This window comes from Gymnodraco acuticeps, unplaced genomic scaffold (assembly GCF_902827175.1).
Source record: "Gymnodraco acuticeps unplaced genomic scaffold, fGymAcu1.1, whole genome shotgun sequence".
Lineage (NCBI taxonomy): Eukaryota > Metazoa > Chordata > Actinopteri > Perciformes > Bathydraconidae > Gymnodraco > Gymnodraco acuticeps.
In genome coordinates, this window is record NW_022989755.1 from 4,259,196 (window position 1) to 4,403,374 (window position 144,179).

Genomic DNA, 144,179 nt, shown 5'->3' on the forward strand with positions numbered 1-144,179 from the left:
GAGCAGAAAAGATAACTAAAGTTAGAGCTGCATAAATTATAATTTTCACACAAACAATCGTCAAGTCAAGACATTGTTATTTATATAGCCCAATATCACAAATGTGCCTCAAGGCTGTCTCTGTTGAGCAGACACCTTTTGTCCTCAGGGCCTGTATTTGGAAAAGGAAAACTTTGTATAATTACAGTTAACATTTGTTGTTGAATAACTGCCTACAATGTAAAAAAAAAGGTTGCTAATAGTGACAAATCCACAGAGAATTCTGCAATTCCTCTCTCAACTTATATTATAATGTCTCTACAACTGACCTTACAATCAGCTGCTGCATACAATGTGATAGTAACACACACTTGTATGTTCCTGTTTGCATGAGTCAGAGTTTTGGATATGGCTGCTCATCCCTGTTTCCCTTTACTTGTCTCTGCTCCCTGGGGCTCATATTAAGGATTCATTTGCATTCTTCCTGTAGGATCATTTGTAGGCATGAACATTTGCCAACACAAAATGGTTTCTAATTGTAATGCAGATGACACGCTTTATCTAACTGCAACACAATGATGCTGGCTTTGTTGTTCAGATATTAAGTTGGAGTTCTCAGAACTTCCTTCAGCTCAGTAACAATTCTTAATGTTCAACACCAGTAACAATGTCCACTACAGTCTCAATAGTTAAGGCTCTTGTCGTTGTCGGCTTGAGCCTGTGTTTTATTTGTCATGTTGAGATGGCTGTTCAGTCTTCTGTTATAGAACATCTCTGAAATCAGGGATTTCATCCTAAGGCTGCACTCCAGAAAGTTTCCTCTGCTTTATCTTAAATCATATACTGTTCTAGCTTCCAGCACTACATACTATCAGAGCCATTTCATCCCTGCAAAGCTTTTATCTAACTCATAGATCTCTGCATCATTGCCTTTCTTTTTCTATTTGTCGGTCAGTTTAGGAGCTTCTGCAGATTAAAGACCCAGAGAAACAAGGCTTTAGCAGGCAGGGTATTAACGTTTTTCCTTTTCATGGTCAACTTTAATATTCTTAAGTTTTAACCCTTTTTAGCTTGTATCTACTCTCATTTTTGTTATAGTCCTTTATTGCAGTGATTTCCCATTTGGCACCGCTTAAATGGGTCCACAATTACAATATTTTATTGTACAATGGTGATCCTTTAGCTCCCAAACTTGAGGTTGAACTCAATTAGTAAGGTTATTTCTGTCTCTTTATATAAAGATTATAAACATGAGAATACAGCACAGTAATATTGTTGAAGTTGGTCGTCATGGCCCTAACCGGAATTTCACCCAAAAAAAGGTTAATCACAGTTAAAAAATGTAATCATAACTGTGGCATATTAAAACAGTTTTCATATAATTCATTTTTGTTGATATGTTTTTGAAGACATTTAGAAAACATTATCTTTCCGATAAAGGCATGGGATACAGAACATCGATATTTTTTGTGTGAAGAGGTCAAATACGCATCGACAGCCTCTGAAGGAAAACAGGCCTGTCCATTACTCTGAGACTAAGGCATCTATTTATCTATTTATTTATGACAAGAGTCTTCAATTATTAGGATACTGGAACATACAGATAAAGGCGAAACACTATATTTAATCAATACTGCTTTGACGTTAGGTGCCTCTTAATCTTAGTGTTTTCTGAAGTCTCTCCTAAATATATTTTTTAGATTAGTTTGGAGGATTTCTTAGTATTTGAGTGTCTTGTTGGAAAGTTTTCAATTTTGAGAAATATGTTTTATAAATGTTTTCCCCCAAACTCTGTTGTTTCAAATTGACCCCAATGGTAAAGATTGCATTGATTATGTGTTGCCGTGAATGAACTCGAAGTGTCTGATCTGGTTTGCAGTTTTACAGGGGGGCCAATGAAAAACAAGTTGCACAACTAACCCTAAAAATAGCCTGACCTCTGGCACAATAACAGAATTGTCAACTAGGAGGATGATTCACCAAACATGCCAAGACCTTGAGGACTTGTGTCTGGCCTCAAGTCTTTGGAGTGTCCATGGTGCTAAATCCGTTGCCAGGTTACTTTACACATGATAATAATAATAATTTCAATTTTTATAGCGCCTTTCAAGAAACCCAAGGACGCTTTATAATGGGAAACAAAACAACAAAAATAATATTAGTCACAAAGATACACAAGAAGGACAGGTTGCTGGGTACTGCATTTTAGCTGAGGCCTGAGTGAACAGATGGTGTTTGAGTTGTTGTTTGAAAGTGTCCAGAGAGTCGGCATTCCTGATAGCAGAGGGGAGAGAATTCCATAGGGTGGGAGCTGCGACACTGAAGGCTCTGTTGCCAAAGCTTTTCAGCTTGGAGCGCTGGATGGAGAGCAGCCCTTTGTCGGAGGACCGCAGCTGACGAGAGGGGGTGTAGGGCTGAAGGAGGTCAGCGATGTATGCAGGGGCTAGGGAGTGGAGAGATTTGTAGGTTAGCAGGAGGAGTTTGTACTGGATGTGTGACTTAACCGGGAGCCAGTGAAGGTGGATGAGGGTGGGGGTGATGTGTTGCCAGGGCTTAGTGCAGGTGAGGAGCCTGGCTGCAGAGTTCTGGACGTACTGGAGCCTGTCCAGAGCTTTGCTAGTGACCCCGAACATAACTCCATTGCAGTAGTCCAGGTGAGAGGAGATGAAGGTATGCATTAATGTTTCTGCAACGGGGTCGGGGAGAGAGGGCCAGAGTCTGGAGATGTTTTGAAGGTGAAAGAAAGCAGTTTTGACAGTAGACCTGATGTGGGAATTGAAGTGAGTGACGCCCAGGCTGCGAACCTCAGGGGAAGGGTGGATGGAGCAGCCATCGACGGTGAGGATGAGATCTCCGACCTTCCGGAGCAGTGTTTTTGGGGCTACAACCATGAGCTCTGTTTTGTTTTTATTGAGTTTCAGTAGATTTATTGACATCCAGGTTTTGATGTCGCGGAGGCAGTTGACTACTGACGGTGGGGGTAGCTGGGATGATGGATTGGTGCTGATGTAGAGTTGGGTGTCGTTGGTATAGGAGTGAAAGTTGAGACCATGTTGGCGGATGATTTCACCGAGGGGGAGCATGTAGATGTTAAATAGAAGGGGGCCGAACACCGAACCTTGCGGTACACAGGGGCTGGGGGAGAGCTGGATTTTCTGATGGTCACAAACAGTTGCCTGTTGGAGAGGTAGGAATGGAACCAGGAGTGGGCTGTACCAGAGAGGCCAAGGTAGAGGGATAGACGGTTGAGTAGGATGGTGTGGGAGACTGTGTCAAATGCTGCGGAGATGTCCAGGAGGATGAGGATGCTGACGAGGCCTGAATCGGCGGCTATGAGGAGGTCATTGGTTATTTTAATGAGGGCAGTCTCTGTGCTGTGGTTGGATCTGAAGCCTGATTGGAAGGGTTCGTAGAGCTCATGGTTGGACATATGATGGTGGAGTTGGGCAGCAACAGCTTTTTCCATGATCTTGCTGAAGAAAGGAAGGTTTGAGATCAGCCGGTAGTTGCTGGGGTCCTCAGGGTCAAGACCAGGTTTTTTAATGATGACAGCTGCTATATTGAAGACGGCGGGAACCTTGCCTGATTCCAGGGAGGAGTTGATAATATTAACAATGGTGGAGCAGAGGATGGGTAGGCAAGTCTTGACCAGGGCAGAGGGCATGGGGTCGAGGGAGCAGGTTGCAGCCTTAGCTTTCGAGACAAGTTTGGCGACCTGAAAGGCATCCACTGGTGCAAAGGAGGAGAAACAACATTGAGGCAGGTGTGAAGTTGAGGGAACAGTGACCAGAGGTGGCGTTGCGTGTCAATAAGAGGGGGCAGGGGCCCGGAGTTCCTGGTGGATGGAATTGACTTTGTCCTCGAAGAAGTCAAGGAACCTGGTGCAGAGCTCGGGGGCGTCTGCTGGATTGGGGTGGTCAATTGGGCGGAGTAGGCGGTTTATGGTGGAGAAGAGCATACGGGGGTGGTTTTGCTGGTTTTTGATGAGAGAAGAGTAGTATTGTGCCTTAACTTTTGAGAGAGCTTCCTTGTATGATCTGACATGCTCTCTGTAAGCCTCCAGATGGACTGTGAGGCCAGATTTTCTGTGGAGCCGCTCCAGTTGGCGGCCAGAGGCTTTCATGGCACAGAGACTGGTGGTGAACCAGGGGGCTGAGTGGGTGAAGGAGACAGTACGAGTAATGAGGGTCGCGAGTGAGTCGAGACTCTGGGAAAGAGCAGTGTTGTACTGGGCTACCAGGCCGTCAACTGAGGTGTCGGGGGGATCGGAGGCCAGGTGGGTAGCTATGAGGCTGGTTATGGCTGGTGCGCTCACTGATTTTAAGCCCCTGTAAGAGATTGTCCGCAGTACAAGTTGTCTGGGGAGGGGGATAGGCACAGTGAAGAGGATGGCATAATGGTCGGAGACAGCCAGGTTGAGGCACTGCAGGTGGGATGCAGTTGTGCCAGTGGTGCATACTAAATCCAGGGTGTGGCCTTTGGCATGGGTGGGAACATAGACATGTTATTCAAAATGTAAGCAGTCCAGAAGTTCCAGGAATTCAGAGGCAAACGTGCAGCAGGGTGAGTCCACATGAATGTTAAAGTCTCCAAGAATGAGCGTAGATGGGAACATGGAGCAGATGGAGGTGAGTAGCTCAGATAGTTCCGGCAGGAAGATGGCAGAGGCTGAGGCTTTGGGGGGGGCGATATACAAGAAAAGCCTGGAGCTGTGCAGATCCAGACAGAGTGAAGGCAATACATTCAAGTGAGGTGGTGTTGGGTACAGGAAGCTCTTTGATCGAGATGTATGCTCTGTATATTACAGCCAGCCCACCGCCCGACCAGTGGAGCGGGGCTTTTGGAGGTAGACATAGATAGGAGGTGTGGCTTGGTTGAGTAGTAGGTAATCCTATCCAGTTTGCCATGTTTCAGTTAAGCAGAGGAAGTGACGTTTATGATCAGTGATGATGTCATTGATCAGAGGTGCTTTTTTGTTCAAGGAGCGAACATTCTGCAGCATGAATGTTGCATTGTTGTTTGTAGTTATTTTTGATAACATTGTTAGAACATTATGCCCTACTGTTCTTAAAATGTTTTCAGCGGGAAGTTTTATTTTGGTTCCCAGAATGTTCTTCTGAAAGGTTGGATAACATTCTATAAAAACATTCTTAAAATGTTTGGTAATACCCTTTTTTAAATGTTTTTGATAACATTGTTAGAACATCTTAAAAGGTTATCACCAAACATTTCAAGAATATTTTTAATGAACGTTATCCTACCTTTCAGAAGAACATTATGGGAACCAAACTAAAACCTCCCGCTGAAAACATTTTAAGAATAGTAGGGCATAATGTTCGAACAATGTTATCAAAAACATCTTAAGAATGATTTTTTAAAACATATTTTTCAAACAAATGCAACAAGTTTGTTTTTCAAAACGCTCTAGAAATAAATCTGACGTTGACCATGACCGTGTTAATATTTGCCATCACAGGAACGTTTTATAAAAAAAGAATAACTGTCATCCGAATGTTGCTTTGAAAATGTTCTTCTTTTGTTATCATGTAACATTGAGGGAATGTTTTATAAAAGAACATCTTTAATATGTTACCTCAACAACGTCCAAAAAACATCTTCGGAATGTTGCAGGCAAAACGTTCCACCTTTGTTAACATATCACATTAAACGTTTTATAAAAAACTTTATGTCATCTCAGGCCTCAATAACATCCTCTGAATGTTGCAAACGTTATGTCTTAGTTAACCTTAAACCTTATATGAACATTATTTGAAATAATAAACATCCTAAAAAGGTTCTTTGAACATCAGATTAAAACGTTTCTTTAAAACATTATTAGAACCTGTAGGTAACGTTAGCCAAAGTTGTGAGAACGTTCCCTGCTAGCTGGGGATGTCATGATCGGAGTTGACAAACTTGCGACGTGCAGCCCTATGCACATAGCGGGGACGGCGAAGGAGTCCAACTGATTTTATTGTAGTGAGGCAATTGGGAGTGTTGTGGCAGACAAGATTCCAAATTTGCAGAGCGGAGTATTTCCAGAGAGCCATGTCAGCAGCACAGAGGAGCAGCGGCGAGCTACGAGCTGCTAAGCAGAGGCTAGGCGGCAGCTAAATTGAGAAGCCAGCAGCGGCTAGCAGCAAAATGCTAACAAGAAACTGGGTAGCAGCTGAGTTGAGGGGACAGATGTGGAGAAGGAAATGGAGCTCCAGAGATCCCAGGTTGAATAGGATGGCTGATAGCTACGCAGGAGCTAGCGGCTGATCGGCGGCTAGCAGTGACAGCCGATCGTCGGAGAATGTTTTAAGTGTAATAGGTAGTACTCAAGTTGTAAAAAAAAATCAGGGGGGATGGTGGATTTTATCATATGGGGACATAATTTGTGCTGATAACCCGCCGAGGGTGGGAGACCAACCAGAATAAAGATAATTATTATACTCCTAAAACAACATGCATGTTATGGATGGGTTAAAACGTTTAAAGGGTTCAACCCTTTAAAAGTCCCTGAGATCGCGTTGTCCTCCTGGTTGCTTGGCCATTGTGATGACCGTTACCTGTGCTTCTGGCATCGATCAAACAGGCGCATCACGGCGCTCTGGCGCCCTCTAGGGCACTCGCATAGTATAGCGTCAGTGACTTGGTAAAAATGTTATTGCGTGTGTGCGTGCTCCCTCGCCCACAGTATTTTACTCAAAATGCGCAAAATTCATGTTGAAATAGCAGTAATACCAGTGCCACGTTCATTGATAAAATTACATGGAAAGGGAGAATGGCAGTTTTAGAAGGGGGATGATTTTGACCGTTTTTATTTCAGGGGGGATGCCATCCCCCCTCATCCCCCCTCAACTCGAGTACTGGTAATAGGTACACAGTCGATAGATCCAGACATGATCTGGCTATTATGATAGCTTTAGCAGACTATTTGCAGTGGATTTTGTGGTTGTTAGAACACAAAATAGCACGGAAAAACAGCACAGCAAACACGATTTTGGCTACGAAGTGAAGCGGCGACAAACATGCTAGCATCCTCATTCCGCAGGGTGAGGTCTACAATGAAAGGATTATTTTGACAATGGATGAATCAGTTTAGGATTTGTGTGATTAATGAGTAGTTTGGTCTATGAAATGTCAGTTCAGTTCAAACCTGTGAAAAATCACATTTACTGTTAAAGGAATTCAAGCTTTTTTTTACGACATATTTGTATTTAAAGTTTTGGTGGCTTAGGGACAAAAATAATTTGTTGAAGGTTAAGACTTCCAGTGTATTCCAAGTGTCCTCATTTCTACAGCCGCTGCTTGATTTCGTTGTCACATGAACATGTTAATAGGCATGTGTTGGGGAACAAGGGTTGTTAAGGATGGGAGTTGAGACCCAGTTTTAGTTGATAACTGGCTCCAAATGTGAAATGTGCCAATCCATCTGAATTGTATGCCTCAGACTGAGCTTATATATTACTTTTATCCTTGCCAGCATGTTCGTCTGATAGTTGAGAGTTGCAAATTCATGCCTCATGACATCAAACTCGTCAGTGTTGCTGCTGAAAACTTGAGTAGAGTTGTCGGTGAGGAAAAAATTGTTTCACTACCAAAATCCACCTATAGTACATTCAATTGGAAAAGGATTCAAGAAAAATTGACGGATCGTCACATTTGAGAACTTAATGTTTGACCTATAAGTGACTTACAAGATACATTTATTTGTCTAAATTGCAAATCTTCTGTTCTGATATATTAACACTATACAATGAGTAATTTACTTGTAGAGTTGCAGATGTTCCAGACAAGAACTGCTGGACAAAATCCACATCTCACATATGTAACATAAATCCTCCTAAATACTAGTCGAATTGTAGAATTATTCATTTATTAGCAAGCTTTTCCAGTAAACATAATTTAGCATCTTAGTGAATCCATCTGAGTTAATCTGTGGATGTGATCGTGCTGTGGGCCGAAGAACATATGTCCCCTGCTGGCTGCCGTACACACTGTCCAGCTGCTGTCAGAGAGACTACCCTTTAAAACATCTGTCCTCTATTGTCTGTTCCATTCATCAGCTGTACCACTGTATCTACTACACACATCCCACACAGATATAGACGCCTCAGTCACATGTCTCACATCTCAAACACTCTATTTTAACACTCGTCTGTATTTATAGCGTTGTGTTAAAAGGCCTGTCACCTGACCAAGCTGCCTAGTGAACAAAAAGAAGAAAACAGCTTTTATTGGGAGTGATGGCAACCTGCAAAAGACAGAGCTCTTTAAAACTAAAAACACATGTCTGACAAAGAAAAGTGGAATTTGTTTGTCTCTCCTTCGCGAGATAACTGTTACAAGTCGGCCATGAAGAGAGGAAAAAAGTGAAAGGCAGTCTCTACGTTCTCCTTTCACTACACATGCGGCTTTCACACCAGCGCTTTTCCCTTTCTAGCTCCGAGCTAGAGCTTTTCTGGTTCAGCTCCGGTTTCCCTTTTCTGCTCCCGCTCTGTTCACACCGCCCAGCACCCGACTGGTGCTGCGTCATGACGTCACCGTTTACATCGCTGATTTGCTCCCCAACGGCATTACGGCGCTCACAACAACGGGGAACTGCGTCGGGTCGATGATCGTGTTGCTTTTAATCACACGAAGCCAGAATAAATTGAATAACGACTTCTCCAACCTTATACTTTGCTCCAGAGTGCCGTGGTTCATTGTTTATTAATGTGTTTCTGCAGCATTTACCGACCGCTGCAGTGTTGGCTGCTCTTCCACGGGAGTTTATTCTCCTCCGTTAGCTCCCGGTTAGCTCACACTGCGCTCTAAAGTATTCACTGTCCGACTCACACAAGCAGCTGATACATATCCCCAGTTCCCCTTAGCCTAAGTGAATGTGTGTCAGTCTGAATTGACGCTGTTTGGTATCACAACGCCGTTCTGAAAGTTTCTCTGGTATAAAATGGGTGATGTTAGCATAGCAACCGAAGCTAAACTGACTACTTGCTATTGCTATCCTATTGTGGCATAAACCGTTTTCGACAGGCACATTTTACAGGCGTATTTTTATTATGATTCTACTTGTGATAGTCGGACACGACAACCTGTGCAGCCCATGTATTGATTCCATCCGATAGCTGCTATAATACAAAACAACACGTCTGCCTCTCTCCACAATGATCAATAACAGTGAACGGATGGTCAAAGTAAGGTACAAATAAACAGAATCACGCGAAGCCTGGTTAGTGTTGCCTGACGTTATAAAGTGTGTTTATTAAGCACTACTGCTTGTAGGCAGGCATGACAGTCGACCCATGTTCAGGGGAGGTGGGTTGAGTTTCCTGCACGCCTCGACGTAAGAGAGACGTAAGCGACGCCACCTCTTAGCTCCGAAGCTCTTGCCTCTAGACAGACAATTTTTTGGAGCTGGAAGTGAACCGGATTCCGGAGCTAAGAGCCGGCGCCGCTGTGGTGTGAACAGGAAAAACCGGCGCTTTTCAGGCTCCAGCTCCGAGCCGGAGCTGAAAAAGCGCTGGTGTGAAAGGGGCAACAGACACACATTTATGCATGTCAACACGATTCCAGTCAACATTACTTAAAAACCATGCGATTTCTCTCAGAGTGAGAACTATGATGGAGTGATTTACTTTTATGTTTCCCCTTGGGAAAATCGGCTTACTATGTTCACTTTGATCTTAGTTGAGATGGACAGCACAAAATAAGGAGAGACACATTTGTATGGGAGTAGCACTTCCAGGTTCATTGTAATTTTGCTTTGTCTCTTCGGCTTTAACTGCATGTGTTTAGCTTAACATAATTCAGGGTAAATGTGATGTGTTGACTCTAATTTATCAATCTATACTGTTTTGAACAGAAGGCGTACCTACAAAACACATCTCAAATATCTCCATTAATACCAATATACTGAGAATATGAAAGTTAATTTGCAAAATAATCTCAACTCAAAAGTCAATTTAGGGGATTTATGAGTTTTTTTAACACATCTCAGGATGAGCTAAAACTGCCTATAACTCATATTTTGTGTTTTGTGCACATCATCCAGAAACAAATTGGTATTTGTTTATCACTTGCAGAGTTTGTGAACTTGCAGCATGTTTTTCATTGTGCTTTTGAGCTTTCCCTTGGTGAATGCATTTGTTTACGTTTTATTTATTTGCTGTATTTTCTTTAAATCAACCCTCAAACTGATAATTCAAAATGTATATATTAAAAATGATGCACTCCAGACAAAAAAACATATTTGTGATATAGGAAACAGTGAGGTAGTTGCTGTAAACATAGCCTAAACATCAATAATGAATACAAATAATCAAAATTGTTATTGATTATGTTTTTTCCAGTTATACGAATAATAAAGAGTTTCATTACAGGTTTATTATTACAGTTTCACAAAGTTAGGAAACTTCTACAAACATTCTTCAACGCGATAGCATAATTCATTTTTTTCTAACAATGTTATCAAAAACATCTTAATTATCAAAAAAAAATGAAGAAGGTTATCACCAAACATTTTAAGAATGTTTTTAGGGAACGTTATCCTACCTTTCAGAAGAACATTTTGGGAACTAAAATAAAACGTCCGGCTGAAAACATTTTAAGAATAGTAGGGCATAATGTTCGAACAATGTTATCAAAAACGTCTTAAGAAGGTTATCAAAAACATCTTAAGAAAGTTATCACCAAACATTTTAAGAATGTTTTTATATTATCCTACCTTTCAGAAGAACATTCTGGGAACCAAATAAAACTTCCCGCTGAAAATATTCCTGGAACAGTGAATGGTAACATTCTCAGAATGTTTTTAGAACCCAAGATTTCTAGCTGGGATGATTGTTAAAAGAAATGCAATACAAGACGCAAATGAGCTCTTCGCTAGGTGACACTAACTGGAGCAAATGTTTGAACTTGTTTTCAACTTGGTGAGTTCTGAGATCAGTCAGAGGCTGAGCTGCCAATCAAACACACACACACACACACACACACACACACACACACACACACACACACACACACACACACACACACACACACACACACACACACACACACACACACACACACACACACACACACACACACACACACACGCACACACACACACACACCACACACACACACACACACACACACACACACACACACACACACACACACACACACACACACACACACACACACACACACACACACACACACACACACACACACACTGCGTATGTTGCTAGCTAGGCATAGCAAATGTCTGCACAGTTGGTATATATAACACAGACAAACACAGACTATACAGATGGTCCCAAAAAACTTTATGCAAATCACACAAGGCAGAAAAATCAGCTTATTATTCAGTTTGAACACTGAAGTTGATGTAGACAATTGTTGAAACTCCCCTATAATGGACTGTTTAACAAAGATCACTGCAGTATTTGCTCTGTCTCTTTGTTGGGATTTTGGCTTGTGTGCCTCTTGTCGACAGCCCAGGGTAAATGAGATGTGTGTTGGCTTATTGACAATGCGGAAATGTATTCACACTAATTAACAATGGACAGAGCCCGAGGGGTCCAGCCTGGAAAAACAATGCTGTTAATGGGATGCATTTTGGACCTGTTGAGGGTAAAGGAAACAAAAAAAGGCAGAACTAGGGAAGGAAGCAGCAGAGCATTACAGTGAGGTGATTTAAGGAGAAGAAGGCAGGATACATGACAGGATGAAGGTGAATAATACTGAGAAAACGGGAGCAAAAGTGGGCTGGGAGAGGAGGAGGGGTTGCGCTGAAGTGAGCGAGAGAGGGATGAGAGGATGGGAGGCAGACTAAATCCTCACACCATTATTATCAGGACTCACATGCAGCCCCTCCTGTGAAGGAGTGAGAGGAGATAGAAAGAGATAAAGAAAAGATGGAGTTAAAAAGGAAGTGGAAAGCAGGATTACTGGTGTGACAGCACTGGCAGATGAGCGTCAGCGCAGCGGTGAGAGAGAGAGAGAGAGAGAGAGAAACTGTAGTGGGAAAAGAAAAAAAAACCATATCAGTGCAACAGGATGAGGACCTGCTAGTGCACAGGCGGCCCAACCCCACAGACCTGCCATCTGTCCCGGCGTTCTCTTTGCGTTCCTGACGCTCCCACCATCCACCAACATCTGGATCAACCCCCATCCATATGGGAAATAGGGCGAGGAGGGGCCAGAAAACCCAAATCTTCTCCTCCCCTCATCCTTTTTCATCACAGAGGACCTGAGGACGCTCATCGTCACCGGGGGCATCCCTTGCCGTGGAGTAACATCACCTGAGGGGCTGATACCCAGACCAGAGGGGGGGGGGGGGAACTTTTGCTCCGAACATGCAGAGGCGTGCACAGGACCCTTTTTTTTATCGCTATGTGAGATTTTTCTAACTTCCCATGGATCTGTCGTGTCTTGTACCCCCGAGCAGGGAGAGGGAAAGGGAGACAGAGGAGGTGGATAGGGGGAGAAAGGAGGAGACGGCGGGGAAGCGTCACTGCCACCGCTGCTGAAGTGTTACCGGTGTTTGTGCTCCTCCGCTCAAGAGGCATTTTATCATTCTTCCAACCCCCCACCCCCCACCCCCCTTTAGCTCCTCTCCTCATCCGAGCAGCAGGGAGCCTGAGGGATAGAGACAGAGAGCTAAACACTGTGGGTTTATGCACATATGCACACACACACACTGGCTGTTCCCGCACCTTTCAACACCCTTCTCTTCCCTCACTTTTCCTTCCCCATTTTTGATGTCCTGTCTTCACCTTCATGACCAGTTGTAAATCTGGAACAGAGGAAGAAGTGCAAGCAGGAGCGAAGAAAGAGAGGAGTTAGAAAAGACAGTTTTTTGGGGGGGGGAAAAACACTTGCTGTCACGTTGTGAAGTTCTCCAGGGGGAGTGTGCAGACATCCAAAGCTGCCAAACACACACAGTCACTGATAGCTCACACACACTCGCTCTCACACAGAGATCTGGTCTAAATGCATACTCATACAGGTGCTGAGAGAGGCAGGTGAAAAACAGGTGAAACAGAAAAAGAAAAACATTTGGAGGAAACCAGCCGGGGAACGATGGAGCAGTTGGATGACAGCAGAAAGCACAGGTAAGTTACACACATACACTGCATCACACACTTATTCTGTGACTTTATCTGATCGACCGTCAGGAAATGGTTGTTTATATATAAGATATGAAGATAGAATAGACAAAAACTAGCACAAGCAGCTCAGGGGGAATGTAAGGATAGACCCACAGTATGAGTGCAGTCATACTTTCAGTTTTCATAAGTGAAGAGAGAGAGAAAGCTCCCATCTGCTGCTGACAGAAACAGAACAGCCAGTTGTTACTATAACAAGAGGACATATTAGGATATTTCATTCAGCTGCTTTTTTAGAGTGTGTGTGTTTTTGTGTGTGTGTGTGCGCAAAATCCTTTCATACCTTCACAATCACTTATGGATTATAGATGTTGCACTAGCAGTGTTTCACTGTCGTATCAGTTATCTGGTAATGCTCATTGATTGGTCCCATAAGCTGCATGTAGCGGCTCTCATTTTTCTTCATTAGTGGCTTTCTTTTCCAGTTTGCATATACCATGTTGCAGCATAATGTAACACAGTTTCTTTGAGCTCCATAGTTCACATTAACATAGATCAGCGGGTCCCAGCAGGGTGTATGTGGCCCCCTGAAAGGCTCACAAGATACACCTGAGGGGTCACAAGCTGATTGACAGGAAAATAAAAGTGAAAGATATCATTATTTTAAATTTAAATGAATTATTGTGTCTAATTAGATTATCTTTCCTTTAGGCTTTTGAAAAACTTTTGATCATAATTGACCATGGTATCAGATGGATCTAAACAGTTTCAATATGATTAGAAGGGGTAGAAAAATCCTATTTATATGGGACAAAATGATATTGATATCTGACCTTTGTCTAATTCTTGTAAAATATTGGCAGCTTTAAACGCTTCAGACTTCTGAAATATTTGTGAATGTATAATGTTGAGACCAGTAGACCCATATGGTCCTTGATATAGGGGATATAGGGGATCACAAGATGGGGGGGATGGAAAAATCGCAGAAAATCATATTTCTTTCACATAAAACTAAATGTATTTTTCTCAATTTAAATTAAACAACCTGACAATTGGGCTGTTCCCAACACATGCACACACTAATATGGTGAAGAAACAAGGATTTGTATTAAGAGTGACAAACCAAAAAGGGGTGGGAACTGCCGACATTCAACCAGGAATATGTATGTCACTATGTGAATGAAGCCATACTATCTTCGCTTCATGTATATTTTGGTAAATCTCTCAGCATGCTGGGATTTTCATTGCTTTACGTTTGATTTGACGAGGGGCCAAGCCGATCTAGAAATGCTCCCGTCCTGTCAACGTCACTCATCTCGGCTGATACGTCCGGTCTGCAACGATTTCCTGTAAAGCTGTCAGGTCTTTATGTGTGAGAGCGGGAACCCACAGAGAGATGGGGTGGCAAAGTTAGCAGTTAAACCCCTTATTATGATGAATGTATGTGGCAGATGTTATGTGATAGGATTCGTTATAAACTCTGGGTTAAGTCATATTGTGAGTTTAATTTGTGTGTGGAAGATTTATCAGCTGTGTGTGTACATGAGAATATACTTGTTAGAGCTGCACTCACAAATCACCTTGTCTTTCACAATCCATCCATATGGAGGCGAGACAGGGATGGAGAGATAAAAGGAGGAAAAGAAGGGTGGAGCAGTTGAGCTGGTTGACGTTGACAGAGTGTCTCTACGGTGTGTTTACTGGCACATAACTGTTAATGTAACTGTTTTAATGATGACTTTAGGGAAGAGCGATGGAAGTGCTTCATTGAGTGGAGTCTCATTAATCCATCGTGTGATTGAAGTCTTTTTTCCCTGTGTACTAACTCGTATTGAAGTTCTAAACTGGTTCATTAGGTGTTTTTTTTGTAACCACATGTCCACAAGAGCACAAAACAATGTAGCCTCTGAGGGAACCCGCCCATTTCACACAGCCATTACTCATATCCATTACTCATAAAGTTTGCTTATTGCAGAATGTTGAATATGTAGTGGAATAAACTCAGAAATGGGAAGGTGTAGCTAAATATTAAGACTGAGTTGCCACTTCATTTTCACTTCATTTTGTGTTAAAGGCACTTTTTTTTTGGCCACTTGGGGGCAGCAGCAGAATCAGGTAGTAACACTAAATTATCATCCTCAAAGGCAACATTGTTTGCAAAAACAATAACCTTATCTTAATATCTAGCAGATAGTGATGGATTTTATTTTTATTTCTAAAGGCCTGATGAATGTAAGTCCACAATGAACTCTCCTTTTAGCTTTATTTTTGGTCTCAACCAACTCTTGAGGGGAATGCTCCATTAAATTCACTATACCTTTGTCCTGCTCTTTAGCTGCTAAATGCTAACACTAACATAGTACGTATAATGTGCATGACATATATTGTGTTTGATGATGCTGATTAGAGGACTGTGGGTGAAGCAAACAATACTTTTCCAAAGGCTCCATAGATCTGAGGGAAACTGTAGAGTTGGTATTAATTGAGATTGTCACTAAAAATTACTTTCTTCACATACATGTAGTCCATTTGATCCATTGCTAACATGGAATCATTGGTTAAGAGTATACAAAACAAGCTGTCAAGATAAAATGCAGGTGATACTATATGTGCAAAAACCAAGATGGTGTAACATTTTATCTTTCATTGAGCGTTGACCAGCAACACTGTACTCAGTGCTGCCATTCTAAGTTGGAAGCTGTATTAAAGACCATATTCGATATGCCTAAATCAGTATTGCTGGAGTCAGATTGTGTTCTTTAGTCCTCCCCTACAATTTATTTCACAATTTATAAATGATCTGTTTTGCAGTTTTGGTTTTATACTACAACATCTATACAACAAAATAAGTACAATGTATTTGTATAGCTTTAGCATCTGCAACACTCCTATTTTGTTGACATTAATCAATAATTCAAAAATTCCGAATAATAACTACTTTAACTTTGGTACTATTCGATGCTTATACCTTTCTACTTCAGTAAGAGTTCTTCTAACACCACTGAATAAATAGCTTCCAGTCATTAGAGCAGAGCAAAGTGAACTCTCAAAATCAAACTAGAAACTTAAATGACTGCCGCAGAATTAGTTTTCACACCGGGAATTCTTGGACTGATCTCAGGTCTGCATAAATGAGGCTCTAAAGAATCCTGACGTTTCATGTGGCTGTCATACTGCCTGCAGTAAGTTGATGAGAGGCAGGCCATCTACTACATTATTACCAGCCCAATAATTCAAGCTCCCTAATTAATGCAATCAAATCAGCTTCCAAGGAGCTGTTAAAAAAAATCAAGGTTCAATGAAGATATGTTAATAATTCTCTGGTGAGGATGCTTATTCTATCAATTAGATCCTCTCGGCTCATTTCCTCTTCACCCCGTGACTCCATCATGTCCCAGCTAAGTTAAATGCTACCTAATGTATATATACACTGTATTACCAAGGAGGTATGTTGTATTTTAGTAGAAGTAATGCATCATCTAAACATACAGGTTTTGCTGCGGTTTATTCGTTTTGTTTATAAAGATCATCTTCCCATCATTGTGATGAAGTTAAAAGGAAATATGTTATTATTATTCTCTCATTTAGACCCCAGAACTTGCAACATCTTAATTGGCTAACAGACAATAGGTTGTGTTTGCATTCTATTCAATTTCTTACATAATCCTTACCTTTCAGGCTGAAAGTTAATACAAAAATTGAAATGATTGCTTTGTTAAAAGAAGAGCAAAGAACAGCTGAAGGCAATGGACATTTGTATTGTTTTCGGTCTTCTCAAGTGTCTTTATATAATGTTAAATGGTTAATCCAATCATCTGCCAAGTAGGATTTAAGTGCCTGCCGGTTTGCTACAAAATGTCCAGCCCTGCTACTTTTTTCCTGAGCTGCAAGTGAACAGCACAATGAAAGAAAGATACAGTGTTTTTACAGGAAATATTTTTAAATAAATGTTTAGAGGCAAAGAGACTTAGAAGATTAATTGTACTGATAAAAAAAGAGAACAATTGTATGATGTATGTTTTTAGTATTTAATTTGTTGGAGAATTGATGCTGCAGCTGGACAATGAACAGCGCTCCTCTTATTGTATGACACATTTTCAATTTTTCTTGTTCAACTTTCTTTCACTAATTTCACGGCAGTGTCACACAGTAATCTCGTTGTTCTATTTTCCCATCCTGTCTTACCAAATGTACAACCGCAGCTGCATGGCTATTTTCATATACCAGTACATTCTACGAGGAATTTGTATGTGTGTAGTGATTTTGATGCTGACGCATGTACGACGTATGACGTGGGTCCCAGTGAGAGAGTGTATCCTGCATGGCAGGGCTGCACTCCATCTGGAAATCTCTATAATAATAACAAAACCTGTGTCACTCAATGTGCACACACAAATATATTTTTGAAAGTTAAACGCACAACCACAACAGGATTTAAGGATTACACAATTTCTGATGACAAGGAGTTTGAAGGTTTTTTTCTGAATTTCACTCGTTTGCTGCCAGTCAGTTGTTTATTTCCATTTATTTAATTTTAAATTAAGTTAAAAAGATAAGATTGTTGCGTGTTAGTGTGTGATTTAAATTCACTTGCAACATATTGTGTCACATCATTCCTTACTGCGCTTTAAATGCTGCACAGTACACACATGTTGCTGCTAATCTGGAGCTAAAACACACACACACACACACACACACACACACACACACACACACACACACACACACACACACAGCTAATCTGAAGCCCCATTATGCTGCCTCATCCCAGCGATTACACTGTTTAATGAACTCTTGACCCTCTCTCCAGTCATATGCCCCATCAAGTGAGTCTGTTCTCAGACTGTTGTTTGCAATCATCCTCCCTAGAATTACCCTTTCCCACTTGTTTAAATGTTAAGTTTTAATTGATTTACCTACTTTAAAAAACAATAACTTTTGCTTTAAGATCGTTTGTGGGAATCTCATTCTACTTTCAATCTCACACTCGAAACTCATTTGTGTATAACTTTTTTCAAAAGCAGGGATTGTGAATTATTAATAACAAACAAAAACTGTTCTCAGTTTCCTCAGATTGTTTAAAAATAAGCAATAATTTACACCATGACTTGATTAAAAAATATCCTTAGTAAAGCAGTAACATATTTAATATGCATGAACCATTGTATTAAAGACAATCAGATGTAAAATGTTGATATGGTAATATATCCAAGATTCCCAGCCTAACTCCAGACAGCACACATTCAGTGTATAGTGTGTGGCTTTTTAAAAAAAAAAAATCTACCTCTACCTCTGATCCACACACTTTAACAATGTTGAACAACTAACCTAAGGACATCAGGTTGTCTCTGTGTTAAATATTAGCCTCTCAGTTCTGCACAGGTTGTAAAATTAGCTTTATTCAGCACAGCGGTTGGTAAATAAAAGAGTGGGTTGAGGATTATACGTGTGACCTTGTTTTTCTGCTTTAGCTGTACACAGAGTATCTACAATACTAATTGTTCGTCTTCTATTCTAAGAAATATTCAAAGTATAATTTTCTGTCTCATGTCTGCCACTTAGGATCTGTTCCTTTTTGAATTGTGCTGCGTGGGGAGTTGTTTGTTTATAATCTACACCTTGCACAAGTGGGTGGTGGGTTAGTGGCTGCTCTGTGCTCACATGGAGACATAATGATTTATTGGATACAAATAAAGTGATCCCAGGATTTACACGAGAAAGAAAACAGCCTGGCCGTAGATAAAATCAGCATCAACTTCCGGGGGGGCTGATGATGCATAAATCATATTTCCAAATGATATGTTTTATATTTGACCTCAAACAAACCCATGTATATATTGACTTGATTCTACATATAAATGGCCAAATGGTAAAGATTTCAATTTATGCAGATGACAATGCTCAAAATATCTTTATTACATAATTCAGTTTTACTAGAGGAACATTTGCAACATCATTTTACAAATATTTTTATTTTTTTTATGAAACCAAACACCATCCGTAACCGACCATACTCAATGCGTCAGGTTGGGTAGTACTGTCTCTGACCCTGTCACCTTGAAGAAGGGAGTTCCACAGGGCTCTATTTTGGGGCCTTTGCTCTTTTTATTATATGTAATCAGATGCAATTTTCTACCTATCATATGTATGCTGATGACACTATTGTATACTCATGTGCTCCTTCTCTGGATATGGCCATTTCCAATTTAAAATCCGATTTTATCACGCTGCAGCATGCACTTCTTGATTCCAAACTGCTATTGAACAGTAAGAAAACCAAAGCAATGCTATTTGCTCCCAAGTCAGCGTCCTCTTGCCTCTCCATTGACACCCTTGATGGCATCTCTGTTGAGTTTGTTGATACCTACAAATATCTTGGCTTTTGGTTGGACAGTAATCTGAACTTTAAACATCACATTGAAGTTCTATCAAAGAAATTGAAATTCACTCTTGGCTTCCTTTTCAGACTTAAATGGTGTTTTTCAACTTCATCCCGTAAAAGGTTGGTCTCTGAATTATTCCTGTCCCAGCTGGACTACGGTGATACCATTTATAGATTTGCCTGTCCCACTGTTTTGGCCAAACTTGACCCAGTCTATCCAGTCTGGTAGACTGGGTAGACTGGGTCATATATCAAATGCACCCTATAGGACTCATCATTGCAAACTGTATGTCACGATCTGTCTGTGTTGTGTTTTGTCTTGTCAAGATCTGTCTTTGGTTTTCTGTCTGCGTTGTGTCTTGTCTAGATCTGTCTTTGGTTTTCTGTCTGCATTGTGTTTTGTCTTGTTTAGATCTGTCTGTCGGTTCCCTGTCGCTAGTTTCCCTGGTGTGTCTAATTTACCCGATTGTGTTCACCTGGTGTCCCTGTGTTTTCTCCTCCCTCCTCACCTGTGTCTTGTTTGTATGATTAGTCTTATGTGTATTTAAGTTCTGTTTTTTCTGTCTGTCTTTGTCGGTTCGTCTTGTGTAATGACTTGGTCTGTGGTGAGTGTTCTGGTCAGTCTTTGTTAATAGTTTAGCCTTGAAATAAAGGAGTCATTTTAATCTGCATTTGGGTCCTGCTTCCTACACACACCGTAACAGTATGAACCGACCAAGAAATGGACCCAGCAGATGATCCATTTGAGGTTGAATTACAAACATTTTCATTTTATTTGGCTTGCTGCTATGATTGGTGGAAGGGAGTGTCCAGTGTTCTGCAGAAGGAGGCCACTCTGGTAGAGGCGCACCGGTTGGCTATGGAGAAACCAGGCTTGGTGAAATTCTTACCTGACTGGATTTTGAACTTCCTCTGGGTGTGTGATTTCCAGCCTGCTGACTACAAACGTCTCGGTGTGTTCCGTCCGGAGTCAACCCCTGCTTCTTCTCCATGTCCTGCTCCTGTCCAGGAGCCGTTCTCTGGAACTCGTCTGGCTTTTGGAGGTCCACGAAGCCTCCAAACGGCTCCTAAAAGAAGGTGTCGCAAGACCAGCCTAGCAGCCCGAGCCCCAAGAGCCATGGTCCCAGACCCAGTTCTGGCCCCAGCAGCCATGGTCCCGGCCCCAGTTCCGGCCCCAGCGGCCATGGTTCCAGACCCAGCTCTGGCCCCAGCTGCCATAGTCCCATCTCTAGTCCCATCTCTGGTCCCTTCTCTAGTCTCTTCTCTAGTCTCTTCTCGAGTCCCTCCTCTAGTTCCCTCCCTAGTCCCCCCTCTAGTCCCTTCCCTAGTCCCCCCTCTAGTCCCTTCCCTAGTCCCTACCCTATGTCCTGTCCCGTTGGGGGTCCCGCCGACTACTCTCCTGCCGGGGGTCCTGCCAACTCCATGTCCTGTCCCGTTGGGGGTCCCGCCGACTACTCTCCTGCCGGGGGTCCTGCCAACCCCATGTCCAGTCCCGTTGGAGGTCCCGCCGACTACTCTTCTGCCGGGGGTCCTGCCAATCCTATGTCCTGTCCCGTTGGGGGTCCCGCCGACTACTCTCCTGCCGGGGGTCCTGCCAGTCCTATGTCCTGTCCCGTTGGGGGTCCCGCCGACTACTCTCCTGCCGGGGGTCCTGCCAATCCCATGTCCTGTGCCGTTGGGGGTCCCGCCGACTACTCTTCTGCCGGGGGTCCTGCCAACCCTATGTCCTGTGCCGTTGGAGGTCCCGCCGACTACTCTCCTGCCGGGGGTCCTGCCAACCCTATGTCCTGTCCCGTTGGGGGTCCCGCCGTCTACTCTTCTGCCGGGGGTCCTGCCAATCCCTTGTCCTGTTCCGTTGGAGGTCCCGCCGTCTACTCTTCTGCCGGGGGTCCTGCCAATCCCTTGTCCTGTTCCGTTGGAGGTCCCGCCGACTACTCTTCTACCGGGGGTCCTGCCAACTCTATGTCCCGTGCCTTTGGAGGTTCCGCTGGGGATCCTGCCAGCTCTATGTCCAGTCCAGTTGGAGGCCCCGCCATCACCTGTCCTGCCGGGGGTACTGCTAACCCCTTGTTCTGTTCCGTTGGAGGCCCCGCCATCATCTGTCTCGCCGGGGGTCCTACCAACACCTGGTCCTCTTCCGTGGGGGATCCTGCCGAGGCCTATCCCACCGGTTCCTGTTCGGCCGACACCGGGCTCTGCTCGGCCTCTGGAGCTGTCTGGTCTTCGCCCTCGAGTCCGGCCCCCTGAGAGTCGCGGTCTTCGCCCTCGATCCCGGCCCCCTGAGAGCCACGGTCTTCGCCCGCGAGCCCGGCCCCCTGAGAGCCGCAGTCTTCGCCCTCGAGCCCGGCCCCCTGAGAGCCGCAGCCTTCGCCCTCGAGCCCGGCCCCCTGAAGGCCACGGCCTTCGCCCTCGAGCCCGGCCCCCTGAGTGCCGCGGCCTTCGCCCTCAAGACCGGCCTCCTGACTTTCCCGGTCGCGGTCCTCGCCCTCATGCTCCGCCCCCTGACTTTTCCGGCCGCGGTCCTCGCCCTCATGCTCGGCCCCCTGAGTTCGCCCGCGGTGGCCTTCGCCCCTCCATAACCCCCACCTTGGACTCTGTCTTGCCCCCGGGCCGTCCGCCCGAGATCCCTTGCTGGTCCTCTGCTGTGCCCCTGGGTGGTCAGCTCAGTCCCGTCCTCCTGACCCCCTCCACCCACCCTGGTGGCTTAGTGATGCTTGGTCCTCACTTACTATGCGTAGGATGCAGCATTGGTTTTTATTAATGTATAAAGCCATTTTAGGTAAGCTTCCACTGTACATATGTGCCAGATTTGCTCCAGTATGTGACTCTTACAACCTCAGATCCAGTGCCTGGATACGGTTCCAGGTTCCTGCTGTGCGGACTGAGGCTGGGAAATGGAGTCTTTTTTTATTATGGTCCTTGGTTTTGGAATGACCTTCAATCACGCCTCAAACTGACGGCACTTGTTTCAATAGCATGTTTTAAGTTGAAGTTGTCTGAGGTCCTTACCACTAGCTGCTCTTGCAGTAATAAGTAGTTTACCTTTCTTACTGTCCTAATGTGCACAATGTAGTGACTGCTTTTTCGTCTTTTGTTTTCTTAGTTATGTTCTCTGTATTGTATATGTTTGTGTTATGTGTAACGTTGCTGCCTTCTTGGCCAGGTCATCATTGCAAATGAGATTTTATCTCAATGCTTTTATCTGGTTAAATAAAAAAATAAAATTTTTTCAATCCACGCGACACAGATTTATGAAGTAATCCTTAATAAAGGCAGCTCCATGTCCATTGTTGCACGTATAACCCTTTATTGACTAAACTTTGATTCCAGAAGCGTCTAATAAAAGGATTAAATTGCCTTTGAAGGTTTTAAATTAGATGTGTATTTCTTAAGGTACCTAAAGCCCAGGAGCAGAATGCCTTCTTAAAGATGAATGATTGATATGCCGGGCGCATGAACAGTGAGGAGAGGTGGGACACGTTTAACCTGTTGTTTTGAAAGGAGCCTTGAATCAAAGCAGGGAGGTGTTGTTAATTATCAGGGTGGTCTCTGATGGCCACATATGAGACTGACCCTCAATATAAAACCCCCCACAAAATATGTGGAGACCTTTATTTGCTATAAAGAAAGACCACCTGCATTTATAACACCTTCAACGATATTTCATTATAAGGAGAGATCTTCAAACTGCTCACATTTGATTGAAGTGGCTTGCTCTGGATGCAAATGTTGAAGATACTTGTTCTGTTAGATGTGTGTTGAACGCACTCCAAATATCAGATTTTTTAGGAGACAGCAACATAGACATTTAAAACATTTTTGGGACATCCTTCAGCTATGAATGTTGTTGATTTCACGAATCTCAGTAAACATATCATCACTTTACACGGATGTTGGCTACTCCCCTATTTATTTGATAACTTAAGCTAAAAGTACCCCATTATCCTTTTTTGGGTTTTCCCTTACCTGTAGTGTGTAATATAGGGTTTTGTGCATGTAAAAATTAGCATTATAGAACCTTTTTAATACTTTGGAGCTTCAGATTAACAGATAAATCAACAGATAAAATATGGTGTAATATTATAGATTAAGATTCACTGATCCCTGGGACACGTTCACAGCTACAGAGCAGTATGTAACATCATTTAAATTAGCTCTGCCTTTAACAGCTGCACCAATAAAGAGATGAACACAATAGGTCATAAATAATGATAAGGCAAAACTATAATATACATCATAATGGAAACCAAAATGACTGTTACAGGTTTCTGTTTAGAAGGAGGAGGAATTTAAGGTTTTTTAAAAAGTATTTTCGGACAGAACGATGACATCAGCCCACTTGATGCGAGGCCGAAGTAATGTAATATAATGTAATCCCAGTGATGAGGGTGGAGGACCTGTGAGGCAGTTTTGGCATCCTGTGTGTGTGTGTGTGTGTGTGTGTGTGTGTGTGGTGTGTGTGTGTGTGTGTGTGTGTGTGTGTGTGTGTGTGTGTGTGTGTGTGTGTGTGTGTGTGTGTGTGTGTGTGTGTGTGTGTGTGTGTGTGTGTGTGTGTGTGTGTGTGTGTGTGTGTGTGTGCACTGAATCCAAAATGTGTAGAGATGGAGAGATGATTACAGTCATGACACTGGGGGCTGGATTAGGGGGGATTACATGCATGCATACTTGCAACACACACACACACACACACACACACACACACACACACACACACACACACACACACACACACACACACACACACACACACACACACACACACACACACACACACACACAGTTTGTAGGGCTAATAGTGTCATACAAAAAGGGTCAGAGAGGAGGCCAGGAGGTACAAATAAGGGACAGATATGTACATACGGATAATCGTGAATCATGTCAAAAAGATCATGAAGTAAAGCAGCTTGTGTGTCTGACTTTTGCTCTCTCCTTCCGTTCTCTCATCCTCTCTCGCCCATATTCTACCCCTCCTTTCCAGGTAGTAAGCTGCCAACATGGCCATTCCCAGGGGTCAGCCTCCTCCCTCTCCTTGGCCTCCTCTCTTCCTCCTCCTCCTCTACCTCCTCCTCATCTCCTCCCCATCCCCCCTGCAGGCCCGGCCCCTCCTCCTCCAGCAGTCAATCAACGTGGCGGTGGTGTTCAGCGGCTCCAGCTACCAGAATGAGGTCAGAGGTCGTCTCAGCGGGGAGAACTTTGTGGACATGCCCGTGGTGGTCAGTCCAGTGACCGTGCTGGTCAACGACACCAACCCCCGTGACCTGCTGACTCGCCTCTGCGATACCATGGCAACGGAGAAGCTGCACGGAGTCGTGTTTGAGGATGATGTGGGTGTTGGTGACGACACTCAGGTAAAAATGCATTTATGCAATTGTGTTTTTTTTCTGATAAAACATTCCATACAGTGTCACGTTGTTTGTCACCCACAGCCAAGTTACTTAAAGCTGCACAAGGCAACATTTTTATTTAAAAAGGTATGCTGTCTAGTTAAAAAATAAGTACTAATTAAGATGCAAAGAATGTACGTCTTTGCTCAAAGTAAATGATGTTGCTGGTATGGTTTCTGATTGTAAAGGGAGGAAGTGATATTAAATCTTAACAGTTATTAGAACCCTAAACAGTCCCCCTACTAAGTATTGTCAGTTAAAAACAAAAAATAGATTGTCTTTTAAATTACTTACAGTAAAGGTGGGGTATGTAATTTATTTCAGAAACACTTTTTGTTATATTCCATGGAATGCTCTTAACCTGTTAAGCCCGAGAGCCCCCTCAGTCGGGGGCTGCGGGGTGTTTTTTAACGATACTGTGTCTCAGGGCATCTGAATATTTAAAAACCTATTAATGTGTTATACCAGATTAACGGGAAGAATCTCAGCTAACTGACGATACGAACCATTTTTACCAAAACAAAACACAAGTCTCATAAGAAGCATCTAAATTACCCCTGAGTGAAAAATGCTAACGCACTTTGGCACAGAACTCAAGATAAAGATACCCTTATTACTTATCGTAACTGCACATATAATATATCCGATTAAAGCTGAGACTCCACAGATTATATTCGTATAGTATCATCACTGAGCGATCAGAACTCGCGACAAGGGAAGCAAACAAAAACGGGACATCGTCTCACCTTAGCTGTTATTCTGATCAAAAGTCGTGTTCAATGGCATTAAAACGATCAAAACACTGCTGAGGGTTAATCCATAGGTTAATCCAATGTGTCTTTGAAAAAATGATTTATAATCCATAATTCAATTTTTATGTAAAAATCGGAGAATAAAAGTTAGCTGCTAATGGTAGCCACCAGAGTTATCGCAGCTTCCGGTTTTGGCTACACGTCACTCTCACTCATTATTTGGTAACGTGTGTGTGTATGTGGGAGTTCCCCTCGATTCCATTGGCTCTAGCGGTTAAAAAGAGATGTCAATTATCAAAATCGACCAAGGGGGGCCAGAGATAGGTCAAATCCACCCAAATGACCCCAGAACTGGTTTTCTTTTGCTAAATCTCTCTAAAAAGATCAAATTTCGCTTGTTTTGCATCAATCTTGATACAGGGTACTTATTATATGTTGTACTTTGGATTCCTAAATCTTTTAGTCTACCATCCCATCATTCAAGGGTGGTTTTCACTATAAGTAACTTCTTATTTTTTGACGGACACTATAATTTACATTTTTTTACTGTCTTCAATCTGAATTTACTTTAAAAATAAAAACATCTATATTGATTCTGACACTTCTACATCCAACTCACATGTGTAACCTTGCTTTGAGAAAAAGGATTATTAATTTAACCCTTTTAGAAGAGAAAATATGGTCATTTGTTCTAGGAATGTCATTTTCGAGCCTGAGACCTGAAAAACAGGCTCAGGGCTTAACGGTTAACATCCCAATAGCAATGAATATATTAAATGCTTTGACAATAAATACATACAAAAATGTCATCTGTGGAAGCCGTAGCGCTGTACAAAGCACGACCAATCATTTTAGCCGGCCCGGCTAAAATAAGTGGATGACCTACCTGCCTGTCAGCCTTCCATCTGTGCACAAACTTATCTCGTGCCCTCATTGGTCATGTGCGCATTCGTGTGTGTTGGGGGAGGGGCTCTGTAAGGAAGTGGCATATTTTTCCAGTTGTGTATTTTCAAATTCTAGCGCACTCGAGCTGGTTTCTCCAAAATAACCTACCCCACCTTTAAGTTTACTCAAATTGTATAGCTTTAATGCAGATTAGTTTAACAGTGTCTCACCTTTGGCATGAATGGTCGCATTGGAAAACCATTGGTTTGACTGGTTTTTTCACTTTGGCAAACATTTAAGTTTCTGAATTCAATCTAACTGTTCAAACTGATTGAATTTGTGCTGTATCACTAGTGCAGGAAAAACAACATCATTCTTTAGGCAAATACTAAATCTGTCTGTTTCATCTCCAGGTGGCAGAAGTGGCACAGATCCTGGACTTCCTCTCCACTCAGACAGCTCTGCCAATCGTTGGCATCAGTGGCGGCTCTGCAGTTGTCATACCATTCAAGGTACTGTCAAAAATAATGAGCCCATCACTTCAGCATTGACCCATCACCACCCTGGAGCTGGAAACAGAGCTAGACTAGTTTTCCTTCCTGCTATGTCACAGTGATGCCACACAACAAATACAATGTGTGTCCTTGAGGTGTTAATACAACATTTTTCACAAACAGCATAATTAGCAATTTAGGAAGCAAGAAAAGCAGTTCGTAGTAATGATGAACAACAACCTGCAGCGTAAATCCTGTCAGCAGCAGCAGAGCCTCCTGTCTTACTCAGAACTCTTCCAACCGGCGTCATTCAGCTTACAACAACTTAAGTAGGTCAGAGAGGTGAAACCTATTTTAGCAAGCAACTCACTGAATGCAAATATTTGGATATGAGCAATACAGATGAGTGAATTATCAGCGATTGTGGGGGAAACTTCTGAAGCAATTGGAGTAAACACTCAGAGAGACACGAGGAGAGCTGGAGCTTTGATGGCAAACACTGAGGGTTTATTTGGAGCTTCGGCCGGAGAATTCACAGGACATGTCACGGGCCACGGTTTGACCACACGGTTGAGATGCCACAATCAATTCTGAAGACCCCTCCTGTAGTTCCAGGTTTTAACTAGTTCAGAGTGTAATAATGAACATTCTTCAATAGATAGACTAAACAGCTGAGGAAACTGAATCACATTTGTTGTCGCTTATGGCCCGGGGTCATCTACACCCCGAGAAGGATGTGTTCCAGGCAGACCCGGCGTCATGGGCGGGCCCAATGAGAAATCAGGGCTGATTAATTTTTTTTATTATATACAAATATTTTTTTTAATTTGTCATACCATTTATTTTTCTATTAAACTATGTTGAAACATTCGTATAATATCATTTTTTAAATTTTGCTATTAAATTCTGAATTAATCTCTGTGCGCGAAACTGGTTTTTCGCGGGGTTGAGTCGTGTGTGTGTTTTTTTTAAGTGAGATGCGTCACAGCAGCCTGTCAGTTTACTCTGGCTAGGTTAGTTTGGCCAATGGCTATTATCCTTTTTTATATGTATTGCAACAATGGATATCAGGAAGTGGTTCACGAACAAAAAGAGCTCACAAAAGGATTGTGGCACTGGCAACTCAGCACCAGATGCTGGCAACTTGACGTGTCCCCCGCCATCTCTTCTACCTTTTCCTCCACCAGGATCCGATTCAGACGCAGCCTCTTCGGAGCCGGGCAGCAGCAGTTCATCCTTTAGCAGTCCAGGCCCAGCTCCCATTCTAAACGCTCTTGATCTTGGAGATTTTAGTTTTATAGTTCTAGAGGACCTTGGCGTGGATACACCAAAACAGGTAGTCCTGGATAGTTTTCCATCTCGGCTGTTCTCCGGGAAAAAACGTCGTTTTTCCATCTCATGGTACCAAAACCGACCCTGGCTTGAATACTCTGTGAAAGGCGATGCTGCGTACTGTTTCCCATGCAGAAAGTTTAAGGCTCATCATCATGACGCATTGTTCACCGTAAAAGGCTTCAAAGACTGGAAGCATGCCTTACAAAAGGACACAGGTCTTAGCAAACACAGCTCTTCCAAGGAACATTTAGTGTGTGAGAAATTGTGGAGAGAAAAACAAATGCGCATCGAGACTGGTCAGGAAATCACAACTCTTGTCAACAAAGATCAGCTGGCTCGTAACAGATATTACATGGGCTCCATTATTGACATTGTGACTTTTCTCTCTACCAGCAATCTTCCTTTCCGAGGTGACCACGACTCTTTAGAGTGTATGTCCTAGTCTGGCAGTGGGTTATTTTTGTCATTGTTTGAGTATACCATCGAAAACGACATAATTGACCTGATAAGCAAACTTGTAACGGAGCATATTGTTGAGGAAATAGGCGACTCCTTTTACACTGTCAAAATGGCTGGAACCCGAGACCCAACAGGCTGTGAAAACATTTCAATGGTACTGTGTTTTGTTGATGAGAACTATGTCATAATAGAAAGGCTCTTGACAATCGCCACAGCAGTTGCAGGTGATGCAAAAACCCTCACACAGACACTCATTGATGAAATACGCAAAGTTGGCCTGAGCACAGATAATATTCTCAGCCAGGTATACGATGGGGCAAGTCTTATATGGGGTTCAAAGACTCCTTCAAGATGAACTGGGCAGATAAATCCCATATGTGCACTGCTTCAACCACCAGCTGCACTTGGTCGTTGTTCACGCCATGTCCGGTGAGAGAGCCATTGAGGATTTATTTAACATCTGTAATGTCCTCTACAAGTTCACACAAAAGCCCACCATTGCTGCACATTATCAGGGAAACACGCTGAAGCGTTTACTCGAACAGCGCTGGACAGGGCACCTAGCCCTAATCTTTTCAGGATATAGTGGAACTACTACGACACGCTGAAAACTCTGCATAATTTCCAGCTGACTTAAGGATGGAGGCAGCAGGCTTGCTGAGCAGAATTTGAAAGCTTTAAATTCCGCACCCAGATGATATGCAAGATATTGTCCCTGCTTGAGCCAGCTAACAGGATGCTCCAGTCAGGGGAAATGGACCTTTCCGGCAGTCCAGCTTGTCAACACTGCCAAAGAGTGTGTTCAGGCCCTGCGCACCGAAAAGGTGTTCACGGAGATGTGGAGTGAGTGCGCACAGGAGAGAGAGGATGATACTATCCATCCCGGTCCCACCAAGAGAAGGCAAACTCTTAACACAACTTTGGAGGATATGTTGTTGAAGAGACAGTGGGAGTGGGAACACAAGAATACCACCAGATGACAGAGCAACGGCGGCTGTTTAACAGCTGCATTGATGCAGTTACGGGAGAAATTGCGCGCCACTTTGGAGAGCGAAACAGCGCATTAATGGAGGCTATTGCTTCACTCAACCCGGAAAGCAGCTTCTTCCTGGAGCCTAAAATAGTGGAACCGTTGTTTAAACTGACTGGAACCACGCTCGTTGATGCTGAGTTCATTGTGGCCAAAAAGCTGATTCTAAAACACATGGACAGCTTCACACCACCAGAGGATGGGAAATGGACATTGAAAACCTTACTTGGTCATCTCCACATGACGCTTGAGGCAATGCCAAGTGTTCTCACCGCATTTAAGGTCTCACTTACCTTTGGAGCTTCGACAGCTTTATGTGAAAACTCTTTTTCCACATTGAAAAACGTTTTCAGTGAGCACCGAAGGGACCTGACAATAAAATGCAAGATTGAGTGGAAAGACATGTTGCTGAGGAGGTTCCATTCATCTGGGAAACGTCGGCTACAGCTTTATTAGGCCCACTCTGAGTACATCATGAAAGTAGCAAACAATCATATCACGATGTAGGCTATAGCTGTTGTTTTCAAGCTTTAAAGTGAACAAAATATTGGGTAGTTTTCAGTGTGTTTTTTTCACTGTATAATTACCAATATATTTGTTGTTTGTTTATTTGTTTGATTCCACTTCTTTACGCCAAGAGACACACATATGCTTTAAAGTAGTACGTGCAAACTGATGCTTAACATGTAATTTCCTCCTCATGCTCATCCTCTGAAATTAAAACTAATTTGTTTTGTATATTTTCTGGCAGTATTCTGTTTTTTGCTGCATAACTAAAGCCGTTTGATATTCTATTACATATTTAAATGTTAACAGCCTTGACTCAATGCATTGTTTGTTTGTTCTCTAGGTAGTACATTATGCAACATTCTCACAGCTTTTTTCTGTAATGTAATTAAAGGTTTTAAATTACTCAGGTGTATACATGAATATGAGTCAGCTGCATGCTGGTTCTGCTTGTCTGATGTTTAGCGCTGCTGTTCATTCCATGGTGCTGAAGTGGCGTTATTTTTGAACGCCTAAATCTGTCTGCAACTTTACAGAGGTGTGGACTCGAGTCACATGACTTGGACTCGAGTCAGACTCGCGTCACACATTTTATGACTTGAGACTCGACTTGACAACATCACAAAAGACTTGCGACTCGACTTGGACTTGAACACCAATGACTCGGGACTTGACCTGGACTTGAGCCTTCTGACTTGAGGTGACTTGATACTTTAATTCAGAGGTCTCCAACACGCCGATCGCGAGCTGCCGTTAGAAGAGCAGACTCCCGTCGGGGAAAGCAGAATCTTCAGCCGCTCCTACTCTTGCTGAGAATCCTTGCAGGCAGGGGCGGGTCTTTATTTAGCTGGACCACCATGCGGCCAATCATATGCGAGGACACACTAGGATCATACCATTATGTGAAAGAAGGGTGGGGGGCACAGCATGTGTAGTGGTACAGGCCAGCTGCACAGAGTGACGGGGAGACGGGGAGCCGGATTTAAATGCATATGCGTCGGAAAAAGTCAAGAAATGAGCGAAAACCGAAAAAAGAAGCAGCATCTGGCTGCTTTTCAATGATATTGGAGAAAGCAAAGCTGAGTGCAGGATTTGTAAAATGAAAATAACCTTCAGAGCAGGGTTTTTTTTTGGTAACCACTCAGGATTTATTGTCAGTGGTGGGAGAAGTTCAAAGAATTAAAAAAGTTACAATCAGAGTTCCCGCGGGGTCTTAACAAGTCTTAAAAAGTCTTACATTTGATAATCAGAATTTAAGGCCTTAAAAAGGTATTAAATATGATTCAGAAGGTCTTAAAAATTATCGGATTTTAAAGGTAGGCTACTTCTATGTTGCGATAGCATCTAAATGTGTTTTGGGGGAAATGTCCGGGCTGCAAAGTAACCAGTACGGTAATAGCCTTTCAGTTCCCCCCAACAATTTGTATTGAATTAAATCAACATGGAACCACTCCAGTAATCACTAACTTTGTTCCCCCCGGCCCCTTATTGGAGAACACCCAGCTAGTAACCTAGCAACCAAACTTCAGCTCATGTAGCCTATCTTCGAATCTACTTACAAATAAATATGGGGAAGTGTAAGTTCCACCGTATTTGGTTGGAAAACGTCTAATTTAGTGCTTGGTTGAAACCAGTGGAGGGAACGTGTTTGAATCCCGCTGCACCTTTTGCAAAATAAATTAGTGTTTGTTTTGCTAATGTTTCGTTAGCTAGTGCAGCAGCAGCTAATGCAACGTTAGCTAATGCAGCAGCTCCCGCAACAACACCGGGGGACCTCCGGGCGAAGTTTGGGTCTACGTCAACCCTAAAAGCGGAGGTGCTGTAGACGCTAAATACCGTAGCTAAACACCAATCATACAACAGCAACGATGAACTAGTGTAGCCAAGGCAGCAGAGCTCTGAATATAGCTCTTGTCACTCTCTCTCAGACACACACCACACACACACACACACACACACACACACACACACACACACACACACACACACACACACACACACACACACACACACACACACACACACACACACACACACACACACACACACACACACACACACACACACACACACACACACTAGGGCTGCTCGATTATGGCAATAATCAAGATTATGTTGGTCAATAATTAATATCACGATTATTAAATATGATTATTCATTGACTTTGAAAACATCCATTTATTGAACTTTAAAATAAATAATAATTTGAACAGTATCTTTTTAACTGTTGATTACCCTGAACATATAATTCAACTGAAAAACCAATACAAAAATTAATTAAATAAATTATACATTACTAAAAAAATAATTAGATCAAATATGTTGTAGTGCACTGTCACAACCTAGCAAAGCAAAATAATCGTTTTTTCCGATTATGTTGTTTTCGTAATTGTGGCAGGCCAAAATCGTAATTGCGATTAAAATATGATTAATTGCACAGCCCTAACACACACACACTCAAGCACACACAGACACACTTTTTGTCTAACACGCTAACACAGTTCTGTACTGTTATGCTGTTGTGTTCAGTCATTGTTCTTATGTTGAACATGAATACATTTACTTTGTAAGTGATTATGGGACGTATTTCTTCTTTATATACATTTTCATTCATACTTTATTGCCGTGAAATAGGTCTTAAATTCTATTCAAAGTGGTCTTAAAAAGGTGTTAAAAAGTCTTACATTTGAGTTGGTGAAACCTGCAGGAACCCTGTACAATAAAAAGTCCTGCATTCAAAAAGTAAAAGTACAAAAGTATTATCATCAAAATATAGTTAAGGTACCACCTGCAGAGGGATCTAGATGCAGGTGTTCTCTTCCCCATAGAGACCGCCTCGCTGCACATTATCCCTTGCATAAAGATAGATTGTGGGTCCCTTACAACATGTTGTGCACAGTGGAAATAAACATTCTGGTTACCTCAACATCAGGGATCTTATACATTAAACTCCTTCTGAATCAAACCGTCACGGTAGCCTTACCTTACTGATCCCTCTTAAATTAGAAAAACACACGTTACTTTACCAGCAGAGAGAAAATGGATTATTAAATTATTAATGTGACTAATAAAGAGCAATTTGATTATTAAGTATTATTCTGTTGATCGATGTCATTACATTTGGTGAAAAACACATAATGACTTGTTTATGACTCGTTTTGTCAAAGTTTAGGACTTGACTTGACTTGAACTTGCCCATCTTGACTTGAGACTTGACTTGGACTTGCAAAACAATGACTTGAGACTTGACTCGGACTTGAGCGCAAAGACTTGAGACTTGACTCGGACTTGCAAAACAATGACTTGGTCCCACCTCTGCAACTTTATATGCACATATATGTTACGTTAAGATGGGGTGGGGCCTGGGGGTCGGGGGGTGGGTCCGCCCTGGTAAATCAAATGCCCGCCCACAGATGTATGTCTGCCGCCGGGTCTGGTTCCAGGTGTCCCACAACAATAACTATCTCTGACCGAAAGTTGCCCGGTCTTAAACTGGTAACAACAACAAAACGCTACGGCAGCCCCTTCTTAAGGGAGATAGCGGCTGCTCAAGGTTGGAGCATCTGCATCAGAGGGCAAAAGGTAAACATGTATACAGCATTATTCCCTGACAGCGATGAATGTGGCATCGACCCTCGTCAGCTCCTCTAATCCCTGGGTGGGAAAAGTCTGAGTTGTGGGAAGGGAAACTTTGCGATGGGAGATGAGTGCTACGGGCTATCTATGCCTCGATCAATCATCCCCGCACACTTGAAGAGCGGCAGGTTTTTCGCACTATAGTTTAACATGTATCTCATTGATGAATAGAGATGGAGAGCAGTGAGCTGTGTGGAAAGATCGTAAAGAGGAGATTGATGAAACCAGCCGGATTCTTAATCTTTACTTTCTCTCTTCTTTTGAGTTTCAAAAATGGCTTCATCCCTCCTTCCGCTCACGCTCCACGCCTTCCGCCTGTCTTCCCTTCCTTCCTTCATTTACTTGCTTAACTGCCATCATCAACACATTGTATTTATAGAGCCAACTCTCACACGTAGAAACACACATGCAAATGAAAACCCTCACATATTAGAGCACGCACAGAGCCAAATGGATGCATTCCTACACCTATCCACCACAGGAAGCATCCAAAATGAATGCAAGATTGTAGCTGTGGGGCTGCAAGTGTTGGATTTCACCCCCGGGCCACATTTTGTAAACCATATAGCAATGTTATCATCTTCCTGTTAATCAAATGGTATTTGCAAACGTCACGTGATAGATGGGTATTAAACAGGAGGAGGGGCAGCTGCAGGAGTGTGATTGATTTGAGTGAGTTAGCAAGAGACAGAGCGGGTGAAAAATGTTTCGATGAAGCACGGCTGACAAACGCCAGGAGGCTCTGTTTCACAGTCTTTCAATAGTTAAATACTCATTCTTGTTTCCACATTTTTTTCAATTCCTTCTCTCTGTCCACTTCTCACCATGTATTTGTTCACCCTCCTTTCCATATTTCTGGTTTGGTTCCCTCCATCACCTTTAGTAAAGCATTTCCTTCCAGGCTCTGTTGTGCGCTGGCTGAATCCATTAAGGCTGTGGCTTGAAGCGAGTGGCCTGTTCTCCTTTCTGCTTTCTCTGAGCTCCAGGACCCCATTAAACTGTTAATTAGACCCTTCAGGAGGTAGAAGCCACCCACAGCTCTCATCATTCACCCACAAATACAAAACCTTTCACTCTTCTTTTCCTTCTATTTTTTCTGTTTTGCTGCCTTCATAACTTCCCTCTCGCACTATTCGTTGCTTGTTCACCTTAAATTGGCGTGAAGGTGTTCGCATTTACCCCGGATGTGCTTTTGATAGGCAGTTCTTTAACTTTGTAAAGTATCTGGGCCTCGAAAATATTTGGGGCAAAGATTGTCAGTTATCAACTATCCCTGCTTTGGGATTCTCACTGTTGATCGCGGCTGGTTTTGTCTGGGTTACTTAACCTCTTTGCTTGACAGCAGCAAAAGACAAACGCACAGATGGGACGTTATCTCTCATACTGAGCGACCGTTTTTCTGACGAGCCCAAAGTGGTGAGTGACAGTTCTCTATATAGCACATAGAGTAAAGCACTCTCCTCTGAGGCCTGCCTGTCGAGGCCTCTCTCAGCCCTCCTCACGCTCCCCCTCAGTCTCTTTCTCTCTCTTGTACACTCCTTTGTTGTCAGCAAGGAGGAAAAAAGCTTGTCAGAGACGTCTGGCACAATGGGACAGGTGGATTGGACAGAGAAAGACATATGCGCGAGTGCATGATTCTCTTAAGGGATAAAAGAGCTCAATAGTGCTTGATTATCAATAGCCTGATGACGATGAATATCTTTGATGGCGGGTTTAAAAGAAGCAGCACCCGCCCGAGCCGCCTATTTATGGTTCCTGTCTCAGTGATCTCTCTATGGCAAACAACAAGGAAGAGGGGGAAGGAGACAAAGATGAAAAGATTGAAGGGAGGAGAGGAAGTGTGTCTTTTGTCGGATGGCACACACACATCAAGCGAAGGCAAAGAGGCGGAAATGAGAAAGTGCGAGCAGCGGCTGAGAAAAAGCATAAAGACTGCTCAATCGGACCTGCGAGGTAAAGAGAAAAAATACTGCGACGTGTCTCTGAGGAGCTGGAAATCAGATGTTGAGAGCGTTTTGTTTTTGTGTGTGCATCTGTGTGTGTGCGTGTAAGTGTTTTTGGTTGACTGGCTGGTAAAATGAATGTGGACGCCCAAACATTACACCCATTACCCAAACTTTTACTACAAAGTTGGTGGCACGCTGAAATACTGTGTTCATCATTAAGACTAAGGCGCCATTGTAAAGGTTTTTTAAAGTATGTGGATGGAGGTCTTTTCATGCTACAGGCTATACAGTATGTACATATTTTACTTAAAGGTGACCTATTTGCAAAATCCACTTTTCCCTGTTACATTACATTACATTGCATTTAGCTGACGCTTTTGTCCAAAGCGACTTACAATAAGTACATTCGACCAGGAAGACACAACCTTGAAGAAAACAGAATCATATAAGTACATCAGGTTTCATAGAGCTAAACATTTCAAGTGCTACTCAACTGGCTTTAGGTAATCCAGTCCTTTATTAGTATAAAAGTGCTTCGTTAATCGTTCTAACGCTCGAAGTGGAGTCGAAAGAGATGAGTTTTCAGTTTGCGCCGGAAGATGTGCAAGCTATCTGCCGTCCTGATGTCAATGGGGAGCTCATTCCACCATCTTGGAGCCAGGATAGCAAACCCACGTGTTTTCGCCGATGGGAACTTGGGTCCCCCTCGCAGCGAGGGCGCAACGAGTCGTTTGGCTGATGCAGAGCGTAGTGCACGCGCTGGGGTGTACGGTTTAACCATGTCCTGGATGTAGGAAGGGCCAGATCCATTCGCAGCACGGTAAGCAAGTACCAGTGTCTTGAAGTGGATTCTAGCAGTTACCGGAAGCCAGTGAAGGGAGCGGAGGAGCGGAGTGGTGTGGGAGAATTTAGGAAGGTTGAAAACCAGACGAGCCGCTGCATTCTGGATGAGCTGCAGAGGTCGGATGGCACATGCAGGTAGACCAGCCAGGAGGGAGTTGCAGTAGTCTAGGCGTGAGATGACGAGAGCCTGGACCAGAACCTGAGTCGCTTTCTGAGTCAGCTGGGGACGTATCTTCCTGATGTTGTAAAGCGTGTATCTGCAGCAGCGGGTTGTAGCAGCGATGTTTGCAGTGAAGGACAGGTTGTTATCTAGGGTCACACCCAGATTCCTTGCAGTCTGAGTCGGGGAAACAACTGAGGTGCCGATGTTGATTGTCAGGTCAAGAGTTGGACAATCTTTTCCCGGGAGGAAGAGCAGCTCAGTCTTGTCAAGGTTGAGCTTGAGGTGGTGAGCAGACATCCACTGAGAGATGTCAGCTAGACAAGCAGAGATGCGTGCGACGACCTGGGTCTCTGAGCGGGGAAAGGACAGAATTAATTGGGTGTCGTCAGCGTAGCAGTGGTAAGAAAAACCATGCGGGCTAATGACTGATCCGAGCGAGTTTGTGTACAAGGAGAAGAGGAGGGGACCAAGAACAGAGCCCTGAGGGACCCCCGTAGTTAATTGACAAGGGTCGGACTCAGACCCTCTCCAAGTCACCCTGTAGGTACGGTCTTTCAGGTATGAGGTGAGGAGGGAAAGTGCAGAGCCTGAAACTCCAAGTTTTTGGAGAGTGCGAAGGAGGATCTGATGATTCACCGTGTCGAATGCAGCAGACAGGTCCAACAGGATGATGACAGAGGAGAGGGATGCAGTTTTGGCAGTGTGCAGTTCCTCCGTGACAGCAATGAGAGCAGTTTCTGTGGAGTGACCTGCCTTGAAACCAGACTGGTGCGGATCCAGAAGGTTGTTCTGATTGAGATAACAGGAGAGTTGTTTAAAGACAGCGCGTTCAAGTGATTTAGACAGGAACGGGAGGAGAGAGACAGGCCTGTAGTTTATAACATCAGACGGGTTGAGAGTGGGTTTCTTTAGGAGAGGGTTTACTCTTGCCTCCTTGAGACTGTTTGGAAAGTGACCAGAAGTTAGAGAAGTGTTGATGAAATGGGTGAGAAACGGTAGAATATCAGGAGCGATAGTCTGAAGGAGGTTTGAAGGGATAGGGTCCAGAGGACAGGTGGTAGGGCGGGCAGAGGTAATGAGGGTAAGAACCTCACTTGGAGAGAGAGGGGAAAAGTCTTTTATACATAAACATGTATAATACAATAATGAGCCACACTGTTGCAGGATGACATGTTTCGTCATTACAATGCAACCTCAGCAGCGTGGATTTTTTTCGAGTACAAACCGACCTAATGCCGTAAATACTCACCTAATCCTCGCCAAAAATAGTCACCAACAAATCCACTACTTAGTGCAGTTTGGCTAACAATTTCTAAAAACAACAGAACCCAGCTGTTTTAGAAAATAGTATTACATAAAGGAGAAAAAACTAAAGTAAACCTCTGTGACCCAATTTGAAAATGTCAGCGCGTTTGAATGCAGGGGCAAATATTAATATTAAAGATAAAAAACTAGAAATTACACACTATACAAAACGCACAACCAATACCAATTTAGCGATATAGCAGCCTGGTGAAAGTACAAGAAGTGGTAGAATAAATTGCACAGCCATTTACTGTATATATATACAGTGCAGTATATTGCACATAAGTAGCGTTGCAAAACAGGAGTTTTTTAGTCTTTGTTGTTATATATGTGTGTGAGGGTCTACTCTACCCATAAGTGATGCACCAGCCGCCACTGATATCTATAGAAAACCAAGAAAGAAATACAAATGATATACACATAGAGTAAATCAAAGGTTGGTATCAAAATGATAAAAGGGAGCCTAACCATAGCTCCAAAATTGTGCCTGAATAAAAGACCTCTCACACCTGTTAGTGCCCAAGTAAGGAGGTAAAACCTGCACTCAACTCACTGAGTAAATGCTGCTAAGAGTCTGTTAATAAATGTTCTGTGTACCTCTAACTTGATAGGGGTGGCGAACATGATTCAGACGCACTATAAAACCCTAAAAATTGTGGACTATCAAAAATAAGCATTATAACCACGCTTTAAATACAGTTGAGGTGACATTTTGTAGATCATTTCTTTTCGGAGCACATATAAAATAATTAAAATAATTACTTTTGTAAAATCAGTAGAATGTATTCTTTTGTACTTGTTAAATGATGAGAGCGATGTAAAACATTTTCCTCTGGCTGCTCTAAATCAGTTTTGGAGAGAGCATCATTATGACAAGGCACTCTTACAGTAAATCTCTGTTTCTGAGGAAATACATACTGCATGTTTGATCATTCACAAACCAGTCTTTTGTTCATCACAGTTACAAACATAAAGAAATTAGTGATCATGGTTTTAGATGCTGATAAAGCCCAGAATAAACAAAGCTGACAGCTTTATGTGCTTTTAGTAAACAGGAACAAAATACCCTTTTAAGTATTATATGCACATGATGGATTATAGAAGCAAAGAAACTGTTGACGTTGAGTATTCGAGCGTATAACATCATTTATTACAATTTGAAGCTGTCAGTGGAAGATTATATTTCTGGAGTTACAGTCTCAGTCCTGGCTGCACTCTAAGGTCACACTGTGTTTGTGATGTCCGACCAAAGTGATGCAATGAGCCAGACGTGTCTCATTGGATCACGGTTTCTTTTTTGGGGATTTGTTTCTATGGCCAGACTGACCCGTTTTCTCTATTTGTGCTTCTGTCTCTTCTCTTCGCCTCCTCACTTCTGTCTCTCTTGGCCTCATGGTCCAGAAACCAGACTCTCCATAAACAGGTCATTAGAAGCCCAGATTTGCTGCCCAGTATTCCCACTGGAAACTCTTTTTTATCGCCGGGAATGATGAAACGTTAATAGCCTGGATCCCTCAAAGCTTCCCAACATGGCCAAACAGAAGTACATTGTTTGTGAGCAACCCAGTCTCATGGCATTTCGTGTTCACCAACACGATTTTTAATCTATTGATTCGTGTTCACCAACACGATTTTCCCCTGTTTTTCATGTTGCACAGCACGATTTTAAAAGCAATGTATTTCTACTGGTAATGTGTTTCGTGCCTGCAGCACGTCTTTTTCTCCGGTCGGGTCGTGGAAGACCGGAAGCTGTGTGGTTCATAAAAACATGTTCTTACTCAATATCAAGCCATAATTATTGCTTTTATTTTCAATCGTATAATTTCGGACTTTTGTTGCCGTCTGTGAGGAAAATAAATGGGGCTCAGAGCCTCAGAATACTGAAATCTGTATTTTTAAATCTTTTTTTCCTTCTAATTTGTTATTCTTTTCAAAATAACACACTGTTATTTACTCACCAATAACACACAATTATCCTTGCTTTTATTTATTGGTTTAATTCCATAATCTCGGGCTTTTTTGGCGTCCGTCAGGAACTGAATTTCAAAATAAAAATAACCGGAAACAGACGTAGGCCTCTAGGAGTTTAGGATGGCCGAAGACACTACACTACCCATAATCCCCAGCTATCGTTTAGGACTACAGTCCCCGTGATTAATCTTCAAGCTCTGGGATTGGATGTTGGAGTGGCAGTGCGCCAAGGTTACGCCGAGCGTCAAACAGCTGTTTGAAATGGAACGAAACCACAGACTATCCAAAACTGGAATCGAACGCCCCCCCAGAACTACACATGCTGGCTATTGTGTTTCGCAAAATGTTCTATGGGACGTCTCTACTGAACGTTTTCGTTTTTCCCACAATTAGAAGTTGCCAGTATTAAACACATTGGTGTTATCAAATGTAAAACATATAATTAATAAATGGGTGAAAATCGCTTGTGTCCATAATGCGCAGGATTAATACCCACATGACAGCTCATTGTTACTTTGTAATTCTACTCCACTACAATTCAGAGGTTAACCTGGTATTTTTACTCCACTACACTTATTTGAGTTACTTTGCAGATTCTGATTAATTATGTGAAATATAAACAACCCTTAAATCAGACTTTAGTTAAACCTGAGTCAAATTCAGGGAAGGTGATTGTCAAGTGCCAACAATCAGGAGAGATATTTGATAGTTGGTGCTTGAGAAGACGAAACATTGATCTGCAATTGACATGAATGGAAACGAGTAATAAAGTATATTCATTACTCGTTATTCTCTACTATGCATCCATTACAGATCCAATATTACAATAAATTCCCATCAACCATCAGCTTTAATTCTGGTGTTCACTGCTTATACCTGCTAATCATCAGCATCACCTCCAGTTGCAAAGTAATTGTGGCCAGTATATAAATGCAGTGGAGTACACTAATTACAACTGATATGAGGTACAGTATAAGAAATGATTGGCAGACAATTGTATAAAACTAACAACAACATAAGCTTGAGTAATTATACTTTCCACCTCTGCAGATGGAAGCTTGCAAATGTACAACCTTTACGTTGGAAGAATGCATTTTACTGTACATGTGTGAACGTATCTGAGTCCATATGATGTGAGTGAGCTACTGTGTGTTCGACCTGCTTTGTTTTTGACCCACCAGCCTCTCCACAGACAGGGAGCTCGGCGCAGAGTTCTCTCTGTGGGAGAGGAGGAGTGTGTGAGCAACCACCATGTCAACTGTCTTCCTGTCACATTACCATACGCTCCTGCAGTAGGACTGCTAATTACGTCTGTGTGTGACAGCCACACCGCCAAGGTGGTGAGAACAAGATGGCTTGAAAGCGGCGGACGCAGGGGGGAGGGGGACTCTCTTCTCATGAGCGCGGGTGTTAGACATGGGAAAATAACGTGATTTTGTTGTAATTCTTGCTTGATTTCACTGTGATGTGAAAGGTTGACGTCTTTCATCACATTTGCTTCCGAGTTTGTAAAATATTTCACGATATAAGATGCTGCTAGTTGGATGATGAAACACTTATTGGCTCGAGGGAGGTCACTACATTATTTGCTGGTTTAATAGCTCAGACAAAATTAATTGGATTTGAATTATACTTCTTCAAATAATGCACCTCATCACTTCTACATAAGACGAAGTGGGACACTATAGCTGACCGGGGCTGCCATTTCAGGGTATTTCTTTTTTTAATTTAGTGACAGCTTGACATGGTTGTGTACGACTATTTTAAAATGTTATTCTGGTAGTCAGCCCAGTCAGTGGTCTGTTGGAGTTTGAGAGGTGAGCTTCAAACAAGCTCAGACTGGTACAATTGAGTGAGGGAGAGTCTAGTTGTGATATTCCTGTGGTATTCCTCAGGCTGCACAGCTCTCTGGGGCTTTTCGCAGCGTCTGAGCTGTGGGAGAGGGAAGAGCAACAGGAAGGAGATATGACAGTTAGTCACCTCAGAGACGAGAACAGACTGAGGACCTGCTCCCAAATGGCTTTTGACAGTTTAACACCATCTACTCTCTCTCTCACTATACTCCTGCTTCACTCTGTTCACGCATGTATGTCAATGTATTTTAGATTAGCTGTCTCCACTTGTGTTGGATGCTGCTGCATTGTATTCCCATGTTAAAAAACCTCAATATTACCCTGATCTTCACCTTTTTGCTCCCCAGTTAAATTCAGAATATTACTCCTTCATATTAAAGCCCTGCAGAGTCTTGCACCTGCTTACATCACAGGTCCACTTGTGCCCTGCAGCACTTTACGGACCCTCAGATCTTTATTCCAAGCTCTGTTGCGCAGTTACATCTAAAAAAAAAAAAGGCCAGGAACAGTGCGTACAAACTGTAACAGTGGCTTGAATGGATAAAAACAATTCTAAATTAAAAGAAAAGATAAAATGCAGGCAGGGGCCAGGGTCTTTGCAGATAGATAAATCTGACTAATAGTTATTTTAATGACTGAATTCAGTAATAAGACTGCTAAAACATTTTGACCTTCAAATCACCAAATCATTGCTCAGAATGTATCAGTCAGTCTTGACACAAAGGTTTTATCACACATTAAATGCTAGCTGAATTCACAGTTAAGGTTAAAGGTTCAAGGTTAACATACAAAGAATATTGTTTCCTTATTGGTTGATGAGTTCTGCTCTTTGTGTCTATATTTGATCTACTTTACACTTTTCAATAGACATCCTCCTCTCCTCTCTCCGCGATGGCCTACTTTATTTAAATGGTATTTGAAGGACATGGGTTCAGCGTTATGTCGCACAATGAGTCGGTATGCAAATGTATGCTAAAAAGCAAAGACAAATGTAAGAGTGGACCACCCCTTCTTGACAGAAAGAGAGCAGCAGGACTTATGTCTGCACATTGGAAACACTCTTACCAGATCCAGGCAGAATATGGACAAGCAAAGCTCAATAAAGGTGGAAACTGTAGTATACATATTCATAACTGTTCTTTATACGACACATCACTCTGAATCGGCATCATAGTACTCTAGGGTGGAGGTGACAGTGGTTTCTATCAATCAATTATTGTTTAAATTCTCTTTTCAGAGACACTTTTGAGTAAATCATGGATATGGATGAAAATGTACATTTTATAAAGCCAAGTTAGGTGCCATTGTCCAAGCACCTCACCTAAAATCCTTTCTTTTTTCTTTATTTGTAATTTCATTAAATTAATTGGATTTAGTGCCGCTCCTCTTTCTCATGACTTTTAAAGTAATGTTTTAATGCTTATTAAACAAGTTGACAGTTTATTAAAATGCTATGTCCTAGTAGTGGAAACGTTTTATACAAATGTGATTGTTCCGCAGCAGTAAAAATGTTAAAGGTGCTGCTTAAATAAGCAGCAGCAGCCGAGTTCATCTGAAAAAGCTTTCATCAGTTTGCTTCTGTTGTGGCAGAAAGTTCAGCACTATACCTAGATGTTCGTTTCTTGATTGTTAAAGTTCCTGAAACTGATTTCCGACTCATGAAGCATTTTCAGAAGTGGAAAAAATGAACTTTAGCCTAAAAAAAACTCATCAACCTGAAAGTAAAAACCCAAACTGCTGATGTCTGTGTTAAAGACCAGCTCAGGAGAATAACCTCCCCCACCTGAATCCTTAAATATGACTCTTAATCTTTACAGGCGGAGGGATCCTCATTCCTGCAGATGGGAGCGTCTCTTGAGCAGCAGATCGTCTGCATGTTCAAGGTATAGTAAAACATTGCAGAGTTACAATAACTGACAATCCAACCTCATTTGAACCCAATTTTGGGATTAAAATCTGGTTGTTGGGTCAATCCAGACAACTGGGACGACCCAGGCCGATAAAGTCCATGTAAGGACAACAACCAGCAACAAGGGAATCCCTGATCTGAAGTCATGGCCCCAATTTCTACAAATTGATCAAATCTGTGTTTATGATTGTACAAACAATTCTCATGAGATCATAGGGCTTAATGTCACTGATGTTTTGCCAATCAAAGGGATGATCTCAGTTCAGTCTGTGAAACCAAAACATTACATCCTCATCAAACTGTAGAGTCCATGCTCATCATTTAGTGGCAGTCTCAATTGACAGGGTTATTTATGACAAAACATTTTTTTTAGAGTAAATGGATCCCACTATCGTGTCTGTACCATCAAAAGAGAGCCAAACGGAGAAAACAGCCATTTAGCTTAGCTTAGCTTAGCATAAAGACTGAATACCAAAACAAACAGGTATCAAAATACACATTATGCAAGAGGTCTGATTTTCTCATCATCAGTCCATCACAATTTTCCACTTGCAATCATTCTTAAGTCCTTCATCTGATAACCTCATTACCATGGATATTATCATTTTGCTACTTTATTTCTATATGTCCCTGTTTCAGCTCATGGAGGAGTATGACTGGGGCGAGTTTGCGGTGATCACCAGTTTGCTGCCGGGCTACGACACCTTTGTGGATATAGTTCAGTCCTACACAGATACCTCCTATTTCCTGTGGAACCTGCAGGATGTTTTGTCTCTGGAAATGTCCGTTGGGTCAAATGATGCGAGGACGAAGCGCATGTTGCAGCAGGTACAATGAGCTATAGAAATCCCATATTGGGTGGCACTAGCTTTAATCTATCACTTAGTTTGTGTGAAGGGCTCAATTCTTACAAATAAGTGCTGTACTAAATGGGGTTACTGCATCATCATTACTAGTCTCTGAACACCTACATGGTGTTTTCAGTTACTCTGGTGGATTCGACCTCTACTCAGGTTGGGTGTGGGTTGGAGCTTTGATGGGAATGTATTACGTTACGAATGACTATCTTCCAATTCAAATGATAAATATGTAATTTTTTCCACCCTAAAGCTTGACAATGGTTGTACAGGTGGACATTTTATATGTTGTATGCGTCAGGCTCTTGCACAGTTGAAGCAGAGCCGCAGGTTGGTTGCATGAGTTCCCATAACACAACAATTGTTAACAATGTACAAACTATACAGTAAAACACATTTTAAAAAAAATGATATTTTGACTCATTTTGAGCACCATGCAAAGCGCTATATAAATAACATGTATTATTATCACCATTATTATTATTATTAGGAACATGTTTACTGGGGCAATAATTCAAATGGATAGTACTGTAATTTTCTCATAGATGTCTTAACCATCAGATTCATTTTTGCAGTCAGTAAAGTCGGCTAGATATCAGAGAGAATGCAGGTTTAGGGCACTTCTACATTGGGTTCACTTCATTGGCTGCCCCTTGGGTCGGACATGTTGACCATTATCCATGCCTTTTTTACTATTCAGACTTAATGTGTTATATGTTAGAGAGCTAACATTAAGGCTACCGTTGGTTCCGTTGCAACCGTTTTATTAGCAGTTAACGGGAGTGAATATTGGGTAACAATATTTGTCTATGAAAGAACTAGTCTGTGTGAGGCAATCTTTGTATTTATTGTTTAATTGGTTGGCATTAGTTTTGTGAAACTTAAATCTGAAACAGCAAAAAGTTTAGAAGCAGGCTGAAGTTTGGGGAACAGCTGGTGCTGCAGGCTCTTGATGACCTGCAGCATGTTCAGGCTGTTTTCTCTCTGACAGCCTTGTTCTCTCCCTCCGCAGGTGGATTCTCAGGTCCTGATGGCGTATTGCTCCTATGAGGAGGCACAGTACTTGTTTCAACAGGCTGCTGAGGTGGGTCTGCTGGGGCCAGGATACATCTGGATCATCCCCAGTCAGGCCGTGGGCAACCCTGATAGCCCTCCACCTGCCAGCTTCCCTATTGGTGTTATCGGTGTGATTACGGACCAGTGGAGGAAGAGCCTGCGGCAGAGGGTGAGGGAGGGTGTCGCCATTGTAGCTCAAGGGGCTGAGAGCTTCAAGAAGCTGTACGGGTTTATTCCTGAGGGACAAGGTGACTGCACCAAACTGGCTAAACACTCAGACAACAATACTCTGTTCAGGTGAGTGACACTTTCTTTCAGTGAACACAACTTGAATGAATTGTGCCAGGGATGAGATATTTCTGTAGGACAAAATGGAAGTTTGCAACACAATGGTTTCGCCGACAAAAAGTCAACAGGATTTTTTCATTGCATTTTGGCCTAGTGCAGAGAGAAAAGCTTTGAAGCAAACAAATGTTTATGTTACTTACATGTTTTGCTCAACAAGATAATTACCAAAATTGTTATAATTGTTGAAGTTCAAATACGATTGCCACATGTCAAAGCTGATGTAATGCTATTAACTAACCACGGTCGCATGTCTTCGATGTCGACATCATGAAGTACATGAGTCCCCCCCTGTGCTACATGATGAAGTTCAGTGTCCCCCAAAACCTCTGTTGTGTCATGTAGTCAGCGAACGCAACTTCTAGGACATGTAAAAGCTTCCAAATTCCCAATTTGGGTTTTTACTGACATTTTCGACATCATACAAAACATGAACTTATGTTATTAACTATGTTAACCACAGACCATACAGAAATGAAAATTGACCTCCAAACAAGAGAACTGGAAGTGCAAAAGTGTTGACTCATTTTGGGGTTTTGGGTCTCATTCCTGCAGCACTGTATTCTTATAAGAGTGATCATTACTGTGGCACGTACGGAAGAGCAAAACTTCAACTTCAGCTGAACAGCATGAAGTGAAAGTATGTTGCGACTCTTTTTCACATGTTCTGAAATGCAAATTGACCTAGACTCATTATTCACAGACCCTGTCTGTCAAGGATGTGTATCTTAACAGAGTGAAATCAGTCAGTAGGAACACTCTCCGCCAATCAGCCGCCTCCCTCTTCCACTAATGAGCTACTTCCAGCCTCCCACGTTAGATTAAGCCCTCCAGTGGAGCTTTAGGTTTAATTAGGAGGGGATCATTGTGTGTGTTTATCTGTGTAAACGAAAATGCAAATTCTTAAATGATGTATCAAAGTCCTTGATTGTGTTCAACATCATTTTTGTATGACTTTATGTTTGTGTGGGTTGCAGGCACATGCTGAATGTGACGTGGGAAAGGAAAGATCTGTCATTCAACAGCCAAGGCTTCCTCACCAATCCTTCCATGGTCCTCGTCGCTTTGGACCGTGACAGACTTTGGGACAAGGTACTGGGCACCAGATAATAAATCACACTAACAAGCTGGCATGACGACACACGAACAATAAGATGTTTGTCCCGTTAAGTGCCCATATAAAGTTCATATACAGAGGACTAGTATAACAAGATATATAACGGATTCACAGATGAATTACAGTTAACATTTGCTGCTAGCAATGCACCCAGGGATGATCAAATAACTGCCATTGGAGTGCGTTGATACTGATAGAATCGTTCGTAGGAGCATCTTTTTTATGATCTCTAAATGTGAAGTTGTGTTCGACATCAAAAATAATGATATTCTCGGAAAATGTAAGTCACATTGAATATTTATGAGAATATGTGTATAATGTCTGTGTTCAGATTTGACTGAGTTATACAATTGTTTACCCAAATTACATCAACGGGGCACTAAGGTTTCTTTTAAGTGTCTTGATTGCTTCTTTATGCTGTGTGTCACATCCACTGCTGCAGCTCCAACTGTGGTGACCGCAGTGGTGAACCGGCACAAACAGCAGGACAAACTACAAAACAATATCTTCCCATTGTTTTTAGAACCCCAGCGTGAAACTGTATTTTAGCCCCACACAGTATCTTTTCCTCACATCTGTCCCTCTAACCCCTCCACCCCTTTTCTTGCTGTCACAGTGGAGATGTCAGCATCCTTGACTTGAACAATTGATCAAAAGATAACTCCCCAATCACTCTGAACCTCACAAATAGATGGTATTTGAAAGGTACAAGTGTAGACGTACATTGTAATCAATAATGTTTTGTGTCTGTGTGTTTCCTCTTGAAGCCACCCTCTTACTCCGGTTTTATTGTCGCCATGCTTTGCAATTTTCTTAAGAATTTTCACTCCCTTTTACTCACACACAAACATACACCAATTTTTCAAAGCCCAGGGTATATTGAAAAAGTTAGACTAAATAGAGAGACCTGAAGGTAATCTCACAGCTACAGTTGAACTCATTTATTTCTGACCTGGAAAGACCAACCTACTTCATCAATGTCACCTCCTGGCTGATGTGTAAGTCTGCGTGTGTGTATGAACATGGACATGTAATTGTGTTGAAGTGGGGTTTTGTTTTGGCGTGTGTGTAGATTTGAAGGTAGCAGCCAGCACTTCATCTATTCCTTATGTCCTCATGTTGAAGTGTAGATATACTGCTGTTGTGGACACACACACACACACACGCGCGCACACACACGCACACATACACAATCGACAACAAGAGATTACTTTAAACAAGTGTCTTCTTGTCATGTTACTCAGCCGTAATATCGACCCTGACACTTTAACATGATGTTGTTCCTAAATATTGTTTGAAGGGTGTTACTGGGGGACATTTATTGGCAGGAATGACCCCTTTTTCTGCTCTGGCGCTCTCTGGGAACTTGTGCTATCTTTTCTCCTTTTTCCTTGAGATTAAGTGAGATGACATTTTCTTTTGTATAACTATGAATATAAATAAATAAATGCATAATTAAGGACAGAGTTTTGCACAGTTGAATTGTTGCACAAGGTGATTTTACTGCTAAGTCAACAGATATAATAGGTGTGATCTTTATTGTCCTCAAAGGGGAAATTCATTTTGTTCAGGTTAGTACCACACCAACAGCGGTACAATAAATATCATGACTCAATATCAATCTCATGAAACATTAACATTTTACGTAACATTACAGCCATGGCAAGGCAGATCACGTCAAACTCAGGGGTATATCCCTTTCAAATGGATTACTTACATTCAGTGCAACAGTACAAGTCCTTAGAGATTGGTTTTTTGTATGCAAAGGTTGCTGGGATGAAGTCTGATAAGGCGGATTTTTAACCTGCGGTGGACGATGGGCAGTGACTCTACAGTCCTGACTCCAGCAAGGAGCTCATTCCACCAGTGAGAAGAGCCAGGACCGAGATAAGCGACTATAGGTTTTCTGAGTAATGGTTTCCTTCACTGCCCTGTAGGCCAACACTGGAGTTTTGAACTGCATCAAACAGGGGGCCAGCGCAGTGAATGGAGAAGAGGGATTCTGGATTCTCTGCAGAGGTCTGATGAGACCATGACTGAGAAATGTTTACCTACAAAACATGCATTTGAAATCTATGATGTCCAATATGGATGCCCTAGGATGAATCTTAACATCTAAGAAAGAACAAATGTAATCATGCATTAACTTTGATTTTTAATATGCAGTATTGGGGAAATTTCTTAGATTCTAATACTCTTTTTTAACCCAGTATCCAATAATCAATACCAGTTTTGGCAACAAATGACAGAGCTTCAACTTAAGATGCTCTATGAGAGGAAGCGACATCCCATAACAAGACAGATTGAAATGAGCGATCTTCACAACTGACATCTCTGCGATACCCTCATTCACAGATGGTGTGGACTGGAGAAACAAATCACCGTCTCGCACAATATACTGTACCTTCATGCAGATTTGTAAATCATCCATGCATGACGAAGGAAGAGCGTTAGCATGAGCGAGCAGAAGAATCAAGAGTGGGTATGAATAAGAGCTCTCATTAAAGCTGTAAGAGAGCAAGTTTCACATGCAGTAAGTCAGCGCTGGCTGAGCCATGGCTCATTAGGTTGGGTTGATATGACAAACAGTCCTGGCTCTCACAGAGAGGGTTTCACTGAGTTTAGTGTCAACATCGATGGGATTATTCTCTGTGTGATGTGACAATATACCACAATTCTAGTCCCAAGTGGCTCCCTCTGATATTGAAAAACTAAATGTACCTCTTATTTCTCTTGGCTACAGTATATTTTAGTCTGGCAGCAAATCTGTTTGTCAATCACAGTTGAGCACGCTTTGTTATCAAAATGATATTTAATTATAGCTCTACAAATAGCATTACATATTTGAAAAGCAAAAATACTTAAACACACAGATAATTAACACCACTAATTACTTGAACAGTTCCCATTTATGAACAGTGACATTTCAATTTGTTATTCACTTGAAGAAGAAAATTAATAATTGAATAATCATTCAACAAAATGAACACAGATTGAAGGCAACACATATTGGGATGTATAATTAATGTGAGGCAGTTGGTATGCCCTTTGTTTTATATTCTGCTTTTTTTCTAAAAATGTCTAACTCAAACACTTTTAAGTCTTTGAGGCATTAATGAACTCTACTCTTCTTTCATCTTCTAATCCTCTTCCTCCAGGTCAGCACATGCTAATTTCCATTTTTAAATAAAATAGTGCATTCATTCTGTGAAGTTGGGAGAGACAAGACAGGGAAAGAGAGAAGGGGTTGATATGCAGATCAGGTCGAGGGTGAGATTCAAACACTTGTGCAGGATCGCGCTGAGGTTTTTGTCTCTCACCCTCCCTCTTCAGGTCGGAACGTTCTCCCGAGGGATCCTTCAGGTTCGCTACCCGGTTTGGCCTCGATACGGCAGCTTTCTGGAGCAGGTGTCCGATGACCGCCACCTGACTGTGGCCACGCTGGAGGAGCATCCCTTCGTCATGGTGGAGAACGTGGACCCGGGCACTGGCACATGTGTCCGCAACACCGTGCCCTGCAGGCGCCAGTCCAATCAAACAGGAAGGTACGCAAAGCAACGCTAACACGTTTGTTAAATCTGCACGAACATGAAGATTTAGACACAGAGATGTCTATTAAACCCTGATACTTTTTGGGTTATCAAAAACTGTCCAAATCTTGTATTGAATGTCGGTCAGGTTAAGAGTCTTGTGTATTTTTATTTTTTAAAAGAGGTTATTAAGTCCTGAATGTAAGTTTGCGGTTGGCCTAATTGTGTTTCATGCAGTACCATTATGCTAGCATGCCAATGTATTGTGTGTTATGCGGTGTTCAGGTTGGTTAATAAACGTGAATCGTGGATTTTTGCGTCTTTCAGTATGATTCTGTGACCAAAAATCTCTGATCAAAAATGTTCCAATTTTTGGTAACACTTTATATGAAAGTGGACCTATCATGCTATATTTGAACAATATATTGTAGGGCCATACCTATATAATACGGAGCCCTGGAGGGTTCATAGAGAGAAAAATAAATAAAACGTGGCCACGTTTTACTTTCTCGTGCGCACGCTTTAGTAACTCGTGCGCACGAGTTACTAAAGTGTGCGCACGAGTTACTATAGTGTGCGCACGAGTTAATAAAGCGTGGCCTCGTTTTATTTAAATTGAGGGATTCCTGTCCGTGACTCACAGTATCTGCTGCCCACAGCTGTTTTATAGAAGGAAAACCTCCTTCACTTTATGAAATCTCAGCGGCACCAGTGGCCTGTACTACGAAGCAGGATTGGCTATTTACACTATTCATTCATGAAGTATGATGCTGCGCTGTCAGCACGCGTCTCCATGTTTGTGATTGGTCAAATGTTGCTAACCCCGTCCCTTTCACATGAACGCGCTCTCAGCCGGACAGAGAAACCCTGGTTGATTTACTGAGTTGATAACCAGCTTCGTAGGACCGCTTATCGACATCGCGTTTGTTAGGGTCAGTTAAACCGGGTAAATCGAACATATTCAGGTCCAGGGTCTGTTGAACTGGCTTCGTCGTGGAGGCAGTAACGTGTAACTCAGCAGAATCTGAGAAGAGCAGCACCAGCTGCAAAGAGCTGTGCCTTTTACTGTTTACTTCACTGCGTTTCCCTTCATTAGAACCGCTGAATAGAGATCGAGGCTGCTACGTTTAACCACACACACCTATACACACATCGAACTACCAGAGTATTCCCCCTCGCTTTATGAAGGAGATGTTCTGTCACCGGGGCGCATGATGTGTGTGTGTGTGTTCTCAGCTCCGCTCTGTGTGCGTGTTCGTGTGTATCCGACACCACCGGCATTTGTTTTCAAATTACCACGAACAGTACTTTAAACAAATCTGGTTCCCCATAGTTAAGTGTATTCCCAAGTGAAAGAAATGTGTTTAATCTTAATCTCGATGTGCTATAGTCCTGCCGGAGTGCACCGGAACGAACGATACTATCATAAACAAATGCCCCCCCCCCCCACACACACACACACAAAACGAGGCCATGCTTTATTAACTCGTGCGCACGCTTTAGTAACTCGTGCGCACGCTTTATTAACTCGTGCGCACGCTTTAGTAACTCGTGCGCACGCTTTAGTAACTCGTGCGCACGAGTTACTAAAGCGTGCGCACGAGAAAGTAAAACGTTGGCACGTTTTATTTATTTTTCTCTCTATGAACCCTCCAGGGCTCCGTAATATAAAGTATATAAATATAGTTTTTTTTTCAAAATACCAAGCAGATCCTGCATTTTAGCCATGCCTCATTTCGCTCTATTTGCTCTTTCTAGCCCTGTTTTTGCATGGGCTGATTCTGTGATGTAAGGCAAGGCAAGGGGGGTTTATTTATATAGCACCTTTCAACACAAGGCAATTCAAAGTGCTTTACAAAAAATGAAAGACATTAAGAAAATGGCATTTAAAATCAGTCATTAAAAAGAAAAGATAATAAAATAAACATTAAAAGAACAAATACATGGATAAAAGTTACAGTGCAGTTTAAGATGTGAATAGTTCAATTAAAAGCAGCGGCAAAAAGAAAAGTCTTCAGCCTGGATTTAAAAGTAGTCAGAGTTGCAGCGGACCTGCAGGTTTCTGGGAGTTTGTTCCAGATATTTGGAGCATAATAACTGAACGCTGCTTCTCCATGTTTAGTTCTCACTCTGGGGACAGAAAGCTGACCAGTCCCTGAAGACCTGAGAGATCTGGATGGTTCATAATTTAGCAGGAGGTCAGAAATGTATTTTGGGCCTAAACCATTCAAAGCTTTATAAACCAGCAGCAGTATTTTGAAATCTATTATTTGACACACAGGAAGCCAGTGTAAAGACTTCAGAACAGGAGTGATGTGATCCACTTTCTTAGTGTTAGTGAGGACTCGAGCAGCAGCGTTCTGAATTAGCTGCAGCTTTCTAATAGATTTTTTAGTGAGACCTGTGAAGACACCATTGCAGTAGTCGAGTCTACTGAAGATAAAAGCATGGACACGTTTTTCCAAATCCTGCTGTGACATTAGTCTTTTAATCCTAGATATATTCTTTAGGTGATAGTAGGCTGATTTAGTAACTGTTTTAATGTGACTGTTGAAACTCAGGTCAGAGTCCATGACTACACCTAGATTTCTGGCTTTATCTGTTGTTTTGAACATTGCAGACTGAAGCTCAGCGCTAACTTTTATACGTTCTGCCTTGGCTCCAAAAACCATTACCTCAGTTTTATCTTTGTTTAATTGGAGAAAGTTCTGACACATCCAGTCATTGATTTGTTCAATGCACTTACTCAGTGTTTGAATTGGAGCATAGTCTCCTGGTGAAATTGTTACGTAAATGTGTGTGTCATCCGCATAGCTATGGTAACTTATTTTGTTGTTTTTCATTATCTGAGCCAGTGGTAGCATGTAGATGTTAAAGAGAAGAGGCCCCAAGATGGAGCCTTGAGGTACCCCACATGTCATATTTGTCAACTCAGATGTGTATTTACCTATAGAAACAAAGTTGTTTCTGTCCTTTAAGTAGGATTCAAACCAATTTAGAACTGTTTTCGAAAGTCCCACCCAGTTTTCTAGTCGGTCGAGTAATATGTTGTGGTCAACAGTGTCAAACGCAGGACTGAGATCTAATAATACTAACACTGAAGTTCTGCCACTGTCTGTGTTTAAGTGGATGTCATTGCAGACCTTTACAAGAGCAGTCTCAGTGCTGTGGTTTGGATGAAAGCCTGACTGGAACACATCGAAACAACTATTTAAATGCAAGAAATTACTCAACTGTTGAAAAACAACTTTTTCAATGATTTTACCTAGAAATGGCAGGTTTGATATGGGCCTGTAATTGTTCATTACTGAAGTATCTAGATTATTATTTTTTAAGAGCGGTTTAATGACTGCAGTTTTCAGGGCCTGTGGAAAAATACCTGAGTGAAGAGATTTGTTTACTATATGAAGTAGATCTGAGGCCATGCAACGAAAAACATCTTTGAAAAATCCTGTTGGAATAATATCAAGGCAGCAGGAGGAGGATTTCAGAAGTTGAATAATGTCTTCTAGGTTTTTTATCATTAATCTGATGGAATTGTGTCATGGTGTTTGAATTGATATTAGGTGGACATAGGGACAACACATTTGCTGCACTGGATGCAGAGGCACTGACTGCTTGTCTGATTTTCTGAATTTTGTCAGTGAAAAAGGAGGCAAAATCATTGCATGCCCTGGTGGATAGAAATTCAGAGGCTACTGACACTGGGGGGTTAGTTAGTCTGTCGACGGCAGCAAACAAGGCACGTGCATTGTTTTTGTTTTTGGTAATGATGTCAGAGAAGAAAGACTGTCGTGCGTTTTTCAATTCCAAATTATAAAGGTCAAGTCTCTCTTTATAGATTTTAAAGTGAACCTGGAGATTTGTTTTTCGCCACCTACGTTCAGCTTTTCGACACTCTCTTTTTTCTGCTCTCACGGTCATGGCCTTTCTCCATGGAGATATTTTCTTCCCAGTCACTTCCTTTACCTTAGTTGGAGCCATGGCATCTATAACATTTTTCATTTTTGAATTAAAATGATCTACTAGCTCATTTACTGAGATGTTAGCGGGGGCAAGTGTGGAAGAAAAATTCTGAGTAAACATTTCCCTAGTATTTTCAGTTAAATATCGCTTTGTGGTTACCTCTTTTTGAACATTTTTGTGAACAGAAATAGAGCTCTCAAAGAACACACAGGAATGATCAGAGAGTGCAACATCAGTCACCACAACCTTAGAGATATTCAGACCCTTTGAGATAAATAAGTCCAGAGTGTGCCCCTTATTGTGCGTGGGCTCCGTCACATGCTGAGTCAGTCCATAGTTATCAAGAACACAAAACAGTTCTTTAGCCCCTCTGTCCTGGGGGTTGTCAACATGGATGTTAAAATCACCAACAATGACTAGACGATCAAAGTCAATACACACTATAGACAGCAGTTCAGTAAAGTCATCAAAAAAGCTTGCACAGTATTTGGGTGGTCTATAGATATTTAGGAACAGAGCTCGAGAGGAGCATTTCAGCTGAAGGGCCACATATTCAAAAGAAGCAAAGTTCCCATAAGATGTCTTCCTGCATTGAATGGAATCATTGAACAAAATAGCAACTCCACCTCCTCTCTTATGCATTATTTTCTGACTCATAAAACTAAAGTTGGGAGGGGTTGATTCGATAAGAACAGCTGCACTGTTATTTTGTTCAATCCAAGTTTCCGTTAAAAACATAAAATCAAGATTGTGCTCAGTGATAAAATCATTGATTAAAAAGGTTTTTCCTGCCAGAGACCTTACATTTAATAAAGCTAGTTTAAGTTTGTCAGATACACTATCAGTAAGATGTTTTGTGACAAGGTGTGGCTGACATGGAATCACTGCTAAATTTGATAAACTCACACGAACGTTTGAGCACTTCCTGTTTCTAAGCTGATTCACCGCTCTTAATCTATTACCTATCAACACAGATATCGTTAAAGGTACTGGCAGGCAGGGCCCCGGCATGTCCTGGAAAGAGTTGAGAGTGCCATACGCCCTTGAGCCTGGACCCAGCACATATCAGTAAGAGTTTGTTGCGTTTTGTACACACACATCCTTATCAGGCTTCGGAGACTGCAGATGCTTTCTTGAAGGGAGGGGAGGTGGTTGACGTAGGCACGGTGATGGAGACGGGGGAGATGGTGCGGGGGTAGAGGACATGCTGCCAGGTGGGGGAGGTGGTTGATGTAGGCACGGTGATGAAGACGGGGGAGATGGTGCGCGTCTCTACAGTGATTTTGGTGGGCGTCGTTGTGGAGCGGGGGTAAAGGACATGCTGCCAACCCTGCGTATCGCCTTAGTTTGGTCTTTGAACTCCAGGAAGGAATCGGTGCCAACCCTCTGTATCTCTTTGTGTGTTCGGCTATCTCCAGGAGGGTGGGCGAGGGTGAAAGGGTGAACGGAGAGTAGAGAGAGCTTTGGGGTGAAGGAAGAGTATCCTCAGAGGTGATAGAGGGGGTGAAGGGCGGTGGAGACTCCTCCATTTGTCTCCCATAATCAAGACATTCCTCAGGCGGGTGCAGTGATAGCTTTTCAAGGTTTTCTGAGGGATGTGTTGTGTCTTTCTCTTGTTTTGATTCCTCTTGTTGCTTGTCCTTGGCAAAGGGAACAGATTGATGACATAGGCAGTTGAATACGTTAGAGATAAACAATTTCACTCCTGATTTGTTCAGACAAACTCCATTTGCCTTAAAAAGATGTCTGCGGTCCCAGAAAAAGTTGTCAATAAAATTGACAGAATGGTCAATACAGACAGTTGAAAGCCAGGTGTTCAGTGCAAACAATCTGCTGAATCTCTCCACTCCTCTTCTGACTGGCGGTAGAGGGCCACTGATGAACACCTCTGCATTTAGAGAGCTGACAGTTTCCAACAGACATTTAAAGTCTTTTTTCAGCACTTCTGACTGTTGTTTCACAACATCATTTGTTCCAATGTGCAGTACCACATTCTTCACAGTCGGATGTTCAGCCCCAATATGCAGGATCTTCTCAGCCAAGTCAGAGACCATATCCTTGGGAAAACAGAGTACTTTGGTGTTGTTCTTACTACACAGACTTTTTACATCTCTTACAACAGAGTCACCCACAATCAGAGTTTCAGGCCCAGTCGTTAGCTTTCCCTCTAGCCTTTTACTTTTGGAGTAGCTATTGGTCCTTACCCTGCTATGTGAAGAGGACGGGTTATCCAGGTCATCAGAAAGAGATCTCCGGTTCTCGGTCAGCGGAGCGTATCTGTTCTGGATTGGCACACTCGGTGGTTTAGGAGGATTTTTTGTAGTTCTCCCTTTAGCAGCTGTCCACGGCTGTTTCCTAGTAGGAACAGGGGTTGAAGAGGCGCTCTTCCTGGGTGATAACAATGCAGGCCAGCTGGTCGCATCACAGATTTCAGAGCGCTGGGCTCTGCCTGTTGTTCGTCCTCCCAAATCCCATGGAAATGATTTACTCTTCGGCCTTGCACCCAGAGAGTTTGAGGGAGGACTACCACTTGTATATTTATTACCCGGTACACAGCCCTCCTGTTCCTTGGAATCCTTGTAGCTGCTAACTAGCTTTGAGTTAGCATGCCTTTGTCCATTATTTTGCAACACTGGTAAAGTGGTGTCATTCCAACCTAGTCCATTCACTTCCACGTTAACTTCCAACCGTTGCATTTTCATTTCCAACACGGCCATCTTCTGTAGAAGTTTGTGGAAGTCATCTGTAGAGAACGGAGGCATTTTGCTGCTAACTAGCTTAAGCTAAATAGCATGCTGTACCAGGCTTTAGCTGTTGCTAGGCCACGCTACTGTAAGACTGAGGTCGTCGTAAAATATTGAAATATGGCTGAAACCCTCCGTCTATTTACGAAGAATAACTGTCCCAGTGATAGTTTAATGTCCAGGAGCCGCTGCTCGAAGTTTTCAGAAAAGAAAAATAGAAAAAGAGCAGAAAAAAGTAAGCAGAGGAAAGAGCAAGCAGAAAAGCGTCTGCACTGTAAGAAGGCAAGGTCACAATGTAGCTTTAATGCAAATGAGCTTCAGCTGACCACGCCTCCCTGCAGGAGAGGGGAGCGTGCTTTGAGATCAGCTGCTGGGCTGTCAGAAGAGGGGGAGAAAAAGAGATCTCCATCCTCCGTGTTTTATTATTATATGATTGTATAGAGTCATTATTCATTTATTTTAAAGCTCAATACATAACAAAGAAGACCTTTGACCGGCACTTTTCGAATTTTGTCCGGAAGATTTAAACTTTAACAGACATGTTGACCGGCGAAAAAAAATCTAACTGAAACTCTGCCGCACGGTCCCCTCGTTCCTTGGAAGAGGCGGAGAGGTGGGTGTTTGTCATCTGCTGGTGGCAAACCGGAGAGAATTACAGTGCTTGCCTTGACGGGGAGGGATTGCAGGGATGTGTGTGTACAAAACGCTGCAAACTAATATTTGCTGGGTCCAGGCTCAAGGGCGTACGGCACTCTCCACTTTTTCCAGGACATGCCGGGGCCCTGCCTGCCTGTAGCTTTGCCGATATCTGTGTTGATAGGTAATAGATTAAGAGCAATGTATCATTTTAGATACAGGAAGCGCTCAAACATTTGTGTGAGTTTATCAAATTTAGCAGTGATTCCATGTCAGCCACAGCTCGTTACAAAAAACCTGACTGATAGTGTGTTTAACGAACTTAAACTAGCTTTATTAAATGTCAGGTCTTTGGCAGGAAAAACATTTTTAATCAATGATTTTATCACTGAGCACAATCTCGATTTTATGTTTTAACAGAAACTTGGATTGAACAAAATAACAGTGCAGCTGTTCTTATCGAATCAACCCCTCCCAACTTTAGTTTTATGAGTCAGGAAAGAATGCATAAGAAATGAGGTGGAGTTGCTATTCTGTTCAATGATTCCCTTCAATGCAGGAAGACATCTTATGGGAACTTTGCTTCTTTTGAATATGTGGCCCTTCAGCTGAAATGCTCCTCTCGAGCTCTGTTCCTAAATATCTATAGACCACCCAAATACTGTGCAAGCTTTTTTGATGACTTTACTGAACTGCTGTCTATAGTGTGTATTGACTTTGACCGTCTAGTCATGGACTGACTCAGCATGTGACGGAGCCCACGCACAATAAGGGGCACACTCTGGACTTAATTATCTCAAAGGGTCTGAATATCTCTAAGGTTGTGGTGACTGATGTTGCACTCTCTGACCATTTCTGTGTTTTCTTTGAGAGCTCTATTTCTGTTCCCAAAAATGTTCAAAAAGAGGTAACCACAAAGCGATATTTAGCTGAAAATATTAGGGAAATGTTTACTCAGAATTTTTCTTCCATACTTGCCCCTGCTAACATCTCAGTAAATGAGCTAGTAGATCATTTTAATAAAAAAATGTAAAATGTTATAGATGCCATTGCTCCAACTAAGGTAAAGGTGTCTGGCAAGAAAATATCTCCATGGAGAAAGGCCATGACCGTGAAAACAAAAAAAAGAGAATGTCGAAAAGCTGAACGCAGGTGGCGAAAAACAAATCTCCAGGTTCACTTTGAAATCTATAAAGAGAGACTTGGCCTTTATAATTTGGAATTGAAAAACGCACGACAGTCTTTCTTCTCTGACATCATTACCAAAAACAAAAACAACGCACGTGCCTTGTTTGCTACCGTCGACAGACTAACGTTCCCTACACACGGCGGCGTGCGTTACCGCTTGGCGGTGGGCGTGTCTGAAGCTTGGGGATTTTTTACGAACAACGCGACCAACAACCAATCACATGAATGTCCCGCCCCGGACATACAAAGCAAAGCATTCATGCTACATCCATGCTGGCTAAATATACTGTCTATAATTGCTAGCTGTTCATTCAAACGAATTACACTGGATATAAACTCCCCAAATAGGCGAACACCTACCAGTTTCACCCACTGTCTCTGCCACCTCCCCCCATGCCTGGCTCCTCCGGTTTGTATCCCTGTATGTAAAGAGGGACTGGTCATATAGTACCGCCACGATCATTTTCTCCTCCATTTTTTGACATATGGGAAATAACTGCGGTCTGGCTCTCCCAACATACACGCGGTTTGATTGGCTAGCGCTTGTAATGTCAGATTTGCATACGCGGGATTTGATTGGCTGACACCTCCGTCGAGGCGGCAAAAGTAGAACATTGCTCTACTTTTGCAGCGAGCACCGCGAGAGAAGCTACGCTTTGCTCCCACAATGCAGTTTGGCGAATCGTGACGTCACCCCATTCAAAGTGAATGGGCAGAAGCGTTGAAGCGGCAACGCACGCCGCCGTGTGTAGGCTCCAATGGGAAACCCTAAATGTTTGAGCACCCTCTATGAAACGTCAAGCTACCCCACAGCACCCCAAAATAAATATCTGCCGCCGCCACTGAGCCTGACTATTTGTGTTGGGGGGGCCCGACTTATTTTTTTCTGTAAGTGTAATCCTTACACTGTAACGATTAGTAACATGTATTGTGTTTATGTGATGACATTTGGAGATGTTTAAACGCAATGAGAAAATGTGTTAGCATTCGCGCTAGCATTTGCGTTAGCATCCGCGCTAGCGTTAGCATACACGGTAGTGTTAGCATACATGCTAGCGTTAGTCATACTAGCCTGTATACATGCTTATTGCACAGCTAGCATTAGCTATATTTACCTTGTTTACACTTAGCGGTCGTATGTGTTCATCTGTGTATGTTACACTTGCATGTATGAGATCATTAAGTGCCTTGTAACTTCTTTTTGTATAGTTTCACTCCGTTTGAATGTCAGTGGACTGAAAATAAGTCAATAAAGGAGCATGGCTGCTCATTGCCTGGCTCTCAAAAGAGTTTGGCTGGCTGTTTAATCTATGTTCACACTAGGGCTGCACGATATTGGAAAAAACTGACATTGTGATTTTTTCCCCCTCCGCGATATATATTGCGATATGAAAACATACAGGAATTGAAGAAAAGACCGTTTTTTTTCTCCGCAAACCATCCTTTCTTGAACTTTAATGCTATATAATTGGTATTTTTTTAACTATATTTAACCGGATGAAGGATTTTAGTCACGGACGTCTGGATCTTAAGTTATCAGAGCAACAAGCTGAGCTAGCTCGGTTAGCAGCGCTGAACTGCCCTGGAGAAACACATGAAACTACTTTATTCAGTGTTTTTACCTTTAATCACCGGGTCCGTTTGCTTTGGAGATTTGAGTGACATACAGAGCTTGCATGTCACTCACTCAAGTACCCCTGACATGAGAGCCGCGCAAGTTTTCCTTTTGTAGCAAGCAGCAAAATAATTGTAACATGACATGTTTGAGTTCATTTGCCTACTTAATATCGAAAGTCCTAAACATTTTTTTTTTTAAATCGCACGTCCACGCGATGTGAATATCGCGCATGCGCATATCGCGATTATCGTCACGACACGGTATATCGTGCAGCCCTAGTTCACACTGAGACAGTACAACACATAGAGAGAACAGTACACCTAGTGTGTAAGTACATACAAGCAGGTCACAAAGTATGATCACAACTACATAAAATCTGTTAAAAATCTGTTTTATTAAAAAGTACAGACTGCATATGTTCTCAGCCTTGGTGAAACTTGACATGTTTTGTTATGTGTCTGAACCTCTCTTTATTGGTTCATTAATAAAACCGATATTTCAATGTGTGCCTACTTTGTTCATAGGCCTACTGTTGAGGTTAATTTTAGTAGTTGTGTGCTATAATGTATTTACAAAGTGTGAAGAGGTGGCAACTTTAGAATAGGGAACCTGTTCAGGTCAATTAGAGTCAAATTACTAGCTTATTGGTTATGAACAAGACTTCACTTTAAAATAGGGAAAATATACTTAGATATAAATACCCAATTTTGAGTTATTTAAACTTAATTAACACTTATAGTTGCATGTCTTGTTACATGAGAATAGATCATATTTGTTAAGTGTTATTATGGGAGAATTACTATTCTTGTGGTACTACTGCCTTATTAGGCCCATATTGAGCAGCGCATATTAAGACCAAAACTCATGTACAACAACTTCCTTACTTGCAATAAATAAGCACTAATTAGAGGATTATTGAGGAAAAACTCTCAACCAATGGCCTTTTACTTGTAGAATACGGTCATGTAGAATAAGGCATTAATACGTGTTTTATAATGACTAATAAAGAGCCAATATACTGCTAATATGCATGTTAATTAACAACTAGTTGATGGTGAATTTGTGTACCTTAATATAAAGTGTTACCCAATTTTTACTCCATCAGCTGTGCAATTTAGTATTATAAGTTATATCATACTTTTACTGAATCTTAGCGTCCACATCATCAGATCCAGTTTTCTCCATTGATGTAGTTCTAGGTGCAAACTTTCTATGATTCTTAGCATCACCTCTCAAGGTATATTTAGTCCAGAAACTCCAGAACAAGCGAGCAAGTGGACCTTGAGTTTGATATTATTATTGTTAGTTGCTGTTTTTAAAAGGAACACTTCCTTCACAAAATGACTATTTGTGAATCAGTTACCCCTTGTTACCTTGCATTCTCAAAGAAAACTTCTCTTGCATTTAATCTCTCAAAAATCATATTATGTATTTGATAAGAAATATTAAGATTATAATGACACTTTTGATGATAAAGTTGCCAATATGCTATCTTTGTTTAGCCACATTTTGAGTGCCTACATAAAAAATACTTTAAAGAAATGGATTTCAAAATGTATAATGTCTTCACGAGTACTGAAACATTTCAAATGATACGCAGTCATAAACACAGACACCTGCACCCTCCCGCTCTGTTTCTCTGCCCCAGTTTAGTTCAGTCGACACTGCGAACCTCCACACTTCATTAAGCACAGAGTAATTGTGTGTGTTGAGTGTCTAAGCACCTTAAAAACACACCTCTGGTGTCAAACACTGAGCGCAGCATGGCAGAAGACAGCCATTAAACAGCTATTACCTATAACTACGTACAACTGGTGCTCTTCAGGAATGCACAATGTCTTCATTATGTTCAAACAATAAAAGTTCAAGACTGTCATAAATATAATTGCGTCGTAAAACTATTGTCAACTTTATTGTTTTCACATTGACAACTGGATAACCCCTACAAAACAACATATTTTTACTTTGGGAAATCCTAAAATCAATCGTGTCTATCCTCAAAGATGACGAATGGGATGTCAAAGTATCATTAAGTCATGTTTGACTTGTTCCTGATTTACTCAAGGTCGACTTAGTGTCTTTCTCTGGAAATTCTCTTCGGCATGATATATGAAGTGTCTCCTTGTTTCCGATCGGTGGTCGTTACACGTATGAATGTAATATTATTTAACAAGATGGCCAGTAACACCTTAGAATTTGCTGTCTCCATTTGCATTTGAAAATCAGTTCTTTGCAAATGATATCTGAGACAAAGTGTGCCTAAAACCTGCTGTGTTGGAATAATGAATCAGAGATGGCACATATGTCTCTGATCACAGACACATTGTTGTGTTTCTGCTTGAATCCTCCAAGATAGCATTAATGAATTATTTCTATGTATTTATTTCAAAGTGATTTTCTTTGTTAGTCCGCGTGAAAGGAAATGCTAATACTTGATTAGCCTTTTTATGGTGTTCTCTATGATATGCGTGCATATTTACGACATCTAGATTAGGTTTCTAAAGGCTTTCATGTTGCGTTTTCATTGGACAATAACTTGTGCAAATGAAAAGATGAGATCTGCTTCACCAACCAACAGTTTTCATTATGGACTTCAAGGAAACCAGAATAAAATATTAACTAATGACTAATTGACTTTCCATTTTCTGTGGCTGCTTGGGACTAGTACATTTGGCTTGCCGATGTTGGGACAACAGCACACCAGAAAAAAAGATCCCACATTCACAAATGATTAATAGATCCTCTGAAGCAGCAGAGCATACTGTCCAGCATACCAAGATATTTGGGAATAACAATAAAACAGAGAAAACACGCAATTTGCTGCCAGTTCTGCACCTTTTAATGCCAGAACCACCACACCTCAGTGCCCTGATTTAGTAATTTATTTAAGGGCTCAACCCAACCTTGACCTACTGTATATCTCCGCTGTGCACTCAAGAGTTGTGTTATTTCCAACTTTAAATCTCACTGGAGGAATTATTTGTGCTTGTTATTGATTGTTATGTATTTCTGATGCTGTGCTGTTTGCTTGCCACATAGAGCTTACCAAAGTGCAGAACCATAACAATTTGCGAAGTATGATAATACCAAAAAAAGAAGATAACATTTGGCTTTGTGGCACATTGTCAAACGCATGCAAAACAAAATACATCCAGCCGCACATGGAACATTCCTGCATCTTAAGTTCCTTGAATCACATTTATAAATATTTTAAGCACAAAATACGTGTCAAAAAAACATTGATTTATGTCTCAAATTTCATACTGCTGTCTTAACTCTCTGTTAAATATAAAGCCATATTATTGGACAGTTAGCTTAACTTATCATGAAACACAAATCAGAACACAACTAGCGTGTTTCTGTCCAAAGGTACAAACAATTTGCCTCGTAACCAAATAAGTCCTAGTTGAAAGATTTTCTTTAACCTTTAGACAAAGCCAGGCTAGCTACTAGGGTTAGGGTTATGCTCTTCGTGCTAAGCTAACAAGCTGCTGGCTGCATCTTCATATAAAACACAAATATGTGAAACTTCTCATCTTAGATTGAAAGAAAGTCAATCAAATGTATTAATCAAAATGACAAATACCTATTTAAATGTAATGTTGATGGAGTATGTTATGGACTATGTTGGAACATTTTATCCAGCAAGTCACATGATGTGGACCACTATAACTTGTATGGAACAATTATATATTTAATGTCTAATTTTATCTAATTTTTTATCGCACAAGAGAAAACAAACAATAGCCTGTAAATGCCATGTTAATTTGCCATTTATTGCGTGTGTGTGTGTGTGTGTGTGTGTGTGTGTGTGTGTGTGTGTGTGTGTGTGTGTGTGTGTGTGTGTGTGTGTGTGTGTGTGTGTGTGTGTGTGTGTGTGTGTGTGTGTGTGTGTGTGTGTGTGTGTGTGTGTGTGTGTGTGTGTGTGTGTGTGTGTGTGTGTCAGTTATGCAGATTGCAGAGCTGACCATGGCTGGCACATTAATTATGGAGAGAGATATAGCGGCTGTTGTTGGGCGCGATGGCACATTGATTGCCAGTAAAGAAGATTTATTTGTTCAACATGGGGACATCTGTCATAGCATGGGACAATGTTATCCCATCCTTCCCTCTTTCTGTTTCTCTTTCACCATTTCTCTAAGGCTGGCATGTCCTATTTGGAAGTTGACCAACAAACAGGGAGAAGAAGAGAGGCAGAGAGGACTGGCTGCTATATTAATCAGTTAAACTTGCTGTGTGGCCTGAGCAGCTTCCCTGCAGAGCAGATGTTTTGCGAAATTAGAAAAAAATGTTGTCTTGCTCATTAAAAAATCCTTTTCTTTGGACAGATGATGGCCTCATTCGCCAGAAAGCTGCGCCTACCTCTGTGCTGATTAGGGAGCAGGAATTCTACCCTAAAATGCCTTACTCTACTTAAAAAAACAAATGATATAGTATGTTTAGGAGCAGAGCTTTGCTGTGTGGCTTCCCACTCACTTTAGGAAAGGGAGGCACGGGAGAACCAGAACCAGGACTGAGCCAGGCAGACTGTCTGACCCTGCTTCAGCAAAGTGACTGCTGTTTTGGTCCACTAGGGTCTAATTCATCAGACAATTAATGTTCTTTGAAGTCATTCTAACAAGTTTCTGAAACTATTTTCTTTATTTTAAATCATTTTGAACTAGACACATTATATTACCAAAAGTTGTTTAACTTGTTTTAAATCCTATTGCCAAATCGAATGAGCTCGAGGATTTTACAAAACCCTGGATAACAGTTCATTTTTTATGAACTATGCTGATCTTGATAAACTACAAATAAGGTTGAAGAAAGATCTAAGTTATGGCAAGTAATCCATGCTAACAGTTTAAGGAACTAAAACAGTAAAACCCAAACAAAAATGGAGATTCATAACTTCCTGTACTGGCTCTTGGCATTGGGAGTAATTTGTTTGATTAAACTGGATTTATTTGTGTTCTTTTAGATGGGGGCTCTTCTTTTTTTAATTGCCACCGTCGTGTTTTAACAATAGTTTGCTTGAATATTTTTGAAACAGGAATTTAACATGACAATGTCCCTATTACTGTTTACTGTATTTCCCCCTCACCATTCTTACATTATCACATTGGTGGTGATTACAATTATTTCCTCCTTCTCCTCGTCCTCCTCCATCTTGGTTCCTTTGCTCTCTCCGCCCTTTCCCTCCAAACTGAACCCTGTCCTGTCAGGCAGTGTCTGGTTGTTCGCCATGTGTTTCCTGTCTACTGCTCGCCTGAGATTCCTCCTCTCTCCGGTCTGACTCCCTCATGGCACTTCCCTCCACGTTGCACTACTTTTTCCAGGCATTTTATGAAGAACACAACACAACTGCTGCTAATCCTCCACGGATACTGTACCACATGTGTGCGTGTGTCTGTATGCCAGGGAGACACCAATAGAAGTCTGTATGTGTGTGTGTGATTTGTGTGTATAATGACGACAGGTGGCCAGCTCCTGCAGCAATTAATTAACGCAGTGTTTATCTGAGCTATTGACTCCTGTGAAAGAAGCGAGCCTTTCAAAAACACTTCAAATTTCTCTAAAATTAACTCTTACGCTGTTGAGAATAATCAACTTGAATGTTAATTACTTGTTTGACTCTTTATCATTCAGTGTATCCCACATTTATTCATTCACATGATTTTTTAATGATCTTTTTAAATGCTCTTTGGCTCCTGTGGTAACTAATTGACATGCTGAGGTTATCTTGCGCACACACACACACACACACACACACACACACACACACACACACACACACACACACACACACACACACACACACACACGCACTAAGTTGAATAACTTACAAGGACTGAATAGCCCTTGTACATTTTAGGCCTCCACTTTGATACTTTGGAGTGTTGTCAATGTCCTATTCAATCTGTATGCTTTTAACTTTCATCGTCCTCTGTTTTAATGTCTTGTCATTTTTTATTTGATTATTTCTTCACCATTTTCTGTCTTTCTGCTCTCTTCTTCTACACCCCATTAAGTAGCGAGGACACAGAGATGAAGTAAGTGTCTCTCACATGCTACACACCTTAATGACCTTTGATTAGAGGCCATTACATTTACTCATGCATCTCTGTCACACTGCCTCTGCCTGTGTTTATGTGTGTTTGTGTGCGTATGTATCTATTCTCTGTGTCCTCCGTCTCCATCGACACCTTGTTAACAGATATTGATTTTAGCTAATGAACCAGCCATTGCCTGCCCTTCACTTCACTGCTGTAGACAATAGTCACTGTCAGAATGAGAGCACACAACTATTTAGCACCCACTCTCTGGAACGAGGCAAAACAACAGCTTAGGTCTAGAAAGCTAAATATAGTCTCAGAGGCCAGACAGGACTTTATTTACCAGAATATGTTGAAAACTATCACTGCGTTTGTTTACTGTGTGTGACGCTTCTTGTTCTCATCTTTCTTGCAGTGACATCGGCCACGCGGAGTCCTACACCAAACTGTGCTGTAAGGGCTTCTGCATAGATATCCTGAAGAAACTGTCCCGCACCATCAAGTTCTCATATGACCTCTACTTAGTCACCAATGGAAAACATGGCAAGCTGGTCCGTGGTACTTGGAACGGCATGATTGGGGAGGTAAGACTGAGGGCTGAGCTATTTAAGGAAGGATAAATCCCTGAATGCAGCAGCTGGTGCAGCTGGGTTGAGTCGCTTAGTGTTCATCTACAAGGTGCTTTAAAATGTTCATCCACAGATCCAACCCAAATAAATGTAGCTTTGGGCTATGACATGCAACGATTAAATTAGAGGTAAGTGGTGTTTAGCATGCTAGCTATCACGAAATATTTGCAGTAAACTCAAAGCTGAATCACTCCAAATGAATCCTGGGGCCGAAAAGGACTTAGTATAGATCGATCTACATATATATATGTATATTTAAATAGCAAGGAAATATTACAATATCTTTAAAAAAAACTTTCTGTAGCCATGAATTCATGAAAATGTATTCAAAATACAAAAACACAAAAAAAGCAAAACATTACTCTAAAGCTGAAATAAATCCACGTTTTTGTGTGCGTTTTCCCACAAATTACATTATTCAAATACAAAATTAATTGGTCAGATGTTGGAAAAGGTTCATGTTAAAAAGTGTCAGGTGTTTTACGTACAGCATTAGTTATGTTATATTGAAATGTTGATGATAAATTAGCCATTGTCACACAGATGAAGTGATATAAGCATTTTAAAGCTGTACAAAAGGATAGTAAATCCGCTGTACACACTATAAGGATCGCCTTGTTGGGAGATGGCAGTAATGATGCACAGCGTCTGGAGTGACAGCACTGCATGGCGGGGAGAAATTCTTTGATGGGTTTTGGCTTGGTCAGTGGTGTGAGGCCTTGCATGCACATATGGAGCGACGCTTTTCTTCCACACAGCGAGCCACATCAAACGCAGATGCTGAAAGTGAAGCACCCTTAACAGGTGTTCCTCAGGAGAGCCTTGCTGCTTGTGTTTCTGTTCCTGCAGGCGCTTTGTGTGTGTGTGTGTGTGTGTGTGTGTGTGTGTGTGTGTGTGTGTGTGTGTGTGTGTGTGTGTGTGTGTGTGTGTGTGTGTGTGTGTGTGTGTGTGTGTGTGTGTGTGTGTGTGTGTGTGTGTGTGTGTGTGTGTGTGTGTGTGTGTGTGTGTGTGTGTGTGTGTGTGTGTGTGTGTGTGTGTGTGTGTGTGTGTGTGTGTGTGTGTGTGTGTGTGTGTGTGTGTGTGTGTTACATTTATAAAAACGTATTTCTTTCTGCATAATTCCTGCTTTTTTGGAAAAGAAGGCTTGGATCTAAACACTCCTGAGATGTAGCATGCTCTCTCTCTGGATGCTCGGATGATGAGACAAACATTTTTGTATTTCAGCAGACAGTCGTGATAAGAGTCATGCCACAGCCTTACTGTTTGTTAGAGTCATGCCTTACTGTAGACAACTGCATTGCTGCACTATGGCTTCCATGTCTAAAAAGGATTGCTCATGAAATTCAGAATTTGCTCTCATTTCAGCAACGAAGAGCTTGGCAGCTTGTCCTCCGGGACACAAGGAAGTTGTGATAAAATAAACCCATTCAGGCATATTTTACAGAATTATACAGTCACCAAAATAGTTTGATTCAGATGCAAAATAAAAACAAGAAAAGCATGTTTTTAGACCACTGACTTTTACTAATTCCTCACTATTTTACCACAGTGTTTGATTTCCTTTCTGTGTCTTTCTTCTGTCAGGTTTTCTACAGGCGAGCTGACATGGCTATTGGCTCTCTCACTATCAATGAGGAGCGTTCGGAAATAATCGACTTCTCCGTGCCGTTTGTTGAGACGGGCATTAGTGTCATGGTAGCCCGCAGCAATGGCACAGTTTCCCCATCTGCTTTTCTTGGTGAGAAAAAAACCAATTGCTTCTTTTAGACCCAATAGTTAGTCAAATCTCATCATAACTTTTCTGTTGTATGATGTACAGTAAGTGTCAGCCAATGTTGCTGACATCTTCTGCCTCAACACTTTCTCCCAGGTTGGCCTACTTAAACGGGTTCTGTCTCTGCAGACGCTTCAGGAAACTTCCCATTAAGCTTTTATCCCGGCGATAACTGTATCCTACAACTAAATCCCCTTACTTGCCGCACACACACCTAAATCCCTTTTCCAAACCCCAAACAAGAAAATTCAGCACCAAATCCTGAACAGTGTAATTCTGTCTTCTCATTTTCTCATCTTGCTATCCTCCAACCACATATGGTGACCCCCATCACAGGCCGAGGTTTTGAAGCAGGACGTACAAAAGAGAATTACTTTAATCCTTCATGTTTTTTTCTTTCTCTTCTTCTCCACCTCTTCCTCTTCACCCCCATCTTCCTCCCCCTCCTCCAGAGCCCTACAGCCCAGCAGTTTGGGTCATGATGTTTGTGATGTGCCTGACCGTCGTGGCTGTGACAGTTTTTGTGTTTGAATACTTAAGTCCAGTCGGCTATAACCGCAGTCTGGTCAGCGCCAAAAGTGAGTGTTTAACCTTTTGTTTCACTACATGAGTAAAGTTAATCCTATAGATTTCAATGAATGTATTTATTTTTCTTAATCTGGCATATTTTCTTATGTCTGCTGTTTCCTGGAAAAAAATACATCAAAAAATTGCCTCTTCATAGCACTTCACTCACTGTAAGCATGCATGCCCGCCGCTAAATCCAGCCCCGTCCGCATGTCCTGCAATGTTAAGAGTTTCCTACAGGATTTTGGGGAGTGGGCTAATCAATCCCTGAATGCAGCACTGACAGAGTGTGCCTCGTATCCGGTCCGAAAGGTCATTTTCTTGTTTTAATTAGCATTGGTCGCCGCGCTAATCGAAGTCTGATTGATGGCGGTGGAACCCTCCGTTGCTGCACATGAGCAACAGTGGCAGAGAGCGATGGAAGCGAGGCTGAAACTGTGAAATTGTTCCGATGTTTGGTAGATCTCGGAAGGGCTCATGAATACTTCCATGGTGAACAGTAAAAAACGTTTTTGTAACAGCAAAAACGTGACCTAAAATCATCAAAAGGCAGTGGCGAGCCGTCAGGGTCCTCTAGGCCCTCTGTGAGGGCCTAAGATATTCTAAGAAATCATATTTGAAAACATTAAAAAAAAAACATTTTTTTTAAAATATTTTTTTTTATATGTTTTTGTTGTTACATTTTTTATTAGTTTTACCAAAATAACTTGATTTAATTGTATTTAAAATAATATTTCCAAAGAAATAAATCCTTCGAATCTGCCTGTTCAGTTTCTGTTGGAATGTGAAGGGTTAAATGCCGTCTCTGCGAGTTATGTGAAGACGGGAGGGCTTGTTGGTCCCTCTCTACATTCACACTCTCAACGAGAGAGTAATGTCAAATGACAGTCCAATTGACCAATCATATCTTCCCTCTAAATGGGCGGGCTTTATTTTCGCGGACTTTATGACAAGTTCCGCCCGCTGTGAGGTCTATGCAAGTGGTGCAGTGACGCGTCCTAAAACCCGGAAGTAAGCTGCGCTCGGATTCCCTCGACAGAAAACAATGGGATTTCTCCATAGGATTTTGGAAAATAGCTCGAAATAAGGTCTGTGGAAAACGAACCTGTTAGATAAATGCACGTTTTGTTCAGACGGATAATATCCACATGTCTACCCTACTTTTTATTATTTTCGAATCATAAATCTAAACGATAGATTTATGATCGATATATTTATAATTAGCATAAGTTCGTTCATGATGGCTCACTTCAGTGATAGTGATGACATCGTTGCGAAATTATTAACCGAGTCATTTTCAAGATTGAGTTACAATGATAAACTGGAGTGGCAAAGGATCAGCTGATTCTGAATGACCCGCAAGTGCTTCATCCAAAAGGACAGGAGGATGGACTTTGTGTTTCAGTGATTTATCATCAAAGGTAGGCCTAAGTCATTTTCAATGCCGGCCGCCGTGCCGACTTAATTCATTTGTAATTGTTACTTGGCTGTGGGTGCCCTGTCATGATAGGTGTTTATATAAATGGTGTTGTTCTGTGTGGTAGAGGGTCGCTGTCATTGATGCGTTTTTCACCCCGGGCTGCTGTTTTGATATTCCGCTGAAGTATAGGCCTACGCTGTGACGTAATATCTCTTCTTTTTTTTCGAGGACAAGGGGGTCAGAGGGCCTAGGTATAAAAGTCACGGCTCGCCACTGTCAAAAGGAAAGGTAGTGTGCCACTCAAACAGCTTTGGTTTAACATTTATATCTACTGTAATTGACAATTTTTTACCAGAAATTACCCGAACTAAATCAAGACAAAAATCACTAGAAGGAAGTAGGAATTAAATTGTGTGATGATGCTACAAAACAAGAACAAGGACGTGGGGGTTGGATGGTGGGATTGAAAGATACATCTGACTTTGACACAGGTTACCAATATTTGGGGAAACACATGCATACACAGATGGACAGTACAAGAAATACTGTTAGGTTCAAGTATGAACCCGAACATTATCATGATTTCGTGTTTCAATATTAGTGATTCCGACACCGTTTTATAACAATCGTGTAAAATGTAATAGTGTACTGTAAGTGTTTGTTGCTTAGTTTATCTGAAGAGGAACCACTTTAATTTGAAACATGAATCATCGACAGTCTTTTTATGAAATTCCTCTACAGAGCCTCTTATTTTCTCATTGTTGGCTAAAGATGTCTCAATATTCAAGACCTTTTTTTGGCAGATACAGCCTCTCTGATTCCCTCCTCACTCTGTTTCCTTAGCTCCTGGTGGCCCAACGTTCACCATCGGGAAGTCAGTGTGGCTGCTGTGGGGTATTGTCTTTAACAACTCGGTCCCCATTGAAAACCCGAAAGGAACGACCAGTAAGATCATGGTCCTGGTCTGGGCCTTCTTTGCTGTCATCTTCCTGGCTTCCTACACTGCCAACCTGGCTGCCTTCATGATCCAGGAGCAATATATCGACACAGTGTCTGGGCTTTCTGACAAGAAGGTAAGAGACTGAATAAAAAACACTTAGAATAATAACCTCAGTAATTATGAGGAGCGACGGTTCAGTGAAAGTTCACAGACATACAGAGAGCATGTGGAGCTGTGAGATACCATGTCTTTGTGTTTGAACCCAGCTACATCATCTCCTTTTCTCTCTGTTCATCGCTCTGCATCCACTAATAAACCATGAACCGAAGAAAGACAAAAGACTCATTGAAGGCCTTCAAGATGAAGTCAGGTAAAAGGACTTTGTTGTGAAAGCCTCTGTCCTTTTCCTATCAGTGGGGAGCCCAGTAGCATGAATGACTAATCAATTACTGCCTTCTGTCAATACAGATGGTGTCTGAGTCTCCGCTTGTCCTGTCTGTCTTTCGGTCCGTATATCAATATTCCCCCTGTGCCGTCTCCATCTCCCGACTCGCTTACCCTGTTAAAACAAGATGGTGAAATGTCAAGCGCTTAAAAACAGTCAGGGAGGAAAAGACAACACCCAGGGACTTTTTCTAATTTTGTGGTGAGCACACACACACACACACACACACACACACACACACACACACACACACACACACACAAACCTAGAAGAGGAGCCTCAGAGGAGCTTTAAAAGAAAGCATTTCATACTTCATAGAAAGTGAAAAACAACACCCCGGCAGAGATCAGCAGCGCCACCTCAGTGATCTGTGGTTGTATTAGCTGACTATATTAACTTTATGCAGATGCTTTTTGTCCTACAGCATAAAGGACTAATATAAATTACCCAGCACAACACAACCTCAACTACCCCTTATTTGTGAGATCCTACACGATAGAGGATTAGGCTGGTTTAGGTTGTGGGCTTACTGGGTTCACTTCTCAGGTTTAATGGATAAGGCATGTGTTTTTCTATATATGTTCCATGTAGTCAATAGACGGCATGAAAAGATGAAAATTAAGGTGTGTAACCTTTAATACTTTCCAGCTTCCCCCCAGTGACTACCTCCGGTTACAAAGCAGAACTGCGGAAAATCATTAGATGCATAAATAGATATTTTTTAAAACAGACCCAATCCATAAGGAACCTGAGGATACTCAGAGCCTGATCTGAATAGACAGAAGATAATTAAATATTATTCAAAGTGCAGTCGACCCAAACGGATAACATAGGAGGAGTTTTGGGTGGAAGGATGCAAAAACACAGGACTGGAGGCTTCAATTGGTGCCTCGTGTGAAACCAAAAGTCAATGTTTACTTTTTTGATTTGCCTCTGTGACTAAAATAATGAATAAAACATACTTTTAAGCCAAACCGTACTCTTTTTCCTAACCAATAGTTGTGTTTTTTGTTTTGTTTAAATTTACGATATTAACCACGTATTTAGAAATGAGAATTTAAATAATTTGTCTAAAAATGTATTGATAATGCAGTTTCCTTTTGCAAGAATTCCCTTTCCCGCAAGGAGCAGGGACAATTACAATAATATTGTCATTGTTAAAATCTTGAAGTGAGTATTGTAATAAGATAGATGTGAAAAAATAGGACTCATCCTTTAATGTCTATTCTCACATCTGACTTAATTGCTTTTGTTAGGACAGCTAATTATCAAAAAACAAAAAGATGTATAGAATCTCAACTAAATCCATTAGAGTTGCAGCTGAAGAGTGATTATATAACTCACATGCACACACCCACTCACAAACTCACAGTTTTGATTGGCCCATTCATTTTCACACGGCTCAAAAGGTCAACGCCGCATACAAGATGAATAGACCTTTCTTGTTTACAGTCTAATTGAACAGACGTATTTGTGCTTCATCCTGTATTAATACGTCAGCTCGTGAAATGCAGCTTCAATCGGGTACAGATTGAGCTGGATCATCTGTTGGCAGTAAAATGATTCAAACAGATGTGTGTACTGATCAGATGTAATCAAACGGAGGTGAGCTGAGCGGTGTACTGGCCATTCAAACAGCATTGAGTTTGACTGCTGATTAAATCACCCATGAAAACAAAATGGAATGACTCTAAAATGGATTTAATTTAACTGAGTAGTTCCTCGTCCTCTTTACTCCTCTCCAAACCATTTCTTCATTCCGGTCCCGTTTTTGCTCGTCTGTGTTTTGCTTTCTTCTTTGCTTTCCTTTTATTTGTATTTTCTCCATTTTATTTTTCTTTCCCCTTTCCTCCTCTCTTCCTCTTCTTCTTTCCTTTATTCATTTATCGTCTTCTCCTTGCCTTCATTATATTTTCTCATCTCTTCTGATTACCTTTCTTTTATCTTTTCCTTTTTCTTCCACTCATCTAATTTTTCCCTCCCATTCACACTTCTCCTCTTCTACTTTCCTTTTCTTTCTCCTTTTTCTCCCCTCTTATCCTTTTTGGTCTTTCGTTCTTTGCTCTCTGGCTCTTTAATTATCCCTATTCTACCCTCTGTCTTTCTTCTCCTCTGTTTCCTCCCCTTTTCCTCTTGTTCTGCCTTCTTTTGTGTCATCTTCTTCTTGCCCCCATCTTCCCCTATTCTGCTATCGCTCCCTTCAGTCTCTCTCCTCTCCTCTCCTTTCATTTTATCCTCACTCCCTTCTGTCTCTCCCCCCCTTGTCCCTACCAAACTTCTTCTCTTACTTCCCTCTATTTTCGTGTCTCCTTCTCCTCATCTCTCATATCTTCTCCCCCCTTTCCTTTCCTCTCATCCCGTGTCTTCCTACAGTTCCAGAAACCACATGAGCATTATCCTCCTTTTCGCTTTGGGACGGTCCCGAACGGGAGCACAGAGAGGAACATCCGCAGCAACTACCCCGACATGCACATGCACATGATGAAATACAACCAGAAGGGGGTGGAAGAAGCTCTAGAAAGCCTGAAGACTGGGTACAGTTTGACTTACTTTTTAACTTTGTTACACAATTAAGATAAGAGGCTATTTTTAAATGACCCTCCTGCTAGGGAAGATCTGAGACACATATCACAAGTCATTATGATAATCATTTGGGTGACGCAACAGAGATTTGATGTCCTTTGTGATGTAGCATTTATTTGTGAACAGGCCGATTTGATGGGTGTATTTTTAGATGAAAACAAATCAAGCCTAGTGCAGTTTACTTTGTATAAAAAAAAGAGCTGTCAAACATTAAATCTTCACTTATAACCAGTTGAAAACATTTGAAGTTATTTTAACCATATTGAGCATTAAACATTTTGTACACTCAGTAAAACCTCTCACATTCATGGTCCCCAGAGCATAGGTATACACCATTTGTATTGAACGGTTTGAGTATAAAACCACTAATACTGAAGACTTCTTTAGGACAGACATACAAGTCTAACATGTGTGTAAGAAACTATTACACTTTTTAGGACCTAAACCTTTTCTCAGATAAAGACGCTTTATTGTGATGCAGGAAACTGGACGCTTTCATCTACGACGCTGCCGTTTTGAACTACATGGCCGGGAAGGACGAGGGCTGCAAGCTGGTGACCATCGGCAGCGGGAAAGTATTTGCCACCACAGGATACGGCATCGCTCTGCAGAAGGACTCCCGCTGGAAACGTCTTATTGACCTGGCTCTGCTGCAGTTCCTTGGAGACGGTGATCCATACCTTACAATATATAATACACAATCCTTGACTGAGCACACTCTCGCACTGTACACTTTGCAGTATTTTATCTGTTTGTGTTGTTCTTCTCTGGCTGACACTCTGTATGTGATCTGTTGAACTGGCTTCAGTCCAGTTCAGTGTTTGCTGTGTCAGCAGGGAAGTGGGCTTACAGGGAAGAGTTAATATCCTGGAGAACAGCAGGGAGTGTTAGAGATACGATTATCTCCATTACACACAAACACACTTGTTTGCTTCCTACCTATATATACACACACACGCTCACCATGAGGGTGGAATTAATATCCTCTTAAGAGCACCCCACACACTCTTGCCGAGCTTTCAGGGATGATTTAAGAAAAAGTGTCTTTATGATCACCATATGCTGACTGAGAGGGAAAATAGGCCTTGCTCCCTGAAGGCCGCTGTGGAGAACGCAGCTCAAGAGGTGGCCACCTGTTCAGAGGGCTGGAGGAATAGCTTATGGGGCAATGAAAGCTTGAGGAAGTGCTGTAAATTATTCTCATTTAAAATGTGCTTTGTTTGGGATTCCTCTACACTTGATTGTAGTGTGCAGCCAGAAAGACCCTTTTCAAGTACAAATTATATATGTTTTTGCAATCATTTTATACACAATTCCCCAAATGGCAGAATATGGATCAGTCAGGTTGATAATGTTGAAGTACTGACTTTCAGCTTTAGTTTGAGGGTTATTGCATTATTGGACTTGTAGCTCATTTTGTGCAGTTTGTGTACAGTTGAAGTCCCGCAGTGTTCTGACAATGGAGCAGGAAAAAGAGCAGAACTGAATGTGTCTTATCTGCCCAAGTCTCGCCAATTTTGTCACCTGACCTCACGGAAGGTAGTGAAGCAAAAGCATTCCTATCATCAGACAATTTAATACTGTAGTATGAATGATTTAGTTTGAAAGAAAACACACTGTACATGGTCGATACATCAGTTTTCCCTATTACATTAGCTTTTAATTTCCTTGACTTTGGCTGACATGAAGCCTTGATTTTGCTTTGATTTTATAGGCCCATGTGCATATTTTTGGATATTTTCTGTGTTTCTAAGTCATACTTATGACTTGGATGTCGACATGGGGGATACCAGGGTTGGATCAACACAGGAAAAAAAATAGAAAAAACAAGTAAGAAGATGGCTGCCACTCAAGCCACTACAAGGATTTTAGCCCCCGATATTAAATAATACCCAATATTACCCATGATCTTCACGATATTCATCTTGATTGTAAGCTATCATATATCTTACTCCTTATTACTCTGACCAGTCATCTCATATACTTTTTCTTCTCCCCCCCTCTACTCTTATAAACCTACTTCCCTCCAGGAGACACGCAGCGCTTGGAGACGGTGTGGTTGTCGGGCATCTGTCAGAACGAGAAGAACGAAGTGATGAGCAGCAAGCTGGACATTGACAACATGGCGGGAGTCTTCTACATGCTGCTCGTGGCCATGGGCCTCAGCATGCTGGTCTTTGCCTGGGAACACTTGCTCTATTGGAAACTGAGACACTCCCTCCGCAAGTCTCGCAAACTTGACTACATGTTGGCCATCAGTAGGGTGAGATATGCAAATAAGTCATTTGATTGATAAGATTTTGTTTTCTCATTTGGGTAGCTTGTCGTCTTATGGAGTACCGGTTGGTTTGATTTTGAGTGCTTGGTCATGGGGAGAAATTACTGATTACTGATTCCTAAAGTGGTTATTTAGTTTGTGAAAAACTGTGGCTGAAATTGGATTGGTTAAGTAACAGCTCTGTTGAGTGATTGAAAGATTGGCTGGTTGATTATTTTTTACTGTTAAGTGGTTGCTTGCTTGTTTGCAGTGATATGTTGTTTACATTAAGTGGATTTTATGTGATGATGAATAAGTGCAAATGTATGTGTATTTGCATGTCATTACATTGTATCATTAGCAGGCCTTGCTAAAATATTAGCTAACATATCACTGCATCGTTATTAGAAATAAGAGGGGAGAGGAGAGATAAATGGTACAGAAAAGAAGCACTAATTCTGGTGTTTACTCTTAGCATTTAACTCAAATTGCTCAATGTTAATTTGCAATTAGCCTTAATCAGTGCCCGGTTTGTTGATGCCGTTGTTTGGGACTGTGGCCATTGAGGCATAAAAAGCTCCGGCTGAAGATGCAGCCAGGGAAATGTCTACGGACACCAGCCTCTGTGCTCCTTTACTGTGTAATTACACTATTGTGCCTGGATCAGGGATTTATCAGATTAACGGCCAAATGACTATCTGATCATTAATCCGTGCGGGGTGGCCCCAAGGGCCAAATTAAATGTGTCTCTTTCAGGATCTCCCAGCCAACTGTAAGCTGGTGTGTGTGTGTGTGTGTGTGTGTGTGTGTGTGTGTGTGTGTGTGTGTGTGTGTGTGTGTGTGTGTGTGTGGTGTGTGTGTGTGTGTGTGTGTGTGTGTGTGTGTGTGTGTGTGGTGTGTGTGTGTGTGTGTGGTGTGTGTGTGTGTGTGTGTGTGTGTGGTGTGTGTGTGTGTGTGTGTGTGTGTGTGTGTGTGTGTGTGTGTGTGTGTCGTGTGTGTGTGTGTGTGTGTGTGTGTGTGTGTGTGTGTGTGTGTGTGTGGTGTGTGTGTGTGTGTGTGTGTTGTGTGTGTGGTGTGTGGTGTGTGTGTGTGTGTGTGTGTGTGTGTAGTGTGTGTGTGTGTGTGTGTGTGTGGTGTGTGTGTGGTGTGTGTGTGTGTGTGTGTGTGGTGTGTGTGTTGTGTGTGTGTGTGTGTGTGTGTGTGTGTGTGTAGTGTGTGTGTGTGTGTGTGTGTGTGTTGTGTGTGTGTGTGTGTGTGTGTGTGTGTGTGTGTGTGTGTGTGTGTGTGTGTGTGTGTGTGTGTGTGTGTGTGTGTAGCAAAGCAATCCCCTCAGCTTAAACAGTTTTTCTTTGACTCCCGGGAGAATGCATAATACATTTGTGACTAAGTGCCTCAGTGATGAAATGAGATATTAATGAAATCAGTTTTTTATTAAACTGCTAGTGGGGTTTTTATTAGTTAGGAGGTGGAACGTAACTTTGAAACGCACAAATTGGTTGAAATTTCTCTCTGTGAATTGTCCCCTAAGGAGTGTTAGGTGATTCGAGGTTAAACTGTTTGTAGCCTAACTATTGATTTTAATTCCAAATAATAATGGGATTTATACTCTACTTCTTTTTCTCTTGTCTGTTTTCCACCTCTTGTTCCATCCTCTTTCTTTCTTTATCATTCTGTTTCGTCTCTCAGGGTATTTATAGTTGTTTCAAGGGGAGTAGAGGAGGAACCTGGGCGTTCATCTGGTTTGGCCCAAACCTGACCTAACCTCCAACTACGCTCAACAAAACATGCTTAAGATGCTTCGCACTGCCAAGGACCTGGTCTCCACTGCCAATGTTGAGACGTCTCTGGACCACGCCACCAAGACCATAGAGCATTTGAGTCGTCATGGCGGCAGCTTGCCTGTTCGTATTCCACAAGTCGCCACGGAGACTGTACCAGGAGGATTTGCCTATATTACGGAGAATCACTGCCCACTAACCCCACCTTTGACCGGTGTTACCTCTCTGAAACTCCAGAGGGGTGTGACCAGGCCAACGCCACTACGCTACACGCTCCCAACTCGCTCTTCTTCATGTCTGTATGACCGGCCACTTCCTGTGTCCAGCCTCAGTAGCCCCCATCTGGCTATGGGTGAACCACTCCCTCATCAGCACCCGCACCACTACCAGACCACAGGTAGACTCTATGTAGACCCCCATCCTCACTCACCCTTCATCCCCTACAATGATCTCCAACTACCTGACATCTACGCATCTCACCCGGTCTCCCTGCATCAAAACCAGCAAGTCCATGAGGGCTTCTCCAGACGGAAAAGAAGGTCTAAAAGTTTCCAGTGTGAGGATGCGAATGTAGAGGGGAGAAAATACAGGGACCAGGAAAAGAGCAACATAAGCCCCGTCTATCTGAGTGAGCTCAAAGCCAACCACCTCCAAGAAAACCACATCTCCGCCCCCAGCGTTGACTGCATCTACTCAGAGGAGGTGAAGTGTCCGCGGGTAGAGAACTACGGCTCCTGGCCCCCGGAGGACATGGTGGTCAGAGGTAGACGAAGGCACCGCCGCCCTTCATTCCTTAAGCAACGTGGGGCAGCGAGCAGATACGTCAGATGGAGGAATCCCTGTCATCCCTGTCCAGCCAATCACAGTCTGCCCTGCCGGACCTGTTCCCATGCATGCTTACTCAGACCGCACCTGCAAAGCCTACAACCCTGCCCAACTTCGAAACAACCTGTGCCTCCCACGGAACCAGGCCTACCTCCACATAAGGGAGGACCATAGGAGGCCTAATGGGCGTAAGGGCCAGAGGCTGCGCTACTCCCACTCCGCCCACCTCCCGACATACGGAGAGGCAGTGCAACATGGCAGTGGTTTAGGGCGGGGGATGGTACGCAGAGCCACCAGCTTGCTTAGCAGACAATATGCCCACTACCTGAACTCATACCCTGGACTACCGCTCTACCACGGCCCCCTAGACCTGCAGCACCACAGCCAGGCCTCCAGCAGCCCTGTGTGCCAGCTGCTGGCTTGTGGTGGTGGGAGATGTGGAAGCCAGCGGGCTTTGCTGTACCAGGACAGTCTATACGGAGCCTATGGCATCTATCAGGGATCCCAGACTGGATCAGAGGCCCTAGCAGGTCAGCGAGCAGGGGGTCAGCCTTCGGGGAGCCCCTGCGTACTTCGTCCCTGGCGGCGGGTTTCCAGTCTTGAGTCTGAGGTCTAATGGGAAACCAAAATAACCTTAGAAGATGGATACTGTGGAATATCAGAGAACAGGACTCTTAAAGATGGCCACTGTTGAGAGGGGGAAGTGCTAAGATATATGAAAAGTGGAAAAGTTATAACTTGAAGTAATTGTTGATTTTTTATGTGACTTTGTGTGGTAAAGAATAGCAGTTTGGCTCAGCAGATTTGACAGATGTTTAGGACTTTTTTGATGTATACTACAATAAGATAAGAAAACTGCACAGTACCAATTTAACCTTGAGACAGTTGTGTAAAGCTGTGGGTGGGCAGGTTTTACGTACTTGCTACTTTCCTACAATGCTTGTGTTTTTTGTGCTTCAATGTGCACTAAGATTTACAACAGTCCAGGGTGTTGGCGCATGGTTAATCTATAACCAGAGTTTTCATGCCATGTGTATGTTGTACATATTTTATTGTGGGTGGTTGGGATTCAGTCTTGGTTGTTGTTAAGTAGATTAACTGTTTACAACAAGGGTGAAATAGTGAAGGGAATAAGGGATTGTGATTATGAATACCGCCACCAAAAACAAGCAGCCACTGTAGCAAAACATTGTGTAGATAAACATATGAAGAGTTTAATTCCAAAATAACACATTAAGGAAACAAAAACTTGAGCTAAACCCTTCTTCAAGTCGTCATATATAGGGAATAATGACAGGTAGCAGTGGCTTTGTGAAAGCAGTCCATATGAACACAATCTGTAAAATGATGAAAGTATTGGGAAAGCACTGACCAACACTTTGTGTGTTAAACCATGGATTTGTGTTCCTCACTGAATTTCAGTAGGAGGCTGCAGTACAGCACAACATTGCAAAGGGCCTCACAATAAAAATAAATCATTTAAATAATATATCAATATAGAGAAGTCTTATTTGAGACTGGTTAGTGTCATATTCATGTATTCTACATATGATAGGAATTTATTGTCACTCTTTAAACAATTACATTTTAGCTCAATTTTCATTTTTGTAAGGTTATTGCCGATTTACTTTAATATTTGTCATCACTGTATCAGTTGGCCTATATTACGATTTTCATCTTTTTCTCATTTCCACTCTTTTATATTCCCCTGTCATCCCTCTTCTCCCCAACCCCTCTTACTTTTAAATGATCCGATTTGAATGAGGTAATGAAAGCTATTCTAGTATCTATATTACCTAGCTCCCTCACCCTGTAATGAATCACTTAGACCAATTAAAGAGCCTTTTTGGATGAACATGCACATGTGCCTCTTCTTTGTGGAGCCTTTATCTTTTGGTCTATACCTACTTTGTAGAGATACATATTACTTTAAGAAAACTCATAGTCTTAAAGCAACAGTCCGACGCTTTGGGAAAAACATGTATTTACTTTTTAGATGGGAACACCACTCCAATGTCTGTGTTGTAATTTTGAAGCTACAGCCAGTTAACTGATTTAAGTATTTGTGTGGGACTTTTGTATTAAACACACTTGATACACTGTTAATGTGCTAGAAGGTGAATTTTAGGCAGAGGGAGCCTAACTGTTTCCCCCTTGTTTACAGTCTTTATGCTAAACTAAGCTAACCCTAACGATCTTTTGTCTGCAGCTTTTTATTTAACACACAGTTGTGTGGGGTATGGATCTTCTTGGATTGAAGAGATGGAAAGGATATCATAAAGTGGCACAGTACTTGAAAATGATGGTCTGGACGATGATCAAAGCCCTCTTCTCCAGTCTCGTCATATGGAGGTCAGTCATCTGCTGCAGCATCCTGGAGGAATATGCTGGGGTTTGGTTCACATGTCAGCTGGCGACTGACAGAAAAAAGAGATTGCACCAAGTGGTGAAAGTGTTATTCTTTTACATGAAATCTTTTGAACTTTTAACAAGATTTCTGTCAGGCTTGTTGAACCTGACAGAGCAGCAGTGAGGACGTATCTTTAAACTCCCGTCAGTGCTCGCCTGAAGCAAGTTTAAGGAAAGATAAGCTACTATTCCAAGGTGACCTGTTGCCATGGCAATTACTCTCAATCTCTGTATGCTGTTGTCATGACGAGATAAGACTCCATTCAATAGGCCAGATGAGTAATGTTGGAGAGTCCAACTATTGAGCGCTTAGATTTTTCCATTACTCTCTGCTTTGTTACTGGAGCATTGCCTTAGATTGGATCATAATAATTATGTAATCCTCCGCTGCTACTGATCCTATATTTTATTTTAGTTCAAGGTAATTGGACTTCTTTTCATCCCTGAAGAGCAGAAAGGGGCTCAGCATGTCTTGGTTATCAAGACATAATTGTTGGCCCAACATACAGCCCAGATATACCCTGCCTGGAACAGGTGGATTTTGTATCTTTTTGTGGATGGTAGGAAGGAATGTATGGTAAAAAAAGGACGGTCTCAGTCTACCCTACAAAGCACATTTGTATCGAGTAAAATGGGTCAACACTATTGACATCTTCTTTTAGTGGTGAAAAACATAGACTGAACTGTTATACAAATGAAACAATTCTGAATATGTTTAAACCTGCTATTTATAGAGGTAATATTAAATATAACAAACTCCTCTAACATTTTAACAGGGTAAAGGAAAGTGACATAACACCCAACTTCATATTTAAACTGATTGGTCTTTTAAAATAACCACACACTCATACTCAAAGTTGAAATGAATGCACTGTATATCAAGAGCTAAAGGTAAAGACAAAATGAGACCCTATTTATAAATGACTTACCTACAGAAATAATGACTTGGTTTATTGTGAGCTCCCTTGAGCACTTCTGTAAGTACAACCACAACCATACCCTGTATGCACACAGTATTTACACAGGCTATAATATGAAGCAGTACGAAATGATGACAGTCGAGGTTGAAGGCATTCTGCATGTTTAATATATGTTTCATTGTCATGATGACAAGAAAAGAAAATATTTCCATGTGGCACCTTAAGAGGATGCATTCATGAACTGTGGTTTCCCCCTCTATTACATACTAATCATCATGTGGAGCTTATCCCTGCTGCTCCAGGTTAGAAGAGGAAGTCATTCAGTTGTACAGCCATTAGACTGGAACCACTGTCTACAGCTGGGTCTTTATGTCCAGCTGTCACATGTACATCTATAATATGTCTGTTTTAAATTCATGAATATTCCTATATGATTGATAAATCCTGCTATTCCAGCCATACATGAGGCAACCGTCGACATTGTCAAGACTGACATATCTTAAAGGTCCCATATTATACTGTTTTTCATCAATATATTATATTTCTCAGATATATACAAACATATCTCTGAAGTGTTTGGCTCGAAATACCAAACAGATCATGCATCGAAGCATGCCATAAACCCCTCTGTTTCAGCTCTGTTTCAAAAGTGCTGATTCTCTGTCTTTTACTTTAGATGAAAATAAGGAGCCACTCCCCACGCCCCTCAGAGATATTTGGTTAAAAAAACACAATGGTGCTCTAGGAGATTCAGGTGATAAGATGGGGGGGTTATTGGCTAATGGTTACAGAAGCCAAAAAAATCGTTATGACATAAAGTGTATCAAGGGTTTTTATATAAATGGATCAGGACAAAAAGTGAGTGAATAATTTTTCCCGAATCGTTCAGAATCTCTTTACACAAAGGGGACACATGTTTATGTATAAAAGACGTGAACAAGTGGATTTTGCATAATAGGTGACTTTTAAGGTATTACTGCCATTCATTGTCCCCAAAAAACATGAATGAAGTTCCTTTCACACATGCAGTCTATCCCTAAAATGTGCAGAGACATTTCCAACATAGTGTCACAAGTGAATGGGAGAAGAAGATATTAAAGTAAACTGTACATAAATATCCAACCACAAGACATAGTTACATTTCAGGGAGATGGCTTAACAGAAGTTTTGTGAATAAAAGCAGTTACATCGCAGGGACAACAAGTGAAGTGTTATGCTCGTGCAACAAGACTATGCTGATGACATATTTGATATTTTCCGAGATTTGTGACAAACCAAGATCTGAGTTTTTCAATATACGATACTATTATGTGTTTTCTTTTGTTATGTGATATTTTTGACATTCTACATGAATTTCAGCAGATTATACTATACATATTTTCTAACGATTTCAAAATACTATAAATGTCCTTATATTTGATATACTATACTCTGTTATTTGTTAATGATATTTTATTGTATTGTGTCTTTTTTTTAAAATATTTTCAGGATTAAATCCTATGTTACTTGTTATATGTATAAATATTTTCTACATAATATACTTTTGTTCCTGATATTTTTGACATACTATACTATTTTTTCACTGAAATGTTCGACCTATACAATGTCAATTGTTCTGATGTTTTACACACCATGTTGTTAATATTTTCACGTTTTTGGACATAATATACCATGCTGTTTTTTCCTAAACTTCTGACAAATGTTTTTATTTTGGATATTTTTCTACACATTATACATTGACATTTTTTCTCATATTTGGTGCAAATATGTTTGCCCCCAGTGGCCTCCGCCAGGGAGTGTGAGTTCAAGTCCCATCTGGGGTGATTGCTTTGTATAACTGAGATGCAGGGGTTTGATACGTTTGTCCTAGTCAGAGGTTTGAACTCACACCCTTCAGTAAAATGTACCTTGTGCAAGAGGACACGTTCTCCCATAGGATTGCTATGTTTGACATGAATCATTCCATAAATAGAATTGCTATATTTGGCATGAATTATTCCATACTGTTTCTCCTAAAATGTTCACGAATGTAGCTTTTATTTTGGAAATGTCTCTACACAGTATAGATCATGTTTTTTTCTTAGATTTGGTCCAAATATTTTTGGCCCAATGGACAAGGCATTGGCCTCCTAAACCAGGGATTGTGGGTTCGAGTCCCATTTGGGGTGATTGCTTTGTATAACTGTGATGAAGGGTTTAATGCATGGGCGTCGCAGTCATTATATGAGGGTGGGACAAGTGCCCCCCACGTTTTGAAATGATTAGTTTAGACCCCCCCACTTTTACCATGTGCAAAGTCCGTGAATCGGTCTATCCACTCGCCGCACTTTGTAGAGCGCTGTGTCAGTTCTTCACTATCAAATCCATTCCACTTGCTTATTGAGAGAATGCCCAAATCAATGAAACTCCGTAGCCTACCATATTTTCACTGCTACTTTGTACCAAGGCAGATTCTCACATAGCGCGCGCATGTTCAAGGAGTGTTGTCATAGTTGGACAGCTCAGACCTGTTGTATGAAGCGATGCCGGTGTTCCGGATTAACTGGTTCCCCGATCAACTGGTTGACAGATGTGGAGGCGTGGCCTTCGACTGAAATACACATTTCGATCGCTTCTTCTGTCGTTTACATAAATCTTTTGGTATATTTGGCTGGATAGGAACACTTTGATGCACATTCAGTACCAGTGTGTGAGGTTGTGGTTACGATGGCGATATCCGGACGCGAACAGCGAGGACTACAAAAAGAAAAACGAGTTGACATGGGGATGTCTGTTCAAAACATTGCGAGCTCCAATAAATCATTTAAACCAGCTATTGTTGCCAGACTAATTACTGAATATCGTTCTTAATGTGATACCAAGTCCATCTGAGACCTGTGTACACCTTCAGACAGCCTCCCAGTGAAGCGTACGTTGTTTACTCACAGTTTGAAAGCAGCGTGGAGAAGTCCTTCAGCTGTGTTAAGTTGTGATCCGCTCGAATACATCCTTAAAACCAGCTATTGTTGCCCGACTTATCACTGAATATCGTTCCTAATGTGATACCAAGTCCATCTGAAACATGTGTACACCTTCAGACAGCCTCCCAGTGAAGCGTACGTTGTTTACTCAGAATTTGAAAGCAGCGTGGAGAAGTTTTCAGCTGTGATAAACTGTGATCCTCTCAGGTAAACTGTGATTCGCCCATGGGAAAATGGGATCCGCCCAGGTTAAACTGTGTTACGACTTCTGTGGCTATCTACCAGCGATCATGTTTAATATGAAAGACACACACATATACATCCCTTATAAAAACGGCATTCTGCAGCACTCATCCAGATAACATGTGACTGTTAACTCGTTTTGCAAAGATAGCAGCAGAAATGTCATTGCTGCATGTGCAGGGATATTAGACTTTAAAATGCTGATGGGTCATTAATGTTGGTCTCGGCAAACAATATTAGGAATCCTTTATTCAAACTACATAATATTCAGTGTCCATCGACATGAAAATAACAAAAAAGTTCATGCTGGACTCAAACCCGAGTCCCAACAGCAAAAGTCACTCCAGCCCTGCGCGTTATGAGTGTGCCACGAATCAACACGATACGACGGTAAAACTAACAGTTATCACAACATAATGTGGGCTCGCAGGCTGATAAACTAGGATATCTGATCTCGGTGGGTCTTAATGAGGCTTGATACAGACCTCAGTCAGAATACTATTTTATAATATGTATATTATATGGCTTAAAGTGTACATACATTCGCTCACATTATAAATGATGGTCGGGTTGTATTTTTCTCGAACTTTTTAACAAGGTTAATCTAAAATATTATAGTGTGGTGGTTCGATACGTCGTGTTGATCCGTGGCGCTTATAACGCGCAGGGCTGGAGTGACTTTTGCTGTTGTTGGGACTCGGGTTTGAGTCCAGCATGAACTTTTGTTATTTTCATGTCGATGGACACTGAATATTATGTAGTTTGAATAGAGGATTCCTAATATTGTTTGCCGACACCAACATTAATGACCCATCAGCATTTTAAAGTCTAATATCCCTGCACATGCAGCAATGACATTTCTGCTGCTATCTTTGCAAAACGAGTTAACAGTCACATGTTATCTGGATGAGTGCTGCAGAATGCCGTTTTTATAAGGGATGTATATGTGTGTGTTGTAGTGCCGTGAAAAGAGAGTCGGAGGCGGTGTATTAAGAATGGAGTTCCAATCTTTATTATCCATTACTTTCAGAGAGGTTAACACATGCACTGCTCTGCCTGATGAGCTAGCAGGAATGGCAGCTAAAGCTACAGGTGTTCCCCACTAAAGGGTCCGTGTGGCAACACAATAAGCAAGGTGAATTATGTCCAATAACGTGTCACCACACAAGCCCCCCCAGAATTCACACATAAACAAAATCAGCATGGCGGGGAGGAACGACACGCCGACCCCCACGACTCCTGAGCACGGGAGTCGGAAAAGTGACTCCCGCCTGTGCGGCCCCCGGAAGGGGAGGGACCGGAACAACAGGTCTTAAATCCGTGACAGGGGACGAGGCCGGGGGGCGGCCCCGTCGCGGAGGTCGAGCCAGCACCACAGGCTGGTCCAAGTCCAGGTGAGCAGCCTTCACCCGGTCCACCGAGACGTGCTCGGCCTTGCCACCCAGGTCGACCACCAGGTGCTTGTCCCCGTGCTCCAAGACCCGGAAAGGCCCATCATAAGGGGGCTGCCGGGGGCCTCTGTGCGCATCGTGCCGGATGAACACGTGCTCCGCCGAGCGGAGCTCTGCGGGAACCTGGGACACCTGAGTACCGTGCTGAGTAGTAGGGATCGGCGCAAAGGCCTCAGCGGCGTCACGCAGGAAAGCCCGCTGGGCCGACGCCGACCAGGGAGCCGATGCATTTGGGAGGAAATCCCCCGGAACTCTCAGCGGCTGACCGTAGACCATCTCCGCTGGAGAACACTGCAGATCTTCCTTAGGTGCGGTCCTCAGGCCCAGCATCACCCAGGGCAGCTTGTCGACCCAGTTACCGTCCGTAAGGCCGGCCTTGAGGGCCGCCTTCATGGAGCGATGAAAGCGCTCGCAGAGGCCGTTAGCCTGAGGGTGGTAAGCGGTAGTCCTGTGCAGCTTAACCCCCAAACCGCCTGCCACAGCGTTCCAGAGCTCGGACGTGAACTGAGAGCCCCTGTCTGAGGAAATGTCTGACGGGGTGCCAAAACGACACACCCACGTTGCAATGAAGGCCCGGGCAACGTCTGCGGCTGATGTCGAAACGAGCGGAACCGCCTCCGGCCAACGGGTCGTTCTGTACACCATGGTGAGGAGGTAGGAAAACACCTGAGAGGAAGGCAACGGACCAACCAGGTCAATGTTGACGTGATCAAACCTCCTCTCAGGCACCAGGAAACACTCCAATGGGGCCTTCGTGTGGCGGTGCACCTTAGCGCGTTGACAAGCCACGCACTCCCTGGCCCAAGTCCTCACGTCCCTTTTCAGTCCTTGCCAAACGAACTTCGCCGCTACCAAACGCACCGAAGGTTTAACGCCGGGGTGTGACAGGCCGTGCACAGCCTCGAACACAGGACGCCTCCAGCTGGCAGGGACGCCAGGCCGCGCCAGGCCCGTAGAGACGTCACACAGGAGAGTAATGCCCGCGTCGCCGAACACCACGTCCTCCAAGCGCAGCCCCGCGCTCTCCACCTTCAGGGCCTGGACGCCGGGATCTGTGACCTGGTCTGCCGCCAAGCGAGTATAGTCCAGGCCCAACTGGACGGCACCGATGACGACCCTGGAGAGGCAATCAGCAACCAGGTTCGACTTGCCAGCCACGTGCTTAATGTCCGTAGTGAACTCCGATATGTAGGACAGCTGCCGCTGCTGACGTGCCGACCAAGGCTCCGCCACTTTTGACATGGCGAAGGTGAGCGGCTTGTGGTCGACAAACGCCGTAAATTCACGGCCTTCCAGCATGAAACGGAAGTGCCGCACGGCCAAATAAAGTCAGAGGAGCTCCCGGTCAAAGGCGCTGTATTTGCGTTCTCTAGGCGTCAGCTGGCGGCTGAAAAAGGCGAGCGGCTGCCAAGCGCCCTCCACCCACTGCTCGTACACTGCGCCGACCGCGTAGTCTGACGCGTCCGTGGTGATGGAGATGGGAGCCGTAGATGATGGGTGTGCCAGCAAAGCCGCCTGAGCCAACGCGGTCTTGACCTCAGCAAAAGTGTCGTCCGCCTCTGCTGTCCAGTCGATCTCCTGGACGGGGGTCTTGCCTTTCAACGCTTCATACAGCGGCCGCATGATGTGTGCGGCCCAGGCGATGAAACGGTGGTAGAAAGTCACCATCCCCAGAAACTCACGGAGCGACCGGGCTGTGAGCGGGCGAGGAAACGCCGCAACAGCCTCCACCTTCGCTGGCAGAGGTGTCGCACCGCCCTTGGTGACTTGGTGCCCCAGGAAATCGATGTCCGACACCCCGAACTGGCACTTTGCAGGATTGATGATTAATCCGTGTTCGTTGAGCCGTGTGAAAAGGGCTCGGAGGTGGGACAGGTGCTCCTGCACTGAAGCGCTGGCGACGAGTATGTCGTCGAGGTAAACAAACACAAACGGCAGGTCCCGCAGCACCGAATCCATCAGGCGCTGGAACGTCTGAGCGGCATTCTTGAGTCCAAAAGGCATCCGCAGGAACTCAAAAAGTCCAAAAGGCGTTATCACTGCTGTCTTGGGAATGTCCAGGGGGTGCATGGGCACCTGGTGGTATCCACGCACCAGGTCCACCTTGGAAAACACCCCCGTACCGGCCAGATGCGCCGAAAAGTCCTGAATGTGCGGCAACCGGATAGCGGTCAGGCGTAGTGGCGTCGTTGAGTCGGCGGTAATCCCCGCACGGGCGGAACCCGCCGTTCGATTTGGGAACGACGTGCAGGGGGGAAGCCCAAGGACTGTCGGAGCGGCGGACAATGCCCAGGCGCTCCATGGTTGCGAACTCCGCCCTCGCTACAGCCAGCTTAGAAGGGTTCAACCGCCGGGCCCTGGCGTAGACAGGAGGCCCCCCGGTAGTGACGTGGTGTTCCACGCCATGCTTAGTGGTAAGCGCAGAGAAGGTGGGTAGCGACAGGTCTGGAAACTCGGCCAACAGTCTGAGAAACCTGACAGCGAGCCTGACAGCCCGTCGTACGCTGCGCTGCCAAGTGTGCACACGAGGGAAGAAAACGTTAAGGCATCAACCAAACGCTTATTCTTAACGTCCACTAAGAGTCCATGAGCACACAAAAAATCCGCTCCGAGGAGGGGAAAAGAAATGTCCGCTGTCACAAAATCCCAGCTGAAACGCTGTCCTCCGATGCACAAACACATAGGCCTCACGCCATACGTGTGAATGGGACTGCCGTTAGCCGTCGTCAATCGCGGTCCGTGCCCCCCACGGGCGACGTCTTCACTCGACGCTGGAACTACGCTCCGTTGAGCGCCCGTGTCACACAGAAACAAGCTCCCCGAAACGCTGTCGCTGACGAAGAGGAGCCTGCACGTGCCGCCGATGCTCAGAGCCACTACTGAGCACCGGCCCCTCCGTTTCCCGGGGGTTTGTAGCTGCACGGAGCGATGCATCTCTTCGCCCTTGTCCCGAAACGTGCGTGGTAAACGCACTCTCCGGCGTCTCCACGCCGGCTAGCCACAGCCGTGTCCGGCCTCCGCCACGCTTTCTTGACTGCCGGTGGGCCACTGAGCGTCGCGGCTAACGTCTCTGCCCCGGGCTGTTGCGTAGCCAGGAAAAAAACGATCCGCTTCCTCAGCCAAAGCACGGGGCTCCGTGACAGGCGTGTTGGCCAGCGCCGTCTGTACCCGGGGAGGCAAGTGACGCAGGAAAATCTCCGTGAATAAAATCCGGGGATCTTCCCCCCCTAGCAGATTTAGCATTTTCTCCATTAGCTGGGATGGCTTGCTGTCTCCTAGGCCTTGAATGTCAAGTATCTGGCGGGCCCTCTCTTTAGCAGATAAGCTAAATGTCTTAAGGAGAAGGGCCTTAATCGCCTCATATTTGCCATGATGTGGGGGGGCTGCGATGAATCCCACCAACCTGGACGACGTGGAGCTCCCCAGCGCTGCTACCACATGGTAGTATTTTAGGTCCCCGTCACGGACCTGTCGGCAGGCGAAATGTGCCTCCACGTGTGCGAACCATGCCTCCGCGGCGTGCTCCCAGAATTCCGGCAGCTTTATGAAAACATCGCGCTCAGCCATGTTCGTTAATTTTCCGGAAACTTTCTCGGAAAAGTCGGGGTCACCAGTGTAGTGCCGTGAAAAGAGAGTCGGAGGCGGTGTATTAAGAATGGAGTTCCAATCTTTATTATCCATTACTTTCAGAGAGGTTAACACATGCACTGCTCTGCCTGATGAGCTAGCAGGAATGGCAGCTAAAGCTACAGGTGTTCCCCACTAAAGGGTCCGTGTGGCAACACAATAAGCAAGGTGAATTATGTCCAATAACGTGTCACCACAGTGTCTTTCATATTAAACATGATCGCTGGTAGATAGCCACAGAAGTCGTAACACAGTTTAACCTGGGCGGATCCCATTTTCCCATGGGTGGATCCCAGTTGACCCTGAGCGAATCACAGTTTACCTGAGAGGATCACAGTTTATCACAGCTGAAGACTTCTCCACGCTGCTTTCAAACTCTGAGTAAACAACGTACGCTTCACTGGGAGGCTGTCTGAAGATGTACACATGTCTCAGATGGACTTGGTATCACATTAGGAACGATATTCAGTGATAAGTCGGGCAACAATAGCTGGTTTTAAGGATGTATTCGAGCGGATCACAACTTAACACAGCTGAAGACTTCTCCACGCTGCTTTCAAACTGTGAGTAAACAACGTACGCTTCACTGGGAGGCTGTCTGAAGGTGTACACAGGTCTCAGATGGACTTGGTATCACATTAAGAACGATATTCAGTAATAAGTCTGGCAACAATAGCTGGTTTAAATGATTTATTGGAGCTCGCAATGTTTTGAACAGACATCCCCATGTCAACTCGTTTTTCTTTTAGTATTCCTCGCTGTTCGCGTCCGGATATCGCCATTGTAACCACAACCTCACACACTGGTACTGAATGTGCATCAAAGTGTTCCTATCCAGCCAAATATACCAAAAGATTTATGAAAACGACAGAAGAAGCGATCGAAATGTGTATTTCAGTCGAAGGCCACGCCTCCACATCTGTCAACCAGTTGATCGGGGAACCAGTTAATCCGGAACACCGGTAGCAGAGGTAAGGCACACACACCAAATGTTCAGGAAATGGTTAATACAGCAAACATCAAAGCTGACGATCTCTTGGTTTGATATGTTTTCTCCCCCAGACAACATGGACATAAGAAAAAATATGTCAAAGAAGAGGAAAGTAAGTAATCAGCTGGTAGCAGTTAATCAGTTAACAGCAGTGTTGGGAGTACTGTAACGCCGTTACTTTTGGCAGTAACTAGTACGCTAACGCATTACTTTTAAAATTCAGTAACGTAGTTGACGTTACTACATGGTGCGTTACTCCGTTACTGCGTTAGTTTTTTTATATAGTCAACAGCCAGGCGAACAGAGATGAGAACTGTACTTAAGTACTTGAGTAAATGTACTTAGATACTTCCTGTGTCACATGCGGATACGGGCTGTGGGCGTGTTTGTGTTGTTTACTAACAAGACTATCATGGCGGCGGCGGAGCTCAAGTCTAGTTTCTCCACCTGGAGATATTCTCACTATTTCACTTTTGTCGAGCACAAAGAAAATAACGTTTTAGTTAAATGTAAGTTGTGTCTTGGCGGGTCAAAGATCTTATCTACTGCCCAAACCAGTAATTCAAATCTCTTAAAACATCTGCAAAAACAACATGCTGGGACGAAGCTAGTAGCTAAGACCACAGAGACTCAGCCGACGCCACTCCACCTCCACCTAAGCAACAGCGGCTGGATTTTAACCAAGGGACTGCTGGCCAGGGAACAGTCGATAAAGCCATCGCACGGTATGTTGTAGAACACATGCAGGCTATTGCTACAGTGGAGTCACCCGCTTTCAGAGAGCTAGTTAGCATGATAGCATGTCCGGGCGGCACACGGCATGGAAAACTTTTTCCAACTACCTGGAGAAAGAATATACAAAAATGGAAAGCCAGCTAATATCGATGCAATCCAGATTGCATATAATGCATGTCAAGTTGATCAACAGATTGTATTATTCTCCAATGCAATAACAGTACTGAAATGAAGGCTATTAGGGCATTAATGGGAGACATTTCTTCAAGTAACGAAAGCGTTACTTTTCACAGTAACGCATTACTTTTTGGGTGAGTAACTAGTAACGTAACTGAGTTACTTTTGACATGAAGTAACTAGTAATGGTAACTAGTTACTGTTTTTCAGTAACTAGCACAACACTGGTTAACAGTGATGGCGGCGGCGGCAAAAGCGTCTCACTTCTGGAGAGGAGTTTCGTCTTTATGTCATGACAGAGAGATACAAATACTGAATAGTTTAGATGAGAAAAGGCATCGAAATGCCAGGTTACTAGTGTAAGCATTGGGTTGAGAGGTCATGTGTTGTGAGCATGCGCAGTCTGTCCTGGTGTGGTGAAGGAGAGCGTGGTGTGACTGTACAATAATAAACGGAGGCGCTATCTGGGACGCTCCAAAAAGTACTAAGTTCCTGAGTTTTTGTTACACAGAAGTATCAGTGGTTTGAACTCACACCCTTCATGAAAAGTGGCCTTCTGCAAGATGACACGTTCTCCCATAGGCATGTCTATGGTATTTCAGGGATTTTACAATGATATTTCTCCTAAACCTTTCAGGATTGTAGCTTTTATTTTGGATATTTCTCTACACAGTATACATCGTCGTTTTTTGTCATATTTGGTGCAAATATTTTTGCCCCAGTGGCCTAATGGATAAGGCACTGGCCTCCTAAGCCAGGGATTGTGGGTTCGAGTCCCATCTGGGGTGATTGCTTTGTATAACTGTGATGCATGGGTTTAATAAGTGCCAGCTACTCAGAGGTTTTAAAGCACACCCTTCAGTAAAAGTTTCATTGTGCAAGAGGATACATTCTCCCATAGGATTACTATATTTGGCATGAATTATTCCATAATATTTCTCCTAAAAGGTTGACGAATGTGGCTTTTGTTTTGGATATTTTTCTACACAATATACATCGTAATTTTTTCTCATATTTGGTTCAAATATTTTTGCCCCAGTGGCCTAATGGACAAGGCACTGGCCTCCTAAGCCAGGGATTGTGGGTTCTAGTCCCATCTGGGGTGATTGCTTTGTATAACTGTGATGAAGGGTTTAATGCGTTTCACCTTGTCAGTGGTTTGAACTCACACCCTTCATGAAAAGTGGCCTTCTGCAAGATGACACGTTCTCCCATAGGCATGTCTATGGTATTTCAGGGATTTTACCATGATATTTCTCCTAAACCTTTGACGAATGTGGCTTTTATTTTGGATATTTTCTACACAGTATACATCGTAGTTTTTTGTCATATTTGGTTCAAATATTTTTGCCCCAGTGGCCTAATGGACAAGGCACTGGCCTCCTAAGCCAGGGATTGTGGGTTCGAGTCCCATCTGGGGTGATTGCTTTGTATAACTGTGATGAAGGGTTTAATGCGTTTCACCTTGTCAGTGGTTTGAACTCACACCCTTCATGAAAAGTGGCCTTCTGCAAGATGACACATTCTCCCATAGGCATGTCTATGGTATTTCAGGGATTTTACAATGATATTTCTCCTAAACCTTTCAGGATTGTAGCTTTTATTTTGGATATTTCTCTACACAGTATACATCGTCGTTTTTTGTCATATTTGGTGCAAATATTTTTTCCCCAGTGGCCTAATGGACAAGGCACTGGCCTCCTAAACCAGGGATTGTGGGTTTGATTGCTTTGTATAACTGTGATGAAGGGTTTAATGCTTTTCACCTTGTCAGTGGTTTGAACTCACACCCTTCATGAAAAGTGACCTTGTACAAGATGACACGTTCTCCCATAGGCATGTCTATGGTATTGCAGGGTTTTTTACCATGATATTTCTCCTAGACTTTTGACATATGTAGTTTTTATTTTAGATATTTTTCTACAAAGTATACATTGTAGTTTTTTCTCATATTTGGTTCAGATATTTTTGCCCCAGTGGCCTAATGGACAAGGCACTGGCCTCCTAAGCCAGGGATTGTGGGTTCGAGTCCCATCTGGGGTGATTGCTTTGTATAACTGTGATGAAGGGTTTAATGCGTTTCACCTTGTCAGTGGTTTGAACTCACACCCTTCATGAAAAGTGGCCTTCTGCAAGATGACTCATTCTCCCATAGGCATGTCTATGGTATTTCAGGGATTTTACAATGATATTTCTCCTAAACCTTTCAGGATTGTAGCTTTTATTTTGGATATTTCTCTACACAGTATACATTGTCGTTTTTTGTCATATTTGGTACGAATATTTTTGCCCCAGTGGCCTAATGGACAAGGCACTGGCCTCCTAAGCCAGGGATTGTGGGTTCGAGTCCCATCTGGGGTGATTGCTTTGTATAACTGTGATGAAGGGTTTAATGCGTTTCACCTTGTCAGTGGTTTGAACTCACACCCTTTCATGAAAAGTGGCCTTCTGCAAGATGACTCATTCTCCCATAGGCATGTCTATGGTATTTCAGGGATTTTACAATGATATTTCTCCTAAACCTTTCAGGATTGTAGCTTTTATTTTGGATATTTCTCTACACAGTATACATCGTCGTTTTTTGTCATATTTGGTACAAATATTTTTGCCCCAGTGGCCTAATGGATAAGGCACTGGCCTCCTAAGCCAGGGATTGTGGGTTCGAGTCCCATCTGGGGTGATTGCTTTGTATAACTGTGATGAAGGGTTTAATGCGTTTCACCTTGTCAGTGGTTTGAACTCACACCCTTCATGAAAAGTGGCCTTCTGCAAGATGACACATTCTCCCATAGGCATGTCTATGGTATTTCAGGGATTTTACAATGATATTTCTCCTAAACCTTTCAGGATTGTAGCTTTTATTTTGGATATTTCTCTACACAGTATACATCGTCGTTTTTTGTCATATTTGGTGCAGATATTTTTGCCCCAGTGGCCTAATGGATAAGGCACTGGCCTCCTAAGCCAGGGATTGTGGGTTCGAGTCCCATCTGGGGTGATTGCTTTGTATAACTGTGATGCATGGGTTTAATAAGTGCCAGCTACTCAGAGGTTTTAAAGCACACCCTTCAGTAAAAGTTTCATTGTGCAAGAGGATACATTCTCCCATAGGATTACTATATTTGGCATGAATTATTCCATAATATTTCTCCTAAAAGGTTGACGAATGTGGCTTTTGTTTTGGATATTTTTCTACACAATATACATCGTAATTTTTTCTCATATTTGGTTCAAATATTTTTGCCCCAGTGGCCTAATGGACAAGGCACTGGCCTCCTAAGCCAGGGATTGTGGGTTCGAGTCCCATCTGGGGTGATTGCTTTGTATAACTCTGATTAAGGATTACATGTGTTTCACCTTGTCAATAGTTTGAACTCACACCCTTCATGAAAAGTGGCCTTCTGCAAGATGACACGTTCTCCCATAGGCATGTCTATGGTATTTCAGGGATTTTACAATGATATTTCTCCTAAACCTTTCAGGATTGTAGCTTTTATTTTGGATATTTCTCTACACAGTATACATCGTCGTTTTTTGTCATATTTGGTGCAAATATTTTTGCCCCAGTGGCCTAATGGATAAGGCACTGGCCTCCTAAGCCAGGGATTGTGGGTTCGAGTCCCATCTGGGGTGATTGCTTTGTATAACTGTGATGAAGGGTTTAATGCTTTTCACCTTGTCAGTGGTTTGAACTCACACCCTTCATGAAAAGTGACCTTGTGCAAGATGACACGTTCTCCCATAGGCATGTCTATGGTATTGCAGGGATTTTTACAATGATATTTCTCCTAACCTTTGACAGGATTGTAGCTTTTATTTTGGATATTTCTCTACACAGTATACATTGTCGTTTTTTTGTCATATTTGGTTCGAATATTTTTGCCCCAGTGGCCTAATGGACAAGGCACTGGCCTCCTAAGCCAGGGATTGTGGGTTCGAGTCCCATCTGGGGTGATTGCTTTGTATAACTGTGATGAAGGGTTTAATGTGTTTCACCTTGTCAGTGGTTTGAACTCACACCCTTCATGAAAAGTGGCCTTCTGCAAGATGACACATTCTCCCATAGGCATGTCTATGGTATTTCAGGGATTTTACAATGATATTTCTCCTAAACCTTTCAGGATTGTAGCTTTTATTTTGGATATTTCTCTACACAGTATACATCGTCGTTTTTTGTCATATTTGGTGCAAGATATTTTTGCCCCAGTGGCCTAATGGATAAGGCACTGGCCTCCTAAGCCAGGGATTGTGGGTTCGAGTCCCATCTGGGGTGATTGCTTTGTATAACTGTGATGCATGGGTTTAATAAGTGCCAGCTACTCAGAGGTTTTAAAGCACACCCTTCAGTAAAAGTTTCATTGTGCAAGAGGATACATTCTCCCATAGGATTACTATATTTGGCATGAATTATTCCATAATATTTCTCCTAAAAGGTTGACGAATGTGGCTTTTATTTTGGATATTTTTCTACACAATATACATCGTAATTTTTTCTCATATTTGGTTCAAATATTTTTGCCCCAGTGGCCTAATGGACAAGGCACTGGCCTCCTAAGCCAGGGATTGTGGGTTCTAGTCCCATCTGGGGTGATTGCTTTGTATAACTGTGATGAAGGGTTTAATGCGTTTCACCTTGTCAGTGGTTTGAACTCACACCCTTCATGAAAAGTGGCCTTCTGCAAGATGACACATTCTCCCATAGGCATGTCTATGGTATTTCAGGGATTTTACAATGATATTTCTCCTAAACCTTTCAGGATTGTAGCTTTTATTTTGGATATTTCTCTACACAGTATACATCGTCGTTTTTTGTCATATTTGGTGCAATATTTTTGCCCCAGTGGCCTAATGGATAAGGCACTGGCCTCCTAAGCCAGGGATTGTGGGTTCGAGTCCCATCTGGGGTGATTGCTTTGTATAACTGTGATGAAGGGTTTAATAGCTGTCAGCCTTGTCAGTGGTTTGAACTCACACCCTTCATGAAAAGTTTCATTGTGCAAGAGGATACATTCTCCCATAGGCATGTACTATGTATTTGCATGAATTATTACCATGATATTTCTCCTAAACGTTGACGATATGTGGCTTTTATTTTGGATATTTTTCTACACAAGTATACATCGTAAGTTTTTTCTCATATTTGGTTCAGATATTTTTTGCCCCAGTGGCCTAATGGACAAGGCACTGGCCTCCTAAGCCAGGGATTGTGGGTTCTAGTCCCATCTGGGGTGATTGCTTTGTATAACTGTGATGAAGGGTTTAATGCGTTTCACCTTGTCAGTGGTTTGAACTCACACATTTCATGAAAAGTGGCCTTCTGCAAGATGACACATTCTCCCATAGGCATGTCAATGGTATTTCAGGGATTTTACAATGATATTTCTCCTAAACCTTTCAGGATTGTAGCTTTTATTTTGGATATTTCTCTACACATTATACATCGTCGTTTTTTGTCATATTTGGTACAAATATTTTTGCCCCAGTGGCCTAATGGATAAGGCACTGGCCTCCTAAGCCAGGGATTGTGGGTTCGAGTCCCATCTGGGGTGATTGCTTTGTATAACTGTGATGAAGGGTTTAATGCGTTTCACCTTGTCAGTGGTTTGAACTCACACCCTTCATGAAAAGTGGCCTTCTGCAAGATGACACGTTCTCCCATAGGCATGTCTATGGTATTTCAGGGATTTTACAATGATATTTCTCCTAAACCTTTCAGGATTGTAGCTTTTATTTTGGATATTTCTCTACACAGTATACATCGTCGTTTTTTGTCATATTTGGTGCAGATATTTTTGCCCCAGTGGCCTAATGGACAAGGCACTGGCCTCCTAAGCCAGGAATTGTGGGTTCGAGTCCCATCTGGGGTGATTGCTTTGTATAACTGTGATGCAGGTGTTTAATAAGTGCCAGCTACTCAGAGGTTTTAAATCACACCCTTCAGTGAAAGTGACCTTGTGCAAGAGGATACATTCTCCCATAGGATTACTATATTTGGCATAAATTATTCCTTAATATTTCTATTGCTTTGTATAACTGTGATGAAGGGTTTAATGCTTTTCACCTTGTCAGTGGTTTGAACTCACACCCTTCATGAAAAGTGACCTTGTGCAAGATGACACGTTCTCCCATAGGCATGTCTATGGTATTGCAGGGTTTTTTACCATGATATTTCTCCTAGACTTTTGACATATGTAGTTTTTATTTTAGATATTTTTCTACAAAGTATACATTGTAGTTTTTTCTCATATTTGGTTTTGATATTTTTGCCCCGTTGGCCTAATGGACAAGGCACTGGCCTCCTAAGCCAGGGATTGTGGGTTCGAGTCCCATCTGGGGTGATTGCTTTGTATAACTGTGATGAAGGGTTTAATGCGTTTCACCTTGTCAGTGGTTTGAACTCACACCCTTCATGAAAAGTGGCCTTCTGCAAGATGACACATTCTCCCATAGGCATGTCTATGGTATTTCAGGGATTTTACAATGATATTTCTCCTAAACCTTTCAGGATTGTAGCTTTTATTTTGGATATTTCTCTACACAGTATACATCGTCGTTTTTTGTCATATTTGGTACAAATATTTTTGCCCCAGTGGCCTAATGGATAAGGCACTGGCCTCCTAAGCCAGGGATTGTGGGTTCGAGTCCCATCTGGGGTGATTGCTTTGTATAACTGTGATGAAGGGTTTAATGCGTTTCACCTTGTCAGTGGTTTGAACTCACACCCTTCATGAAAAGTGGCCTTCTGCAAGATGACACATTCTCCCATAGGCATGTCTATGGTATTTCAGGGATTTTACAATGATATTTCTCCTAAACCTTTCAGGATTGTAGCTTTTATTTTGGATATTTCTCTACACAGTATACATCGTCGTTTTTTGTCATATTTGGTGCAAATATTTTTGCCCCAGTGGCCTAATGGATAAGGCACTGGCCTCCTAAGCCAGGGATTGTGGGTTCGAGTCCCATCTGGGGTGATTGCTTTGTATAACTGTGATGCAGGGGTTTAATAAGTGCCAGCTACTCAGAGGTTTTAAAGCACACCCTTCAGTAAAAGTTTCATTGTGCAAGAGGATACATTCTCCCATAGGATTACTATATTTGGCATGAATTATTCCATAATATTTCTCCTAAAAGGTTGACGAATGTGGCTTTTATTTTGGATATTTTTCTACACAATATACATCGTAATTTTTTCTCATATTTGGTGCAAATATTTTTGCCCCAGTGGCCTAATGGACAAGGCACTGGCCTCCTAAGCCAGGGATTGTGGGTTCTAGTCCCATCTGGGGTGATTGCTTTGTATAACTGTGATGAAGGGTTTAATGCTTTTCACCTTGTCAGTGGTTTGAACTCACACCCTTCATGAAAAGTGACCTTGTGCAAGATGACACATTCTCCCATAGGCATGTCTATGGTATTTCAGGGATTTTACAATGATATTTCTCCTAAACCTTTCAGGATGTAGCTTTTATTTTGGATATTTCTCTACACAGTATACATCGTCGTTTTTTGTCATATTTGGTGCAGATATTTTTGCCCCAGTGGCCTAATGGATAAGGCACTGGCCTCCTAAGCCAGGGATTGTGGGTTCGAGTCCCATCTGGGGTGATTGCTTTGTATAACTGTGATGCAGGGGTTTAATAAGTGCCAGCTACTCAGAGGTTTTAAAGCACACCCTTCAGTAAAAGTTTCATTGTGCAAGAGGATACATTCTCCCATAGGATTACTATATTTGGCATGAATTATTCCATAATATTTCTCCTAAAAGGTTGACGAATGTGGCTTTTATTTTGGATATTTTTCTACACAATATACATCGTAATTTTTTCTCATATTTGGTTCAAATATTTTTGCCCCAGTGGCCTAATGGACAAGGCACTGGCCTCCTAAGCCAGGGATTGTGGGTTCGAGTCCCATCTGGGGTGATTGCTTTGTATAACTGTGATGAAGGGTTTAATGCGTTTCACCTTGTCAGTGGTTTGAACTCACACCCTTCATGAAAAGTGGCCTTCTGCAAGATGACACATTCTCCCATAGGCATGTCTATGGTATTTCAGGGATTTTACAATGATATTTCTCCTAAACCTTTCAGGATTGTAGCTTTTATTTTGGATATTTCTCTACACAGTATACATCGTCGTTTTTTGTCATATTTGGTGCAAATATTTTTGCCCCAGTGGCCTAATGGATAAGGCACTGGCCTCCTAAGCCAGGGATTGTGGGTTCGAGTCCCATCTGGGGTGATTGCTTTGTATAACTGTGATGCAGGGGTTTAATATGTGTCCTACTCAGAGGTTTTAAAGCACACCCTTCATTAAAGGTCCCATGTTATGGCCATTTCTACTGATCATAATTCCATTGTTGAGGTCTACTAAAATAGATTTATATCGTGCAATTTTCCAAACTCACATTGGTTTCTCATACAGCATCTCTGTAAAGTTCAGTTTTTTAAATTAACACTTAAAACTCACTTTTTCTCTCTGGCTTTTGTTTAATGATCTATTTATTCAGTTATTTATTTATTCATTTAGTTCTTTATTTTAATATTTATAACATAACATAGGATTTCATAAAGTATTTTTAAAATAGTATATACATTATTCGAATATAGGAATAGTAGATAGGATTACTTAAAATATAGTACCTTATATTTCATATTTTTTCCCTTTAGACCCTTGCGGTTTATTCTTAAAAACCCTTACCCTTACCCACCCCCCATTTTCCCTCTGCTGGTCTATGGCCTTGTAGAGGGTAACGGGGTACAGAGTCGCTTAGATAAGCGGGGGAGTGCATCTGACGAAGAGATAGGTTTTTGTGCTCCCTATCTCTGTTTCTTATCCTATATCTAATAGAACTGCTCGGGTCTTGATAGATTGAGTGGGGAAGTTCATGAGATCTTTCTAGAGGGTTATCAAGAATAACTTTTATCCAATGACCTTTTCCCTCTCTGTCTGTGTCTGTGTATTCTCTTGTTCCGATTAACCCAGCCAAATCTTTTTTCTTGTTTTGTATCTATATCTACGCCGGGATCCGGAGTCGAGGCAGATCCTCTTGCTGTAGTCCTGTGTCTTGGATCCTCTATCCTGAGTTCTGGATTAAGTCGTGGACTTCGGGTCGTGGCTGAACCTGTCTCTGAGGTCCTGCCTTGGGTCTCGTCATGCTGCTTCCCTGATGGCTTCCACAGGATTGTAGCTGACATCCTCGTGGATTCATCTTCTTATTACAGACACATGCATTTCCTAACATTCGGTCTATATGCTGTAAAATGTATTATCTCTTCGATTTACACACGGCATCTATTGCACGTCTGTCCGTCCTGGGAGAGGGATCCCTCCTCTGTTGCTCTCCCTGAGGTTTCTCCCATTTTTCCCCCTTAAACTGTGGGTTTTTCCCTGGAAGTTTTTTCCTGTACGATGTGAGGGTCTAAGGACAGAGGGTGTCGTTTTTCTCATACTGATATTCTGAACAATCTGGGCTGTTGTATTTGCTGTAAGGTGTTTCTACTGTAGGCTATTTTTATTATATGTACAGCACTTGGGCTCGACCAAAAATCGTTTATAAATGTGCTATATAAATAAAACTTGATTTGATTTGATTTGAAAGTCTCTGTCCTAAACGTCTTGTTGGAGCTCCCCCCCCCCCCTCCCTGTGAGCCCAGTGTGCTCTGATTGGTTGGGACAAAATACTATGCTATTGCATGTCTTCTGATATTTCTGACTAACTTTATTATGTATTTTCTTTATATTTGCAACATACAATATAATCTTTTCAACATACTATACAATGAGTGCTTTCGACATTTTAATCTATACTATGCTTTTTTATTTATTTTTTCAAGATACTACCCCGTTGTTTTTTCTTAATTCTTTGACATACAATACTACAGTATAACCTGGTAGTATTATTGCAAATGACCATGTGGGAATTTGGGTTTAATTGAGTATCATATTTATATGATTTCAGTATTTATTTTGTATTACTTCAAAAACATAAACGGTGATTAGGATTTCTTGCAGGCAATCCTGTCACATACTGTAATGCCTGCATGTGTGTGTGTGTGTGTGTGTGTGTGAGCGTGTGTCTGTTTGTGTGTGTTATTTGCGGTTGCATCAGGATTGATGAAGGGCCTGTCATGCCTAATGATGAAAGATGAGGGTCGTGCATATGAAAACATCAATGGAGCACCTGGGACAGGCTGCACACATAATACACATAGACACTGATACATTGACATCAGCACTCACCCTTAAATAAACATATAATCCCATACACATTCAAACAATGTTTTTCTAACAAACAAGCACTCATTGTAATGTGGAATCAAATTCAGGCGAAAGAGGAGGGGAGCAAAGTCAGAGATGAAGAACAATAAGGAGTCCTTACCAGCATGAAAATTAATATTCATGTCCGGGAGGAGTCTATAAGGACCAACTTTGAAGCAAAACATTATTCATGTATTCACTTAAGCCCACACACATACACACGGCACTTGTCATTTTCCACCAGGGATATTAAACCCTTTTGCCAGAACTGTGCAACACTTCTTTTGAAATAATATCAAAGGTGAAATTAATAAATACTTGGTTTGTAAATTATTTTTAGCTCACATAAACAGCATTTATGTATGTAAACAAAGAGCAGCAACTTTGACAGGGCAATTTGCCACAACCTGAGTGAGGACTCCTCACACCTCCTCCCGCCTGTGAATATATTGCTTCACAAATAGCGGCTCCAGATGCTCGGAGTCACCTTGAGATAAATGGCCGACCTGATTTTCATTCATTGGTGAGAGGGAGGAAGGAAAGAGGGAGAAGCATGAAGAGAAGCAGATACATATTCGGGACAATGGCAGAGAGTTTTTGTGTGGAGGAGGAGGAAACTAGAGATGGTGAAGGAGATGTCTGAGAATTGTCAGAGCGGAGATAGAATAAGTTATAAGAGAGGAGGAAGTAGATGAGGTGGTTTCGAGAGAAGAAATGGGAAGGAAGACACGGTGAAAGAGGAGAGGGAGAGATAGGAGAGTGAAAGCTAAAGAGGGCAGAACAGGAAAGAAAAAGGATTACAAAATGCATTGCAGGATGATGATGGGGAAAACCAGGAAAATATGGGGATAAAAAACTCCCATGAGCATCCAAAAAGATTCCCCACACACACTGGCTTTCTGATAATGATAGCTTTATTAAAGGGAGATGCCCAAACCAAACAAACAACATCATTACTATTTCACTGACATACATGCAGAAGCGTGACGTAAACGACAGACGCTCTGGTTGTTTTGCCTTCCACTATCACATTAACTAAATCATCAAAGCAGTACAACACTCTGAGTGTGACAGCTGTCTGTGCATATGAGGACACATTTTATTGTGCTACAGTACGCAATTAAACTTTGCATTTGAGAATCTGTTGTGTGTGTTTCTGAGTGTGTGCCAGCGCGTGTGTAGGCAAAAACTCCTTTCCCCTCCTATCCGAGACGATTGGATCTGCCAGCCAGCAGGAACGTTAATTACTTCAGCAATCTTCAGGCTCACTTCCCACAATCATGCCCATCTCTGGAAGGGAATGAGCTCGGCCATTCAGGAAGCCCAGATCCAGACCATTTTTTCGAGAAAAAAGGAAATCAAATAAACACAAAAATACAGCGTATGTGAAAAATGTCTTTATTTTCCCTTTGAGAAAGATTCTTTACACTTTCAAAAACAGCTGGGACTGATAATACATCATCACTTTTGGGTGTAACGCTGACAGTTTTGGTTGTCAGGGAAGTTTTTCTTAATGACACAGATTATATCTTAATTACCAAGGACCCATTTTTTTTCGCAAATTACAGACATTTCATTTGCTCTCCTCTCATTTAATTTTTGAATAAACTAGGCTTTATTTTTCTAGAAACCTCAGCAAAATAAACCTTTTTGAGGAAAAGTAATGCTCAAATCATGTTTTTATCGAACAAACAAGGGAATACTGTAATAATGTTGCAGAAATGTCCTGAATGTATCAATAGGATGTTTGTTTTACGACAATATCCACTATTTGTATATGTATATGTATATGCTCGTGCTGGTTATTTCCTTTTAAGATGATCCAGCAAACTTGTTAGCAACCAAGTCTCTTCCTGTCCCGTGAATTTTTCTGACGATTTCACCTGGCCCTAACCATTACATTACATGTCACCTGTTGTTAGACGCTTTTATCCAAAGCGACTTACATACTCAATACTGTGGACAATCCCCACAGGAGCAATTTGGGGTGAAGTATCTTGCCCAGGGAGACAACTACATGCTGACTGCAGTGGGGTTTGAACCTGTGACCCCCTGATCCGAACACCAATGCACAACCCACTACACCACACGCCTCCAAAAGAAGTCCTCTAATCTAGCCTTTCCACGGTTATATATTTGTATTAGCTTTCTCGTGTAAATAACCCTTCTTGTTAAATGAGCAGTGATGTATGAATAAGTGAGATTTGGAGGTTCCTGTAGGTGAACTTCTACGACTCCCATGCAGTACAAAAATGCTGCCTATGAAAATACCCTAGGGAGCGATTATGTTTCTTACCACAGTGTGTTTGGGAAACTTATTAGTAGTATATAAACCTAATTTCTAGAAAAGCAGGGATGAAGAATGATGTGGTTATACGTCCTGCACCTCATGTGGCCTTTTCCTCAGCTCCATATGGATCAGCCTGATTTTTCATCCCTTCCAAACTGTCACCAATCTCTATTAGACCAGAGGCTCCAATCCTGAGGAGCTCCAGTCTCTCAATTAGTTTTTCGGGGAGCAATTTCGGTGTAGCACGTCTGGGTTGTGTGTACACAGCCGGTACATCATTGGTCTGAGGATGCAGCCTCAGACAAAGCAACAGCAAGTCTTCTACACGCACTGCCACCTTGTGACAGTAAATCAGCTCTTGATTTCTGCCTGAAAAGACACTGTAGGTCATTAGATGAAAGCCGCAGCTGTGATTAGCGGGTGTCGAGCTGCTGACGTCTTGTGAACGACACTATAAAGCACACACTGTTGCCTCTCCTCTTGTCCTTCCAAGGTGACAATCCTGGGGTGTTTTGGCAAAGATTACTACAGCAAATTAACAAAAACCCCACGATGAGCCACAGACGGAACAGCCAAGGAACCAGGCCACACACACACACACACACACACACACACACACACACACACACACACACACACACACACACACACACACACACACACACACACACACACACACACACACACACACACACACACACACACACACACACACACACACACACACACACACACACACACAACACACACACACACACACAACACACACACACACACACACACACACACACACACCATATCTTCGCAAAGTGTGAACAGACATTCTCCATTCTGCCAACAAGACTGACACACACACACTCTCCAGGCTACAGAAGCCATAACCGTAGCCGTCTAATTAACCAGTCCCACCCAACTGACCCAGTAGCCAAGAGCAGGCTTATTATCAGCCGGATCTTTACCCCTCTTGGAGTTTTTGAGCTCTGCTAAAATGAGGTTCAGCCCTCTGCTATGCCGTAGGAGGGCCGCCAATGAGAAGAGAAGAGAAGGAAGATTGTAGTTAGGATGGTATTAACAGAGGCTGTGGTGGATTCTCAGTTGGAAATAAGACAGTTTTATCAGTAGAAGTGCCGTTTTTGCTCACTAAAAATAGTTTCATTTTCTTGACACATACGCCATGAAGACTTTTTCTTGAATGCACAAAGCAACACACCAAACAACAGGTAGACCGTGATTGGTGTAATTTCAGTCGGCGGAATTGTGAGCACACAACTTGTATCGTGTGATCAATTTATAGAACTGTGTGAATTACTTGATGACACCTCTCTATCCATAGTCTAACCCAAATTGAGCATTTTAATCTTGTTGTCTTTTCAGCATAAATGTCAGCATAAAGGAGCAAAGTAAACTGTTGAAAATGGATGTCCATATCGGTCTACCTATCATTCAGTGGGGTTTTCTACGTGGTTATGTGCTTTCTTCTGACTGTTCTTTTAATAGTTGGTATGTGTAAGGGTGTAGATTTAAATAATTAAAGATATTTTTAAGACTGTGCATATCCAAAATAAGACAAACCGACAGAACAGAAAGAAAACAAAGCGGAAAACATGGCCCTGTTTAACAGGTGGTGATATACAGGGATCAAAATCAATAGGACTTTGTTGTAAGGTACTTTAGGAGAGAACTGGCAAGAGTAAAGAATGAAAAAAAACAAAAACAACATATGATGTATCATGGGATGAGCAAAGTCAATTCCAGTTTGTACCCCAGAGGAAATCAGCAAAGAAGCAGCAACTATTAGAACATTTAGAACAATGATTTCGACCCAGTGGGTCCGGGGAAACAGCAACCTTCATGCGGACCACAGTCATTGTCTGTCAGCGCACACACACACACACACACACACACACACACACACACACACACACACACACACACACACACACACACACACACACACACACACACACACACACACACACACACACACACACACACACACACACACACACACACACACACACACACACACACACACACACACACACACACACACACACACACACACACACACACACACACACACACACACACACACACACACACACACACACACACACACACACACACACACACACACACACACACACACACACACACACACACACACACATTGTTTTTGAGGTATCTGTCAGTGGCAGGGGAAATGTGTGAGGTTGTTTTGTAGGTGAAAGTGAACACAGTATACAGACTCCTCGGTCACACGTCAGGTCTATCGTCAACCCAAACATTTGAGAAATAGCTTCTTGCCTCTGGGCTTGACATTGATTTTTTATTGTACAATGCATTTTACATGCTTCCTAAGGACCGTTGAATAGTTATTATCAAATATGAAAAATCTAGTAAGAAAATGTTTCGGTTAGGGTGGAACTCTGGAGCAAGGGCAATTCAGAAGGGATGGATATATCCTACATATATATCCAATAGAAAATGTACTTGTGACTTTGCACTTACATTCTCACTCAGTAAAGCTTCTCTAATGTGTTGAGTTGTATTAGAAAATAACAAAAATCTCATTAAACCTAAAACAGCAACACTATCTGAAATGTCTCTTGTATTGTTTTTAGAGATAAAATAACCAAGGTAAAGTCCCAATGCATCAAATTGTCTGAGCCATGTTACTGTAATCTACTGATGTTGATGCTCTCTGGAAAAAAGGGAAAATAACATTGTGTTGTAATGAACACTATGGGACTGTAAATGTAAATTACCATCTCAAAAAGTGGATTTAGTGTTGACATTTTTTTAACAGACTGATTTCCTTAACAATTCGCTATTGATCAATACTTCACCCAAGACAGTTGATGATGCAAACTTTTAATAAAGACGAGATATATCACTACAGTACATAGGAGGTGATAAGTGGAGGGTCATGACTTACACTGTGTGTGTGTGTGTGTGTGTGTGTGTGTGTGTGTGTGTGTGTGTGTGTGTGTGTGTGTGTGTGTGTGTGTGTGTGTGTGTGTGTGTGTGTGTGTGTGTGTGTGTGTGTGTGTGTGTGTGTGTGTGTGTGTGTGTGTGGGTGGGTGTGTGGGTGTTTGCACTTTAAGGGAGACGATACGATAGGGCACCCTTATCTGAGTCTATACAAACCAACTCTGACAACTGATAGCGTTGTACACGTGTGTGTGTGTGTGTGTGTGTGTGTGTGTGTGTGTGTGTGTGTGTGTGTGTGTGTGTGTGTGTGTGTGTGTGTGTGTGTGTGTGTGTGTGTGTGTGTGTGTGTGTGTGTGTGTGTGTGTGTGTGTGTGTGTGTGTGTGTGTGATTGGGTGTGTAAGACAGGAAAGATAGTATTCCTTCTTTTAGAGACAAGACCAATTCCTCAAGAGTTAGTTAGCGTGTTCTACAGACTCACTGGACATCTCCCTCTTCTTTTTGCTACAGAAACACACTCATCCACCTGCTCACTAAATCAGTCAGTTTGAGAGTACGCCCACCAAACAACTTTTCACTTGTAAATATTGGCTATAGACAAACGTTGGTCCTGTCCTCTCTTTTAAAGTAATACAACCAAACTCACAGTTTAGTTTATTTATTTTCTTCTTTCTAATTTCAGAAAACTGAAAGAGTGCAAATTATGAATTTGATCAGCTGCTCAAAAACAGTGTTTACCAGTGCAGATGCTGGGGTGGTGGTGGGCAGAAAAGCAGCAGTGGTACAGAAGCAGCACAGCAGCACAGCATTAGAGGGAGAGATGGCATATGTTTCAGCTTAAATAGAGCGCCAGATTCCAGACAATGTGTTTGGTTGGTTGCATGAGGGGTTACAGCATGTCACCTACATCATTGCTGCTCATGCTACTTATGGGAGATATATGCTGTAATCAGGGAGAACATTTCCCTCCTCCAGGGCCTGTTTAACTAAATACACAAATGCAAGCTGTGATTAGCAACATGAGATCATTTCTTATTCCTTTTTTTCATTTTTTTTCATCCCTTACATGTGAAAAACGCAACACAATTTGCAAGAGCGGGTCTGTCCCAGCTGCTGCAAACTATTTTCCTGCCATACCACTAACTCTTCTCATGTAAAGATCCAGCCTTTGCCTTCTGCCCTGAAATCGTCTGATTACATGATTACTCTAACTACATAATCTTTATATACAGGCCCAGAGCCATTGTTCCTATGCCATGATTGTCTATGCATTGCCCCATTTCCAGTGTTTCTTATTCCTGTTTTTCCTGATTCTTTAGATTTCCCTGTATGCCCATCTTCAGATTTGTTTGCCTTATCTCTCTGTCTTTTAGGTTCTAGTCTCCCAATAATCCAGTCATTCAACGAAACATTCTTAAAAATGCCAACATTTGGAATCGGCATTATGGCAGATTATCGTAAATATAATTTGTTTGCAAAAAATAAAGTCTTGGCTATATTGACATGGAAAGAAAGGATGTTATGTTTATTCACATCATGTTCGATCTAGATTTTTTTCAGAAAAGCAAAACATTTTAGTTGAAATGCACTGTTGCAACCAAAAACAGCACGGCATTAAAGAAAAAGCATGGGATTTTGTTGATTTGAATATGTTGCCTCTTTGGTAGGACATTCAACTTCAATGCAGAAGTGTCAATGTGAGGAATAGATTGATAGAAACATTTCTTAGTATATATGGATGATTGCAAGGTATAAAAGCTACAACTGAGACAGCAAGATGCTTTTTACGATAGTGTCGACAGTCTCAAAAGTTATTTAGTTGCAGACATGTAAAAGAACATGCCATGTAAGAAAAAAAAGGTATAATGATTTGTAATAAGAAACACATCCACAAACTTGCAGTAAACTTCTGTTCCTGGAAGACACAGCGGCTGAAGTCATCTTGTTTGTTTGTCTCTACTGTTTGGTCTTTAATCTGTCTCTCTAACACAGTGGTTCTCAATGGGGGTACGCGGACCCCTAGGGGTACGTTGGAGTACTGCAGGGGGTACGTGAGATTTATTTTATGTTAATGAAAAAAGAAACGTAATTAATGCATTTAAACAATCTACTAATAGTAGATTAACTACTTTATTCAAAGGTTTACAGTAATTCTGGATAATAAAATGGGAACAATAAACGGGGTGCTCTCTTTTCCTCTCCCTCTCCTGACAGCTCGTCAGTCTCGTGCAGCTCGCTGAACCTGTAATAAGTGACCCGACAGTAAAGAATAAATATATGTATTACTAGCTAGTTCCAGAGTAGATAAACTAGCTAAGTGTGTTAGGTATAACTCTTAGTGTATTTTGCTCCGCTCAACGGTCCGTCACAGCGGACAGAGCTGTGATCATGCAGAGCTGCGTGTTCTCCGTCAGCAGCAGCTGATCTGATCTCTGATATCTCTCTCTCTCGCGTCCGGTTAGACTTCACTCGCGTTTATGTCCAAATCTATCAGATCTAGCTAGTTCTAGTTAATTATATGACTGCCTGCTTATCAAAGGACCTAAACAATAAGCGTTGCTTGGCAACGGCGTGTGGCCGCAAAGTATAGCATTATGCATATGTTAATGCTGTTTAACAAGGTTGTTGTTTTAATAAATCAGACACTGATGGTGCAGCGCTGTACTGTACCTCTTTATATAGGCATTTTTTCCCTAACAATTTTTTTTGCGCTGATCAGGGGGTACATGGTTGAATTTTTTTTTCAAAGGGGGTACATTATTGAAAACAGTTTGAGAACCACTGCTCTAACACACATTTATGGATACATACTCTTGTATTCACTTTACTTTGGCTCCCATGTCTCCACCTGCCCCCACTTGCTTTTCGTTTTCCACTCTCCATATATCTGAGCCTGTTCATTTACAGAGAAGAGAGCATCGCACTTTCTGATCACTCTGCCTGAGTCATCGTGCGCCGAGTCGAAGGATGTGAAGCCCATCGTACCTGTCAGTGCTCGGGGAGAGAGATCACCATCAGGCAGAGATCAAACCAGACTCACTGGGCTGGAGGTAATGAGAGGAGAGGAGAGGAGAGGAGAGGAGAGGAGAGGAGAGGAGAGGAGAGGAGAGGAGAGGAGAGGAGAGGAGAAGAGAGGAGAGGAGAGGAGAGGAGAGGAGAGGAGAAAGGAAGAGTGAAAAGTACACTCTAAAAACAAATGCCTTGGCTCAACAAAGAAAATCAACGCAACAGTTTGCATCAATGTTTATTGAGTTAAGACAACTTCTAATGAAATTGTCTTAAAGCAACAAAGTTATTTGAGTTAGGGGAGAAGTCTTTTCCTCTACAATCAGAGGTGTTTTTAATTACCACTTACTTAATAATTGGTTGCATAAACACACGTTTTGAAGTTGATTACTCAAAATATTAAGTTGTTCCGACTAGTTTTACCGTATGATTTAAAAGGAATTTTAGGTTGTATGTACTTAATTACCATCATTGTGAACACACGTTTTTAAGTTGACAACCATTTATAAATTAAGTTGCACCAAATATATTGTATTCAATAGTTTTTTTTCTTAGCTTTTTCATGTTTTTGCCTTTAAAGAAAGACATTAATTGATTCCACAACAAAAATATTAGGCAATTCACTTTTTATTTTGAACTGCAGTTGTTTATTTCAACACATGATGTTTCGATGAGGAGAGAATTAATTTTGTTTGAACATTTATTGACACATGCCATACAGTATGATAAGGTGCATGAACACCTGAAATCACAGCTGACTGCAGGAGAGAGGAGAACCATGTTATAGTTTGACTGCAGCACCTTCAGGGGCGGTTCTAGGGGGGGCAGGGGGGACCAGTGCCCCCCTAACACTGACCTCTGACCCCCCTGTGGCCCCCCTAACAATGACAATTTCTTTTTTTTTTAAATGTTAAATGTGTTAGTGCAAACATTGCACTATAACTTAAGCTGAAGCTAACTGTAATAACTATAAGATCTATCTGAAATAAATAAGTGTACTGAAACAAATACCAATAACTGTATTGCAGGGGTGCCCAACCTTTTTTGAACCGAGAGCTATTTTTAAAGTTGCCAGTCTGCCGAGATCTACCAGTCCAAATAGAGAGGCGTAGCCATTACTGACAGCCTACTACCAGGTAAATACACACTTCTACTTGTATAAAACTGACCTTTGTATGATTAATACTTCATAAAATACTGCAGATCCTTTATCTTACCTCTTTCTAATATACACACATACACGTATTTAACTGAAGTTACACAACAGTGTTGTTGATAGAGAGTTGGAGTTTATTCACACGTCACATACTACAGTGGGTAATGTATTCAAGAAACATTGAACAGTGCTGCCACATATGACACAGGAAAAAAGAAAATACTCTGAACCCTTTCTTTGCCATTATATAAAAATAGTGTTGCTACACAAGTAAAAATTAGGCTTACTAATAAGACAACTCAGATCTGAAGCTACACAGGAATCTGCAGCCAAAGTGCAATAAAAAAGACAAAATTAATAGAATCAAACCCTTTTTTTGTTGCATTTTAGTAGATTATAAAAATAAATGCCTCTTAAAATAGGATGCAAGCAACACTAGTTTCTTAACCTGAATTGATAATAGATAGACTATAATCAATTTCAGTTTGCATTCTTATACCATTTTGTACAATAATTATAATGAATAAGTTCAAACAAACTAAAACTTACAGCTGATTAATAACGGTATCTAACTTGAGTTTTTATTATATCAAAAACCTGTTGAAATGCTACTGTTATTTTTACTGTCCCCCAAAAGCGCGTCGGCAGCCTCCAGGAATGCTTCTTTCACAACTTTGCCGTCTTTGAAAGACTTCATGTGTTTCGCAAGAACGTGACTGACACGATAAGATGCTATGGTAGCAGCCTTGCTCTTGTTGTTGGGCCGGGTGAAAATGGACTGCTGTGCATTTAGCTGTCCTTTCAGGCCCCTCCCCTTTTGGGAGCGTAGGGCAGAATTAGGAGGGAATTCCGTCTCGTAGCGTTTGTGCACTGTTTTGAAATGCCGCTCCTAAATTACCCTTCTTCGATAAAGCTACGCTCGCATTGCAGATGAGACAGATGGACTTTGAATTGGAATAGATACAAAAATAATCATCCTCCCACTCGGAGTGACAATTATATATGTTTTGCTTCTGCCATAATTGCGGTCTTGTGTGTGTGCGGACAGTCACTCCTGTTGACACGGACAACGTTAGCGAACTAGTGCACTGCCCACTGCCTGCGCACCAGCCACACCCCGACACATGGCGTCACGCCGGCCAATCACAAAGCTTTGATGCGTTCAAGTGCATTATTCTGGCACAGGAAGATTATGTTATAGGACATTAACGATAAAACAGAATATTGTTGTTCTATTTTTAGACACATTTCGCGATCGACTGGGAATCTCCCCGCGATCGACCGGTCGATCGCGATCAAGGATTGGGCACCCCTGCTGTATTGCATTGTTTTCTTATGCGCAATTACTTCATACTGTCTAGTTCTCTTTTTCGTCCTGCATTTATTGTGCCCCCCTCAGAAAATAACTGGCCCCCCAGTGGCCCCCCCAGTCAAATTGGTCTAGAACCGCCACTGAGCACGTTGATTGGCTGCTGGAGAATGAGGTGAAATGTAATAGGTTAAAGAGAACGCCTGTGATGAGCTGATTATATGCAGCTGCGGAGTGAATGTATATACACCCAGTATTCCTGAAAGAACTTGCGCTGAGCTTCATTTCAATCTTGAAAAAAAAAGATAAATAACACAAATTAAAATTGCCCCACAAATAATAAATAAACATATTAGCCATATTACCATGGGAAATGGGGACACAGCAAATAAATGCTGCCATCACAACGAAGTTAGAGGCCTTTGCATATTTAAAACCAGTGCCAAATATGTAAAATCTGTAAAGTTTTTGTAAAACTACAGAAACAAACTCTCAATGGCCACCAATCTGCAGATCATACACATCCATTTGACAAAAGATGTAACAAAGATGTTTACACTGCCGACAGTCATTATTTCAAACAGTATGAACACATTTAACGCAGAATGCTTGCTCATTCATTTGTTTCCCTCGACCACGATGGTTGCCATCGTATGGACAGACCCTGGGGTGGACCGGTCACTGATGAAGGCGATATTCATGTCCTTTTGAAGCACATTAAATAATAGGTTAGCGCATAAGAGATAATGAATTAGGTAATTGCATACTGTTTAAACTCTTAGCTAATTCAGAGCCATTATTACCAGCTGCTAAAGCAACGCTGGTATTGTTTTCCCCTATTGAGTCTGCATGTGTGTGTCGTCATGGCAATGTGGTCCTGAAGACACACAGAGGTGGTTTTGAGCCACTTTTCAAAATTGTACACAATCCTTTTCCCATGCTATTGCTGTCAACACCTATCCATGCTGAACGTTGCTAAGATATTATTGATTGGGGTGTGGCCAAAAGTCCAATATGCTTCAAAATGTAACTGATAGAGAGCAGTGCTTTTGTCCTGTGTTTTTACACTGTGCCCATGGATTTTATTTTATTTCAAGATTTTTAATTACGTCGCTAAACTCCTTGAAAAGGTCCTCTTCCTTTTCTCCAAGGTACACGACAAGGCAGTGGATGGCTATAGTTCGTACTTCAATTGTATTGTGCTATTTTTGAAAAAGGAAAAAAAGATAAATGACCTAAATGAATATATTCTGAATGGGTGACTGCCAACAACTTGCATTTCAATGACAACACTAAATAACGATCCTACCTCAAGAAGCATGTCCTTGATCTGCTTCACCGAGATTAATTTTTAATTAAAAGCGATATCACAATAGTAACCAAAGTATTTTTACTCTCACAGTAGCCTCTACTACTTTGTATCCTCTCACAGAACTATTCACAGTTCAAAGGCTGCTAATTTTGGTCAAACAGCAATTTGCCTATACAGTGCAACTACAAGGCTATCTATTTGAATGACAAAAGATGACACTCACCTTAAAATGTCCTTTGTATATTTCTATGTGTCTTAACTGTCGGAACATGTCCAGGCATGTTAAGTGGGAGTGGCATAGAAATCCTTAACTCAAGGTGTGGAACAATTAAGTTATCAAGCCAATTGCATTACTTACTACAACTTGAATTTAGTTTGAAGTCAATTAACGCAGAAATCAGAGTTCAAATTACACACAATATTAAGTTGATGTAATTACCAACATTATTACATTACAACTTATAAATTAATGTTTGCAACTTAAAATGTTAATCTAAATCAATTAACTCACATTTTTAACTTGCAACCATGCATTTAATTGAGTGGAGGTGAAAGGTCGCCTGAATTCGTTTTTAGAGTGTAGAAGCAAAATCAAGGAGAGCAAAGAAAAGAGGAGTGTAAAGGACAGAAAAATAAGGAAATGAAAATGAGGAATGCACGGAAAAAAGTAAGTAAGGAAAATAAAAAGATTGCAGGAAAGACAAGATTGCAAGAACAGACAGGAAAGGAACAAGAAGGAGAAAAGAGGATAAGAAAGGAGACAAAAAAAACATCAAGAGAGAAAATGGAAGGAAAGGCAAAAGAAAAGAGGGGAGGCAAAGAAAGGATTGGATATAATAAAGGACATTTGAAAAAGGGAGGAGACAAGAAAGGAAAGGAAAGAAGAAGCGGAGGATGAGACAGATGTACACACTTGGTCAGTTCTCCCTGAAGCACTGACAGGTGAACCTGCACACGCCCCAGTGGAGAGCTGCTGCACACTTGCCAGTCTTGTTTAACAACTCTAAAGTGTGCATGTGCATGTGTGTGCGTGTGCGTGTGCGTGTGTGCGTGTGTGTGTGTGTGTGTGTGTGTGTGTGTGTCAGGGTGGGAATTTCACGACGGCCACGACGGCCATGGCCGTCGTTGCCCCGCACTTTGGCCGTGATGCCCTGTGAAAAAAAATGCAATTCACGGCCAAAGTGGCCTTGGTGCCCCTGTCAAAAGTTCCAGTGTAAACAACGCTAGTAAAGTCATATTAGTGCGCGCAGTAGGATAGTCCCGGGCGATGCATGTGCCCTGTGGATCAGAGCGATTGCTCTGCTGTGATTGTTCCGTCAGAAATGCCTGTAGGGGCCCGACAGCCTCCTCCTCAGCCGCGGGAGCAAGACAAGCACAGGTAAGCAAGCGGACCAAGCTGTTTTGATATGATTTAACTGAAGTATGTGGTAGTATTTGAAAGGACTTAACATTTACGTGTTTATAGAAAGTACTATTGATAGGTAATTACCATTGTATTAGCCTATTTAAAGTTGACTCGTTACATTTTGTCATGAAAACTAGCGATAGCTAGCTAGTTTGGATAGCGCTAACGTCTTCCCTTCAAGGGGTCTACATCTAGTGTTGCTTCTACAAGCTAGCAGATAGCTGTCACCTTTGAATCTAGTATTTTTCTTGCTAAGCGGTTTTGATATAATACATGACTGACTTATGTGGTTTATGGCTGAACTTAACGTATACGTTAAAGAAACACTATTGCTATTCAGCCATTTGTAAAACGACTGGTGTTGACGTTAGTGCTACACTTTTCAGTCATGTTGATTGACCAGCGTAATTTAACCAAACGGCCTTTGTGCCCTGTCATGTGGCCTTTGTGCCCTTAAAAAAAAATGTGAACGGGAAGGCCAAATGGCCTTGCCCCTAAAATGACGAAATTCCAAGCCTGGGGTGTGTGTGTGTGTGTGTGTGTGTGTGTGTGTGTGTGTGTGTGTGTGTGGGTGTGTGTGTGTGTGTGTGTTGTGTGTGTGTGTGTGTGTGTGTGTGTGTGTGTGTGTGTGTGTGTGTGTGTAAGTCCAATCAGCCACGCTTCATTACTTTCTTTGTGTGCTTTAGAATGTGTTTATGCCCGAATTAGCAGCGCCAGTGATCCGTGCGCAGAGCACCGCTGAGCCCAAAGAGCCGAGCCAGGACTCCATTCATCTTTACCTGTCTGCTGTCACCTCACACCATCAAACGCTAACCTGATACAACAACACAGTGACAAAAGGGACAGAACGGCAACAACAGGAGAGAGAAAGGAGGAGTGAAAAGACAGAGCATGCAGAGGGGGCCTTTATGGGTTAAACAAGGCAAAGAAAGACAAATAAATGAATGAAAGAATCAGGGGGGCATTTGAAAGTGAACAATGGTTAAATCTAGACAACACAGCAGACAGACGTACAACACAAGCGTTAGCACAATCCTTCAGAAATCGCTCATTGTCTGCTGCTGTTCTCGTCTTGTAACACCGGATTGAAAATGTAAACCGCTGCTATAGATTAATATCCAGCAAGCAGGCATGTCTCATCCTCACAGAGCTGTTGGTGTTTGTTTACTTATTCATGCTGATTTTGTTGCTGATGAGAGAGCCATTCGCCTTGCTACGTTTAAAATAAAACCTGATGTATTCATCTATTGCCAACACTCACACAGTAGAGTAATTGAAGCAAGGCAGCATGTAATACTTTTCAATTCACCATAATCACATTATGCACTGCCGGTATGTCTGGGTCTGTTTTTAAGAGGCTTCATCCTGTTTATCTTGTACACCTACCTTTAAGTCTTTGCAGGAAATTGACCCGAGATTCATTTTATATTTAAATATTCTTTGTTCACATAGTTTCTGATTTAATGAACACTTTTTCTAGTCCTAGACAATCCCATAAATGGGTGGAGACCAACATTTTTTTTTTTGTAAAATAAATAATTACAAAACAAAACAAATGTTGCAGTGCATAGTCATGTAAGAGAAATCAACACAAAAACTGACATTTACAACAACAACAACAACAACAGCATTAGCAACATAAACAGTGACACATCTAGTGTTCGAAAAGGAGTGAGAATAATATTATAATTTATTTAATCTCACCCACTTGTCCCTAAATGATTTATTTATAATCTATAATCTGCAATAATTATTATTTATTATATATGAATGACATGACATGACAATGTTGCTCCGAGTTCCAGTTTGCTACCATGTAAGCCATATTAACTTAATGGTAATATGTTAATGATGTGTTTAGTTTGTGTTCTGCTGACCCCGGGTGGCCAAAAACAAAACTCTTTTTAAATAATGCTGTTATTGAGAAAAAGGTTTTATAGAAAACATCTTTATATTTCCCTAAAACAACAACAACATGTGTGTATCAGCCTTACCATTAAAAAATAAAATGATACCCAACCCTAGGGCTATAAAAAACTGTAAATGAATATAAAGGGCCAACCACGTTCACAACAAGGGTTTTACAAGGCAGTTACCCCCCACTGAAAGACATTGATCCATCTGGCTGATAACCCAGGTGTAAAATTATTATATAGCATTGAGTAAAAAGGTAAAGGCTAAAGCAAATTGAAAGTAATCTACAACTCATAATTGAAAACAAGTTATAAAGGTCACACAAACTCTTCCCCTAATGCAGTGGTTCCCAAAGTAGGGGGCGCAGAGGCATGACAGGGGGAGCACGGGATACCGGGAGGAAAAATGGTTATTAAAAAAAAATTAAAAAAAGCTTGGCTCTGTGTGTGTGTGGAACGAGCCATTTTGTGTGCATGCGCGAGCGAGAGAGAGAGAGCGCACCGGTACCGGAGATCGTAGTTGTTAGCTTCTGGTGCTAGCGAGCTACGCTAACGGATATAAAGAGTTTTTTCAACAACAAGGTGGAGGAGAGTCCTCTCCTGTCAGATTGAGAGGCTGAGTGAACTAAAGAGTGTTTAGATAGTTAACTTTACTCTAAGTTATCTCAGTGGGTCTCAAACGTTTTGGTCACCATTAATGTAAACAATTATTTCCGAGGAACACGTTTATATGACAACTCTCCTGTTATCTCAATCAGAAAAACCTTCTGGATCCGCACCAGTCTGGTTTCAAGGCAGGTCACTCCACAGAAACTGCTCTCATTGCTGTCACGGAGGAACTGCACACTGCCAAAACTGCATCCCTCTCCTCTGTCATCATCCTGTTGGACCTGTCTGCTGCATTCGACACGGTGAATCATCAGATCCTCCTTCGCACTCTCCAAAAACTTGGAGTTTCAGGCTCTGCACTTTCCCTCCTCACCTCATACCTGAAAGACAGGGTGACTTGGAGAGGGTCTGAGTCCGACCCTTGTCAATTAACTACGGGGGTCCCTCAGGGCTCTGTTCTTGGTCCCCTCCTCTTCTCCCTGTACACAAACTCGCTCGGATCAGTCATTAGCCCGCATGGTTTTTCTTACCACTGCTACGCTGATGACACCCAATTAATTCTGTCCTTTCCCCGCTCAGAGACCCAGGTCGTCGCACGCATCTCTGCTTGTCTAGCTGACATCTCTCAGTGGATGTCTGCTCATCACCTCAAACTCAACCTTGACAAGACTGAGCTGCTCTTCCTTCCGGGAAAAGATTGTCCCACTCTTGACCTAACAATCAACATCGGCACCTCAGTTGTTTCCCCGACTCAGACTGCAAGGAATCTGGGTGTGACCCTAGATAACAACCTGTCCTTCACTGCAAACATCGCTGCTACAACCCGTTGCTGCAGATACACGCTTTACAACATCAGGAAGATACGTCCCCAGCTGACACAGAAAGCGACTCAGGTTCTGGTCCAGGCTCTCGTCATCTCACGCTTAGACTACTGCAACTCCCTCCTGGCTGGTCTACCTGCATGTGCCATCCGACCTCTGCAGCTCATCCAGAATGCAGCGGCTCGTCTGGTCTTCAACCTTCCTAAATGTTCCCACACTACTCCGCTCCTACGCTCCCTTCACTGGCTTCCGGTAACTGCTAGAATCCACTTCAAGACACTGGTACTTGCTTACCATGCTGCGAATGGATCTGGCCCTTCGTACATCCAGGACATGGTTAAACCGTACACCCCAGCACATGCACTACGCTCTGCATCAGCCAAACGACTCGCTGCGCCCTCGCTGCGAGGGGGACCCAAGTTCCCAACGGCGAAAACACGTGGGTTTGCTGTCCTGGCTCCAGGATGGTGGAATGAGCTCCCCATTGACATCAGGACGGCAGATAGCTTGCACATCTTCCGGCGCAAACTGAAAACTCATCTCTTTCGACTCCACTTCGAGCGATAGAACTATTAACGAAGCACTTTTATACTAATAAAGGACTGGCTTTTCTAAAGCCAGTTGAGTAGCACTTGAAATGTTTTTGCTCTATGAAACCTGATGTACTTATATGATTCTGTTTTCTTCAAGTTGTATTTTGTTGGACGAACGCACTTATTGTAAGTCGCTTTGGATAAAAGCGTCAGCTAAATGCAATGTAATGTAATGTAATATGATCATTATAGTTGTAAAAAAACAAGAGAATAAATGAAAAACAGGTATGAAATACTATATGACAGTAAAAAAAGAATAAAGTTTAAAAGGGTGATTTGTAAAATATCCATAAAGAAAAAGTAAATCTGTTTACAGTTCTGTTTCAAATGGGTGTTGAGAGGTATCCATAGATCTCTTCATTTTGCTCTCAAAGTGCACAAGATTGATGCTTTTAACTTCCATATTTAAAAAATATAGCCCCGAACCCCCCTATGTGAGGTCCACACACCACCTATAAAAATAGCACTTTACCCCTGCTTACACCTATATGCCTCGAGCCTTCATTGTAACTGTCTCACTGTGTATTTGCGTGTGGAGTGTTGCAGTAGAACATTCCATTGTAGCGACCGGTACATTAATGGGAAACCCTAAATGTTTGAGCACCCTCTATGAAACGTCAAGCTACCCCACAAATGAATATCTGGCGCCGCCACTGAGCCTGACTATTTGTGTTGGGGGGGCCCGACTTGTTTTTTTCTCCAAAGAAAGCTTGACAGAAAAAGTTTGAGAACCACTGCCCTAATGACTGATCAGTAGTGCTGTAGCGACGCGTCGACGACGTCGACGTGTCGACTTCAAAATATCGTCGACGACATATTTCCGCGTCGATGCGTCGCCACCATAGACTGTATATATGGCAGTTCGCAATCGCACTTCTAACACAATGGAGACTGAAACGGCTATCACCTCCTCCTCACAGGATTGCGCACGAAGCCCTCAAACGAAAACATCTCGCCCTAGGTCTTCAAAAGCATGGGAATATTTTAAAGTTAGTCCAAAACGCAAAGATATTTATATATTTATATCTCACTGAGACTGCTGCTTGACCGGAAGCAGCAGCTAGATGTGGTGGCAACCATTAGCAGCTAGCATTTGCTCTCCGATTTTTACATAAAAATGGAATTATGGATTATAAATTCAATAATTTTTGTATACATAGACGTTAAAAACCTATGGATTAACCGATTCAGCCGCGTTTTTTCTCATTTTAATGCCATTGAACACATATTTTGATCAGATTGACAGCTACGGCGGTGAGACGATCTCCCTAGAAGCTCTGTGAAGGTACGTGTTGTGATGACTGTATTTGCTTCCCCTGTCGCGAGTCCGGATCACTCAGTGATGACACTATGTACCTACATAATCTGTGGAGTCTCAGCTTTAATCGGATATCTTGTATGTGCAGCTACGATAAGTAATAAGGGTACTTTTATCTTGAGTTCTGTGCCAATGTCCGTTAGCATTTTTCGCTCAGGGGTCATTTAGATAGCATTTTAGTTTGCTTCTTATGAGACTTGTGTTTTGTTTTGTGTTGGTAAACATGGTTTGTATAGTCAGTTAGCTGAGATTATTTCCGTTAATCTGGTATAACACATTAATAGGTTCTTAAATATTAAGATCCCCTGAGACACAGTATCGTGAAAAAAAAAAGTTTTACATTACGTTTTTTATTAATTGAACAACAGAAAAATAATCGTTCGATTAGTCGACTAATCGATCAAATAATCGCCCGATTAATCGTTTTCAAAATAATCGTTTCCCCCCAGCACTACTGATCAGCTCCAGTTCATTCCTGATTCTGTTTTTCAAGTCAAATATTGTAGCTAAGTCGAGAAATGTGTTACGAATAACTGTGTTAAAGCATGCCTATGTACCTACACCAGGGACAGAGTGTTTTTCTATGAGAGTGAGGATGGAAGTAGGAGAGTTGATGAATATCTCTTTGAGGTTTGTAGACTGTCAGTGTGACTCCCAAACCCACTTAAATAGCTTCACGCTCTACAACCTTCCTCATCTCAGGTGCCCTGCAACCTCTGGAACAAAAATGGGACTATGCGATAGCTAGGAAAATGAAAGTCAAACTAAACCATGGCCCTTGGAGGTTTCCCATGATATAGTGTGTGTTGTGTGTGTGTGTGTGTGTGTGTGTGTGTGTGTGTGTGTGTGTGTGTGTGTGTGTGTGTGTGTGTGTGTGTGTGTGTGTGTGTGTGTGTGTGTGTGTGTGTGTGTGTGTGTGTGTGTGTGTGTGTGTGTGTGTGTGTGTGTGTGTGTGTGTGTGTGTGTGTGTGTGTGTGTGTGTGTGTGTGTGGATTCTGACAAGGTGACTGGGGACAAAATGTCTAATTGAGGACAAAATTGGTGCCCCCATTTGGTTTTTACTGCAGCTGCATCCAGCATGATGTAAAGTGGATTCTGTCTTGATTGTGAGGTTACGGTTAGTAATTGGGGTGAGGGTTAGGTTAACCCTACAGGAAGGGGATTTAAGTTAAAGCTTTGAATCGATGCTAAACCAAAGTAAATGTATCTGTGTGTTTTTTTATTACTCTGTTTAAGTAGCTTCTACGATCATTCCTTTTTCTGAACTGTATACCTTAATAAGAAATGTATCCCTCTCTGAGTCAGGAAATGTTTGCGTCAATGTGTGTCATGTGTCAAGTACTGTAGATACACCATGACTATAGGAATGCCCCAGACTGACAGACAGTGTGGCCAATGCTTTGCTTTAACCAGACGAGCTAGCGGCCAGTAATGGAGTTAATCCGAGCAAATACTTGGATTAGTGAGACTCTTAATTATGATTCAGTAAGGGCCATTGCAAACATATAGCTTATTGGCAAGTATAATGTATGTTGCGTGCTAGTGGGCAGCCAAGAAAGCTTTTCCAAAGCAATATAACTTTGTCTTTATAGAAGAAAATAATAAAAATGTAGCCTCAGGTCTCAGGTCAGATCTGAGAATAGAGGGTATCTGTTTCTGTGTTATGCTCAAGCAGATCTCTTTTCGACTTCATGGAACTCAGGAGTCCCGAGCATGAAAATTCAAAAACTCTGGAATGACTGAAAGCTGTATTTACGATCTTTTATTAGAAACTTTGGCAGAATGCAGATTAATTTATGTATACAGATTGTTTATGCAACGGAATTTATTTGACATTGCAGGCGTTGGACCTAGATCTCAGCAATTACATTGGTGAGAGAAAATAATACCCTATAACTGATAATATAATCCATCATCTAGTGTTGCGAGCACAAAAACACAATATCATTCAGATGTTATGTTTACATTTAAATAACTTACATTTAAAAAATTGTCGTTGTCAAAAACTGTACGTAACAGTGACAAAAGTAATTCATACTATTTGTTTGTTGGTTCAACAGTTGATATCAAAATGTACTTTATTTTAGAATAGCTATTCACACATTTGTATATTTTTCTAATTATACCTTTTTGGTCTCTTTTTTAAACGTATTTCTTTCGACATGGCTTTTCTATTTATGCTTTGACAAGGCCATGAAAGTCAACCATGCAACAGATCCTCTTACTATAAACGGAGATAAACATAATTGCCTCTAAAAAATAATAAACCCTTTAAAGCTGTTTGACCCCGACACCTCCCGCTTTAAAAGAGCTGTCTAGTTCACTGACTGACTGACATAAAGTACCTTCCACATTCTTCTCTCATGAAAAGCGATCCACACTCGGCTAACACTGAGGTGTATGGAGACACTTGTCAAGCTAACAGAAGGTTTGACAGCATCTCTTCAAATGCCATCCTTCAAGTAGCCTTTCATCTGTCTCCCACCCGTGTCTCATCTCCGAGTGCTGAACCAGAGATGTGAGAAATGGGGAATTCAATTTTCACAAGCAGGAGATTTGGATCACACTGATGCTAGCAGATTCATAATATAAGAAAACTATGAATTAAAACACCTGCTTGAATGCATGTACTGTACATAACTGTAATATTCCTCTTGTTTTTTATCCTCATTTCCTCTAACAGACTTACACTAATAGCACTCAGACTACTCTCATCTCGTCAGAAATGTTTAATGGTATATTACTGCTCTCTCTCTTTCTCTTTTTCCTTTGGCTCAAATGAACAAAGCAGTAATGGAAACATTACTATTCCTACTGTTTGTCATATTTTATCGCTTAGTTTGGAGGAAGACCAAAAAGCAAGAGGTTAACAAGGAGGAGGAAGAAGAGCTGGCTGACTGTTGTTTAATTAAAATCAAACATAAGTAGTACACCATAACGCACGCGCAATGGTAACATAAGAACATTGGAACATTTGAGTAATTGGGTTAAAACATGCTTCAAGATTAACTATACACACATTTAAAGTATTAAAAAGCATAAAGGTGGTGAGAATAACCAAAAACCTGCTTTATTTACAACCTGATCAGCATTGATAGACTTCAACATTGTATTTCTTAGTAAGTTTAGAAGGAGAAAGTAACTTTCTTGTCATTTGTCTATGGTGGTGATTGGACTGGGGTTTGCACTTGCAGAAGTGCCCGGTGTTGTGGTAACAGATGTAGTACTATTAACAGCCAAGGATTGAGAAAATGTGGCTGTTAGGTCGTGTTAACAGTCACACTTGTCTTTGTGAAAGTCGCCTGGAAATTAGATGGGGGGGGGTGTTGAGGGAGCGTGTTGCAGGAACATGTGCATGAACTTAAAGTGGTACTACTTGTACCTGGCTGTAACAAGGCTGGTATCACTATTGAAGTCTCAGAAGTTAATATGGTGATGGTGGAAGTAGTTCTGGTAAAGTAATTGTTTAGAAGTATAATTCGTATCATCACTCCAATTGAAGACCAACAATTTAATTTAGTGGGAATGCTGTTGCATTGCTGTTGCAGCATTCCAACTATCTGTTCTTTTACGCACAAAATTCTTTATTTTTCCGCCTGTTATTTTGGCCCTCTTCTTCTCCCACATCGCAGAAACTCCGTTCAAGGTTCAAACATCAAAACGTTCAGCTCGGTCGAGAATCAATGGCTATTACTTTTTTCATTCATAACTTTCATAATTCCAGAGATATAGCCCATAATTCATTACATTTTTAACATTTTAACTTTAACATTGCGCAGCTCGTTAAGGCAGAGTGCCTGCTGTCAGAGTTAGAGTGGAGGACAGTTTGAAATTTGCCTTCATATTTTTTTTTAAAAACTGCCATAATTCCCAAACCCTACATTTTTGAGACATAATTGTTCATGACAAATGTAGGAAAACATCTCGTAGCTTGAAAAATGACAATTAATTGCCCCTCTCTTGAAGGCATGAAGTGACAAAAACTTTCAACATGCCTCCATTAAAGCCCATTGTAATTTCAGGCTGATATTTCCTGCCAAAAAGGCCACATTATTAACCCCAAAGTACACAAAAATTACACTTCAGATACTCAACTTCCTTGACATACTTCACGTTTGAAATTTCACAGATATCTGTTACGGTTCTTCGACAAAACGTTCACATGTAAGAGGTTCATCTCTCATTCAGAACAATGGAAACCTGTGATCTCTACACACCTCGTTAGCTCAAAAATATAAACACCTGTGTCATGGAACACGATGATGTCATAACACACAGGTGTTCGTGTTTGAGCTAACTACGTGGTCACTGGAGTTTAACAGACTGTCTGAGCCTATTCTTTTCTGTCTGATGGAGACTTCATACTGACTTCAACATGTTCCATCTATTTTATACATTATTGGTGACACACAGCTGTCGTCGTTAGCTCAAATATAAACACCTGTGTCATGGAACACGATGATGTCACATTGACAGGTTTGGTAACGATCAGGTAACGATGCAGCCATCAACGCAACCTACAGTCTATGATCTAAACGTATTATGGGGTGTCATCAAATGTTGTTGCCATGGCAACAGACAACTCGCCATGAAGCACGATGTCACTGTAAGTCCAATGGACACGGTCCGATCGTCCCCCAAACTTCGCTTGTATATCACCGGTCCAGCTCTCAACAGCTCTACGTCAATTATGGGGTTTCTTCAAATGCCGTTGCCATGGCAACAGAATGCTCGCCATGAAACACGGTTTTCTCATAACTTCAGTGAAAATGCTCCAAACGGCCCAAAACTTCACAGGTTTGGTAACGATGCAGCCATCAATGCATCTAAGCGTATTATGGGATGTCATCAAATGCCATTGGCATGGCGACAGATCATTTGCCATCAAGTTAGTTCAAAAGTTTGCGGTTCAAATATTCTGCTGCTTTTCCAATCCTTTTTACTTTCTTTTCTTCTCTCATCACACATTCAAGCCCCCAGTGTTCATGTATCGTTTCAATTTCAATTCTTCTTACACATTACATTTCAGCATAGCAATTCAGCGTCAGCTTTTCAGCATAAAGCATTCCCACAGGCAATTTCTTCAGGAATTGCATTCTCTAGTTAAAAATGTTCCTCACCTGGCTTGCTGGCTTTCAAGACTCAAAATGGTTTTGCCTTCAAAACCGAAAATTCCCAAAATACTATTCAGTTCTACAATTTCTGAATGCATTTGTGTAAAACCAATGAATAATATTTGATAAATTGAATATATAAAAAACGTTTTCAATTCATCCAGTAAAGCTGTATTTTTGTATTATGTTCCTTTAAAAGTAAAACCACAGGACCAAAAAAAAAAGAGAAATAAATAAAATTAATTCAGAGCCTTTCACCTATACAAAATAACAGACAGTTTCAAAGTGTTTGACTACGAGGCTAAAGCTTTTGTGTGGAGATAAAAGGAACAGATATAGAAAGAAGGGTGTTGTCTGAAGCTCCACAGAGGGTCAAACACATTTGCAACGTGTGGATGAGATGCCACAGGGCGGCCCTGCAGGGACGGTGGATATGTTCGCAGGAACAGGAGTTAAGCGAGATCACGAGGCGATCACAAGCTGGCAAGTGGAGAGTGGATGAGGAGCAGGGGAGGAGGTAAGAAGATGTGGGGTGGGGGACTGAGGGTGATGAGGAGTAATACTGTACAGCTACTACATTTAGAAAAATAAATACACTGAAACAGTGGCACGACATCAATGCAGCATTGTATTACTACATTGCAAAAGTAGGACACATCTGACACAATCACACTTTTTATTAAAGAATTTAACATTTTTACTACTTGTTTGGAAATATCATATTTGGGAGAAATACATTTTTATTTTATTAAATTCCCTTGCGTTATTCTACCGTATAAAACACGAACTGACAGAGCCCAAAGTGACCCAACACACTGTAGTCCTGAGGCAGAACCGGAGGACACACACAAGTCATACACAGTATGTTCTCTCCAGTCCTTCCCCACAGCGGCTTGATGCAGGGCGATGGAGTGTCAGCCCTGTTTCATGGCTGTGAACGGAGAACAGGTGCAGCAGTCGACAGATGAGGAGGACTGTCTCTCCTGACTTGTAAATAAAACACCAATCTTTTTCTCAAACTTTATATGCACTCACACCACCCACACTTGCTTTTCTCTAAACAACTGGAAAGTTAAAGACAGCAACTATACCAAACAGCAAACTAATCTGTGATTAAAGTCGCTTCCGGAGAACTTTGTGTCCGGTTTGTGCCATTTGTGAACTTATATCAGTAAAAAGCTGCTACATGTCATTCGTTAGGATGATTTTGTAACCAAAAGGGCTACAAAAAAGTCATAGCTATCATGAAGTTATGGTGAATTAAGTACTGTGGTGGAAATATCTGAAATAAATATTAGTATTTGGAAGCCACTGTTCCGGGGCACCTCCAAATCTGAGGCCATGGTTCTCAGCAGGAAACCGATGGACTGTCCACTTCAAGTAGGGAATGAGTCCTTACCCCAAGTGAAGGAGTTCAAGTATCTCGGGGTCTTGTTCTCGAGTGAGGGAACAATGGAGCGTGAGATGGGCCGGAGAATCGGAGCAGCGGGAGCGGTACTGCAGTCGCTTTACCGCACCGTTGTGACGAAAAGGGAGCTGAGCCAGAAGGCAAAGCTCTCTGTCTACCGGGCCATTTTCGTTCCTACCCTCACCTATGGTCATGAAGGATGGGTCATGACCGAAAGAACGAGATCGCGGATACAAGCGGCCGAGATGGGTTTTCTCCGCAGGGTGGCTGGTGTCTCCCTTAGGGATAAGGTGAGAAGTTCGGTCATCAGGGAGGGACTCGGAGTTGAGCCGCTCCTCCTTCGCGTCGAAAGGAGCCAGTTGAGGTGGTTCCGGCACCTAGTTAGGATGCCACCTGGGCGCCTCCCTAGGGAGGTGTTCCAGGCACGTCCAGCTGGGAAGAGACCAAGGGGTAGACCTAGGACCAGGTGGAGGGATTATATCTCTTCGCTGGCCTGGGAGCGCCTTGGGATCCCCCAGTCAGAGCTGGTTGATGTCGCCAGGGAAAAGAAAGTTTGGGGCTCTCTGCTGGAACTGCTACCCCCGCGACCCGACCACGGATAAGCGGGAGAAGATGGATGGATGGATGTTCCGGGACAATGAATAAGAATATGGTAAACTGTAAACAAACATTCTTACAGATTACAATAAAGCCTACAATAACAGCTAAATGCTCATTGATGATGATGTAAAGGCGGCATTGTATTGATTATGTTAATACCTGATGGGTTTTACTGTAAGATAAATATCCGTTTAGTAGTGTTTTGCTTAATGAAGTGTACACATGATAGTGGGAAATGGCCTTCTTTCCCACATTACAAAATGATATGTTTTAATTTACAATTGACTGTGTAGCTCTGTATTACCAGATAGGGAGTTGTTTCTGCACTGGGTTGGCAGTCTCAAGGACGCAGGTATTTTTAGCGGCTCCACGTAAACCACATACAACACAAGCACTCTTCATTCAGACTTTGCAGACTCTTGAAGTGAACAAATAACTCTGTAATGTTTGAATGATTTTCTGCTCATTGTATAATGTAATACTTTATTTGAGAAGTGACTTATGTATGGATATAAAGCAATTACTAATTCTTGACAATGTGACATTAAAAATCGAAATCAAAGTTTATTGTAAGAAAAAGGATGCTAATTCCCAGTTATGGAGAAACTAATTTACTGTACATCCAGCAGTCTGTTCCCAGGTTATATACTATTATCAATTATAGTCCTTAAAATGATCTCTGATTCAAAGTTATTTAAAAAATAATTGTCTATTCCCGATGTGTGACTTGGGCCTGGTCAAAGCCCAGTAGGATTTGAACTGAGCTGACATCGACACCTCATAATGATAGTGCTCAATTTCCTACATTTTCACAAAACCTATACCTTTAAAACACTTTTCAAGATGCTATAATCAAATCTAAAAAATAAATACCTTATTGTATTCCTTGTTATTAAGGTTGCACCCCAAATTTGAACAGCGCAAAACAAATCCATCTTCTTTTACTGAAACCTTTTAACAATGTCCTAAATTCAGTACAAAATATTTTTTCCCAATAAAGGTCATATGAACTGGGCTATAATCAATCAAAAATAAATACCAAATAAAGTCAATTAAAATGAATGTGAAGTTTCAGCGTGCTACTCAAATGGAGGAAGCCCGGGGTCCCCTTCTGGAGCCAGGACCAGAAGGAGGACTCATCGGCGAGGGTCTGGTGGCCGGGCTTGCCACGGAGCCGGGCCGGGCACAGCCCGAAAAGGCAACGCGGGCAACGCGGGCAACACCTCCGCTTCTCCGTCCCGCGGACCCACCACCTACGGGAAACAGCGATGGGGTCGGGTGCGCTGCCAGAAGGGTGGCAGTGAAAGCAGAGAGTCTCGACGGACCAGACCCGGGCGACAGAAGCTGGCTTTGGGGACGTGGAATGTGGGGATACTCACAAGCCACCGGTCGGGTGCTTCTTTGTTGGAGTTTACCCTGGTGGACGAGAGGGTCGCCTCCCTACGCCTGCGGGTTATGGGGGGGAAAACTCTGACTGTTGTGTGTGCTTATGCACCAAACAGAAGTTCAGAGTATTCAGCCTTCTTGGAGACCCTGGAAAGAGTCCTGTATGGGGCTCCTGAAGGGGACTCTTTAATCTTGCTGGGAGACTTCAACGCTCATGTGGCTAATTATGGAGACACTTGGAGGGGCGTGATTGGGAGGAACGGCCCCCCCGATCTGAACCGGATTGGTGGTTTGTTACTGGACAGGTAGGGGGGCCAACACCTCAGGAGGGGGGAAGCGGGGAACCATCCAAGCTGTGTACAGTAAGGATGGGACGCTGTTGACCTCAACTGATGGAGTGTTAGGACATTGGAAGGTACTCGAAAGGAGGGTCAGGCCGATCGTCGAACCTCAGATTGAGGAGGAACAATGCGGATTCCGTCCTGGTCGTGGAACGACGGAACAGCTTTTTACTCTCGCAAGGATCCTGGAGGGGGTCTGGGAGTACGCTTGTCCGGTCTACATGTGTTTTGTAGATTTGGAGAACGCCTGTGAGGGGGTCTCTTCTCAGGGCCATCCAATCTCTGTATCCAATCTCTGTACTCCCAAAGCGAGAGCTGTGTCCGGGTCCTCGGCAGTAACTCGGACCCATTTCCGGTGAGGGTTGGCCTCCGCCAGGGCTGCGCTTTGTCACCAATCCTGTTTGTAATATACATGGATCGGATTTCGAGGCGTAGTCATGGGGGAGGGGGTCTGCAGTTCGGTGGACTAAGGATTGCACCACTGCTTTTTGCAGATGATGTGGTTCTAATAGCTTCATCGGTCTGCGACCTTCAGCACTCACTGGATCGGTTCACAACCGAGTGTGAAGCGGCTGGGATGAGAATCAGCACCTCCAAATCTGAGGCCATGGTTCTCAGCAGGAAACCGATGGACTGTCCACTCCAAGTAGGGATTGAGGCCTTACCCCAAGTGAAGGAGTTCAAGTATCTCGGGGTCTTGTTCTCGAGTGAGGGAACAATGGAGCGTGAGATGGGCCGGAGAATCGGAACAGCGGGAGCGGAACAGCGGGAGCGGTAATGCAGTCGCTTTACCGCACCGTTGTGACGAAAAGAGAGCTGAGCCAGAAGGCAAAGCTCTCTGTCTACCGGGCCATTTTCGTTCCTACCCTCACCTATGGTCATGGATGGGTCATGACCGAAAGAACGAGATCGCGGATACAAGCGGCCGAGATGGGTTTTCTCCGCAGGGTGGCTGGCGTCTCCCTTAGGGATAAGGTGAGAAGTTCAGTCACCCGGGAGGGACTCGGAGTTGAACCGCTCCCCCCTCGCGTCGAAAGGAGCCAGTTGAGGTGGTTCGGGCACCTAGTAAGGATGCGACCTGGGCGCCTCCCTAGGGAGGTGTTCCAGGCACGTCCAGCTGGGAAGAGACCAAGGGGTAGACCTAGGACCAGGCGGAGGGATTATATCTCTTCGCTGGCCTGGGAGCGCCTTGGAATCCCCCAGTCAGAGCTGGTTGATGTGGCCAGGGAAAGGAAAGTTTGGGGCTCTCTGCTGGAACTGCTACCTCCGCGACCCAACCATGGATAAGCGGGAGAAGATGGATGGATGGATCAGTTATGCTGCTCTCCAATACAATTTGATCGGTCGAAGGTGGAACATAATGTTTGTCTATCGTAGTGACAAATTTGTTAGCAGTTTAAAGTCTACATTTTCAGAGTGATGTCATATTCATCAACTGTCATATTATATGAGCGAAAACTGGGTTACATCCAAGTGAGTTTTTTGGGGACAGATTATGGCACTGATTTTGACCCAGGCCATGGGTCCAATCAGATTTCAGATTACGTCTACAGATTGTGGAACACATTAGTTTAATTCCATTGTCAGACAGATGGAAATCCATAAGGGGGGGTCTCTCAGAAACAGCATTCCCCCACCTGTCTTGGTACATAACATCCAACCTGAAGCCCACCAAAGGGGCAATGAGTGATGGAAGCAGATGGGGAGTTTGAAAAAGAAAATTCTAAAAGATTGCAGAATGTTGCTGCTCTCGATAACAATGTTTTCTCTTTGCAAATAAATCACCCATAATTAAGTGGAACAGGGTATTTTAGTGTATACTCAAGGTCATTCCGAGCTCAAAATTGACAGAAATTGGAGAATAATGTGTAAGAAATATTTAATGTCATGTCAAGATAGTTCAGACAAAAAACACACTCGCCAGCATTTAAATTATGATTTTCGGGCATTTCTTTTCAAGCTCCAATGTGTCTGAATTGTAATTTATGGTTAATTTAATATTATAAGAGGAAGCAATGTCACCAGATTTGCACGTATTTACTTACACTGTGGAGCTGGTGGGAGTCAGGAGAATGGCAGCCAAGCTGTCCTCCCTGCTGGACAATGTGTCCCCCCCCTCCAGGAAACCCTGTCCTCACTGTGCAGCTCCTTCAGCGACAGGCTGCTGCACCCCCGCTGTCTCACGGAGAGATACCGCAGGTCCTTCCTTCCTGCAGAGGTCAGACTTTACAACCACCATGGCCCCTAGTAGACCCTCACACACATATAACAACAAAGACTAAAACACCCTGTTGTGCAATACTACTTATGTGCAATATATACTGTATAAATACCTTAAATAGCTGTGCAATATATACTTCCACCTTTAATACCTTCACATGGCTGCTATATCGGTAAACTGTTACTACTACTGTGTATTTTTGTAAATTGTGTTATTTCTAGTTTTATCTTTTAATATTTGTATGCATGCTTCTTGACTGATATTAAGCTATCTTTGTCTCTTTACCTGCTGTAACAAATGTATATGTAAATATCCCCTCTGTGGGATGAATAAAGGTATTCTGATTCTGATTATTAAACCAAATAATTGACACATTTTTACCTGTGCTAGATTAAAAGATAAGGGATTTACAACATAATTAGGATACATATGTCTTAAAATGACAAATGTCTTTATAAAAAGTATGTCAATCTATCTAGTAGATATTCAAATTCTTAAAATAAGTGACACGTCTACATTTCAGGTAGTGAAGAAGGTATTTTTTATCAAAGTCAGCAGAAAACTTCGGAGGACGATGAATTTTTGTACCAAACTGTATTGCAAACCATCAAATAGTATGGCTAAAAATAATGTGGATTCTTCTTTTTCCATCTCACTTGCCCATCACATCACACTTCAGTTCTGTCCTCCACTCTCTCTGACTCTGCCCTCCTCTTGTGGCATCCTACAGTGGCAACTGAGTATGAGCTTCAAACAACGGGGTCAAAATGGACATCTGTCACACACTGATCCCCCCCCCCCTGTTCCACCAGAGGAATATGTACATAGACAGACTTTCAACGTAAATCTCTCAGCATTTCCTGTTTGTCCTTTCATTCACGACAACACACAGCTATAAATGTCCACCTCAAGATCAGACACCATATCCACCATTCCCCAATGACAGAACAAAACACTCACTCATACATATATTGCAGGATGAGTAATAGCGATGATTACAAACACGAGTAAGGTGAAAATAATCATATGTTCTGTTTCTTATAGGACAGGACAAAGCAATGCAGCTAAAAAACAAGCCATTTCAGAGCAAGGCTGCTCGTCCCAGAGGACACAACTGCATTAATAACGTTTTAAAATATTGCCTCATTGACCTGGTTTCCACTTCATGATCAAGGACATTTACCACCACTGCCTCACATTTTTACCCAACTTACTAAATGTCTTTGGAGCTTTCAGACAAACTTATATAAAGTTTATATTTGTCATGACCTCTATTGGTTGAGGTCAAGTTTATGTGCATGAGACCAAATATGAACTCTGTTCTCCAGTGTCAAAGGGGCCACCAACTCCTCTGTGCTGTATGAAGAAGTATAACATTATAGTACTTTCAGGGTTTCATGTCTCCCCATTTGGATTAGTAGATTATAGAAGCCTACAATGTTAAGGCCCGGACACACCAGGCCGATTTTGGCCGTCGATGGATGTCAGGCCGACGATGAGCGTCCTGTCGCCCTACTCAGATTGGTGTGTCCCACACCGTAGAGTCGTTTCGGCCATGCAACACCTTTTTGGCCGAAAACCTACCGATTCGACATGTCAAATCCGTAGGCAATCGGCCCAAGGCTGTCGGTCAAATAAATCACTCTGATTGGCTGTTCAGCTAGCGAATCAGTGCATGAGAAGCGAAACGGGAGTCAGGGACGTAAACAAACGATTTAAGAAGGCACACACAGACGGCTATTCTTTTTCATTTTCATCTCACCTGGACGCAAGAGTTTATTTTTCATCATGGCGATCTGGAATGAAGGAACCGAAGACCAACTCATCAGCTTGATCCTGGAGAGGCCAGCTCTGTTCGAAATTACAGAGAAACGGTACGCAAACCGAATAGTGAAAACCGGACTCTGGTGAGAGATTGAAACTCAACTTGGTTTATCAGGTAAGATTCTCTTTTTTTCATCAATTGAGCTCTTTAGCAGAAACTGTTGGTTTGTTATTGTTTGCCAGCGTACAGTGACGTTAACGTTAAATATAATTTCAACCTTGTGTTTTGTTGTTATTTTTTGCTAGCTGTTGCTACTTGTTTGGCACTATATATAGATATGAATTGGACATGCTAACTAGCCACAATGCTTACATCGTTTATTTGTGTGCTTCAGAGAAAGAGCTCAAGAAGAAGTGGGATTCTCTGCGAACCCAGTACACCCGGTACAGGAGACTTGCACCTTAGGATAGTTCTGGAACACAAAATAATGGCATACAGCAGTGGATCCTGACCGGGCTGCAATGTTTAGAGCACTCGAAGGCCTCAGGCGAAGCGCAGCAGGATGAGTCCACCATTGAGGCGTCAAAAACATTGCTGCACTCTATTGGCATGACCCTGGCACAGTTTACCACGGGTGGACATAATGGACATAATGACAACATCGCGGCCCATTCAAAAGTATTTGAACCTATGATTTGAACACAGACTGCGGCAGTTGCCACGTGATCGGCTGCTTAAGGGTCTCAGCTCGTGTATATGGTAATATTTTAAATTGTGTATTCAAGTCCAGCAGTGCTCTGTGGTTCAGTTAATTCAGCACGCGTGTGAAGGGTTTGCGGTTTACTTCCTGGTCCAACCTTATTTTTTAAAACCGATGCCCAGGGTGAAGACTGAAAAGCTCTCAGAGACAGCGTGAATGGATCTGAAGGCTTTGTTTGCAACATATAATTTCAGCAGTGATGTTGTTTTCTATTTTGATCCTTGTCCCTTGTACCTGCAGAAAAAAAAAAATCCCACTCCAATGTCCATCCATCCATCCATCTTCTCCCGCTTATCCGTGGTCGGGTCGCGGGGGTAGCAGTTCCAGCAGAGAGCCCCAAACTTTCTTTTCCCTGGCAACATCAACCAGCTCTGACTGGGGGATCCCAAGGCGCTCCCAGGCCAGTGAAGAGATATAATCCCTCCACCTGGTCCTAGGTCTACCCCTTGGTCTCTTCCCAGCTGGACGTGCCTGGAACACCTCCCTAGGGAGGCGCCCAGGTGGCATCCTAACTAGGTGCCCGAACCACCTCAACTGGCTCCTTTCGACGCGAAGGAGGAGCGGCTCAACTCCGAGTCCCTCCCTGATGACCGAACTTCTCACCTTATCCCTAAGGGAGACGCCAGCCACCCTGCGGAGAAAACCCATCTCGGCCGCTTGTATCCGCGATCTCGTTCTTTCGGTCATGACCCATCCTTCATGATCATAGGTGAGGGTAGGAACGAAAATGGCCCGGAAGACAGAGAGCTTTGCCTTCTGGCTCAGCTCCCTTTTCGTCACAACGGTGCGGTAAAGCGACTGCAGTACCGCTCCCGCTGCTCCGATTCTCCGGCCCATCTCACGCTCCATTGTTCCATCACTCGAGAACAAGACCCCGAGATACTTGAACTCCTTCACTTGGGGTAAGGACTCATTCCCTACTTGGAGTGGACAGTCCATCGGTTTCCTGCTGAGAACCATGGCCTCAGATTTGGAGGTGCTGATCCTCATCCCAGCCGCTTCACACTCGGTTGCGAACCGATCCAGTGAGTGCTGAAGGTCGCAGACCGATGAAGCCATTAGAACCACATCATCTGCAAAAAGCAGTGGTGCAATCCTTAGTCCACCGAACTGCAGACCCCCTCCCCCATGACTACGCCTCGAAATCCGATCCATGTATATTACAAACAGGATTGGTGACAAAGCGCAGCCCTGGCGGAGGCCAACCCTCACCGGAAATGGGTCCGACTTACTGCCGAGGACCCGGACACAGCTCTCGCTTTGGGAGTACAGAGATTGGATGGCCCTGAGTAGAGACCCCCTCACCCCATACTCCCGCAGCACCTCCCACAGTAACTCCCTGGGAACTCGGTCATACGCCTTCTCCAAGTCTACAAAACACATGTAGACCGGATAAGCGTACTCCCAGGCCCCCTCCAGGATCCTTGCGAGAGTAAAAAGGTGATCCGTTGTTCCACGACCAGGACGGAATCCGCATTGTTCCTCCTCAATCTGAGGTTCGACAATCGGCCTGACCCTACTTTCGAGTACCTTAGAGTAAACTTTCCCAGGGAGGCTGAGTAGTGTGATGCCTCTGTAATTGGCACACACCCTCTGATCCCCCTTTTTAAAAAGGGGAACCACCACCCCGGTCTGCCACTCCTTCAGTACTGTTTCCGACTTCCACGCAACGTTGATGAGACGTGTCAACCATGACAGTCCCTCAACACCCAGAGCCTTCAGCATTTCCGGGCGGATCTCATCCACCCCCGGGGCTTTGCCACTGTGGAGTTGTTTGATGACCTCAGTGACCTCCCCCCGGGAGATTGGTGTTGATCCCCCGTCATACTCCAGCTCTGCCTCTAACATAGAGGGCGGAGTTGTCGGGTTCAGGAGTTCCTCAAAGTGTTCCTTCCAACGCCCTAACACTCCATCAGTTGAGGTCAACAACGTCCCATCCTTACTGTACACAGCTTGGATGGTTCCCTGCTTCCCCCTCCTGAAGTGTCGGACAGTTTTCCAGAACAACTTTGGTGCCGCCCGAAAGTCCTTCTCCATGTCTTCTCCGAACTTCTCCCACACCCGCTGCTTTGCCTCGGCCACGGATGAGGCTGCTGCCCTTCGGGCCTGTCGGTACCTTGCAACTGCCTCGGGAGTCCCCCGGGATAACAAATCCCTGAAGGCCTCCTTCTTCAGTCGGACGGCTTCCCTGACCACCGGTGTCCACCAGGAGGTTCGAGGGTTACCGCCCCTTGAGGCACCTACGACCTTGAGACCACAGCTCCCCGCCGCGGCTTCGGCAATAGAGGCTTTGAACACCGACCACTCTGGTTCAATGTCCCCAACCTCCACAGGAATGCCCGAAAAGCTCCGCCGGAGGTGTGAGTTGAAGGCCTCCTGAACTTGGGCCTCCTCCAGACGTTCCCAGTTCACCCGAACTACACGTTTGGGCTTACCAGGTCTATCCAGAGGCTTCCCCCGCCACTCGACCCAACTCACCACCAGATGGTGATCAGTTGACAACTCCGCCCCTCTCTTTACCCGAGTGTCCAAAACATACGGCCTCAGGTCCGATGATACGATAACGAAATCGATCATGGACCTTCTGCCTAGGGTGCTCTGGTACCACGTACACTTATGAGCATCCTTATGTTCGAACATGGTGTTTGTTATGGCCAATCCATGACTAGCACAGAAGTCCAGTAACAAACCACCACTCCGGTTCAGATCAGGGGGGCCGTTCCTCCCAATCACGCCCCTCCAAGTGTCTCCATCATTGCCCACATGTGCGTTGAAGTCTCCCAGCAAGATTAAAGAGTCCCCTTCAGGAGCCCCATACAGGACTCTTTCCAGGGTCTCCAAGAAGGCCATATACTCTGAACTGCTGTTGGGTGCATAAGCACACACAACAGTCAGAGTTTTCCCCCCCATAACCCGCAGGCGTAGGGAGGCGACCCTCTCGTCCACTGGGGTAAACTCCAACAACGAAGCACCTAACCGGGGACTTGTGAGTATCCCCACACCCGCCCGGCGCCTCACACCTTGAGCAACTCCGGAGAAGAATAGAGTCCAACCCCTATCCAGAAGTAAGGTTCCAGAGCCGACGCTGTGCGTAGAGGTGAGCCCAACCAGATCCAACTGGTAACGCTCCACCTCCCGCACAAGCTCCGGCTCCTTCCCCCCCAGAGAGGTGACGTTCCACGTCCCCAAAGCCAGCTTCTGTCGCCCGGGTCTGGTCCGTCGAGACCCTCCGCTTTCACTGCCACCCTTCTGGCAGCGCACCCGACCCCATCGATGTTTCCCGTAGGTGGTGGGCCCGCGGGACGGAGAAGCGGAGGTGTTGCCCACGTTGCCTTTTTGGGCTGGGCCCGGCCGGGCTCCGTGGCAAGCCCGGCCACCAGACGCTCGCCGACGAGTCCTCCTTCTGGGCCTGGCTCCAGAAGGGGACCCCGGGCTTCCTCCGGGCCGGGTATCCTCACTTCTTGTGTCGTCTTTCATGAGGTCTTTTGAACCAATCTTAGTCTGGCCCCTTGCCTGAGACCAATTTGCCATGGGAAACCCTACCAGGAACACAAGGTTCCAGACAACACAGCCCCCAGGTTAATCAGGGCACACAAACCTCTCTACCACGGTAAGGTGCTGGTTCTTCAGAGAAGAACCAGCACCTCCCCCTCTTACTCCAATGTAAGAGGGGGAAAGTAAAAAATTGGCACTTATCCTGAGGCTGTAAAACAGCACTTCATGAGCGTACAGAGATAAGAGGAACACATAAGGGGGCTGGAGGAAAACAACAGAAACAACTTCAGTTCCTGGAAAGTTTTGAGAGCAGTCCTTTGCTTTGTGTTATCTGAATGTACTTCTAAACTTTTTGTCATTGAATAATATCTATTATGCAACCAAATGTACAATTTGAAATTGAAAAAACACCCGTCTCGTGTTATCGGACAGAACAAGATGTAGTTGTACGACAGCACTTGGTTGTTTTGAGCATCTGAACACAACACTAAAGCTGTTCATTTTCAAGTAAGGTAGACTCCTGGACACAAGTAGCCATAAGCACCCTCATGGGTTACCTTAATCCTAAATTTCCACCGCATGGTACTGTTCTACACGACTCGTCCCACATCATTTTCATTCCCACTGGATTGCAGCCCCTTAAACGTAGGAGGGTTATAAACTGTATGCTGTTCAATTGAACCTTTTAGTAATGGCTCAACTTGCTCGCTTATGCCCCTTTTCCACCAAACCAGTTCCAGTCCTAGCTCCGTGTTAGTGCTCTTCTGGTTTCGAACTGGTTCTTCTTTTTAGCCCCAGTTGTGTTTCAACCGCTCAGAGCCCAACTGCTGCTGCGTCATGACATCACCGTTTACGTCGCTGATTTTCTCCCTAACGCCACTCACAACAACAACAATGGGGGACTGCGTCGGGTCGATGATCGTGTTGCTTATAATCATTCGAAGCCAGATTTAAATTAAATAACTACTTCTCCAACCTTGTACTTTTCTCAAGAGTGCTGCGGTTCATTGTTTATAAATGTGGTTCAGCGGCATTTACCGACCGCTGCAGTTCTGCTCGTCCACCGTTGTTTAGTCTACTGTCAACTCAAGGCAGCGGCCGCTGAAAACCGGTTTTCGGTGCTTAGAGCCGGCACAGCTGCGGTGGAAACAGGAAGAACCGGCACCAGAAACGGCCCTGGAACCGGTTTGGTGGAAAAGGAGCATTAGATGTTACTAAACTCGGACCAAGTACCAGGTACTATCCATGACTTTCCCAATTGAAAACCGAAAAAGAGCAAGTTGAGTCGAGTCGAGCATGCAGTGCAAACACGGCTTTAATCAGTGTTGCTCCCTGCTCTGCATTCTGCACACAAAGATTATGGCACAGATCAGTTCGACCCCACTGTCAGACAGATGGGAACCCATAGGGGGGTCTTCCAGAAACAGCACCCACAGTCCCCCTCCCTGCTTATCGTGATACATGACCTCCAACCTGGAGCGCAGCACAGGGTGGATGACTGACTGTATGAGGGCACAGAGAGAGAGGGGGAGGAACGTGTGGGAGCCAGTAGGGGAATTTAAAACAGCCATGCTGCCGGTTTGCATATTTTAGCTCAACAATTAAATATTGCATGTACATACATATACATACTTACCTCCTAGGCAGCATGATGTTTCAGTTTAGTTCAGCACTGTATGAACCATGTTGTGGAGACCTAGAGGTCAACCTTCACAGGTAATTATTGTGTATCATTTCTGTGGAAATTTGGTAATCCAACTGGTCTGCTATGAAAAGTGCATTACTGCATTATTCCATTTTTGGCCACCTGGAAAATGTACATTCAATGTTCACTTGCCTTTTAGGTTTTTTGTTTTCCACCAACCTGCCTTTTTTTTGTTAGATACATGGTTGAAGGGAGTTTGAAGTTGGTTGACTGCCAAAAAGATTAATAAATAATGTTGAAAACAATGCTATTTAATTGAATTTATGAGCTCCAGTCACTTTGAAGAAAATAAAAATGTGTATTGGGTAGATTTGATTGCATTGGAAATAATGTTTATTAGATAGATTTGTGATTAATTGGCTTTTAGTTGGCACTACTTGGTGAAGGAAGGCGAGTGAAAGTCATTAAAGCAAAGAATAGGAACAAAAAGAGTGGCCGTAGATAGGAATAGTTTTCATGGCACTTGTTGTGATTTGGGTCATCCAGGAAAATGATGACTGACTGTAACCACTCATGTGGGTAAAGAAGGGCATCTTCATATGTGCACACATTGACTGATTGTCAATTCATGAGAAAGGGTAAGACGGAAATAAGCCTCTGCCCCGTTCACTTTAACGCCTCGCTGCTGCCTCCATCATGCCGCTCTAAACCGGGGTCTACCAAACATCCATCAGACAAACAGCCCCATCAGGCGGGAGCCGAAGGTCAGAGTGCCTAAGAGGAGGTGTTGATCAAAGTGACAGAGATAAGTAGAGTAAGGTAATTGGGTACCAGTTTATTCTCAAGGTGCTTTTTAGCACTAACAAACCCCTGACTAATGCTTTTAATTGTCCTGTTTTCTTTGCTATGAATGAGACTAACTTTTGAACAGATTTTATTGTACAATTGTAGTTACCATTTGTCCTACAAGATAAATATTGACGGTTTTGCTTGGGGCAGATACAAAATTAAAAGGATTTCGCACAATGAAAATGGAGAACATTCTTTCATTTCACATTTTTTGGTTTAAACTAAGCAACTTAGTAAACGTCCTCAAGTACTGTACCTATGTTATACTTGAGCAATAGCTCACGACAGGCCGTGGTATATTACATGTTACTTGTTAGACGCTTTTATCCAAAGCGACTTACATACTCAATACTGTGGAAAATCCCCACAGGAGCAATTTGGGGTGAAGTGTCTTGCCCAAGGACACAACGACATGCTGACTGCAGTGGGGTTTGAACCTGTGACCCCCTGATCCGAAGATCAGCTCATTAGCCCACTGCGCCCACGCCTATATGGCCATTATATCACAGTTACCGTAAGGGGCATGGTTCGGCCCGACGCGAAAGAAGATTTTACAGTATTATGCATTTTTTTTTAATTAGTTACATTTCGGGCATATGCAACAAATGCTGTTTCTAAGTTAATACATCCGTAATAGAGTGCCACAGTGACGCGTCCTAAAACCCGGAAGTAAACTCCTTCCGGTTCCTTCTACAAAAAAGCAATGCAATTTCTCCATAGGATTTTAGAAAATAGCTTGAAATAAGGTCTGTGGTTGACACATATTTAAGAGACGGATCACGTTTTGTTCAGCCGGATAATATCCACATGTCTACCCTACTTTTATAATCTTCGAATCATAAATCTATTCGCCAGAAGCAAAATGCTAACGTTATGCTATAAACGAACTACAGCAGGGTTGCTGCTGTTGAAGCACCGACTTAAGATCTATAGTAAAAAATACAGATTCAAAATTGTACAAGTTGATGCGTTTGTTTTAACAGTTTGCAGGAGGCAGGTACTTGCTTTCAAGCAGAACAGGGCAAACAAACTTAGCGGGAGTGTTTACGTGTTCGGTGTAATAACGTAAAATGGCCTGGACAACTTCTGTAGTCCTATTCAGCCCCATGTTAACAACCATCGTTTTTCAGACACGTAAACTCTTCAAAAAATCACCAGTAGGGTCACTGCTGATGTATTTACAGTAATGTCGTAGAACAAAATGTGATCTGTCTCTTCAATTTGTGTCAAACACAGACCTTATTTCGAGCTATTTTCCAAAATCCTAAGGAGAAAATGCATTGCTTTTTGGCAAAGGAACCGGAAGTGTTAAAATGCTAACTTACTTCCAGGTTTTAGGACACTGTGGCACTCTATGATAATCCTATAATAAATACAGTTTTATAACACTCTAAAAGGAGCCATTCTGCGTATTTTTGCAATAATACTCATGTACATTTACTCAATAATCACTTTGAGTGCATGACTGTGTGAGTTTTTCACAGTAGGGTATCGCAACCGAGCAATATTTTGTATCGAATAGCAATAATCATTAAAAAATTGACCAACATGTTCCCTTCAATTGACATCAAACATCCCAAAAGTTGATGCCAACGAGCTGCTGCTGTGAAGACAGCATAAACACTCAGTGCTCTGCATAATGGCTACTGCAACACCTAAAGCCTCGATACTCTAGAATAATACAATTTGTACATGAATATTGTACACTCAACATATGCTTCAGACCGCACACAGGAATATGGTCTCACTGCCATTAATAATGTGCTGTTTTTGGAGATTTGCAGCTGCTTCTGAGGAGCTCTGTGGTTTTATCTTTAAAAAACGTTTTAAGATCTTCACTTGGTTATTATTTATGTTGTACGGCACATTCATTCACACAAAAGATCATTAAAAGTTATATTGAAGTTCTTATTTCCTTTGATCAG

The 144,179-nt window shown here is 42.6% G+C and overlaps 1 protein-coding gene, 1 long non-coding RNA gene and 23 other non-coding genes across 25 annotated transcripts; 24 read left to right on the forward strand and 1 right to left on the reverse strand.

The window, feature by feature from the left end:
• The first annotated feature begins 11,831 nt into the window (after positions 1–11,831).
• On the forward strand, positions 11,832–82,092 carry LOC117544559 (glutamate receptor ionotropic, NMDA 2C-like). Its single transcript, XM_034213718.1, is given in 20 exon segments — positions 11,832–13,070; positions 24,425–24,794; positions 26,881–26,979; positions 43,827–43,892; positions 44,558–44,746; positions 45,788–46,128; positions 47,154–47,268; positions 50,627–50,838; positions 67,429–67,597; positions 69,227–69,380; positions 69,869–69,994; positions 72,247–72,476; positions 75,162–75,322; positions 75,853–76,040; positions 77,402–77,634; positions 79,315–79,338; positions 79,340–79,375; positions 79,377–80,202; positions 80,205–80,324; positions 80,327–82,092. Coding segments are annotated over 19 exon segments (4,164 nt in total). The 5' UTR covers positions 11,832–13,070; positions 24,425–24,440; the 3' UTR covers positions 80,848–82,092.
• LOC117544568 lies at positions 75,483–86,543 on the reverse strand. The gene is made up of 3 exons (XR_004568706.1): positions 86,486–86,543; positions 82,525–82,648; positions 75,483–76,051 (listed from the first exon to the last, which is right to left on the reverse strand). It is a non-coding gene; the product is annotated as an uncharacterized LOC117544568 (long non-coding RNA).
• Positions 86,544–94,459: 7,916 nt separating this feature from the next.
• Positions 94,460–94,532, forward strand: trnar-ccu. Its single transcript has one exon. It is a non-coding gene; the product is annotated as a tRNA-Arg (tRNA).
• A 244-nt stretch (positions 94,533–94,776) lies between these two features.
• On the forward strand, positions 94,777–94,849 carry trnar-ccu. The gene has a single exon. It is a non-coding gene; the product is annotated as a tRNA-Arg (tRNA).
• Positions 94,850–95,093: 244 nt separating this feature from the next.
• Positions 95,094–95,166, forward strand: trnar-ccu. Its single transcript has one exon. It is a non-coding gene; the product is annotated as a tRNA-Arg (tRNA).
• A 548-nt stretch (positions 95,167–95,714) lies between these two features.
• Positions 95,715–95,787, forward strand: trnar-ccu. The gene has a single exon. It is a non-coding gene; the product is annotated as a tRNA-Arg (tRNA).
• Positions 95,788–96,032: 245 nt separating this feature from the next.
• Positions 96,033–96,105, forward strand: trnar-ccu. The gene has a single exon. It is a non-coding gene; the product is annotated as a tRNA-Arg (tRNA).
• Positions 96,106–96,351: 246 nt separating this feature from the next.
• trnar-ccu lies at positions 96,352–96,424 on the forward strand. The gene has a single exon. It is a non-coding gene; the product is annotated as a tRNA-Arg (tRNA).
• Positions 96,425–96,669: 245 nt separating this feature from the next.
• Positions 96,670–96,742, forward strand: trnar-ccu. Its single transcript has one exon. It is a non-coding gene; the product is annotated as a tRNA-Arg (tRNA).
• Positions 96,743–96,986: 244 nt separating this feature from the next.
• On the forward strand, positions 96,987–97,059 carry trnar-ccu. The gene has a single exon. It is a non-coding gene; the product is annotated as a tRNA-Arg (tRNA).
• A 245-nt stretch (positions 97,060–97,304) lies between these two features.
• trnar-ccu lies at positions 97,305–97,377 on the forward strand. The gene has a single exon. It is a non-coding gene; the product is annotated as a tRNA-Arg (tRNA).
• Positions 97,378–97,625: 248 nt separating this feature from the next.
• trnar-ccu lies at positions 97,626–97,698 on the forward strand. The gene has a single exon. It is a non-coding gene; the product is annotated as a tRNA-Arg (tRNA).
• A 246-nt stretch (positions 97,699–97,944) lies between these two features.
• On the forward strand, positions 97,945–98,017 carry trnar-ccu. Its single transcript has one exon. It is a non-coding gene; the product is annotated as a tRNA-Arg (tRNA).
• A 244-nt stretch (positions 98,018–98,261) lies between these two features.
• trnar-ccu lies at positions 98,262–98,334 on the forward strand. Its single transcript has one exon. It is a non-coding gene; the product is annotated as a tRNA-Arg (tRNA).
• Positions 98,335–98,578: 244 nt separating this feature from the next.
• On the forward strand, positions 98,579–98,651 carry trnar-ccu. The gene has a single exon. It is a non-coding gene; the product is annotated as a tRNA-Arg (tRNA).
• Positions 98,652–98,902: 251 nt separating this feature from the next.
• On the forward strand, positions 98,903–98,975 carry trnar-ccu. Its single transcript has one exon. It is a non-coding gene; the product is annotated as a tRNA-Arg (tRNA).
• A 245-nt stretch (positions 98,976–99,220) lies between these two features.
• Positions 99,221–99,293, forward strand: trnar-ccu. Its single transcript has one exon. It is a non-coding gene; the product is annotated as a tRNA-Arg (tRNA).
• A 245-nt stretch (positions 99,294–99,538) lies between these two features.
• trnar-ccu lies at positions 99,539–99,611 on the forward strand. The gene has a single exon. It is a non-coding gene; the product is annotated as a tRNA-Arg (tRNA).
• Positions 99,612–100,009: 398 nt separating this feature from the next.
• On the forward strand, positions 100,010–100,082 carry trnar-ccu. Its single transcript has one exon. It is a non-coding gene; the product is annotated as a tRNA-Arg (tRNA).
• Positions 100,083–100,327: 245 nt separating this feature from the next.
• On the forward strand, positions 100,328–100,400 carry trnar-ccu. Its single transcript has one exon. It is a non-coding gene; the product is annotated as a tRNA-Arg (tRNA).
• Positions 100,401–100,645: 245 nt separating this feature from the next.
• trnar-ccu lies at positions 100,646–100,718 on the forward strand. The gene has a single exon. It is a non-coding gene; the product is annotated as a tRNA-Arg (tRNA).
• Positions 100,719–100,962: 244 nt separating this feature from the next.
• On the forward strand, positions 100,963–101,035 carry trnar-ccu. The gene has a single exon. It is a non-coding gene; the product is annotated as a tRNA-Arg (tRNA).
• Positions 101,036–101,279: 244 nt separating this feature from the next.
• Positions 101,280–101,352, forward strand: trnar-ccu. Its single transcript has one exon. It is a non-coding gene; the product is annotated as a tRNA-Arg (tRNA).
• A 244-nt stretch (positions 101,353–101,596) lies between these two features.
• Positions 101,597–101,669, forward strand: trnar-ccu. The gene has a single exon. It is a non-coding gene; the product is annotated as a tRNA-Arg (tRNA).
• Positions 101,670–101,914: 245 nt separating this feature from the next.
• On the forward strand, positions 101,915–101,987 carry trnar-ccu. Its single transcript has one exon. It is a non-coding gene; the product is annotated as a tRNA-Arg (tRNA).
• Positions 101,988–144,179: the final 42,192 nt, after the last annotated feature.